This window comes from Hypanus sabinus, chromosome 11 (assembly GCF_030144855.1).
Source record: "Hypanus sabinus isolate sHypSab1 chromosome 11, sHypSab1.hap1, whole genome shotgun sequence".
In the NCBI taxonomy this organism is placed as follows: domain Eukaryota; kingdom Metazoa; phylum Chordata; class Chondrichthyes; order Myliobatiformes; family Dasyatidae; genus Hypanus; species Hypanus sabinus.
Genome location: NC_082716.1, coordinates 94,602,080 through 94,746,258, shown reverse-complemented (window position 1 = coordinate 94,746,258; position 144,179 = coordinate 94,602,080). Strand labels below are relative to the sequence as shown.

Here is a 144,179-nt window from a genome sequence, read left to right as displayed (position 1 = left end):
GAGGGAAATGGTCCTACAGTCTGTGATGAGGTATAATCTGTACGAGAGGGTGTTAGCAACAGAGGACTCCTACACAACCTGTCTGAGCCTATTGCTCCATCTGCTGGTCATCCATTGCTTTTCTGCCTGTGTAGCCAATCACTGTGGGGTGAATGGCTCATTAAATCTGATCACTCAAGGGAGGCGGCAGATGCTAGAAATCTGGAGCAACTCAGCAGATCAGGCTGAGAGGAAAATGAACTGTTGACATTTCAAGCTGAGACCCTTCACATTAGGACTGGAAATAAAGAAGGCAAATGCCAAAATAAAAGGATAGGGGAGGGGATGATCATGAGCTGGTGGGTGAAAGGTGAATCCAAGTGAGAGGGCGAAGGTAGAAGAGTGGCAGACAGGAAAAGGGAATGATGTGAGAAGCTGAGAGGTGATAGGTGGAAGAGGTGAAGGGCTGACGAAGAAGGAATCGGATTGTGTACCATGAAACAAAGGGATGGAGGAGAGTGTAAGGGATTGGCAGTTTGTAAGGAGAAGGGAGAAGGAGTAAAGGTGGATAAAAGAGATAAGGAAATCAAAGTGGGGGGAGGTGGGCAAGGAAGACAGAGTGGTTTCTGCTTGCACTCCAGTTTTTTATGTACGTCACTCAATGTACAATCAATCCACAATGATCACAAATGCTTTTGAGTGAGTGCATCCACAATTATTGTGATCAGTCAGGAGCTGCAGATGGGGCATGCTTCCAGCACTGGAATTGTCCTTGATTATAGGTAGAATAAACCATGGGTTGAATTACAGGTGGTTCTGCTGACTAACAGTGGTTATGTTCCGAAGAAATGTTGCATTATAGAAAGTCGTGCTATAACAGAATGGTGCTATTAGATTAGATTAGATTAGATTGTGAGGACACTCAGTCCTCGTTTATTGTCATTTAGTAATGCATGCATTAAGAAATGATACAATGTTCCTCCAGTATGATGTCACAAAAACACAAGACAGACCAAGACTAACTTACAAAAACCACAAAATTATAACATATAGCTACAACAGTGCAAATCAATGCCGTAATTTGATACGAGCAGACCATGGACATGGTAAATGAAAGTCTCAAAGTCCTCAATAGCCCATCATCTCACGTAGACGGTAGAAGGACGAAAAGCTCTTCTTGCCATGAACCTCCAGCGCCGCAAAGATTCCCGATGCAGCCTCTGGAAACATCTGACCACAACCAACTCTGAGTCTGTCCGAAAACTTCAAGCCTCTGACCAGCCCTCCGACACTGAGCACTGAGCACCATCTCTGCTGAGTGCTTCGACCTTGGCCCCGGCCACCAAGCAACAGGCAAAGCCGAAGATTCGGGGCCTTCCTCTCCGGAGATTTCTCGACTGCACAGTAGCAGCAGCAGCGAAACAGGCATGTCAGAAGTTTCACCAGATGTTCCTCTGTACTTCTCACATCCGTCCCCATCAAATCAGGATTGTGCACGGCCCCTACTCACAGATAACAGATATTCATTCCTAGAGTGGCTGCGCGTGCTGCTATCACGCCACCATTTTCTCTAGCCTTCGAAACATAAATTTAAACAAACACAAGAGATTCTATAGATGCTGAAAATCCAGAGCAACACACACTAAATGCTGAAGGAAGTTAGCAGGTCAGGCAGCATCTGTGGAAATGAATGAACAGTTGACCTTTTGGGCCAAGACTCTTCTTCATGACAGGAAAGGAAGGGGGAAGCTGTCAGAATGAAAAGGTGGTGGGAGAGGAAGGGGATAGCTCGAATGTGATAGGTGAAGCCAGATGGATGGAAAAGGTAAAGGGATGGAGAAGAAAGAATCTGATAGGAGAGGAGATTGGACCATGGGAGAAACTCAAGAAGGAGGAGCATCAGAGATAGGCAGGTGAGGAGAAGAGGTAAGAGGCCAGATTAGGGAACAGAAGAAGAGGGAAGGGTGAGAGAAATTCTGACCGGAAGGAGAAATTGATGTTCATGCCATTAGGTTGGAGGCTACCTAGAAGGAATATTAGATGTTGCTCCTCCACTGGGAGAATGGCCTCATCGTGGCAAAAGAGGAGACCATGGACCAACCTGTCAAAACGAGAATGGGGAAAGGAATTAAAACAGTTGACCACTGGGAAGTTCCATTTTGGTGGATGGAGCCGAGGTGCTCGACAAGGCATATCCCTAATTTATGTTGAGTTTCACCAATGTAGAGGAGGCCACATTAGGAATGACGGATATAATAGACAACCCCAGCAGATTTCCAGGTGAAGTGTTGCTTCACTTGTTTGGGACCCTGAGTGAGGGAGGAAAAGAATGGCCAGGCGTAGCATTTCTGTTGCTTGCAGTGATATCTGCCAGGTGGAAGATTAGTGGGAAGGGATGAACAGTCAAGGGAATCACAGAGGAAATGATTTCTGTGGAAAGTGAAGAGCGGGGGGAAGTAAAGATGTATTTAATGGTAGGATCCAGATGGAGATGGTGGAAGTTGTGGAGAATGATATACTGGATTCAGAGGTTCATGAGACGGTAGGTGAGGACAAGAGGAACTCCATCTTTGTTAAGGTAGTGGAAAGATGGAGTAAGCGGTGATGTGGGTGAAGGCAGCATCAATAGTGTAGGAAAGGAAAGAGGGAGGACATCACTTATGTTCTGAAAGGGAATAGATACAGCAGAGAGGACCTGAGAAAATGGAGACAGTGTGGGAAGAGGTATAGTCAAGTTAACTGGGAATTGGTCGGATTATTTATATTTTTGAATAAGTTAATTATTGAGATACAGAACAGAATATGCAATTTCAGTCCTTTGAGCCGCACCACCCAGCCATCCCCAATTTAACCCTACCTAATCATGGGACAGTTAACCTGCCAATCGCTATGTCTTTGGTCTGTGGGAGGAAACTGGAGCACCTGAAGAAACCCACACTGTGATGGGGAGAACATATAAACACCTTACAGGCAGCAGTAGGAATTGAACCTGTGTTGCCTGTACTGTAAAGCATTGTCCCCTTACACTCTGGGATTAATTGCATTCTATGTACTAAATTCTATAATCTGAAGTGCCTAGCTTTAATTTTATGTACTTAGAGAATTGAAGTGATAAAGAAAGGTGGAATTCATCTGTCGCAATTCAGTATTCAACCTCTTCGAAACCCTCTCTCACCAAAGCCTGAACTCTGGGATTTCTGCACTCCAAGGTCCAATGTGCATATCCACAGCAGGGGAGGTTGCAGAATTCTGTGTGTAATCCAATGATACATCCCATGTGGGGCAGAATTTCCTTGATTTATGCTGGAGAGCGGGCCTCTGCAGCTTGGCTCGGCTCAGACTGTAATCCTCAAACATGTGAAAGCAGTTTTAGATTTGAACATTAGGAGGAAAAAGTAGATCAGGCTTTCCTTTTACTTAATAACCTTAATACAGAAGAACTCAGGAGGTCAAAACATAAATTTCAGAAATATGTCATATTCATTTCTTAAATTATAAGTAATTTTTTCAAGTGGAATGCAGCTAAGAATTTCATTATTCCAATGGTCCATAATTAAGTATGAATCTGATTCCCAAGTAACTGCAATAGCTTTTTTGGCTGCTGCCAATGCAATTTTTATAAATTTTTTCTGATATTTGTTCAATTTAGGTTTTGGTTTTATCCCTTCAATATCACCTAGTAAAAATAATATTGGGTTATGTGGAAGTTGTATTCCAATAATTTGTTCCAATAAAACTCTTAAATTTATCCAAAAAGGTTGAATTTTAAAACAAGACCAAGTAGAGTGTAAAAAAGTACCAATTTCTTGATTACATCGAAAACATTGATCAGATAAATTTGGGTTTAACCTATTTGTTTTTTGTGGTGTAATATATAATTGATGTAAAAAATTGTATTGTACTAATATAAGTTGGACATTTATTGTATTTGTCATACTGTCAAGGCATAGTCTTGACCAATTTGTTTCTTCAATTTTAATATTAAAATCAGTTTCCCATTTTTGTCTTGTCATGAATTCCTTGTTTAATTGTCTGTTTTTGAATCAAATTATACATACAAGAAGTAAATACTTAAATTTTTCCTTTTTGAATTAAAATTTCTATTTCATTAGGCTTCAGCATTAATAGTTTGACCTAGTTTATCTCTTAAATAAGCCCTTAATTGGAAATAATAGAAAAGAGTGTTATTTGATATTTTATATTTATTCTTTAGTTGATCAAACGACATCAATTTACCTCCTTCAAAACAGTCACCTATATATCTAATCCATTTTTGAAACCAGTTATATAAAAGTTGGTTATCCATTGTAGAAGGAATGAGTCTATTTTGAATTAGGGGTCTCTTTGCTAATAGATTTCTTATCTCATCATCAACATTTATCTTATTCCATAAATCAATCAAATGTTTTAATAGAAGAGATTCTTTCTTTTCCCGTATCCATTTGGATTCCCATTTATATATAAAATCTTCTGGTATATTTTCTCCTATCTCATCTAACTCTATTCTAATCCATGCCGGTTTATCTTCATCAAAAAAATGCAATAAATCTAAGTTGATTTGCTTTATAATAATTATTAAAATTTGGGAGTTGTAACCCTCTTAGGCCAATTTTTTCCAACAATATTCTTGACATCTTATCTTTCCAAACAAACTTCCTCACACATTTATTCAACTCTTGAAAAAACTTCTGCGGTAGTTGTATTGGTAATGTTTGAAATAAGTACTGTAATCGAGGAAATATATTCACTTTTACAGCATTAACTCTAAAGTTATTGGTAACATCATCCATTTATCAAGATCTTCTTGAATTTTTTTCAATAATGGCAAATAATTTAATTTATTTAAATTCTTTATGTCGTTATCAACTCTTATACCTAAATATTTTATACCATTTATCGGCCACCTAAATTGAGTTACTAATCAACATTGACTATAATCTCCTTTAGTAAGGGGTAAAATTTCACTTTTATCCCAGTTTACTTTATACCCTGATATTTTCCCATATTCTTCCAATCTAAAAGATAATTTATGCAATGAATGCAATGGGCTTGTTAGATAAATCAGAACATCATCAGCAAATAGATTAATCTTATATTCCTCCTGGTTAACTCTGAAGCCCATAATATCTGAATCAGTTCTAATTAATTCAGCTAATGGTTCTATCGCCAATACAAATAGGGCAGCCTTGTCCAGTTGACCTTGATTAAATATATAGGCCCTTTGAAGATAAAGTTATTAGCCATTTGGGGAAAGAAATAAATACATATATTAAAGCCATTTTGAATTCCATGGAACATGTGGGGATCTTCCGATATTCAGGCAATCTTTCGTTCTTTTTACTTTCTTTTTCTCTTTTTTTCTTTTTTTTAGATAGGGATGTTAAGGGGGGGAGGGTTAAGGGGAGGGGGAAGGCTGATATTATACTCAATTATTCTATTCATTCTATGTAATTATCTTAAAAATTGAATAAAAAATATATAAAAAAGGTCAAAACATTACATCAGGAATGGCAATGGAGAGAGGAGATGGCTAGAAAAATGAGAAGGGAGAAGTGGTGAGATAGGAGCTCAAGGTGATTGGTGGACTGAGGAGGACTGAAGGATAATGGGAAGGTTGAGCTGGTAGGAAAGGGGTGAGTGGATTTGGTAGGAAAAGGCAGGTGAGTGATAAATGGTAGACAAATAAAATTAGAAGAGGCAGATGCGGCATGGTGGGGGAGGGGAGGGTGAAGTAGGAGACAGCTGCTGGAGACCACCTGGGCTGAACTCAGATCCTTATCAGATTTCTTAAAATTCAGATTCACCACTTTAAACTAATATTGACCTAAAATACCTTGGGATATTAGAGATATCAACAAACTATGAAAAGCATCTCCTAGGTTTGACAGGTTCTCTGCAATGTTGTCAAGTTATTCTGATGTCATGGCATTAGCTTTGTGCCATGTGCATTGTTATACCTTGATACCAATGCCTAGGGTAGAAATTTACCTCATTTGTCCCATTGTTCATGTAAGCTAGATGAGTGGTGAGTCCAGGTGGGTTGAATCTTGCTTGATTCCAAGTATTAATTGGCATCACTACATCGGACAATAAATTGGAAGGATTGGTGAGCTTGAGGTATGACTGGAGACTGGATCAGTTGTGGGTATTTTCCATGAAATAAAGGAGGCTGAGGTGTGATCTTGTAGACATATATAAAATGATGAGGGGCATGGATAAGGTGAATGGTCACAGTCTTTTTCCTAGGGTAGCAGAGTCTCAACTAGAGAGTTTACAGTAGGTTTAAGGTGAGAGGATGAAGATTTAAAGGAGATCAGAAGGTCAAGTTTTTCACACTGCAGATGTGGTATATCAGAAGGAGTTGTAGAGGCAGGTGCATTTACAATATTTAAAGGCATTTGGGCAGGTACATGGATAGGAAGGATTTAGAAAGATATGGGCCAAGTTCCAGCAAATGGGACCAGGACAGGGAAGTATTTTGGTTGTCTGAAGAGCCTGTTTCCATGCTGTAGAACTCTAAGATTCTATGACACAATCAGTTTCTTGCACAGCAAACAAAAGCTAATTTGGGTGAAGAAATAGAAAAGTTTATGTTCTCCCTCTAAAACTGCAGAGAGTAGAGAATGGTTACAAATATCATGTGCTTATGATGTTTTGTGGATGCTACAATAGAGAAGAAGGAGAAGACTTAGGCTGAGGGTAAATACCGAGAAAGACATTTTGTTTTGTTGAGATACAGTGTGGAATAAGTGCTTCAAGCCATATCCCTCAGCAATCCCCCGATTTAATCCTAGCTTAACCATGGGACAATTTACAGTGACCAATTATCCTAGCAACTGGTATGTCTTTGGACTTTGGGAGGAAAGCCACATAGTCACAGGAAAAACGTACAAACTCCTTACAGGCAGCAGCAAGAATTGAACCAGGGCTGCCTGTGCTTTAAAGCATTGTGTAACCACTATGCTACCATGCCCCACCCATTGGACAGAATTATCTTATTGTTCTCTGAAATAGTGAGAAATTCTAGAGACTTATAGCCAACATCTTGGGACAATGCTAACACTGAGTCGTGGCTATGCTTTATCATTATGAAAACCTGAGTTTCAGATAATTTGTGATTGTCTAAGGAAGAGTGAGAAACTTGGCAGGTTGCAAACATGACAAATAATTTATTGTTGCTTTCTGGTATGACCTTTGATCTGCAACTATTTGGAATATTGGATTTCTGCTTTTGTAGCAGTTCAGGTTGTGAAATAATCCTCCATTTCCTCATATTCTGTAGGAGAATTGGCATGAGAGGTATCCTTTCACCAAGGAAAGACTCTTTGTTCCAAGAAGAAAGTTCATTAAACACCCAAAACTGCTGCAATCTCAGTGACTCCTCCAGTGGCAAATTGTGTTGTGGATTATGCAAGAAGCAAAGCCAGTCTCCGAGCCACATAATGTTTGATGATGAGTTTACCCAACAGGCTGAAATCTGCTCCCAATTACACCAGAATTGTGGCCTTGAGTCTTCGGTTCAGTGCTTCCCAATTGGATTGATACAAAAGCATGGGTTTCCACCCTGTGGCATTCCAGAGAAGGAGACTGTGTCAAGAGCTGAGACAGGAAATTGTGGAAAACCTTTCCATAGAAACACTGATGTCATTGGGAGCAGGAGTTGGAAAAGTGGAGAAAATCCAATTACCACTAGAGAGACTGGAGGAAATCCATTCGGCAAGGACAGCAGCCATCATTTCAACATAGCCCTCTGTATCGATGGTAAATGTAGCTGTTGTGGCTCTTACATTATCTCAGATACCAAAGCCATTTGCCCTGACCCTCCTTCTTATGAATTTCCAGCTACTAGTATACTTCACCAGGACCGGAAATCCCAAAGACCCAATCATCTCGAGCTCCCTATGTCGACTGCAATGGAGTTTCAAACTGACCTTGATGTCGAGGCTCCAGATGTTGGAGTACTGCCTTCCAGAATTGTACCTTGCTGGGTTCTCCCTTCACAGCACCGAATCAGAATTGAACCAATAAAGGAAACATATATAGGGGAGATTACTACCATTGATGATATATTAGTAACTGAAGGTAATACTCCTGACACTACTTTCCAAAAGATGAAAGATTGTAGAGAGCCTAAGAACCCAATTCATTGCTCTGACACAATGCCAGAGAAAAATAGAAGTTCTACAAATTGTACTGAACTTAATACAAAAGGTATTAAGATGTCAACTAGATGCACTTTTAACAAGGAACCTGTATGTATTGTGACAGACAGAAAATCAAGGTGTAGAAGAAAAACCATTGAGAGACCTCAAGATAGTCTCCAACGTGTTCACTGCCAAATAAGCAGCATTCAAGAGTCACGAGATTCTGCTGATTCTGAACTTTTAGCCAGTGTTTCAGTATCAAAACACAATCATGTACAAAGGCTACACACAGAACAACTTGTGGATGCTTCCTCCTTTTCAATGCAGCCACTTACTTCATCCTGTCCAGCTGTGAAGCTAGTTCAAAGTACTAAACAGAATATAAAGGACTCCACCTTATACTGCTCATTACTTTCCCAGCAAAAGGGAACAATCTCTCTCAGAAATAGTCAAGTTAAGGACACTCGTTCTTCTTGCTATTCCCAGAGCAGATCCAAGAAGTCCAATTCTCACTCACTGATTACATTGTTTCCCAAAAAGTGTGAAAAAAATACTTCTGATCAAAATCATCTTCCTGAGAGACCAGTGATCAACAAAGCCAACTTGACAATTTTGTCCAAATCTCAACAAAACAAACTGCCACAAACCCAGGACAACAAATCTTTAACAAATTTGTATACCTGTCCTTCTCACTACAGGGTAATTCATCTAAATCCAGAGGAGAATGCTGGAAGACCATTTAATTCTCAGTATTTCCCAGAAATGTCTTCACTTCAACATCATCAGAGTCCCAGTGGTCCTGATCAACAGTTTCAAAATGGCCAGACCAGTGGTGTATCTGTCCCTTTAGCGAAACTCCCTTTGAGTTCTGCTGTTCAGTTGCTAAGGAGTGACAATAAAAGTTCAAAGGGCCACAGATCAGAGGTTTGGAAAAACTCAGAAATGCCCAAAGAGATAACTGATATAAATGACGGGCACTTGCCCTCCGAGCATAAGACGTCCAGCAAATTCACCAAAGTCCAGAATTGTCTTATTGATCCAAGTCATGCAACCATCTCCTCATCCAAGCAAAGTACTGAAAAACAAGACAGTATAGGTAAGTGGGTAATTAATATCAACTTCTGATTTCCTTTGTCTTCTATACTACTTGAAGCTAATCATTATAAAAAATTAGCTGAATACCACTCATTTTTCTTTCGGTGCCGCATAGTCTCCTGTGCCTCCAATAGGATGGGCTGTAAAACCACACACATGAAAGGCCAAAAGTGTGCCACCTTTAGGCAGAATGACAGGGCCAAAGCCAGTATCTTACATATTCCATTCCAAATACAAATAAAAAGCTTACTGCATGGCTGAAATCTTGACATGAAGTCATAGAGTTATGCAACACAGAATTATGCCCTTTTCCCCAATTTATCCATGCCAACTAAGTCCCATTTGCCTGTATTTGGCCTATATTTTATCCATGAACCTAACCAAAAGTGTTGTCATTATTGCATCTCACTTGCTCCTGAGAACGGGAAAAATTGCATGTTCTTTTTCATTCTCTTTTGGGTTATGGAGTCTTATGACAAAACCAGAATTTATGCCCAAATCTAATTATCCCTGAGAAGGCGAAGGTACAACATGTAGAATTGCTATGGTCTGTTGAAAGTTGAAAGTACTTCAACAACACACACAAGATACCAGAGGAACTCAGTAGGCCAGGGAGCATCTATGGACAAAAGAACAGTTGACGTTTCAGGCTGAAACCCTTTAGTAGTCTGGAGAAAAGAAAATGGGGTGTACAGTTAAAAGGTGGGGAGAGGAGAGGGAGATACATAAAGTGATAAGTGAAACCGAGAAGGGGAGGAGTGAAGTAAAGAGCTGGAAAGAGATCCAGGGTTGGACAAGGAGGTGTCTGATAGGAGTAGACAGAAGGCCATGGAAGAAAGAAAAGGGGGAGGAGCACCAGAGGGAGGCGATAGGCAGGCAAGGAGATAAGGTGAGAGAGGGAAAAGAGGTGACGGAGCATTACCGGAAGTTCAAGAAATCCATGTTCATGCCATCAGGTTGGAGGCTACCCAGATGGAATATAAGGTGTTATTCCTCCAACCTGAGTGAGGTCTCATCATGACAGTGGAGGAATAGGAATGGCAAGTGGAATTAAAATGGGTAGCCACTGGGAGATCCCACTTTTTTTTTGGCAGACGGAGTGTTGGGGCTCGGTAAAGTAGTCTCCCAATCAATGTCAGGTCTCACCGATGTAGAGGAGGTCATACTGGGAGCACCAAACACAGTGTATGACCCCTCAGGTAAAGTGTCATCTCATCTGGAAGGACTGTTTGGGGCCCTGAATGGTAGTGAGGTGAGGGAGGAGGTGTAGGGGCAGGTTGTTCTGCTTCCAGGAGGGAGATCAGTGTGAAGGGATGAATGGACAAGGTAATTGAGTAGGGAGTGATCTCTGCGGAAAGCAGAAGAAGGGGGTGGAAGGTGGTGGGTTCACATGAGAGATGGAGAATTATATGCTGGACACAGGCTGGTAGGGTGGTAGGTGAGGACAAGGGGGACCTATCCCTGGTAAGGTGGCGGGAGGATTTGGTGAGAGCCCTCTGCACTGATCTCCCACCTGGCATTTAACCCTGCAAGCAGAACAAGTGCTAAACCTCCTTCCTTAACTACCATTCAGGGCACCAAAAACTCCCATGGCCACCCGTTTTAATTCCACTTCCCACTCCAATATGTCTATCCATGGCCTCCTCCACTGTTGTGATGAGGCCACAGTCAGGTTGGAGGAACAGCATCTTATGTTCTGTTTGTGTAGCCTCCAACCCGATGGCATGAACATTGATTCCTTGAATGTCTGGTAATCCCCCCCCCCCTTACCCATTCTCCATCTCCTTTTCCCTCTCCCACTTTATCTCCTTGCCTGCCCATCACCTCCCTCTGGTGCTCCCACCTCCTTTTCTTTCTTCAATGGCCTTCTGTCCTCTGCTATCAGACTCCCCCTTCTCCAGCCCTTTATCTCTTTCACCAATTAACTTCTCTCTTTACTTCATCCCTCCTCCTCTCAGTTTCACCTATCACCTTGTATTTCTCCCGCTTCTTCCCCCACCTTTTAACTCTACCCCACATCTTTTTTTCTCCTGTCTCAGCTTGAAACCCTGACTGTACTCTTTTCTATAGATGCTGCCTGGCCAGCTGAGTTATATAACCATATAACAATTACAGCACAGAAACAGGCCATCTCGGCCCTTCTAGTCTGTGCCGCATGCTTACTCTCACCTAATCCCACCGACCTGCACAGCCCATAACCCTCCATTCCTTTCCTGTCCATATACCAATTCAATTTTTAAAAAAATGACAATATTGAACCTACCTCTACCACTTCTACTGTAAGCTCATTCCACACAGCTACCACTCTCTGAGTAAAGAAGTTCCCCCTTGTGTTACCCCTAAACTTTTGTCCCTTAACTCGCAAATCATGTCCTCTTGTTTGAATCTCCCCTACTCTCAATGGAAAAAGCCTATCCACGTCAACTCTATCTATCCCCCTCATAATTTTAAATACCTCTATCAAGTCCCCCCTCAACCTTCTATGCTCCAAAGAATAAAGACCTAACTTGTTCAACCTTTCTCTGTAACTTAGGTGTTGAAACCCAGATAACATCCTAGTAAATCTCCTCTGTACTCTTTCTATTTTGTTGACATCTTTCCTATAATTCGGTGACCAGAACTGTACACAATACTCCAAATTTAGCCTTACCAATGCCTTGTACAATTTTAGCATTACATCCCAACTCCTGTATTCACTACTCTGATTTATAAAGGCCAGCATGCCAAAAGCTTTCTTCACCACCCTATCCACATGAGATTCCACCTTCAGGGAACTATGCACCATTATTCCTAGGTCACTCTGTTCTACTGCATTCAGCAGTAGAATTCCTCCATGAGTTCCTCCAGCATTTTGTGTGCGTTGCTTGGATTTCCAGCATCTGAAGATTTTCTCTTGTCTGATTGAAGTATTCCAACAGTCTGAGTGAACGAGATATTCTAATATATGTTGATGAGGTATAGATACTTAATATAATGTGTAACCATTGAGATGATGTGTAGCTCGAAAAGTAACCTGCCAGCTTGGTGGTGATCCTAAGTACTTGCTACATTTTTCCATCTGGTGCTAGAAACTATGGATTTGTTGGAGTCATTCAAAGAAGCCTTGTTAAATCATTGTGTGCATTTCCTGGATACCACCCTTATGGTAGGAGAGAATTATCAAGGTGATTGGTTGGTTGAGACAGCTGCTTTATGCTTGATAGTTTAAGAAATTTTTGAAGCAAGTAGATAGTAGATGCACCTTCCCTTGGGTCCCCTCCTCCTTCCCTTTCTCCTATTGTCCATTCATCTCTTCTATCAAATTCCTTCTTCTCTAGCCCTTTACCTTTCCCACCTGCCTCACCTATCACCTTCTAGCTATCCTCTTTTTCCTCTCCCACCTTTTTATTTTGATATTCTCTTGCTTCTTTTCCAATCCTGAAGAAGGGTCAATGATTCAAATGTTTAAGCAGTTAGGTCACAGGCATTGAAACTCTTATAGAATTTATGTGGCTGGTTCAGTGATGTTTGTGGTCACTAATGACCCTCAGTGTGGGACATCACAATAGTATTGAGTGTCAGTGCCTTACTTTGCAAAATGGAAAAGGTATATTTGAAATATAAATAATCATGAAATTCACCTGCATCCTGTGGGGACCCCAGCATCAAATACAGTGAAGAGAGTATGACTGTCATCTCAGAAGTAACATATAAAAATCTGTCTGAGGAAGGATGACTGATATTCATCCATACAACAAACTACGTGGCAATTAGCAATGAAGTAGTCACAACACAGATTACTGGCAAGAATCACTGGTTTGTTAGAAAGCTACAGATCATTTAAGTGATATGTCTTTTGGAGAAACCAGAGTAAGTGTTTCCAGTAATTCTGCTTGAAAAGTGAGAAAGAACTGGCAGCTCACTCATTGTTCAACACCTTTGCACTCTTCCCCCACTCCCCCATCACCCTGCAACTAAATGTGGCCTTCCCTGTGATATAGAGTAATTTATTTTGTTGTTAGTTGCCTTCTGGTACATAATTTTTCTGCTTTATTTAAAAAGAATCCTTGTGTGACCAGGAATCCAGCAGTAATTTAAACAATTGTTAGTGATACTAGTAGGCATCCTTCAGAATTGTCCTCAATCTCAAATACTTAGATATTTAAAGACCAACAACCAGATAAAACTGAAACACAGAGCCCTCAGGCCATCCCTCTCTATCATTCTCTTGGCTAATATACAATGTCTGTGTAACGTTCTCCTTCGCGTGTAACGAAACGCCGAATTAAACGTCGAGATAAACCACAGTTAATAAGTACCAGATCGCAGTAAGATTAACCATTTACTGTTCACTCTTCACATTAACATATGGTGAAAACTGTTGATAAAACAATACAAGATTGATACAGTATTTGTTCCTTCCTTAATATCACATTTCAAGTGTAAATGCAAAGGTGACTATAACTACATTACACTAAGGTGCAGTATACAGGGAGAGTTTACCTGCTCCATTGACTACTTTTAAATACACTTCCATGCAAACTATCCGCGACTCTTTAACTAACGAAAGCATAAACATTATCTACCGTCGTTACTTCTAACAGGATCGGCATTAACATCTTAGTTCAACATATCGATTATCTATTAACTTACAGCGTTGCTCTCACTGTGATTTCTCATGCCTGCAAAACAACTTCTGCTCAGGTGAGCCTCGTGGTAAGCCCCCACCCTCGCGCTAATTTCGAACCGGTACTTTCCCACAAGACGCGGCGAAACCGGATGTGACGTCATCACATGCCGATATATTTTACATGCAATGAATATACTTTAAACACTTCTAATTCTAACTAGAAAATACTATCGAATGAATTACTAAGCGAAAATATTATAAACTAAATAACTGTCGTAAAGACAGCACAGTCTGGAAAATAAAATTGAAGACCTCAGGGCAGTATTGAGGGATATCAAGGATTGCCTCATACTCTGCTTTACAGAGATATGACTCATCCTCAGCACTCCAGACATAGCTCTCTAGCCCGACTTCATCTTCCACTGCATGGACATGACAGTGGTATCAGGTAAAGGCAGAGGTTTAGGCATTTGCTTCATGGTGAACTCATCATGGTGGTTCTGTCTCAGTCATTCTCCCCTGACCTGGAACATTTGGTGGCCCCATGTCATCCACTCTGTCATCTTGGGTTGCAATGTACATTCCACATATGACAAACATGAGGAGCGAGCACCATAATCAGCAGTCATGAGACTCCGATGCCTTCCAGGTCATTGCACATTACTTTGACCAGACCAGCATGAAGAACAGTCTTACCAACTACCAGCAACATGGTACCTGTGGAACCAGAGTACCCAGCACTGTTACACCATCATCATGAGCACCTCCTGTGTCAACCCTGACAAGTGTTGGCTGTACTTCTACTCCCAACATATAGGCAGAGACTGGGGACTGCAGCACCAGTGATGAGGACCACAAAGGTATGGTCAAGGGAGGCAGAGGAGCACTTAGAGGACTGCTTTGAATTGGTGGACTGGACCATATTCAGGAATTCATCTTCGGATCTGAATGAATATGCCACAGTTATCAAACTTCATGAAGACCTGTGTGGATGAGCCTTTGAGAACTACCAAACATATCTAAACTAGAGCCCATGAATGAATCAGGAGATTCACAGTCTGATGATGGTAAGATCTATGCATTCAAGATTATCCAGAACCCCACATTGAAGTACAAGTTTGGCCCATGGAAAGCCATTGTGAGAGCAAAAAGGCAATTCTGTGTGAGGATAGAAACACAATCAGACACATAACAGCTGTGGCAGAGCTTGCATGCCATTACACCCAAAAGGCAAACATCAACAGCATAAGTGATTATAATGTTTTACTCCCTGTTGAGCTCAAAGCTTATTATGCATGATTTGAAAGGGAGAATAAAACTACACCTGTGCAAATCCCCAAAGATCCATAGACCACAGATCTGTAATCTCTGTCTTGGAGGCCGACTTCAGAACATCGTTCAAAAGAGTAACCTGCACAAAGTGTCCGACCCCAATGGTGTACCTCCCGGTAACTGAAAATCTGTGCTGACGAAATGGTGGGAGTGTTCAAGGACATCTTCAGTCTATCACTGCTGTAGTCGGATATTTGCACCTGTTTCAAAAGGGCATCAATCATATGGGTGTGCAAGTAGAGCAGGGTGAGCTGCACCAATGACCATCACCTGGCACCACTCACATCTACAGTGATAAAGTGCTTTAAGAGGCTGGAATGAACCCTTGCTTGAGCAAGGGCCTGGACCTGATGCAATTTGCCTACTGCCACATCAGGTTTACATGGATGCAATCTTACTGGTTTTCCGATTGTCTTTGGAGCACCTTGACAAAAGCAATACATAGGTCAGGCTGCTGTTTATTGATTACAGCTTGGTGTTCAACACCATCATCCACTCAGTACTGATCAACAGGTTTCTAAAGCTGGTCCTCTACACCTCCCTCTGCAACAGGGTTCTTGTCTTCCTCATCAGGAGACCACAGTAACAACATCTTCCCATCACTGACACAGGTGCACCTCAAGGCTGTGTGTTTAGCCCACTGCTCTACTCTCTTTACACCCATGACTGTACGGCTAGGCACAGCTTAAACACCATCTATAAATTTGCCGATGACACAACTATTGTTGGCAGAATCTCAGTTGGATATGAAGTGGCCTGAGTAACAGAAGTGAGGTAGATAGGTTGATTGAATGGTGTTGCAACAACAGCCTTGCACTCAACATCAGCAAGGCTAAGGAATTGATTGTGGACTTCAGAAAGCAGACGAGAGGACACATCAGTCCTCATGAGGGTCAAGGGTGGAAAGGATGATTGGCTTTAATTCCTGGGTGTAAACAGCACAGAAGTTTTATCCTGGGCCCAACACATTGATGCAATCATGAAGAAGTCAGACTAGTGGCTCTACTCCATTAGGAGTTTGAGGAGGTTCAGTATGTGACCAAAGACTCTGACAAATTTCTACAGATCTACTGTGGAGAGCATTCAGAACGCTACTGTAAGATTATGTTCGTGAAGTATGGAAAAGGTTTATTTTGAGAATTTGAGAATTGCATGATACTCACGTGCAGTTTTAAATATGTTCTGTTTCATTTGCTCACATTGCAGTTTAAAACTGGAGAGTATAGAAATTTCTTCTCCCAGAGGATAATGAATCTCTGGAATTCTCTATCCCAGAGAGCAGAGGACATAAGTCATATCAAAAATAGAGGTAGTTAAATATTTGGAAGGTAAAGGGGTTGAAGGCTATGGAGAACTGGTACAGAAGAAGAAATGAGGCTGGGAAAGTTCAGGTAAGATCTTATTGAACATTAGCACTTATATAAGAGGCCGAATGGCCTATTCTTGTTCCTATTTCCTTAGACTCTTTTGTGCTTTTCTTTATGATTGAAATCCACAAGACTCTGGGGACATGTTGTGATATTCTCTCCTTTTGAACCTGCAATAGTGAAGATACTGCCACAAGATGTCACTTCCAGCAGGGAGCCAATGCCACCTGCTCCTTTGCCCAAGCCTCTTCAAAGAGCAGACAAGGATGATGAACTACTTTTACCAGGGACTGGATCAGCACACTCCACAGATATGCCCATGCCAAATCCAGCCAGCAAATCTTCAGACAATCAGCAACTGTTGTGAGTTAAAGCTCCAATTACATTCAAAAGATTTCCTGATTAAATTTGTGTACCAGGGCTGGTAGGCCTCAAGGTAGATGCACTGTGAATGAACAAAGAAAAGCATGGGGCTAGGGGATCGTGGTAGGGTCCATGATTAATATCCAATGTAGCTACCTAAGATGTTTTCTGGATTCATCTGGGAAGCTCTTATTAGTCACATATAGTTAGTGATGAGAAGTGAAGGGTGGACATTGGATGTTCAGGCATCAGGTGCCAGTTCTGTTACCACTTACTTTTGTGTTAGAAGATTGCGGGATCCACTCCAAATTCCAAAGAACTACTATGCAAGTGCAGTGCGGAAGCTTGAGTGCAGACTCATGCTGAGCAGGTATTTCTCTACCAGAAGTGCGATCTTTTAGATGAACTGCTCTATGAAAATGATGATGATCTCATAACTAACATAAAGGTAACATTGTTTGTGCTACTTTACTATGTTTTTAACTTCAGGTGGTCCCACAGCCTACTTAAATAGTTGTGGGACCATCAGAAATTGTAAAGTACGCTGCGCAAAAAGCAAGTCCTTTTTTCAAAGAAAGGGGAAAAGTGTACAAATATTTTGACCTTGTGAAGTAGACTTATGATAAAAAGCAACAGAAAAAAGCTAGCATTAGGGTCCTTGAAGCAGAGGATTAGGTGTAAAAAGATAATTTGGTTAAGAGGATAGAAAAGGGGCAATTAGAAAGAGATGCTGTACAAAGGAATTTAAAGGCTGCAAAACATGGAGCTGTAGTAAATATATCTCTCCAGAAAATCAGGCTAATGAGGGGACTTTGAGCTGAAATGTTAACCTTGTTTCTTTCTTCACTAATGCTACCTGACTTGCTGAGTTTTTCCATCATTTTCTGTTTTTATTTCAGATTTCTATCCACCTCCTTATTTTCATAGATTATGCTATTCTCTGAGAAAAGAACCATCAGCTATCAACTGGGCAGCAGATCAGAGAATTCATTCAGGTTAGAGCTGGATAAAATTCTGACTCGAATAACTCCATCTTCATGTGGTTGAATGTGACTTAATACTTTGGTCACGTACCTGTGCCATCACTTGCAACATCTAATTCTATCTCTTTGATACTGCTTAACTCCACCAAACACCTAACTTCCTGTCATCATTCTTGTTAGCCCTAGACATGTTAAATGTGAAGCACTCATGGTTACCCTCCTTGATAACCTGCTCCAATTTGCCTGCCTTTGGCAGTCCCCTCAGAATCTAGGATGAATTGTTTCCCATCTGGTTCTGTGATTCTCACCTTCATGATGATGTTAGTATGTGATCTGCAGACTCTGCTATGGATGGAGAGGAAGGAGTGGTTAGTTCATTCCTAATTCCTGGTCCTCTGTGCAAAGAAGTCTTTTGCGAAATAGTGTCATTTAATCAGGCCTTAATTGGATGGTGGAGGCCTGCCTCAACACAACTTTAAGGGTCTGATATTATCTTGGCCGCAGCCAGAGACTTTGAAGGGTCCATCTCCATACAGGTAAGGTCTTTGTTTTTTTTCTGGTGATTGGTCTGCCTCATAAATGTCTAGCTGTTAATGTTCTACCTGCTACCAATATTGTTCCCAGCACTCTCCGTGCAATAACCTTTACAACTGACTAACATCCAGTCCTCTCCCAATCAACCCACACCCTGGATTACACTTCTGAACAACAAACTCCATACCATTTTCACTAATCATCTCTCTTCAACTGAATCTACTCTGGCCAGTTCCTTCCCCATCCAAAACCTACTTAACCCATTTAAGTGAGTATTGATTCATCAGACAAGGGAGGTCCTTAACTGAGATCAGAAGGGGTTTTGTTGTCACGTTTGATATTCCTAAATGTATATATAAAACCAGTCCCTATAGTCTTATAATATAAAGTAGAGATGAACTACATGTGAGCATTGCTTAAATAACATTCTGGCTTCTTATCCAGCACCTCTCAGGGTACCTCTAGAATTCAGCACATTACTAACAGCCAACACGCCTCTCAATCTCTCATGAAGGCCCTCTTTGCATCAATTGGTTGCAACACAGTTAGTAAACTAAACAGTCTCCAATCATCCAGCATGGAGCAGATGAACTGGCAATCTACAGAGGACAAGTCTGGGGAGCTGTGATGTGAACGGGCCAGAGGAAACCCATGGAAGACTCCCCCTCTACAATCACTATGGCCGGTACATAGTCTCAATTGATTTACTTAATTATGTGGGGGATTACATTTAAAAATTGAGAAGTTATGTTTAGAGTATAAAAAATGTCCAATGGTCAGTGAGCCTCCAATGTGGGAGATCTATATTGCTCCAAATGGGAACTGCTCTTCACATGAAGCCATCTGAATGCTGCCATACTTTTAACATACTTTTCCCCAATTTTGTGATTTTTTTCTAGGGACAGGGGAGATCTGGGTGACCATTAGCAATATACAGAGAGTACGTTCATCACATTAAAAGAGAACGCATTCTTTTGGGCAAATGTTTCTTCTTGAGAGGGAGAGCAGAACCAAAGGGCACAAATGTGAATTAAGAATGGAGTGACCAGCCAACTCTTGGTCCTGCTTTATCAATCACTTGGATTTTGGATGATAAGAATTTTAACTTGGTTTGCACCCTGAGATAATTCATGTTTAGTTCAGTATCCTCTTCAAGAAAATCTTTCACACAGGGAGTTTTGGGAACCTGGAAACTCTTAAATAGTTGAGGTAAATGCCATTGAGGTCCTTGAGGATAAATTAGATAAGTAAATGAAGGGAATAAAGAATATACAGGTTGGGTTAGATGAACATGGCATAATGGAGGATTTGTGGAATTTTCTATGAACCACGAAGCACTCTTGTCAGCCTGCAACAGGGGAAGGATTAAATGAATAGTATAAATTGTCTATGAGCGCCACCAGGTGGCAAAGAAGAATATGATGCTATATCTGGCAGCTAGAAATTGTGAATTCAAAGTCACATCATTTCAATAATCTAATGATTGGAAGCTGCTGCATAAATTTAAGAACCCAAGTCAACTTGTCACCCAGTACAATTAACCTGGCAAATGGCTCCCATTCAACATTGTTTGATTGCCATTCCAGCGAATTTTCCAGATGCGATTCAGACCTATCAACAGGTTATGAAAATTCCTTGAAGTCCTGGAAGTTTGGGGAAATCTCAGGTCGCTCTGGGTTGAAGTTTCCCACCCACATCTTCCTTTAGATTCACATATGTGGAGGTGGTCCCTGAGTTTTCAAAGTACCATTTTGCTCCACGATTCCATCATCTGCAGTCTATTATGTCTACAATTCATCATTGATGATTTCAGGACAACAAGGACAACAATAAATTTTTACCTTTTTGACTGTAATAACATCGGTTGTAGGAACACCTATGCATCAGTAGCACTGTTGCTCCTATTCCTGTAACGTCTGCTGTTTTTGTTCAGCCCTTGTTACCTCCAGAGTTCTCCTGATGGTCTCAAATACTCAACTTCAATTTGCAGGCCAAACAGCAACTGTGGCAAGAGAAGAAGTTAACATTTCAGCTTCTGTATCCTTTATTTTAAACTTACTGAATCTGAATCTCAGCTGCATGTCCCTTGCTGAGATTCCAGCAGCATCTTGTTCTACTGTGGAGACTGACAAACCTTAGGAAAGTCCTTTCCCTCCAGAGTAAGTTTACTTAATGATCTTTCATCATCCCAACTCCTTCTCAGTTATCTCTTTGTCCATTTTTCTGTATTTGCTGTCTATCTTTTCTCATGTTCTTTCTTTGGCTCTCTCATTTCCTTCTTGCTTTCTTTCCGAATTTCTCTAATCTGACTGTTTTCCATGTAGTAATAAACTATCATTTGTCATTTGCTCTCTTTCCTGATCAGTTTTACTCTTAAGTTTATGATCGTACAGGAACCATGGGCATTGATGCTCCATGTGAATACAACGAGGCCATAGATGAAATATCTCCACTTTAAAGGCCTTACACAGTTTTGGTGCCAAGCTTTGATTACAACTTACCTTGGCCAGAACTATCCTCAACCCAGAAAATAACTCTTCTCCAATACACTATTTTAACATTGAACTATATATTTTAGAGGTTTTCTGAACGTTAGGATCACTCTTCCCCACAAAACTTTCTTCACTAGGCCAGATTAATTTAACTGCTTCATTGCACCAAAATCATATTGTTCACAAGTCCTCCCTTATGTTATTGCTATGTCAGTCTATAACCCGATAGTTGAAGTTTCCCATTTTTGCTAGTCTAAGACTTAACACATTCCTGCACTTCCCATACAAATCAGCTCCTCAACATCCATTAGACCATAAGGCATTGGAGCAGAATTAGGCCATTTGGCCCATTGAGTCTGCTCTGCCAATTGATCATGGCTGATCCATTTCCCACTCAAACTAATTCTCCTGCCATCTCCCTGTCACCTTTCACAACCTGACTAATCAAGAACCTATCAACCTCCCCCTTAAATACACTGAATGACCTGGTCTCCAAAAGCTGCCTGTGACAACAAATTCCACAGATTCACCATCCTTTGGCTAAAGAAATTCCTCCTCTTCCTCTATGTTCTAAATGGACATTCCTCTCTTCCGAGGCTATGCCCTCTGGTCATTGACTCCCAAACTACAGGACACATCCTCTCCACATCCATCCCATCCAGTCCTTTCAACATTCAATAGGTTTCAATGAGATCTCCCTTATTCTTTTAAATTCCATTGAGTACAGGCTCAGAGTCATCTATTGCACCTCATACAATAAGCCTTACATTCCTGGAATCATTCTCATGAACCTCCTCTGATCTCTCTCTAATGTTAGCAGATCCTTTCTTAAATAAGGGACCCAAAACTGCTCACAATACTCCAAGTGAAGCCTTATAAAGACTCCGCATTGTATCCTTGCCTTGATATTCTAGCCCTTTCAAAATGAATGCTAATATTGCATTTGCCTTCCTCACCACAGACTCAACCTGCATATTAATCTTTTTAGAATCCTGCAGGGGAACTCCCAATTTCCTTTGCAACATGGAATTTCGAATTTTCTCTATTTAGTAAATAGTCTGTGTTTTTATTTCTTCTATTAAAGTGCATGACCATACACTTCTGACATTATATCCCATGAGCCACTTCTTTGCCCATTCTTCTCTTCAGCCCAAGTCCTCTGTGGCCTCCCTGCTTCCTTAACATTACTTGCCCCTCCACGTATCTTCGTATTGTTTGCAAACAGGAATTCAGTTATTGAAATCATTCACATGCAACATAAAAAGAAGTGGTCCCAATAATGGTCCCTTCAGAACACCACTTGTGTTCTGCAGGGCTAGATGCAGAACACCAATGTTTTAATGCTAATTTTATCAACTGCCTCCAAGTAGCCCGAAACAACATCCTTAACAATCAGCTCCAATGTATTCCCAACCTCTGAGATCAGGATAACTGGCTGATAATTTCCTTTCTTTTACCTCTCTCCCTTCTTGAAGAGTAGAGTGACATTTGCATTTTTCCAATCCTCAGGAACCATTTCAGAATCTAGTGATTTTTAAAAGATGTCTCCGCAATCTCTTCAGCTACCTCTTTTAGAAACCTGGGGTGTACACCATTTGGTCCAGAACTTTCAGTTCCCCCAGCACCTTCTGAAGAAACATTTGGTATCCTATTTGATATCATGGGCTAGCTTATCTTCATATTTAACCTTTTCCCCCATGGTTTTTTTAGTTGGCTTTTGTTGGTTTTTAAAACATTGTGTACAATTCTTGATACATTTTGATACCGTGTCTCAATCCTTGCTTTGGATACTCCAGCATTTGGGTCCAAAACATAGAAACATAGAAAATAGGTGCAGGAGTAGGCCATTCGGCCCTTCGAGCCTGCACCACCATTCAGTATGATCATGGCTGATCATCCAACTCAGAACCCTGTACCTGCTTTCCCTCCATACCCCTGATCCCTTTAGCCACAAGGGCCATATCTAACTTCCTCTTAAATATAGCCAATGAACCGGCCTCAACTGTTTCCTGTGGCAGAGAATTCCACAGATTCACCACTCTCTGAGTGAAAAAGTTTTTTCTCATCTCGATCCTAAAAGGCTTCCCCTTTATCCTTAAACTGTGACCCCTCGTTCTGGGCTTCCCCAACATCAGAAACAATCTTCCTGCATCTAGCTTGTCCAATTCCTTTAGAATTTTATACATTTCAATCTTCTAAATTCCAGTGAGTATAAGCCTAGTTGATCCAGTCTTTCTTCATATGAAAGTCTTGCCATCCCAGGAATCAATCTGGTGAACCTTCTCTGTACTCCCTCTATAGTAAGAGTGTCTTTCCTCAGATTAGGGGACCAAAACTGCACACAATATTCTAGGTGTGGTCTTACCAAGGCCCACTTTCAATGACTCAGGTCTCATTGCATCTCCCCTTTTCCTAATCAGCCACCGTTCAGGTAATAATCTGTTTTCCTGTTCTTGCAACCAAAGTGGATAGCCTCACAGTTATCCACATTAAATTGCATCTGCCATGAATTTGCCCACTCACCTAACCTATCCAAGTCACCCTGCATCCTCTTAGCATCCTCCTCACAGCTAACACCGCCGCCCAGCTTCGTGTCATCTGCAAACTTGGAGATGCTGCATTTAATTCCCTCATCTAAATCATTAATATATATTGTAAACAACTGGAGTCCCAGCACTGAGCCTTGCGGTACCCCACTAGTCACTACCTGCAATTCTGAAAAGGTCCCGTTTACTCCCACTCTTTGCTTCCTGTCTGCCAACTAATTCTCTATCCACATCAATACCATACACCCAATACCGTGTGCTTTAAGCTTGCACACTAATCTCCTGTGTGGGACCTTGTCAAAAGCCTTTTGAAAATCTAAATATACCACATCCACTGGCTCTCCCCTATCCACTCTACTAGTTACATCTTCAAAAAATTCTGTAAGATTCGTCAGACGTGGTTTTCCTTTCACAAATCCATGCTGACTTTGTCCGATGATTTCACCTCTTTCCAAATGTGCTGTTATCACATCTTTGATAACCGACTCTAGCATTTTCCCCACCACCGATGTCAGACTAACCAGTCTATAATTCCCCGGTTTCTCTCTCCCCCCTTTTTTAAAAAGTGGGTTTATATTAGCCACCCTCCTATCCTCAGGAACTAATCCAGAATCTAAGGAGTTTTGAAAAATTATCACTAATGCATCCACTATTTCTTGGGCTACTTCCTTAAGCACTCTAGGATGCAGACCATCCAGCCCTGGGGATTTATCTGCCTTTAATCCCTTCAATTTACCTAACACCACTTTCTAACATTTACCTAACATGTATTTCCCTCAGTTCCTCCATCTTACTAGACCCTTGGTCCTTTACTATTTCTGGAAGATTATTTATGTCCTCCTCAGTGAAGACAGAACCAAAGTAGTTATGCAATTGGTCTGCCATGTCTTTGTTCCCTATGATCAATTCACCTGTTTCTGACTGTAAAGGACCTACATTTGTCTTGACCAATCTTTTTCTTTTCACGTATCTATAAAAGCTTTTATAGTCAGTTTTTATGTTCTCTGCCAGCTTTCTCTCATAATCTTTTTTCCCTTTCCTAATTAAGCCTTTTGTCCTCCTCTGCTGGTCCCTGAATTTCTCCCAGTCCTTTTTTTTTGCTAATTTATATGTTTCTTCTTTGGACTTGATACTATCCCTCATTTCTCTTGTCAGCCCCGGGTTCACTACCTTCCCTGGTTTATTCTTTTGCCAAGCTGGGATGAACAATTGTTGTAGTTCATCCATGCGATCTTTAAATGCTTGGCATTGCATATCCACTGTCAACCCTTTAAGTATAATTTGCCAGTCTATCTTAGCTAATTCGTGTCGCATACCTTCAAAGTTACCCTTCTTTAAGTTCAGAACCTTTGTTTCTGAATTAACTATGTCACTCTCCATCTTAATGAAGAATTCCACCATATTATGGTCACTCTTACCCAAGGGGCCTCGCACGACAAGATTGCTAACTAACCCTTCCTCATTGCTCAATACCCAATCTAGAATAGCCTGCTCTCTAGTTGGTTCCTCGACATGTTGGTTCAGAAAACCATTCCAAAATACATTCCAAGAAATCCTCTTCCTCAGCACCCTTACCAATTTGGTTCACCCAATCTATATGTAGATTGAAGTCACCCATTATAACTACTGTTCCTTTATTGCACGCATTTCTAATTTCCTGTTTAATGCCATCCCCAACCTCACTACTACTGTTAGGTGGCCTGTACACAACTCCCACCAGTGTTTTCTGCCCCTTAGTGTTATGCAGATCTACCCATATTGATTCCACATCCTCCAGCCTAATGTCCTTCCTTTCTATTGTGTTAATCTCCTCTCTAACCAGCAATGCTACCTCACCTCCTTTTCTTTCCTGTCTATCCCTCCTAAATATTGAATATCCCTGGATGTTGAGCTCCCATCCTCGGTCACCCTGGAGCCATGTCTCTGTGATCCCAACTATATCATATTCATTAATAACTATCTGCACATTCAATTCATCCACCTTGTTACGAATGCTCCTCACATTGACACACAAGGCCTTCAGGCTTGTTTTTACAACACTCTTAGCCCTTATACAATTATGTTGAAAAGTGGCTCTTTTTGCTTTTTGCCCTGGATTTGCCTGCCTGCCACTTTCACTTTTCACCTTACTACTTTTTGCTTCTACCCTCAATTTACACCCCTCTGTCTCTCTGCACTTGATCCCATCCCCCTGCAACATTAGTTTAAAGGCTCCTGAACAGCAGTAGCAAACGCTCCCCCTTGGACATTGGTTCCAATCCAGCCCAGGTGCAGACTGGTGTGTTTATACTGGTCCCACCTCCCCCAGAACTGGTTCCAATGCCCCAGAAATTTGAATCCCTCCCCCTTGCACCATTTTGCAAGCCATGTATTCATCTGAAATATCCTCCTATTTCTACTCTGACTAGCACATGGCACTGGTAGTAATCCAGAGATTATTACCTTTGTGGTCCTACTTTTTAGTTTATCTCCTAACTCCCTAAATTCACCTTGTAGGACCTTATCCCGTTTTTTACCTATATCGTTGGTACTTATGTGCACCACGACTACTGGCTGTTCACCCTCCCATTCCAGAATGTCCTGCAGCCACTCAGAGACATCCTTGACCCTTGCACCAGGGAGGCAACATACCATCCTGGAGTCTTGTTTGCGGCCGCAGAAATGCCTATCTATTCCCCTTATAATTGAATCCCCTATCTCTATAGATCTCCCACTCCTTTTCCTTCCCTCTTGTGCCACAGAGCCACCCATGATGCAATGAACTCGGCTGCTGCTGCCTTCCCCTGATGAGACATCTCCCCCGACAGTATCCAAAACAGTATATCTGTTTAGGAGGGAGATGACCTCAGGGGACTCCTGCACTACCTGCCTACTGCTACGCTGTCCAGTGGCCACCCCTTCCCTTTCTGCCTGTGTAGCCTTTACCTGCGGTGTGGCCAACTCACTGAACGTGCTATTCACAACTTTCTCAGCATCGCAGATGCTCCAGTATGAATCCAATTGCAGCTCCAGACGCTCAATGCAGTCTGCCAGAAGCTGCAGTTGGACACACTTTCTGCACACATAGTCGTCAGGGACACTGGAAGTATCCCTGATTTCCCACATGCTGCAGGATGAACAAACCACAGGGCCGATCTCAGCTGCCATGACCTACCCAGTACTTGCCTCAACTTTTGAAACTTTCTCCTTTGAAAGGAACTTACCTGGCCTTACCTCACTTGGAGTGAAGCTCGTCCTCAGCCTCTTCTCGTTGAAGCCTCTCGAGTCAAAGCCTCAAATCTCCACTCCTTCACTGGCCCACTCACTCAATGGCCACTTTCCCTTGTCAAGAACATCCTTGTCAAGAACTCTCATCACACTATGATTGAGCCAGTGTGGATCCAGTGGTGTATCAGAGTCTTTCGTCTGCTGTGGCCAACCACAGAGAAACGATTTCCAGACAGAGTCTGGAGATACATGACGTCCAGGTGGCCGTTGGTCAGCTTTCACAAAAGGAATGTTAGAGTAACTTGAGAGAGCCGGTCAGTCACTCTGCAGAGCCAGTACATCTTCCAACACTGAAGAGATTCAACGATGACCTGTGATTTTGCCACGGGTTCCTCATCCAATGCTCATTAGTGTTTGAACTCCAGCCATCCTGTTTCTCTCTTCTGACTGGAAGAAGACTGTCATGGACCACCGCTCATTCGGAATGAAGGTCAGAAATTTGGATTTGGAGGAATTCGGGCCACCTTGAGGAAAGTGTTCCTGAAGCCAGCTGAGCTTTGGACTCCCCGACGAAGATTCAAGAGGGTGGATGGTCAGTGGCCAACTATGAGATTAAATTCTGGACCTTGGCCCAAGAGAGTGGCTGGAAAGCCTTGGCCACTCTGTATCATTGTGGACTCAGAGGTGAACTGAAGGATCCTTCACCTTGGGAGCGCCAGCAGAGAACTTAGAAGTTGACCAGTCCATGCAGGTTGACTGCACTAGACTTTTTGCCAATGAGCTGTGCTGGCGTCGGAGTCAAGGTAGCTGCTTTTACTGTGGGGATGCAGGTCACCTGCCGGCCAAGTATCCCAGGCTCTAACTGTTGGGAGAACTGCTAAAATCGTCCTGTGTCAGGAGGACTGTGATGGTAGCAGCCACTACTCCCAATCCCATGGATTCTGATTTTGTGCTGAAGGAAGAGTTCACCTGGGGAAGAACCAAAGGCAGGTGAAGGCTTTTGTGGACTCTGGAGCAGTGGGTAATTTTCTGAACTTAGGTACTGCCTGTTGGCTTGACATACCACTGTGAGATTTGAGCCAGTTGTTGCCTACAACTGTCTTAGATGGACTTGGAGGAGGTCTTCAGCAAGGGAAAAGTCTCGACTCTTCCACCACACTGACCCTATGACTGTGCTGTTGACCTGCTGTCTGGTACTTGTCCTCCATGAAGGTTGATTGTAGGCACTCTCAGGCCCAGAAAGAAGCTCAATGGAACAGTAAATAAAGGAGGCTTCTTGCCAAGGGCTTCATTTGGCCCTCCACCTCACCAGCTGATGCAGGCTTTTTCTTCATACAAAAGAAAGATGGGAGCCTGCAGCCATGCATTGATTACAGTGGCTTAAACTGCATTACAGACGAGAATCATTACCCCCTTCCACTCATGAATGCGGCCTCTGAGATGCTCCAAGGAGTGAGAGTATTTACAAAACTAGACCTGCAGAGGGCATACAATCTGGTTCGTATAAAGGAGGATGATGAGTGGAAGACCACATTGAGTATATCAATGGGACAATATCAGCAGATGGTTATGCCTTTCAGTTTTGCTCCATCAGTCTTTCAGACCTTTATTAATGACGTGCTCTGGAGTATTTTCCATAAGTATGCCTTTGATGTTGGATTTGGATGTTATCCTAATCTTCTCAAAGTCCATGGAGGAGCACATTATTCATGTCAGAGATATTTTAAAGAGGCTTCTAGACCATGGACTTCATGTTAAACTGGAGAAGTCTGAATTTCATGCAACAACCATTTCATTTTTGGGTTTCATTATCTCCAATGGTAATCTCAAGATGGACCCAGGCAGTCAGAGACTGACCACGACCATACAATGTCTAACAGATCCAATGATTCCTGGGTTCACAAACTTCTACTGAAACTTCAGCTCAGTGACAGTTCCACTGACGGTGCTAACTTAGAAATCCATGGGCCCTTTTGTCTAGACTACTGAAGCAGAGGCTACTTTTGCAGAGCTTAAACAACAGTTTACATCAGCTCCCATCTTGGTTTTTCCTAACCCGGACCTTCCCTTCATAGTGGAGTTGGACTCTTCAAACATCGGAGTGGGTGCAGTTTTGTCTCAACAGTCACTTTCGGATGATAAACTGCACCCTTATGCATTCTTCTCCACGCAGCTATCCCCAGCAGAGGAGAACTATGACATCAGGGGTCGGGAGCTTCTTGTGTTTAGGTTAGCTTTGGAGGAATGGCATCATTGTCCCAAGCCAAGGTGGCAGTAACAATTCATTGGGGAATCAACACTCTTGTTTGCAAGGCCCAAGTGCAAGGGGAGATTCCTCAGTACGTTCTTGATTTGGCTGTTCATTCCAAGTTCTGCCCAGTCCCAGGTACTCGAATGGGGACATTCATTAAGAATGACCACTCATCCAGGACTGCCAGGACCCTCATGTTTATCAAGAGGAGGTATTGGTACCCTGGAATGATGAAACAGATTTGGCAGTACATGCAGGCATGATAGATTTGTGCCGGGAACAAGAAGCCCTGGATCCAACTTCAAGGGCTCATCCACCTCCTACCTGTTCCAGAAAAACAAGGCACATATCTCTATGGACTTTGTCATGGCCCTTCCGCCATCCAAGTGGTTATTGTCAATCAGTTTCTGAAAGTCTGCAAGTTCATTGCCTTGGAGAAGCTATCATCTGTGGCAGAGATGGCCAAAATTGTCCTGGACCAGGATTCCTGATGTCCATAGATTCCTAGTGGACATAGTCTTGAATCATGTTCCACAGTTTCCATCAAATTTCTGGAAAGCATTCCATAAGCCGATTGAGGCAACACCAAGTATTTCAACTGGGTTTCACCCACAGTCCAACAGCCAGATAGAGCGGACCAACCAAGATTTAGAACATACTCTAATATGATTGCACTCGGAAAGTCTGGATGAGTGGTGTGACTATTTGATGTGGGCAGAGGTCACCCACAACATCTTACAGCATTCGGTGCATGGGATGTCACCATTTGAGTGCCACTTTGATTATTCTCCACCTATCTTCCAGAACAGGAGGCTGAAGTTGGGGTCCCTGCAGCGGAAGATCTCATCCAATGCTGCAAGCAAAAATAGATTGGGAGATTTTTCTGGCCTCTACCCAGAATGTGGAGACCAAGGCAAACCATAGAAGAAGACAGGGACCCGCTTTGCAGCCTGGGCTATAGGTCTGGCTGCCACACAGGATTTGCCTCTCCAGGTGGAGTCTAGAAATTTGTGCCCAAGTTCATTGGACCCTTTGAAGTCCTGAGGAAAGCAAACCTGGAGGCATACACCTTGCAGCTCCCCAAGACCCTAAAGATCAATCCCAACTTCCACATCTCTATATGAAAACCCATATTTCTGAACAGACATTGAACCCATGAACACTACCTCACCTTTTAACTTTTTTATTCCTTTTTTTGTACCACTTATTTAATATAACTTTTAAAAATATATATTTCTTACTGTAAATTACAGTTTTCATTATAATGTATTGCAAAGTACTGCTGCCACATAAAAACAAATTTCATGTCACACACCGGTGACATTAAACCTAATTCTGTTTCTGATTATGATATTGCCAAGAAAGTCCCTCAGAAGTCAAGGATGAGGTACAACTCTTACAGTTACAAACATTTTATTACAAACGTTGTAGATGTTCATCATTGTACAGGAGAGAGAGAGAGAGAGAGAGTTAGATAGGTCAGAAAGAGTTAGACAGGTCAGAGAGAGTTAGACAGGCCACAGGGAGTTAGACAGGTCAGAGAGAGTTAAGTAAGTCAGATAGAGTTAGACAGGTCAGAAAGAATTACATAGGACTGTGTGAGTTAGAAAGGTCAGGGAGAGTTAGATAAGTCAGAGAGAATTAGCCAGGTCAGAGTGTGTTAGAGAATTAGATGGATCAGAGAGAGTTAGTCAGGTCAGATGGAATTAGATAGGTCACAGAGTGGTAGACAGGACAAAGAGAAATAGATATAGAAACATAGAAAACCTACAGCACAATACAGGTCCTTTGGCCCAGAAAGCAGTGTTGAACATGTCCTTACCTTAGAAATTACCTAGAGTTACCCATAGCCCTCTATTTTTCTAAGCTCCATATACCTGTCTAGGTGTCTCTTAAAAGACCCTATCGTATCCGCCTCCACCACCATCCCACTCCACACCCTTACCTCTCTCTGCATAAAAAAACTTACCCCTGACATGTCCTCTCTACTTACTTCCAAGCACCTTAAAGCTGTGCCCTCTCATGCTAGCCATTTCAGCCCTGGGAAAAAAGCCTCTGACTATCCACGTGATCAATGCCTCTCATCATCTTACACACCTCTATAAGGTCACCTCTCATCTTCTGGGAAAAGACCACGTTCACTCAACCTATTCTCATAAGGCATGCTCCCCAATCCAGGCAACATCCTTGTAAATCTCCTCTGCACCCTTTCTATGGTTTGCACATCCTTCCTATAGTGAGGCAACCAGAATTGAGAACAGTACTCCAAGTGGGTCTGAACAGGATCCTGTATAGCTGCAACATTACTTCAAAGCTCCTAAACTCAATCCCATGATTAATGAAGGCCAATGCACCGTATGCTTTCTTAACCACAGTCAACCTGCGCAGTAGCTTGAGTGTCCTATGGACTCAGACCCCAAGATCCCTCTAAGTCTCCACACTGCCAAGAGTCTTACCATTAATACTATATTCTGCCATCATACTTGACCTACCAAAATGAACCACCTCACACTTAGCTGGGTTGAACTCCACCTGCCACTTCTCAGCCCAGTTTTGCATCCTATCAATGTCCTGCTGTAACCTCTGACAGCCCTCCACACTATCCACAACACCTCCAATCTCTGTGTCATCAGCAAATTTACTAACCCATCCCTCCACTTCTTCATCCAGGTCAGTTATAAAAATCACGAAGAGTAGGGGTACCAGAACAGATCCCTGAGGCACACCACTGTCACTGACCTCCATGTAGAATATGACCTGTCTACAACCACCCTTTCCCTTCTGTGGGCAAGCCAGTTCTGGATCCACAAAGCAATGTACCCTTGGATCCCATGCCTCCTTACTTTCTCAATAAGCCTTGCAAGGTGTACCTTATCAAATGCCTTGCTGATATCCATATACACTACATTTACAGCTCTACCTTAGTCAATATGTTTAGTCACATCCTCAAAAAATTCAATCAGGCTCATAAGGAACGGCTTTCCTTTGAAAAAGCCATGCTGACTATTCCTAATCATATTATGTCTCTCCAAATGTTCATAAATCCTGCCTCTCAATATCTTCTCCATCAACTTACCAACCAGTGAAGTAAGAATCAGTACTCTATAATTTCCTGAGCTATCTCTACTTCCTTTCTTGAATAATGGAGCAACATCCACAACCCTTCAATCCTCCGGAATCTCTCCTGTTCCCATTGATGATGCAAAGATCATTGCCGGAGGCTCATCCTTGGACTCACTTTACACTGCACGCTGTTGGAACAGTGTCAAGGACACAACCCACCCAGCCAACACACTTTTTGTCCCTCTTCCCTCCTGGAGAAGTTCAGGAGCTTGAAGATTCGTATGGCCAGATTTGGGAACAGCTTCTTTCCAACTGTGATAAGACTGCTGAACAGATCCTGACCCAGATCTGGGCCATACCTTCCAAATATCAGGACCTGACTTGCACTACCTTACTTTCCCTTTTCTATTTTCTAATTATGATTTTTTTGTAATTTTTTAAATTGAAGTTCATCATCAAACAAACATTTCCATAAGATGTATTTCAAACATTGTATATCATATAATCACACATATCACAAATCTCCACAAAGTATTTCTCTGAGGTATACACTTATAGAAAAGAGTGGAAAGAATAAACAAGCAAAAGGAAAGAACTATGTACAAGTAGGGAGTGATCTTTTTTTTTACAACATATTCATTGATTTGTGAGAATAAAATCAGGCCTATGAGGGATTATGTAGTTAAACCAATTTTCCCAATATGGATCAAATTGTTCCAGTTTATGATTAACAGATGCTGTTATCTTCTCCATTTTGTAAATATCCATTGTAATTTCCATCCATGTATTTAAAGTTGGGCTCTCCTGTGATAACCATTTCCTAGTAAGAGTCTTTTTACCAGCCACCAACAGTATATTTATTTCTTTTCAACCATTCTTGAGGTATCTATCCAAAATATATGATCTTACTCTCTAAGGGTATTTCACATTTAAAGATGTCTTGCAGGGCATTTTGTATCCCCCTCCAATAGTTTTTGATAACAGGGCAGTCCCAAAAATATAATGATTTGTATTTTGATTTCCACAATTTCTCCAGCAAACAGGGAGGTTACTATCATAATGGGATTTCTGAGGGTGTGTAATAAAATACCTTATCAAATTTTTCCATCCAAACTCCCTCCTTTTCTGTGAACTGGTACATTGATACTTCCATATTGTTGTCCATTCTTCCTCAGATATAATTATCCCTCCTTCCTTCTCCCATTTTGTTTTAATGTATGAAGTCGAATGTTTTTTAAGATTTGACAACCCCTTATACATGCTTGAAATGATTCTACTACCACTATCTGAATTATATGCTTTTCTAAAGAGCTCTATCAAGCATATTCTTGCCTTGGTTACATTTTTAAGCATCTTATTAATATATTGTCGCATCTGTAAATACCGATAAAAATCTTGTTTTTCTAATGTGTTTCTCTTTAAGCATTTCAAAACCGAACAATGTTCCTTCTTTCATTATGTTGCAAAGAATTGTTATTCCTTTAGCTGTCCAGTCCTTAAATCTAGCATCCAATTTATTTGGTGTAAAATCCGGGTCATATGCCACCATTTAAGAATTGCAATATCTCCCTCTAGATTATAATCTTTTATAGTAATTTTCCATATTTTAAGAGTCAATTTCACCCATGGGTTATCAATAGTATTTATGTACCATTTCAGGTTGTTATCAGTCAAAATTGCTTGTATGGGGATGGGAAATGCCCACTCCTTAATGTTCTTCCAATGAGCATCATATGATGGGTTGCACCAACATATCACAGCTCTCAACTGTGCTGCAAAATAATAATCTCTAAGAGAAGGCCGGCCCCATCCCCCCTTTTCCTTTGCGAATTGCAAAGTTTTGAGACAAACTCTAGGCCTTTTACCCTGGCAAATATACCTTGATAGCATCTTGTTCCATTCATTGAATTGATTTTGATGAATCTCTATTGGTAGGGTCTGAAAGAGATATAACAGTCTGGGCAGTATATTCATTTTAATAGACTCAATCCTTGAACTGAGACTGAAAAAAGGAATCAGGTTCCATTTTGCCACATCTTCCTTAATTTTTTTATATAAAGGCTGAGAATTACATTCTGATAATTCTGACAAATAATTTTGCATAATGATGCCCAAATATTTGAAAGACTCTGTGTGCCATGCCCAGGGGTATCGAATTTCAATTTCTCTTGGTGGGCTATAGTAAAATGGAAGTAATTGGGTTTTATCTATGTTGATCTTGTATCCTGATAATTGACCATTTTGTTCAAAGGATTGCATCAATTTAGGTAAAGAGTATATTGGTTGCCTTAGATAGATCAAAATGTCATCCGCAAAACAAGCCAATTTATGCTCTGTCCTTTTAATAGTAATTCCCCTGATATCTTCATTTTGTCTGATATATTGAGCTAATAGTTCCAGATATAACGTGAAGAGTAGTGGTGACCGTGCACAACCCTGTCTTGTGCTCCTTTCTAGGGTAAAACTATTTGATAAATATCCATTGATTTTAATCCTAGTAGTAGGATTGTCATATAGTGTCTGTATAGTTTAAATAATTGTGTCTTGGAAACCAAATATATGTAAAACACTGTAAAGAAAATTCTAATTAACCAAATCAAATGCTTTTTCAGTGTCCACGCTTATCACTATTGCTTCGATTTTATTTTTTTGTATATAATCCATATTGTGAAATGTCCTTCTTGTGTCTGGCATTGTCATATAAAATCTGTCTGATCGTTACGTATCAGTATGGGTAGAAACTCCTCTAATCATTTGGCCATGATGGAAGTAAATAATCTATAATCTACATTAAGAACGGATATTGGTCTAAATGACCCGCATTCCATTTTATCCTTGCCTTCTTTCGGTATAGCTGGGATTATCGCTTGCTTCCAAGTGGGTGGCATTTGTGCCTTTTTTAGAGCCCATTTCAGTGTGGGGAGTAAGACAGGAATTAACTCATTTTTAAATTCTTTGTACCACTCTGCTGTATACCCATCTGATCCTGGTGACTTGCCTAATTTAAGCCTACTAATTGCAGCTTTTAATTCAACTTCAGTTATGTCAGCAGTCATCATTCTATTTTGTTCTTTGCTTAAAGTGGGTAACTCTGGAGAATTCAGGAACGTGTCAATTTGGGTTATGCTTCCCCCTGGAACTTTGGAATATAAAGTTTTGTTATACACTTCAAAAGCTTCTTGAATTTCACTTAGCTTATTTTTTATTATTTTTGTTCTTGGGTCCCTAATTCTATGAATTGTATTTTCTGCTATCTTTTTTTTAGTTTCCATGCCAGTATTTTCATAGATTTCGATCCACTTTCATAATTTCTCTGTTTCAGAAACATTAAATTTTTCCTGATTTCTTGCATAGCCAAACTATTAAATTCATTCCTAATTCTTTTAATTTCTCCTAATGTATCCTGTGCCAAATTCAATTTATGTTTTTTCTCTAGTTCCTTCAGCCTATTTTGTAATTCCTCTAATGTTTTATTCCTTATTTTTTCTTATATGAAGATATAGTTATAATTTTCCCTCTTAAGACCGCCTTCAGAGTATCCCATAAAATGAGAGGTGAAACCTCTCCATTATCATTAAATTCTAAGTAGAGACCAATTTCCTTTTTTAATTTGTTCCTTAAAGTACGGATCATTGAGTAGACTTGAATTTAGTTTCCAAATAGTATTCTTTGGTTGTAGATCAAAATCAACAGATAGATATATAGGTATATGGTTGCTTACATCTATTGTCCCAATTCCACAGGTGTTTATTTTGTCTTTGTCTTTTCCAAATGTTATGAAATAGTCTGTTCTTGTATATAAAAAAAGCTTAAAGTGTGGATTGTTACCTGGAATTATGATGTTGTAGCTATTAGTGAAACATTGTTGCAGGAAGGGTGTGATTGGCAACTAAATATTCCTGGATTTAGTTGCTTCAGGTGTGATAGAGTAGGAGGGGCCAGAGGAGGAGTTGTTGCATTGCTTGTCCGAGAAAATCTTATGGCGGTGCTTTGGAAGGATAGATTAGAGAGCTCCTCTAGGGAGGCTATTTGGGTGGAATTGAGGAATGGGAAAGGTGTAGTAACACTGATAGTGTATTATAGGCCACCTAATGGGGAGTGTGAGTTGGAAGAGCAAATGTGTAAGGAGATAGCAGATATTTGTAGTAAACACAAGGTGGTGATTGTGGGAGATTTTAATTTCCCACACGTAGACTGGGAAGCTCATTCTGTAAAAGGGCTGGATGGTTTAGAGTTTATGAAATGTGTGCAGGATAGTTTTTTGCAACAATACATAGAAGTACCGACCAGAGATGGGGCAGTGTTGGATCTCCTGTTAGGGAATGTGATAGGTCAGCTGACAGATGTATGTGTTGGGGAGCACTTCGGGTCCAGTGATCACAATAGCATTAGCTTCAATATAATTATGGAGAAGGACAGGACAGGACCTAGAGTTGAGATTTTTGATTGGAGAAAGGCAATGCAAAGGGATTTGCATTGAGGAAATGCAAAGGGATTTAGAGAGAGTGGATTGGGTCAAGTTGTTTTATGGGAAGGATGTAATAGAGAAATGGAGGTCATTTAAGGGTGAAATTATGAGGGTACAGAATCTTTATGTTCCTGTTAGGTTGAAAGGAAAGCTTAAAGGTTTGAAAGCACCATGGTTTTCAAGGGATATTAGAAATTTGGTTCGGAAAAAGAGGGATGTCTACAATAGATATAGGCAGCATGGAGTAAAGGAATTGCTTGAGGAATATAAATAATGTAAAAGGAATCTTAAGAAAGAGATTAGAAAAGCTAAAAGAAGATATGAGGTTGGTTTGGCAAATAAGGTGAAAGTAAATCCGAAAGGTTTCTACAGTTATATTAAAAGCAAGAGGATAGTGAGGGATAAAATTGGCCCCTTAGAGAATCAGAGTGGTCAGCTATGTGTGGAGCTGAGGGAAATGGGAGAGATTTTGAACGATTTCTTCTCTTCGGTATTCACTAAGGAGAAGGATATTGAATTGTGTAAGGTGTGGGAAACAAGTAAGGAAGTTATGGAACCTATGACAATTAAAGAGGTGGAAGTACTGGCGCTTTTAAGGTGTTCGCACAAAAACTTCCATTTATTCACTAATTAAACGTAGAGACTTCTAAATGTAATGGTTAAAGATGACGACAGAGATAGCAAATGGAACTGATGGACATTTAAGGATGATATAAGGGAGAAAAGTAAAATTTTAGAAATATTAATTGAGAATAGTATTTTTCTTCTTTTTTATATATATACTTTTTATGTTGCGGGGGGGTTGGGGAGCTTTGAATCGGTTACTACAGGATTCACGTGTGTAATCATGGCGATTGCCATGACCCGTACAATAGAGGGGGGTAATGTTGTGTTTTTTTTCTTTCACATTAGTAGGGGGGTATTTTGTTTTTTTCTTTATTTTCTATTTTTCTTCTATTCTTTTGCCTGGATGATTGGTGGGGACACACATAGCAACATAGAGACTTTTAAAAAGATTTCCCAGGATACCATGAAAGTTGAAAGATTAGGTATTATTATAGATTGGAGTAACATAATTAAAAATAATGACTAATTTATTGAATTTTTTTAAGTTTTAATGTTAATGGGCTTAATGGACCAATAAAAAGAAAAAGAATTTTAACATATATTAAAAAAATGAAAATAGATATAGCTTTCTTACAAGAAACTCATTTAACAGATATAGAACATCAGAAATTAAAAAGAGACTGGGTTGGAAATGTTATTGCAGCTTCATTTAACTCAAAGGCGAGAGGAGTTGCAATTTTGGTTAATAAAAATTTACCAATTAAAATACAAAATGTATTAATTGATTTGGCAGGAAGATATTTAATTATACATTGTCAAATTTTTTCAGAACTATGACTCTTATGAATATGTATGCACCAAATGAAAATGATGTAAAATTTATACAGGAGGTCTTTTTGAATTTGGCCAACGCACATGATAAAATATTAATAGGTGGAGATTTTAATTTTTGTTTAGATCCAGTTTTAGATAGATCAACAAAGGCTATTACAAAATCAAAAGTAGCAAAATTAACTCTATCATTGATGAAAGACTTAAATCTGATTGATATATGGAGAAGAATCAATCCAAAAGAAAGGGATTATTCATTTTATTCAAATAGACATAAAACATACTCAAGGATAGATTTTTTCCTATTATCAACAAATACTCAAGATAGAGTGAAAAATGTGGAATATAAAGCAAGAATATTGTCTGATCACTCTCCTTTAATAATGACAATGATAGTGATGGATAAAGAGGAATCAATTTATAGATGGAGATTTAATTCAATTCTACTAAAACATCAAGATTTTTGTGATTTTATGAAAAAGCAGATTCAGTTCTTTTTAGATACAAATTTACATTCAGTTGATGATAAAATTATATTGTGGGAAGCAATGAAAGCATATTTGAGGGGCCAGATAATAAGTTATACTTCTAAAATTAAGAAGGAATTTATGATAGAAATAGATCAATTGGAAAAAGAGATTATAAAATTAGAAAAAGGATCTCAAAGAAATATGACAGAAGAAAAACGAAGACAACTTATTAATAAGAAGTTAAAATATAATACACTCCAGACATATCAAACAGAAAAAGCAATTATGAGAACTAAACAGAGATATTATGAACTAGGTGAAAGATCACATAAAGTTCTTGCATGGCAGTTAAAACAGATCAGATTTCTAAAACAATAAATGCAATTTGAACAAAAGTGAATGAAATTACTTATAAGCCTCTAGAAATTAATGAGGCTTTTAAGAATTTTTATTCTGAGTTGTATAAATCAGAATCAAAGAATGATGACGTTAAGATAGAAGAATTTTTATCACAAATAACTCTTCCAAAATTAAATACAGAAGAACAGAAGGGATTAGGTATGCCTTTTACATTGAAGGAAGTTGAAGAAGCTCTGGGATCACTCCAAAGTAATAAATCTCCAGGAGAAGATGGTTTTCCACCTGAATTTTATAAAAAGTTTAAAAATTTATTAATTCCTCCTTTTATGGAGTTAATACATCAGGCAGAAAGAACGCATAAACTTCCAGAATCTTTTTCAACAGTTATTTTAATAGTATTGCCAAAAAAAGATAGAGACCTTTTAAAACCAGCATCATATAGACCTATTTCTTTATTAAACACCGATTATAAAATAATAGCAAAAATCTTATCTAATAGATTATCTAAGTGCTTACCAAAATTAGTGCATATGGATCAAACAGGATTTATTAAAAATAGACAATCGGCAGATAATGTAACCCGGTTATTTAGTATAATCCATTTAGCGCAAAAGAGGGAGGAAACGAGTGTGGCAGTTGCTTTGGATGCAGAAAAAGCATTTGATAGATTGGAATGGGATTTTTTATTTAAGGTATTGGAAAAATATGGATTAGGAACATCATTTATAAAATGGATTAAAACCTTAAATACTAATCCCAAAGCTAAAGTAGTGACAAATGGTCAAATTTCAACATCATTTCAGTTAACAAGATCAACTAGGCAAGGTTGCCCATTATCACCTGCTTTGTTTGTGTTGGCAATAGAACCACTAGCTGAATTAATTAGAATGGACCCAGATATTAAGGGTTTCAGAGTTAATCAGGAAGAATACAAGATTAACTTATTTGCTGATGGTGTTCTACTTTACTTAACAGATCCATTACATTCACTACGCAAATTATCTTATAGATTAGAGGAATATGGGAAAATATCGGGTTATAAAATAAATTGGGATAAAAGTGAAATTTTACCTCTTACTAAAGGAGATTATAATCAATGTCAATTAATAACTCAATTTAGATGGCCAGCAAATGGTATAAAATATTTAGATATAAGAGTTGATAATGACATGAAAAACTTATACAAATTAAATTATTCACCACTTTTGAAAAAAATTCAGGAAGATCTTGATAAATGTATGGCATTACCAATAACATTAGTAGGCAGAGTAAATATTATAAAAATGAATATATTCCCTAGACTACAATATTTATTTCAATCATTACCAATACAATTACCCCAGAAGTTTTTTCAAGAGTTAAACAAATATGTGAGGAAATTTCTCTGGAAAGGTAAGATGTCAAGAATATCGTTGGAAAAATTGACATGGAAATTTGATCTAGGAGGATTACAACTTCCAAATTTTAAGAATTATTATAAAGCAAATCAACTTAGATTTATTGCATCTTTTTTCGAGAAAGATAAACCGGCATGGATTAGAATAGAAGTAGATAAAATAGGAGAAAACGTACCAGAAGATTTTATATACAAATGGGAATCTAAATGGATACGGGAAAAGAAAGAATCTCCTATATTAAAACATTTGATTGACTTATGGAATAAGATAAATGTTGATGATGAGACAAAAAAATCTTTATTAGCAAAGAGATCTTTAATTCAAAATAGACTTATTCCTTTCACAATGGACAATCAGCTTTTATATAATTGGATTCAAAAAGGGATTAGATATATAGGAGATTGTTTTGAAGGAGGTATATTAATGTCATTTGATCAATTAAAGAATAAATATAAAGTATCAAATAACACTTTATTTTGTTACTTTCAATTAAGGGCTTATTTAAGAGAAAAATTAGGTCAAACAATGTTATTGCCGAAATCTAATGAAATAGAAATTTTAGTTCAAAAAGGAAATATTAAAAAATTTATATCTTGTATGTATAATTTGATTCAAAAACAGGCAATTAAGCAAGGAGTCCATAAGTCAAGACAAAAATGGGAAAGAGATTTGAATATTAAAATTGAAGAAATAAATTGGTCAAGACTATGTCTTGATAGTATGACAAATACAATAAATGTTCGGTTAAGATTAGTGCAGTATAATTTTCTACATCAATTATATATTACACCACAAAAAATAAATAAATTAAATCTAAATTTATCGGATCAGTGTTTCCGATGTAACCAGGAAACTGGTACTTTTTTACATTCTACATGGTCTTGCTCTAAAATTCAACCTTTTTGCACAAATTTAAGACTTTTACTGGAGCAAATTACAGGAACACAATTTCCTCATAATCCAATACTACTCTTACTAGGTGATATTGAAGGGATAAAACCGAAATTCAAACTAAATAAATACCAGAAAGAATTCATAAAAATTGCACTGGCAGTAGCCAAAAAAGCTATTGCAGTTACTTGGAAATCGGATACATATTTAAGTATAGACTCTTGGAAGAAAGAAATCTGTGGCTGTATTCCATTAGAAAAAATTACTTATAATTTAAGAGATAAATATGAAACATTTCTGAAAATTTGGAGCCCTTATTTACAAAAGACAGGACTAAATATATAGATGCTCTGCAGATGAAACAATTGGTTATTTGGGGAAATAAATAAATATATATATTAAAGTTATTACGAACTCCATGGAGCATGTGGAGATCTACTAACAACCAGGCACTCTTTCTTTCTTTCTTTCTTTTTTTTCTCTTTCTTTCTCTTTTTTTTCTATAGGGTAGTCAGGGGGGAGGGGTTAAGGGGAGGGGGAAGGGTTATATACATATCTTTTTTCATATTTCATTCTGTAATTACTTAAAAATGCAATAAAAAAGTTTTCATAAAAAAAAGAAATTTAAAAGTGGATAAATCTCCGGGTCCTGACAGGATATTCCCCAGGACCTTGAGGGAAGTTTGTGTAGAAATAGCAGGAGCTCTGACGGAGATCTTTAAGATGTTATTAGAAACAGGGATTGTGCCGGAGGATTGGCGTATTGCTCATGTGGTTCCATTGTTTAAAAAGGGTTCTAGAAGTAAGCCTAGCAATTATAGACCTGTCAGTTTGACATCAGTGGTGGGTAAATTAATGGAAAGTATTCTTAGAGATAGTATTAATAATTACCTGGATAGACAGGATCTGATTTGGAGTAGCCAGCATGGATTTGTGCGTGGAAGGTCATGTTTGACAAACCTTATTGAATTTTTTGAAGAAGTTACGAGGAATGTTGACGAGGGTAAGGCAGTGGATGTAGTCTATATGGACTTCAGCAAAGCCTTTGACAAAGTTCCACATGGAAGGTTAGTTAAGAGGGTTCAGTCGTTAGGTATTAATGCTGGAGTAATAAAATGGATTCAACAGTGGCTGGGTGGGAGATGCCAGAGAGTAGTGGTGGATAATTGTTTATCGGGATGGAGGCCGGTGACTAGCGGGGTGCCTCAGGGATCTGTTTTGGGCCCAATGTTGTTTGTAATATACGTAAACGATCTGGATGATGGGGTGGTAAATTGGATTAGTAAGTATGCCGATGATACTAAGGTAGGAGGTGTTGTGGATAATGAGGTGGGTTTTCAAAGCTTGCAGGGAGATTTATGCCGGTTAGAAGAATGGGCTGAATGTTGGCAGATGGAGATTAATGCTGAGAAGTGTGAGGTTCTACATTTTGGCAGGAATAATCCAAATAGAACATACAGGGTAAATGATAGGGAATTGAGGAATGCAGAGGAACAGAGAGATCTAGGAATAACTGTGCATAGTTCCCTGAAGGTGGAGTCTCATGTAGATAGGGTGGTGAAGAAGGCTTTTGGAACGCTGGCCTTTATAAATCAAAGCATTGAGTACAGAAGTTGGGATTTAATGTTAAAATTGTACAAGGCATTGGTAAGGCCAAATTTGGAATATTGTGTACAGTTCTGGTCACCAAATTATAGGAAAGATGTCAACAAAATAGAGAGAGTACAGAAAAGATTTACTAGAATGTTACCTGGGTTTCAGCACCTAAGCTACAGGGAAAGATTGAACAAGTTAGGTCTTTATTCTTTGGAGCATAGAAGGTTGAGGGGGGACTTGATAGAGATATTTAAAATTATGAGGGGGATAGATAGAGTTGACGTGGATAGGCTTTTTCCATTGAGAGTAGGGGAGATTCAAACAAGAGGACATGATTTGAGAGTTAGGGGGCAGAAGTTTAAGGGAAACATGAGGGGGTATTTCTTTACTCAGAGAGTGATAGCTGTGTGGAATGAGCTTCCTGTAGAAGTAGTAGAGGCCAGTTCAGTTGTGTCATTTAAGGTAAAATTGGATAGGTATATGGACAGGAAAGGAGTGGAGGATTATGGGCTGAGTGCGGGTAGGTGGGACTAGGTGAGATTAAGAGTTCGGCATGGACTAGGAGGGCCGAGATGGCCTGTCTCCATGCTGTGATTGTTATATGGTTTATATGGTTATATATGGAATGGGGGGCAGAATAATGAATGTAATCCCTTCTGTCGGGGAAAAAGTCCCTCCATATATCAATTAAACCAACGTCCTCAAAAAGTGTATTAACTTTCTTATGTAAGGACTTTGTTTCAAAAGTTTTTCTCTTGGAAGAGTCTAACTTTGGTTGTAATTGTAAATTTAAGTCTCTCCCACATATCAGGATATCTTCTGTTTCCGTTACCATAATATCAGTAATTTTCTGGAAGAAAACAATATCACTTCCCGGAGGTGCATATATATTCAATAGAGTGACTGGATTTCCGTCTATATTCCCCCTCACCAGAATACATCTGCCCTCTTTATCTCCCATTTCGAATACTTTTTCAAAATTTAGCTTACTTGAGATAAGAATAACAACTCCACTCCGATGTCCTGATTTATATGAGGAGAAAAACAAATTAGTGAAGCCCATTCTCTTTAGTTTTTTATACTTATTATCACTTAAGTGAGTTTCCTTAAAATGTACTACATGGGCTTGTTCTTTTTTCATTTTGGATAAAATTCTCTTAAGTTTGATTGGATTTAATAGCCCATTGACATTAAAAGAAATGAATTTTACCTTGTCCTTAGCCATCTGTATTTATCTGTCAATGTATCATTGAAATTAGAATAAAACTTAATCGATCTACTCTCGGAACAAATAAGAAGCAAGAAACACAAGTGATAACAGAAATGGCAACGAATGTGTGATTCCAAGGCTGAGATCTCTAGTAGATGACCCTGCGTTGAGCTAGAGGAAATATCTAGCTGTGGGGGATAACCCCTCCTACTTGTGAGTTGAGGGCCCTCAATGCAGTATTCATAAAAATCAGTGAACAAATGCATTACACAGGAAAGATTTCCCTGTGTACTCTTCCTATATATATATATATATATATATATACACACACACACACACACACACACACACAGACACACACACACACATACACACACACACACACACACATATATTCTCATTTTGGTGGGGAAAAAGGAGTAAGTGAGCGAATGAAGAATAACAATTAAGTAATATAAAATCCACATTATAATAAGTATTTCTCGAGATAGGTATATCACCATCTACTTTTGCTTCTGTTTAGCTTCTCAACATTTTTAAAGTTAGCCAAACCTTATGGCTCTTCTGAAGGGGGTGAGGACTGTCTTTGGGAAACTCCCGGTCTCTTCCTGATATACTTCTCTTGGCCTCCTCCCATCTCCTGCCTTCTCGATTCTCGCACTATTTCCAAAGCAGAGTGGGATAATTCCTCTGCCAGGCTTTCCCTCAGTTTGGTCACGCTGATGGGCAACCCTCTGGCCTTCATGTCTGTAGTTGCCTCTTCCACTGTCTGGTACAACCGAGTCCCGTCGTCATAAAACACTCAAAGTTTAGCAGGGTACGGAATTTCATTATTATTGAATGTGGCTTATCTTGGGTAGACTTCGGAACTAACGCGCGATGTGTTCTCTCGATTTCCAGCTCCATAGTTGAGGGAAGCTCCAGCGTATCCCGCAACGACTTTCCGACAAACCCCGTCATAGACGAGCCCTCCGCTCCTTCAGGAATGTTGTAGATTCTGACATTTTTCCACTGTGATCTTTCCTCCAGGTCAAGCAGTTTACCTTCTTGGAGATTTAATATTTTTATCATCTTACTCAGTATTCATTCAACGTTTTGAATGTGACCTTCCACCTTCTCAATTCAAGTCTCTGCCACCGCTATTTTTTGATTGATGTTGGCAAGCTCAGACTTAATATCATGTGGCTGCTGCTTTATTTCTTTCTGGAACTCCCTTATCTCTTTCAGGATTTCGCCTGAATGAGTCCCAGCGTCCACCTTGCTTGCACTCGATCGGGTAGGAGAGCCGCTTGCTGCACTCCTCTCGGTCACAGGCTCCATAGTGTCGCTTTTTTAATTTCCATTCTTTTTCCCCATTCTTGCCCCTCTTTTCAGTTCAAATATTTTTCGAAAAATACTATATTTGATGGGTTAACAGGGCTTAATACGCGTTTTTCTGGAGAAGCTAGTGGCTTAAGCTGCCATTCTCGATGATGCCGTCACCAGAAACCCCTCTAATTATGATTTATAATTTAAATTTTTATTATACTTACTTTGATTTGTACTTTAGGGAGCACAAAGTGCAGAATCAAGTATCGCTGTGATGATTGTACGCTCTAGTATCAATTGTTCGGTGACAATAAAGTAAAGTAAGTAAGTAAGTAAGCAATCTTTTCCCTGACCTCCCACAGTAGCCTGGGGTATATCTCATCCGGTCCTGGTGACTTATCCAACTTTATGCTTTCCAAAAGCTCCTGCACATCCTCTTTCTCAATATCTACATGCTCAAGCTGTTCAGTCCACTGTAAGTCATCCCTACAATCGCCAAGATCCTTTTCAGTAGTGAATACTGAAGCAAAGTACCTCTGCTGTCTCCTCCAGTTCCATACACACTTTTCCACTATCACACTTGATTGGTCCTGTTCTCTCACGTCTTATCTTCTTGCTCTTCACATACTTGTAGAATGCCTTGAGGTTTTCCTTAATCCTGTCCAACAAGGCCTTCTCATGGCCTCTTCTGGCTCTCCTAATTTCTTTCTTAAGCTCCTTCCTGCTAGGCTCATAATCTAGATCCCTATCATTACCTAGTTTTTTGAACCTTTCATAATCTCTTCTTTTCTTCTTGACTAGATTTACAACAGCTTTTGTACGGCATGGTTCCTGTACCCTATCATCCTTTCCCTGTCTCATTGGAATGTACCTATGCAAAGCTCCATGCAACTATCCCCTGAACATTTGCCACATTTCTTCCGCACATTTCCCTGAGAACATTTGTTACCAATTTATGCTTCCAAGTTCCTGACCGATAGCCTCATATTTCCCCTTACTCCAATTAATTGCTTTCCTAACTTGTCTGTTCCTATCCCTCTCCAATGATATGGTAAAGGAGATAGAATTGTGATCAGTATCTCCAAAATGCTCTCCCACTGAGAGATCTGACACCTGATCGGGTTCATTTCCCAATACCAGATCAAGTACAGCCTCTCCCCTTGTGGACTTATCTACATATTGTGTCAAGAAACCTTCTTGAACACACCTAACAAACGCACCCCATCTAAACCCCTCACTCTAGGGACATGCCAATCAATATTTGGGAAATTATCTTCCATCACAACAACACTGTTATTATTACACTTTTCCAAAATCTGTCTCCCTATCTGCTTCTCGATGAGTAGGTGTAGGACCGCTAGAAAATGAGGCAGGAGAAATAATAACAGGGGACAAGGATTATGAACTAAATGAATATTTTGTACCAGTCTTCTCTGTGGAAAACACTAGCAGTATGTCTGATGTTGTAGTCTGTGTGTAAAGGAAGAGAAGTGAGTGCAGTTACTGTTACAAGAGAGAAGGTGCTCAAAAAGCTGAAAGACCTGAAGATACCTAAGTCACCTGGACCAGGGGAACTGCACCCCAGGGTTCTGAAAGAGGTAGTATTAGAGATTATGGTGGTATTAAAAATGATCTTTCAAAAATCATTGGACCCTGGGATGATGCCAGGGGACTGGAAAATTGTAAATGTCACTCCAGGAGTGAATAGGAAGGCAGCAGAAAGACCAGTTAGCCTGACCTCAGTGGTTGGAAAGATGCTGGAGTCAATTGTTAAGGATGAGGTGATGGAGTACTTGGTGACACAGGACAAGATAATACAAAGTCAGCATGGTTTCATTCAGGGAAAAACCTGCCTGACGAACATGTTGAAATTCTTTGAGGAGATTACAAGTAGGATAGATAAAGGGAATGCAGTGGATGTTGTATGTTTGGACTTTCAGAAGGCCTTTGACAAGGTGCCACACATGAGGCTGCTTACCAAGTTAAGAGCCCATGGTATTACAGGAAAGCTACTAACATGGTTAGAGCATTGGCTGATTGATAGGAGGCAGAAAGTGGGAATAAAAGGATCCTTTTCAGGTTGGCTGCCAGAAACAAGTGGTGTTCTCCAGGAGTCAGTGTTGGGTCTGCTTCTTTTATGTAGATGATGAAATAGATGGCTTTGTTGCGAAGTTTGTAGATGATACGAAGATTGGTGGAGGGGCAGGTAGTGTTGAGGAAACAGGTAGAATAGGCAAGAAAGTGGCAAATGAAATACAATGTTGGAAAATGCATGGTCATGAACTTTGGTAGTAGAAACAAATGTGCGGACAAGTTTCTAAAAGGGGAGAAAATCCACAAATCTGAGGCGCAGAGGGACTTGGGAGTCTTGTGCAGAACACTCCTGAAGGTTAACTTGCAGGTTGAGTCGGTGGTGAGGAAGGCAAATGCCATGTTAGTATTCATTTCAAGAGGTCTAGAATACAAGAGCAAGGATGTGATGCTGAGGATTTATAAGACACTGGTGAGGCCTCATCTGAGTAATGCAAACAGTTTTGGGCCCCTCATCTTAGAAAAGATGTGCTGGCATTGGAGAGGGTTCAGAGGAGGTTCACAAGGATGATTCCAGCAAAGAAAGGGTTATCATACAAGGATATGTAAATATCCTTGTACCATAAGGTCTGTACTCACTGGAATTCAGAAGGATGAGGGGATGTCATTGAAACCTTTCAAATGTTGAAAGGCCTAGACAGAGTAGATGTGAAAAGGATCTTTCCCCATGGTCTAGAACAAGAGGGCATAGCCTCAGGATAGAGAGGCGCCCTTTCAAAACAGTGATGTGGAGAAATTTCTTTAGCCAAAGGGTGGTGAATTTGTGGAATTTGTTGCCACATGCAGCTGTGGAGCCCTGGTTGAGGGGTTAAGGCAGAGATTGTTAGGTTCTTGATTGGACATGGCATCAAAGGTTACGGGGAGAAGGCCAGGAACTCGGTTTGAGGAGGAGCCATGAGCAGACTCAATGGGCCAGATGGTCTAAATCTGCTCCAATGTCTTAAAGTCTTATGGTAAATGAGCAGAGCAGGCTTGTTGTGCCAGAAAGGCCTATTATGGTGTTGTCTTTCTAAGTAAATAGATAAACAGATAGGTACTGTAGATAGATAGATAAAAGGTACTGAGGGGCAACATTTTCACGCAGAGAATGCGGAACGAGCTGGTGCAGTAGTATAATTTGAGAAGCATTTGGATAGGTACAAGGTGGGATGCAATTTAGGAGATTGGAAAAATGCAGGAAATTTTGACTAGATGGGTGGGCACCATGGTTGGCATGGACTTATTGGGCCGAACATAATCCATGGAACACATCCATGATGTGTTGCTCTGACTCCATAACTGCATGTTCAACCATTTTGAAGGAAGCACAACTTGAAAGTTCATCTCTAAGTTGTGCACTATCCTGATTTTGAAATGCGTTCCTACTGCTTCTTTATTGTTGGGTCAAATCCCTACAGATTTTAACCAATGTAATTACTGGCACACAAGAGCATGGCTCATTCGCATAGTCTAACAGCAGTGAGGGATTGTTGGTAATGCTCACATACTTAGCAAGAAAAGGATAACGTTTTTTTCTGATTTAACTCTTACATGAGAAGAATGGGAATAGGCCATTCAGCTCCTTGAGGATGTTTCACAATTCAACGATTGTGGCTGACCTTTTACCTCATACACCATTTTCCTGCACTAGCCCCATGCCCCTTGATTCCTTCACTATCTAAAGGTCTGTTGATCTTTACTTTGTGGAACCAATGACCCTTCATGGCCCTCCAGGGTAGAGAATTCCAAAGATCCATGATCCCTCTGACTAAAAGATTTCTTCTGATTTTGGTCCTAAGTGGTCAACTCCTTCAACTGTGATCTACACATTCCTGAAGTCATCTTATTGAGGTCCCTCAACATTTTGTATATTCTTCTTGACTCTAGAAGAGATTTAGTGTTCTTAATCCCTCCTTGTTTGACACTTGTCAAGCCTTTCACCTTCCTAAATAGTTGATAACACCTGTATACAAGGACACCAATGATCCTTTGAACATCAATGTTTCACAATCTTACACCATTTCAACATTTAAGAAGTTTGGATAGGTACATGGATGGGAGAGGAATGTGGGGCTATGGGACTAGGTGGTTTAAATGGTTCGGCATGGACTAGTTGGGCCAAAGGGACTATTTCTGTACTTTAAGTGTTCAATGACTCTATTTTTAAGTAAGTCCTCAGTATTTCTGTTTACCTACGCAAGTTCAGATTTTTCACATGTTGTCTGTCACTTACCGATTCTGCTTGTCTGCATCACCTCAAGACCTCGGTATCCTCCTCACCACTCATGGTTTGCAGCAATTGGAATTCTCCAGGACACAAGCAAATTTAGAAAGAATTAAAGAATGGATGGTGTAGAGTAGATTTTTTTAGAGGGAAATTCAGAACTGGAGACAACAACGTGAAAAATCGCTGTTAATTCTGTCAGGAAGTGAAAAGGAACACCTTTACCCTAAGAGTGGTATGAAGGGGGGGGGTTTGTTATAATTCAAAAAGGTTAAGATGGATTTAAGACCAGGCTGTATCAAGATATGAGAGGAACAGGTTAGGGTGAGATGTATGGGTGGAAGGAAATTCCTGTGCAGAGTAAAAACTACATTTTAGAGGTATTAGCTGGAGCTGGGCTATTAGACTGGGGGATTTGAGTCAGGCCACAGGAGAAGCTTGTGTTGAAGCGTGGCATCCAGGCTCGGAAGGAGGTATCCTCCCCTGTCGGTGCTGCCTTCCAGTGTTGCATCGGTGAAATTACAGGCTGGACTACCGGGAACCATCAATTTGTAGGATGTCGCTTAGGGTCTTGGTCTAAAGATGTCTTTTCTTATATGACTATATTCTTTTCTCCCCCTTTCTCTCTATTTTGAAAGCACATGTATGCATGTATTTGTTTGCAGTTTGGCCCCAGAGGAATACTTGTCCCTTTCGGCAGTATCCATGTATGGTTTGAATAACAATTAAATGATTTGATTTTTGATTTGAGCTGTTTCTGTACTCCTGTCTCTATATGGTTCTATGATTAATGGTTATATGTTCTGTTTAGCATGCCTCCCTTTGTTAGTTGGAGATGTGCAGGGTATTAAATGTTGGGAAGGGAAAGACTAGGGTCATCAGAGAAAAGCCGCTTAACTAAAACTTCCAACCTATGCATCCTCAGGTCAGCAGGCATTGCAATGCTAATGAATCCAGCTGGTGTGCTGCACCCAGAGACAGTGAGATGTGGTGGGAGGAGGGGATTTCTCTTGCCTGGACCCCAGCTGCTGATTGGCAATCGTGCCCAGAGGGATCAAGAAAGCGGTGCAAATCCGTAACAACATGTTACAGGAAGGACTTCTGTTTCAGGCACTAATGTCTGTGCCACAGACTTGTAGTTAATTGGTCCATTGTTTAATTTTTGAATGTGGTTGCTCCAGACTCCCTGCAGTCATTGAAATTGTGTGTGTGTGTGTGCGCTCCTGGTGGAGTCATCGGGGCGCCGTCATGACAAGCATTTTGCACCAATCTTTTTGGTGATTTTTCATTGTATGGCATGTCTTAAGCAACTGAAACCTGGCGGAGCCATCCCTCTCCAGGTTATCAAATATAGTATGCAGATAGATATCAAATGACACTAGACACTACAATACTACAGTACAGTACAGGCCCTTCAGCCCTGGATGTTGTGTCGACCCATATATTCCTTAAAAATGTGCTAAACCCACACTACCCTGTAACCCTCTATTTTTATTTCATCCATGTGCCTGTCCAAGAGGCTCTTAGCTACCCCTAATGTTTTAGCCTCCACCACCATCCCTGGCAAGTCATTCCAGGCACCCACAACCCTCTGTGTAAAAAACTTACCCCTGATGTCTCCCTGAAACTTCTCACCCTTAACTTTGTACATATGCCTTCTGGTGTTTGCTATTCATGCCCTGGGAAACAGGTACTGGCTATCCACCGTACTTATGCCTCTCATAATCTTGTAGACCTCTATCAAGTCCCCTTCTATGCTCCAAAGAGAAAAGTCCCAGTTCTGCTAACCTTGCCTCATAAGACTTGTTTTCCAATCCAGGCAATATCCTGGTAAATCTCCTCTGCACCCTCTCCATAGCTTCCACATCCTTCCTATAATGAGGTGACCAGAACTGAACACTATGCTTGAGTAGACTGTACTTCTCCAAATGCTCGTAGATCCTATTCTTAAGAATCCTTTCCAATAGTTTGCAGACCACTGATGTAAGACTACGGTTCCAAGGATTCTCCCTATTACCCCTTTTAAACAAGGGAACTACATTTGCCATTCTCCAATCCTCCGGCACCTCCCCTGCAGCCAAATAGGATTCAAAGATCAAAGCTACTGCTCCAGTGATCTCTTCTCTCACTTCCCACAGCAACCTGGGGTATATCACATCTGGCCCTGGGGACTTATCAACCTTGATGTTTTTAAGAAGATCCAACACTTCTTCTTCCTTAATCTCCACATCGTCCAGCACACAGGCCTGTTCTATTTCAACCTCACCGATGTAAGGTTCCTCATGTACGCACAGAACGCCTTGGAGTTCTCCTTAATACTACATGCCAAGGCCTTCTCATGCCCCCTTCAAGCTCTCCTAAGTCCTTTCTTAAGCTCCTTCCTTGCTTACCCTATATTTCTCATGAGCCCCTCCTGCTTCCTGCTTTTTATGTCTAACATATACTTCCTTCTTCCTCTTGACGAGTTGCCTCACATGTTTTGTCAGCCACGGTTCCCTTTGCCTACCATTTTTTCCTTGCCTCAGTGGGACAAACCTATCCTGAACCCAGCTCAAGAGGTCCCTAAACTTCTCCCACATTACTTCTGTGCTTTCCCCTTTGAACATCTGTTTCCAATTTACTCTCGCTATTTCCTACCTTATCCCTTCAAAGTTAACCTTTCCCCATTTAAGCACTCTACCATTTTGTCTGTTTTTATCCTTTTCCATAGCTATGTTGAAGCTAACGGAGTTGTGGTGACTCTCACCAAAATGCTCCCCCACCAAGATGTCTGTCACCTCACCAGGTTCATTACCCAGAACTAGATCCAGTATGGCCTCTCCTCTCATCAGCCAGTCCACATACTGTGTCAAGAATCCTTCTTGAATACACCTGACAAATACAGCCCCATCTATCCCTCTTGCAGTCAGGAGGTGCCAGTCAATATGAGGGAAGTTGAAATCACCCATAACTACAACCCTGTATTTCCTGCACCATTCTAAAATCTGCCTGCTTATCCATTCCTAGGTGTCCTGAGGACTATTTGGGGGCCTATAGACTACTCCCAGCTCAGTGATTAATCCCTTCCTATTTCTGACTTCCACCCACACTTACACAGTGGACACTCCCTCTGCAGCGTCCTCCCTTTCTATAGCTGTGATACCATCCCTGACCTGTAATGCTACTTCCCCCCCCCCCACTTTTCTACCTCCCATCCTATTCCTTTAAAAACACCTAAGCCCTGGTATCTGCATCAGCCAATCCTGCCCTTGCTCCAGCCAAGTTTCAGTAACGGCCACAGAATTGTAGTTTCATGTACTGATCCATGCTCAACACTCCTAGCATTGAAATAGACACATTTCAACCCCTCTAACTGGCTACATTGATGTTTTGTCCCCTGCCTGTCCTTCCTCACCAACTCAGAACATATAACATCATGCCCTTGTCCTTCTACCCTAATCTCTACACTCACATTCTGATTCCCACCCCCCTGCAAAACTAGTTTAAACCATCCCCAACAGCTCTAGCAAACCTGCCCACCAGGATATTGGTCCCTTTCCAGTTCAAGTGCAGCCCATCCTTTTTGTACAGGTCAGACCTTTCCCAGAAGACATCCCAATGATCCAGAAAGCTGAACCCCTGCCCCCTGCAGCAACTCTTCAGCCACCTATTCATCTGCCATAACTTCCTGTTCCTACCTTCTCTGTCTCGTGGCACAAGCAGCAATCCCAAGGTTACCAGCCTTGAGGTCTTGCTTTTTAATTTCTTCCCTAGCCAAAGCCTCAAAGCTCCACTCCTTCACTGGCCCACTCATTCACTGGCCGCTCTGCTTGAGCTACCGCTCTTTTTATTTGCTTGAGCTTTTCAATTTTCGATTGCCCAATCAGCTGCTTTCTGCTGAGTCTGAGCTATTCAAATCTTGATTGCCCAATCAACTGCTTTCTGTTATCATAACTTCCATCAAAATGGTACACAAAAGCTCAGATTAAATTAACTATTTGACAGTGTGCACACTGATAAGTATGTGCAAAAGTATTAAGTGGTGCACACAAACTCTATTATGTTTTAAAAAATGAAAGACTTGCATCCATGTGGCCTGTTTCAAATCTCTCACTGGTGCTCTGTAACTAATGAAGTACTTCTGAGGGGTTCTCACTGTTGTAATTGAAGGATATGGTTCCAGTAACAATTAGATAATCAGCAGATCACAGCATTTTGTGACACTACTTGGTGCCTTCACAAGGATAAGTCCTTGAAATAATGTTATTTCAACTTTCACATCCATGTAAGGGAGCAGCTGGGACCTCAGTGTAAAGTGTCGTCAGAAAGAAGGCAAACTCATCGCTGCACTGTATTGCACCTTAATATGGCACTGAAGCATGTGGTTAGCTTTCTGGGCTTAAGTACCCAGTATAGAATTTTCAACCAAGAGCAACTATCAACCACACCACAGCTAACACTTTGTACTCTTGTGAACCTCAAGATATTATATTTATAGTGATTATTTTGGGTTTAATGTTCCTCCCTGTTGCCAGAACTGCAATCAAAATAGACATGGGGGAGAAATGAACCAAATATCAATTTTATTTATGTAGAGATACAGCTCAGCAATCTCCTGATTTAACCCTAGACAGGATAATTTACGATGACCAATTAACCTACCATCTGCTAGGTCTTTGGACTATGGGAAGAAACTGGAGTACCCAGAGGATACCCATGCGGTCACAGGGAGTATGTACAAATACCTTACAGAGTTATAGCGGCCGGAATTGAACCTGGGTCACCGGTACGGTAAAGCATTGATCTAACCACTATGCTACCGTTCCACCTCAAATTCTTGACATTGTAATACTAATTGGACAGGAAGTGGCCAGATGTTACACCTTCTACACCAGACAGACATGTTTTCAACAGGACTGTAGCTTCCTGTGACCGCTTTAGGTGAATGATTCTCCAGAAGCTGATGTGAACACAAGGCTTCAACCTGTGAAGATGAGAGTGCTGCTCAACTTTCTTGATATCGCTGATGGAAAAGGGTTCCGCTTCTGCTCTTCAACACTGGGACATCTTCAACACTGGGACAGCTTTGGCTCAACAGGCTTCGACGAGAACAGGCAGAGGCGAGGTTTGAATGGGGCACAACTGTGCAAGTGCATGAAAGTCAGCTTCTAAGATCAGCGGGACAGTTTAAAAAAGCAAGCAGATTAATGGAGTGGGCAATGTAGTAGAGGGAGACAGAGTAGGAAGGCTTTGGCTCGAGAGGATTCAACGAGCAGAGGCTGAGGACGAGCTTCACTCCAAGTGAGGTAAGGCCGGGTAAGCTCCTTTAATTAATTTAATTACCTTAGGAGTAGGAATGGAGGCAGCAGTTAGGGCAGTTGAGTGCTCCATTTGCAGTATGTGGGAAGTCAGGGCGGACACAATTGTCCCTGATGATTACACCTGTAAAAGGTGCATCCAGCTGCAGCTCCTGACAAATCATATATTGAACTGGAGCTGGAGCTGGATGAACTTTGAATCATTTGGGAGGCAGAGGCAGAAATAAACAGGAGTTACAGGGACAGAGTCATCCCTAAGAGTCCAGAGACAGGTAGCTGGGTGGTTGGAGAGGGAAGGGGAATAGACAGAATGGCAAAGCACCCATGTGGCCGTTCCCATCAATAATAAGTATACCGTTTTGGATATTGTTGGTGGGGACGACCTACCAGGGACAAGTTGCAGTGGTTGCGTCTCTGGCACTGAGACTGGACCCTCAGCTCAGAAGGGAAGGAAGGAAAAGAGGAGAGCAGTAGTGATAGGGGATTTGATAGTTAGGGGTTCAGATAAGAGGTTCTGTGGAAGAGGTCGAGAATCCCAGATGGTCTGTTGCCTCCCTAATGCTAGGGTCCGCGATATCTCAGATCGAGTTCTCAGTATTCTCAAGAGGGAGGGTGAGCAGCCGGATGTCGTGGTCCATGTAGGGACCAATGACATGGGTAGAAAGAGTGAGGAGGTCCTGAAAGGTGAGTTTAGGGAGTTAGGTGCCTAGTTAAAGGACAGAACCTCCAGAATATCAATCTCAGGATTGCTACCAGTGCCACGTGCAGGTGGGTTTAGAAATAGTAAGATAGCACAGATCAACACGTGGCTGAAGACATGGTGCAGGAGGGAGGGCTTCAGATTTATAGATAATTGGGCAGTTTTCCAGGGAAGGTGGGACCTGTTCCAGCGGGACGGTTTACATCTGAACTGGAGGGGGACAAATATCCTTGCAGGTAGGTTTACTAGAGAGGCTCCAGTGGATTTAAACTAGATACAAGGGGGGAGGGGAACCAGAGTGTAGGAACAGATGTGTGGGAGAAGGAAGAAAAAGAAGATAGTAAAGTTATTTGCACCGTGAGAGATAAACAGAGAGGAAGAGGTGGAGAATTTCTTAAGTGCATTTATTTTAATGCTAGGAGCATTGTAAGAAAGGTGGATGAGCTTAGAGTATAGATTGACACCTGGAAATATGATGTTGTGGCGATTAGTGAAACATGGTTACAGGAGGGGTGTGATTGGCAACTAAATATTCCTGGATTTCATTCCTTCAGGAATGATAGAATCGGAGGGACAAGAGGGGGAGGTGTTGCATTGCTTGTCAGAGAAAATATTACAGCGGTGCTCTGGCGGGATAGATTAGAGGGCTCATCTAGGAAGGCTATTTGGGTGGAATTGAGGAATGGGAAAGGTATAGTAACACTTATAGGGGTGTATTATAGACCACCTAATGGGGAGCGAGAATTGGAGGAGGAAATTTGTAAGGAGATAGCAGATATTTGTAGTCAGCACAGGGTTGTGATTGTGGAAGATTTCAATTTTCCACACATAGACTGGGAAGCGCATACTGTAAAAGGGCTGGATGGTTTGGAGTTTGTAAAATGTGTGCAGGATAGTTTTTTGCAGCAATACATAGAGGTACCAACTAGAGAAGGAGCAGTGTTGGATCTCCTGTTAGGTAATGAGATAGGGCAAGTGTTGGAGGTATGTGTTGGGGAGCACTTCGGGTCCAGTGATCACAATGCCATTAGTTTCAATATAATTATGGAGAAAGATTGGACTGGACCCAGGGTTGAGATTTTTGATTGGAGAAAGGCTAACTTTGAGGAGATGTGAAAGGATTTAGAAGGAGTGGATTGGGACAATTTGTTTTATGGCAAAGATGTAATAGAGAAATGGCGGTTATCTAAAGGTGAAATTTTGAGGGTACAGAATCTTTATATTCCTGTTAGGTTGAAAGGAGAGGTTAAAAGTTTGAGAGAGCCATGGTTTTCAAGGGATTTTGGAAACTTTGTTCAGAAAAAGAAAGATATCTACAATAAATATAAGCAGTATGGAGTAACTGAGGTGCTCGAGGAATGTAAAGAATGTATAAAGAATCTTAAGAAAGAAATTAGAAAAGCTAAAAGAAGATACGAGGTTAATTTGGCAAGTAAGGTAAAAATAAATCCAAAGGGTTTCTACAGTTATATTACTAGCAAAGGGATAGTGAGGGATAAAATTGGACCCTTAGAGAATCAGAGTGGACAGCTATGTGTGGAGCCAAAAGAGATGGGGGAGATTTTGAACAATTTCTTTTCATTGGTATTCACTAAGGAGAAGGATATTGAATTGTGTAGGACAAGGGAAACAAGTAGGGAAGTTATGGAAACTATGATGATTAAAGGGGAGGAAGTACTGGAGCTTTTAAGGAATATAAAAGTGGATAAATCTCTGGATCCTGACAGGATATTCCCTTGGACCTTGAGAGAAATTAGTGTAGAAATAGCAGGGGCTCTGACAGAAATATTTCAAATGTCATTGGAAACGGGGAATGTGCTGGAGGATTGGCATATTGCTCATGTGGTTCCATTGTTTAAAAAGGGTTCTCAGAGTAAACCTAGCAATTATAGGCTTGTAACTTTGATGTCAGTGGTGGGTAAATTAAAGGAAAGTATTCTTAGAGATGGTATATTTAATTATCTGGACAGACTAGGAACAGTCAACATGGATTGGTGCATGGATGGTCATGTTTGACAAATCTTATTGAATATTAGCAAGTACAGTGGAAGTAATTCATGGATGCAGGTTATGTAGGGTAATAATGATTCCTGTGCACTATTATTTAATTAAATAATGATGAATAAAAACCACCTTGTAGAATATTAAGGACTAAAACAACATTGCATTTATATTTAGTGATTTATTGGTATCAGCACATACATAAATTGTTAACGAGACTGCATTTGGAATGTTGTGTGCACTTCTGCTTGTCACACAAGTCAAGTCAAGTCACTTTTTATTGTCATTTCAACCATAACTGCTGGCACAGTACACAGTAAAAATGAGACAATGTTTTTCAGGACCATGGTGCTACATGAAACAGTACAAAAACTACACTGAACTACATAAAAACAACACAGACAAAAAGAAGAAACTCTACTAGACTACAGACCTACCCAGGACTGCATAAAGTGCACAAAACAGTGCAGGCATTACAATAAATAATAAGCAAGACAATAGGCACAGTGGAGGGCAGTAAGTTGGTGCCAGTCCAAGCTCTGGATATTGAGGAGTCTGATGACTTGGGGGAAGAAACTGTTACATAGTCTGGTCGTAAGAGCCCAAATGCTTCAGTGCCTTTTCCCAGATGACAGGAGGGAGAAGAGTTTGTATGAGGGATGCGTGGGGTCCTTCATAATGCTGCTTGCCTTGTGGATGCAGCGTGTAGTGTAAATGTCCATAATGGCAGGAAGAGAGACCCCGATGATCTTCTCAGCTGACCTCACTATACGCTGCAGGGTCTTGCGATCCGAGATGGTGCAATTTCTGAACCGGGCAGTGATGCAGCTGCTCAGGATGCTCTCAATACAACCTCTGTAGACTGTGATGAGGATGGGGTGTGGGAGATGGACAATAGGAAGGATGTGACTTGGCTAGAAGGGATGCAGAAAAGATTCTCAAGGTTGGGATTGGAGGAGGGAGCAGGTAGGCTGAAACTACCTGAAATGATGGAGGCAGAGGGATGACCTTATAAAGGTTTCTAAAATCATGAGGGGCATAGATAAAGTGGATGGTAAGCATTATTCCCTCTAAGTTCTCCAGTGCATTGCCACACAGTCACACAGTGACTGAAATGCTTCCACATACATTTGTTGCCAGCCAGCTGGGATTTTCTTTTACATGATGTTTTATTAAAGTGTTATGCAGTTTTCAGGCCGTGCAGAAACGTCCTGCTCAGAAAAATTGTTGGTCTGCACTGCTGTAAAAAAAAAATTAGAGGCAATGTTGATGGTCAGAGTTTTTTCCAGGTTAGGCAAATTCAAGGCTGGAAGGCATAGGTTTCAAGAGAGAGGGAGGAGATTTAAATGAGACCTGAGGAGCAAATATTTCACATGGAGGGTGGTGAATGTATGGAATAAGCTGACAGAGGACGTGGTAGAGAATTAGAATTGGGTTTGTTATCACCAGCATGTGTCATGAAATTTGTTAACTTAGCAGCAGCAGTTCAATGCAATACATAATATGGAAGAAGAAAAAAAATCATAATAATGATAAATAAATAAGTAAATCAATTCCAGTATACCTATATAGAATAGATTAAAAATCATGCAAAAACCAGAAATAATGTATGTTAAAAAAGTGAGATATTGTTCAGGAATCAATGTCAATTTAGGAATTGAATGGCAGAGGGGAAGAAGCTGTTTCTGAATCGCTGAGTGTGTGTCTTCAGGCTTCTGTATCTCCTACCTGATGGTAACAGTGAGAAAAGGGTGCTGGAGATATTTAATAATGGACGCTGCCTTTCTGAGACACCGCTCCTTGAAGATGTCCTGGGTACAATTACAGCATTTACTGAATTGAATTGAATTGACTTTATTTCTAACTTACTTCACATACATAAGGAGTAAAAATCTTTACATCTGTCGAAATGTACAATGTGAAATTATAGTAATTTATAATCATTTATAACAAATAGAACATTCAATGTAACAATGTAACACCCAGATCAGCGTCAGTTAATCAGTCTGATGGCCCGATGGAAGAAGCTGTACCAGAGCCTGTTGGTCCTGGCTTTTATGCTGTGGTACCGTTCCCCAGATGATAGCAGCTAGAATAGATTGTGGTTGAGGTGACTCATAGAAACATAGAAAACCTACAGCACAATACAGTCACTTCAGCCCACAATGATGTGCCGAGCATGTACTTACTTCAGAAATACCTCAGGTTACCCATAACCCTCTATTTTTCCAAGCGTCATGTACCTATCGAGGAATCTCTTAAAAGACCCTATTGTATCCACCTCCACCACCATGGCCAGCAGCCCATTTCACACACTCAAAACTCTATGCATAAAAAAACTTATACCTGACAACTCATAGAAACATAGAAATGTAGAAAACCTACAGCACAATACAGGACCTTTAGCCCACAAAGCTATGCCGAACATGTCCTTACCTTAGAAATTACCTAGTGTTACCCATACCCTCCATTTTTCTAAGCTCCATGTACCAATCCAGGAGTCTCTTAAAAGACCCTATCGTATCTGCTTCTACCACCGTTGCTGGCAGCTTATTCCACGCACTTGCCACTCTGTGTAAAAAAAATTACCCCTGACATCTCTCTGTACCTACTTCTAAACACCTTAAAACTGTGCCCTCTTGTGCTAGCCATTTCAGCCTTGGGGTAAAAGCCTCTGACTATCCATACGTTCAATGCCTCTCATCAGCTAGTACACCTGTATCAGGTCCCCTCTCATCCTCCATTGGTCCAAGGAAAAAAGGCCGAGCTCACTCAACCTATTCTTATAAGGCATGCTCCCCAATCCAGGCAATGTCCTTGTAAATCTCCTCTGCACTCTTTCTATGGTTTCCACATCCTTCCTGTAGTGAGGTGACCAGAAACATAGACACATAGAAAGCCTATAGCACAATACAGGCTCTTCGGCCTAGAAAGTTGTGCCGAGTATGTCCCTACCTTAGAAATTACTAGGCTTACCTATACCGCTCTATTTTAATAAGCTTCATGTACCTATCTAAAAGCCTCTTAAAAGACCCTGTCATATCCGCCTCCACCACTGTTGCTGGCACCCATTCCATGCACTCACCACTCTCTGTGTGAAAAACTTACCGCTGACATCTCCACTGTACCTACTTCCCAGCACCTTGAACTTCTGTCCTCTTGTGACAACTACTTCAACCTTGGGAAAAAGCCTCTGACTATCTACACGATCAATGCCCCTCAACATCTTATACACCTCTATCAGGTCACCTCTCATCCTCCTTCACTCCAAGGAGAAAAAGCCCAGTTCACTCAACCAATAAGGCATGCTCTCTAATACAGGCAACATCCTTGTAAATCTCCTCTGCACACTTTCTATGGCTTCCACATCCTTCCTGTAGTGAGGCGACCTAAATTGAGCGCAGTACTCCAAGTGGGGTCTGACCAGGGTCCTATACAGCTGCAACATTACCTCTCAGCTCCTACATTCAATTCCACGATTAATGAATGCCAATACACCATATGCCTTCTTAACCACAGAGTCAACCTACGCAGCTGCTTTGAGCGCCCTATGGTTTTGGACCCCAAGATCCCTCTGATCTTCCACACTGCCAAGTATTCATTAAGTACCTCTGTTATTTCTTCCGGTTCCATACACACTTTCCCATTGTCACACTTGATAGGTCCTAATCTTTCAAGTCTTATCCTCTTGCTCTTCACATACTTGCAGAATGCCCTGGGGTTTTCCTTAATTCTGTCCGCCAAGGCCTTCTCATGGCCCCTTCTGGCTCTCCTAATTTCCTTCTTAAGCACCTTCCTAGTAGCCTTATAATCTTCCAGATCTCTAACATTACCTAGCTCTCTGAACCTTTTGTAAGCTTTTCTTTCCTTCTTGACTTGATTTATTACAGCCTTTGTACACCACGGTTCCTGTACCCTACCATAACTTCCCTGTCTCATTGGAACGTACCTATACAGAGCTCTACACAAATATCCCCTGAATATTTGCCACATTTCTTCCATACTTTTCCCTGAGAGCATCTGTTTCCAATTTAAGCCTCCAATTTCCTGCCTGATTTCCTCATAATTCCCCTTACTCCAATTAAATGCTTTTCTAACTTGTCCGTTCTTAAGAAGATAGAATTATGATCACTATTTCCAAAATGCTCTCCCACAGAGAGATCAGACACCTGACCAGGTTAATTTCCCAATACCAAAAATCAAGTAAGTCTCTCCTCTTGTAGGCTTATCTACATACTGTGTCAAGAAACCTTCCTGAACACACCTAACAAACTCCACCCCATCCAAACCTTTCGCTCTAGGAAGATGCCAATTGATATTTGGGAAATTAAAATCTCACATCACAACAACTCTGTTATTATTACAACTTTCCAGGATCTGTTACCCTATCTGCTCCTCAATATCCCTGTTACTGTTAGGCAGCCTATAAAAAACACCTAGTAAAGTTATTGAACCCTTCCTGTAACTAACCTCCATCCACATGACAATCCCTCCATGGTGCCCACCTTTTCTGCAGCCGTGACACAATCTCTGATCAACAGTGCTACTCTTTTGCCTTCCTCCCTGTCCTTTCTGAAACATCTAAAACCCAGCACTTGAAGTAACCAATCCTGTCCCTGAGTCATCCAAGTCTCTGTAATGGCCACCACGTCATATCTCCAAGTACTGATCCACGCTCTATGCTTATCCGCTTTGTTCACAACATTCCTGGCATTAAAATAGACACATCTCAAGCCTTCGGTCTGAGCAAGTCCCTTCTCTATCATCTGCCTGTCCTCCCTCTTGCACTGTCTACAAGCTTTCTCTATTTGTGAGCTAACCTCCTCTTCCCCAGTCTCTTTGGTTCAGTTCCCATCCCCCAACAGTTCTAGTTTCTGAACCTGTCTCTGAATGTGAACACAACAAAAGAGATCATTGTTGACTTCAGGAGGTCACGGAGCGACCACTCCCTGCTGAACATTGACAGCTACTCAGTAGAGATTGTTAAAAGCACTAAATTTATTGGTGTTCACCTAGTGGAGAATCTCACCTGGTCCCTCAACACCAGCTCCAAAGCAAAGAAAGTCAAGCAGCATCTCTACTTTCAGCGAAGGCTGAGGAAAGTCCATCTCCCACCCACCCCACCATCCTCATCACATTCTACAGGGGTTGTATTGAGAGCATCCTGAGCAGCTGCATCACTGCCTGGTTCGGAAATTGCGCCATCTTGGATCGCAAGACCCTGCAGCGGATAGTGAGGTCAGCTGAGAAGATCATTGGGGCCTCTTTTCCCACTATTACGGACATTTACACTTCACGCTGCATCCGCAAAGCAAACAGCATTATGAAGGACCCCAGGCACCCCTCATACAAACTCTTCTCCCTCCTGCCATCTGGGAAAAGGCACCGAAGCATTCGGGCTCTCACGACCAGACTATGTAACAGTTTCTTCCCTCAAGCCTTCAGACCTCAATACCCAGAGCCTGGACTGACACCAACTTACTGCCCTATTGTCTCGTTTATTATTTATTGTAATGCCTGCACTGTTTTGTGCACTTTATGTAGTCCTGGGTAGGTCTGTAGTCTAGGGTAGTTGTTTTCTGTGTTGTTTTTTACGTAGTTCAGTCTAGTTTTTGTACTGTGTCACATAACATCATGGTCCTGAAAAACGTTGTCTCATTTTTACTATATACTGTACCAGCAGTTATGGTTGAAATGACAATAAAAGTGACTTGACTTGACTTAAACTCTCTTCAGTAGCCTTAGCAAACTTTCCCGCCAGGATATTGGTCCCTCTGGGATTGAAGTGCAATCCATCCTTTTTGTACAGGTCACACCTTCGCCAAAAGAGATCCCAATGATCCAGAAATCTGAATCCCTGCCCCCTGTTCCAATCCCTCAGCCATGCGTTTATCCTCCACCTCATCCTATTCCTATTCTCACTGTCGTGTGGCACAGGCAGTAATCCTGAGATTACTACCTTTGCGGTCCTGCTTCTCAACTTTCTTCCAACTCCCTGTAGTCTTTTTTCAGGACCTCTTCCCTTTTCCTACTGTCATTGGTGCCAATATGTACCACGACCTCTGGTTTTTCTCCCTCCCCCCACAGGATATCTTGGACATGATCTGAAACATCCCAGACCCTGGCACCTGGGAGGCAAACTACCATCCGAGTTTCTTTCCTGAATCCACAGAATCACCTGTCTGATCCCCTAACTATAGAGTCCCCTATCACTACTGCCTTCCTCTTCCCTTCCCTACCATTCTGAGCCTCGGGGCCAGACTCTGCCAGAGGCATGACCACTGTCACTTCCCCCAGGTAGGCTGCTCTCCCCAATAGTACTCAAACAGGAGTACTTACTGTAAAGGGGTACAGCCACAGCAGTACTCTCTAGTACCTGACTCCTCCCCTTTCCCCTCATGACTGTGACCCATGGCCCCAGTGTGACAACCTGCCTGTAACTCCTCTCTATCACCTCCTCACTCTCTCTGGCTAGGCGAAGGTCATTGAACTGCATCTCCAGTTCTCTAACTCGGTCCCTCAGGAGCTGCAGCTCGACCCACCTGGTGCAGATATGACCATCTGGGAGGCTGGGAGACTCCAGGAACCCCCATATCTAACACCAAACACAGAAAACTGACCTCACACACATACCTCCTACCTCACCTTGTCCCATTATCGCCTAAGCCCATTGAGCCAAAGCCCTGTCAGTCTGCTGTCCCTTACTCCGCTGCCCGCTCTGAACGCTGCCCGCTGGATATAGCTGCCTTCTTTTAAAATCTTTCACATTCTGCTGACTGACGTCACGTGCCTGTGCAGTCTCGCCTCTCTTTAAGCCAAGTAGTAAAAAAACTCACTCGCTCCGAAAAATCAGCAGTTTACTCACAGCCTTCTTGCTCCGAGTCTGAGCAAAGTTCTCCAAGTTGGGTCTGAGCAGGGTCCTATATAGATGCAATATTACCTCTTGGCTCTTAAACGCAATCCCACAGTTGATGAGAGTCAACCTGCGCAGCTGCTTTGAGTGTTCTATGGACTCGGACCCTAAGATCCCTGATATCCTCCACACTGCCAAGTGTCTTACCATTAATATCATATTCTGCCATCATATTTGACCTACCAATAATGAACTACCTCACAATTATTTGGGTTGAACTCCATCTGCCACTTCTCAGCCCAGTTTTACATTCTATTAATGTTCTGCTGTAGCCTCTGAAAGTCCTCCACACTATCCACAGCACCCCGAAACTTTGTGTCATCAGTAAATTTACTAACCCATTCCTCCACTTCCTCATCCAGGTCATTTATAAAAACCATGAAGAGAAGGGGTCCCAGAACAGATCCCTGAGGCACTCCACTGGTCACTGACCTCCATGTAGAATATGACCTGTCTACAACCACTCTTTGCCAGTTCTGGATCCACAAAGCAATGTTCCTTTGGATCCCTTGCCTCCTTACTTCAATAAGCCTGGCATGGGGTACCTTATCAAATGCCTTGCTGAAATCCATATACACTACATCTATGGCTCTATCTTCATCAATGTGTTTTGTCTGTTAAGTACACACAACCCTGTAAAAGTATCAGCAGCAATAGAACACATCTGGAGTCTGGTTTTGCTGTTTTATCAATCTCTATTTTATTAGTAACTATCAAAATATAGAAACTTAAACCAGGTAAGCCAAGAGTTAGCAGTGTTATGCATATTTAGGTGTAAAAATAAAGTTCCTAAACTCATTCAAGCTCAGGTGGCAAAGAGTTACAGTCTTATGATGGGATGTAAGAAAATTCAGTTCAATCCTCAGGTTAATTAATATGAGATATTTGTAATCCAAAGGCGAATGTTGTGAGAAGGCAATTTGATATTCCACAGATTCCATGACAGCAATACAAAATAACAATAGCAGTAGGTTGTATCTCTGAAGTTGTTCCACTCAACACACAAAGTATCTTCGACAGTAATCTTCAACAAATATCCTTTCAACACAAGTGGTACCACACTCGAATTCAGCTACAGGACATCCCAAAGTGGAGGCCACAGGATACTCAAACCAAATCCATGTGTGGATTATCACCAACAGTAGTTTATCACAAAGGGGACCATCTTCCAGGGAAAACTACCACCCAAGCAAGGGTAGACACACTGGTAGATTCCACAAGGTTACCCCAACCACACAACGTGATAGCCGCTTATCCAGTTCCACGACATATGAAAGACCTCCAACAGTGATTTGCCACAGGGGTGCCTTCTTCAGTGAAATACCACACCCAGACAAAGGTAAACACACTTGTGGTTTGTGTGGTAAACACACAAAGGTTTCCGCTCACCAGAAACCCACTCCTGTGGATTAACCATGTGACAATCACAGTTTCGTATTCGAATGGAATCAAACTCACCCTTACAGGCTACTTGGAGACAGAGTCTAAACAGTGATTTCTTTGTCACTAGGTATCTTCTGTTTCAAACCTTCCTCTCCTCTCCTCACTGCAAACTTCTTCGAGTTGCAGCACTTGTGAGAGTCATTTATCAATACTCTGGATCAATCTCAACTCACCTCTTTGGGCTACTGAAAGTTTGAACCAGCGACCGCACTCACTGGTGTCTTCCATTGACCGAATCCATCTTAACTCTCATTGTGTGTGTCTCTGTGTCCTTGTATATTCAAAACAAGCCGCAGAAAAAAATGTAAACATTCATTGTCCATCAAATAACTCCACCTCTCTCACCATAGTAACCAAGCAATTTTGTAGTCAGCAGAAATCCAACAGTGTCCAAAAGTCAGTCTCATTTTCTCGGCATTTTAAAGTGACAGTCCACAGAAAAATTGAACCCTAGGCGTATATAACATGTCACATCCTCAAAAAATTCAATCAGGCTTGTAAGGTACGACCTGCCTTTGACAAAGCCATGCTGACTATTCCTAATCTTATTATGTCACTCCAAATGTTCAGAAATCCTGCTTCTCAGGATCTTCTCCATCAACTTACCAACCACTCATTGGTCTATAATTTCCTGGACTATCTCTACTGCCTTTCTTGAATGAGGGAACAACATCTGCAACCCTCCAATCCTCCAGAACGTTTTCCGCCCCTATTGATGATGCAAAGATCACTGCCAGAGGGTCAGCATTCTCCTCCCTCACCTCCCACAGTAGCCTAGGGTATATCTCGTCTGGTCTCGGTGACTTATCCAACATGATGCTTTCCAAAAGCTCCAGCACATCCTCTTTCTTAATGTCTATATGCTCAAGCTTTTCAATCCGCTGTAAGTCATCCCTACAATCGCCAAGGTCCTTTTCTGTAGTGAATACTGAAGCAAAGTACATCTATCTCCTCTGGTTCCAAACATACCTTTCCACCATCACACTTGATTGGTCCTATTCTCTCATGTCTTATCCTCTTGCTTGTTACATACTTATAGAATGCCCTGGGGCTTTCCTTAATCCTGTCCGCCAAGGCCTTCTCATGGCCCCTTCTAGCTCCTTCCTGCTAGCCTTATAATCTTCTAGATCTCTCTCATTACCCAGTTTTTTTTTAACTTTTTGTAAGCTTTTCAGTTCTTCTTGATTAGATTTACAACAACCTTTGTACACCATGGTTTACACCCTATCATTCTTTCCTTGTCTCATTGGAACATACCTATGCAGAACTCCATGCAAATATCCCCTGAACATTTGCCACATTTCTGCTGTACATTTCCCTGAGAACATCTGTTCCCAATCCTCAAAAAATTCAATCAGTCTCTTAAGGCATGACCTGCCTTTGGCAAAGCCATGCTGGCTAATCCTAATCATATTATGCCTCTTCAGATGTTCATAAATCCTGCCTCTCTGGATCTCCTCCATCAACTTACCAACCACTGAAGTAAGACTCACTGGTCTATAATTTCCTCGGTTATCTCTACCCCCTTTCTTGAACAAGGGAACAACATCTGCAACCCTCCAATGCTCTGGAACTCTGCCATCCACATTGATTATGCAAAGATCATTGCCCGTGGCACAACAGTCTCCTCCCTCGCCTCCCATCGTAGCCTGGGAATATCTCGTCTGGTTCCAGTGACTTATCCAACTTGATGCTTTCCAAAAGCTCCAACACATCCTCTTTCTTAATGTCTATATGCTCAAACTTTTCATTCTGCTGTAGGTCATCCCTAAAATGGGCAAGGTCCTTCCAGGTCCTGAATGATCCTTCGGGATCCTTCAGGGTCCTTTTCATACTTGTCTTTGTAAATTCGTAAATGTGTAAATGTGTCTTTGTAAATGTCTTTGTAAATTCGGGATCCTTCGGGGTCCTTTTCACACTTGTCTTTGTAAATGTCCTGAGTCATTGAAAGCTCACAACTGTCTGCACCACTCTCTGCAGAGTCCTGCAATGAAGGGAAGTACAATTTCTATACCAGACAGTCATGCAGCCAGTCAGGATGCTCTCAATTGTACTCCTGTAGAAAGTTCTTAGGATCTGGGGGCCCATACCAAATTTTCTCACTGTCTGAGGTGAAATAGACACTGTTGTGCATTTACAGGTCACGTGAAGTCCTTGGTGATGTGGATGTTAAGGAATTTAAAGCTGTTTACCCTCTCAACCCTATAGATCCATTGATGCCAATAAGGTTAGCCTGTCTCCATTCCTCCTGTAATCCACAACTAGCTCCTTTGGTTTGCAACATTGAGGGAGAGGTTGATTTGTTGACACCACAATGGCAGAGAGATGACTTCTTCCCTGTAAGCCACCTCATTATTGTTTTAGATAAGGCATTTGGGCATGTACATGGATAGGAAAGGTTTAGAGAAGATTATGGGCCAAAAGGAGGCAAGTGGGACTAGCTCAGATGGGCAGTCAGATAACAATGATATTCCGATACTCACATGATTAATGGTCAGGTTAGTAGATATTGTATACAGGAGGTGGGATGTAGATTACAAATTACAGCAGGAGATAGAAAAGACATGTCAGAAAGGCAATGTCATGATAATCGTTGGGGATTTTAACATGAAAGTGGATTGGGAAAACCAGGTTAGTACTGGCGCTCAAGAGAGAGAATTTGTAGGATGGCTCTTTAGAACAACTTGTTGTTGAGCCCACTAGGGGACTGGCTGTGCTGGTTTGAGTGTTGTGAAATGATCCAAAGGTGATAAGAGAGCTTAAGGTTAAGGAACCCTTAGGGAGCAGTGATCACAGTATGATCGAGTTCACACTGAAATTTGAGAGGGAAAAAGTAAAATCAAATATGTCAGTATTTCAGTAGAATAAAGGAAATTACAATGGCACAAGAGAGGAACTGGCTGAAGTTGACTGGAAAGGGACATTTGCAGAAAGGACAGCAGAGAAACAAGGCTGGAGTTTCTGTGAAAAATGAGGGAAGTGCAAAACAGGTATATTCCAAATAAGAAGAAAATTTCAAAGGGAAGAAGGACACTACCGTGACTGATTAATGAAGTCAGAGCCAAAGTAAAAGCAAAAGAGAGGGCATACAAGGAAGACAGCGTTAGTGGGAAGATAGAGGATTGGGAAGCTTTTAAAAACTTGTAAAAAGAAACTATGAATGTCGTTAGGAAGGAAAAGATGAATTATGAAAGGAAGCTGATGACTAATATCAAAGTATTTAAGTATATAAAGGGTAAAAGAGAGTTGAGGGTAGATATAGGACCAATACAAAATGACGCTGGAGATATTGTAATGAAAGATGGCAGAGATGGCAGAGATGGCAGAGGAACTGAATGCATATTTTGCATCAGTCTTCACAGTGGAATACATCTGCAGTATACTGGCCATTCAAGAGTGTCAGGGAAGTGAAGTTTGTGCAGTGAAAATTACAACTGAGAAGGTGCTCAGGAAAGTTAATGGTATGAGGGTGGATAAATCTCCTGGATCTGATGGAATACGCCCTAGGGTTCTAAAAGAATTAGCTGCAGAGATTGCGGAGGCATTAACGATGATCTTTCAAGAATTGATAGATTCTGGCATTGTACTGGATGACTGGAAAATTGGAAATGTTACTCCACTATTTAAGAAGGGGTGGGAGGCAGCGGAAAGGAAACTATAGACCTGTTGGCCTGACATCAGTGGTTTGGAAGTTGTTGGAATTGATTATTAGGGATGAGATTACGGAGTACCTGGAGGCACATGACAAGATAGGCCAAAACCAGCATGCTTTCTTGAAAGGAAGGTCCTGCCTGACAAACCTACTGCAATTCTTTGAGGAAATTACAAGTATGGTAGACAAAGGAAATGCAGTAGACATGGTGTACTTGGCTTTTCAGAAGGCCTTTGACAAGGTGCCGCGCATGAAGCTGCTTAGCAAGATAAGAGCCCATGGAATTACAGGGAAGTTACTAGCATGGGTGGAGTATTGGTGGATCAACAGAAAACAAAGAGTGGGAATAAAGGGATCCTATTCTGGCTGGCTGCCGGTTACCAGGGGTTGGTGTTGAGACTGCTGTTTTTTATAATGTACATCAATGATTTGGAACGTGGTATTAATGGATTTGTGGCTAAATTTGCCGATGATACAAAGATAGGTGGGGGAGCAAGTAGTGTTGAGGAAATAGAGAGTCTTCAGAGAGACATAGATAGTTTAGGGGAATGGGCAAAGAAGTGACAAATGAAATACAATGTTGGAAAGTGCACTTTGGTGGAAGAAATAAACAGGCTGACTAATATTTAGATGGGGAGATAATTCAAAATGCAGAGATCCAAAGGGACTTGGGAGTCCTTGTGCAAGATACCCTAAAGATTAACCTCCAGGTTGAGTTGGCTGTGAAGAAGGCAAATGCAATGTTGGCATTCATTTCTAGAGGTATAGAATATAAGAGCAGAGATGTGATATTGAGGCTTTATAAGGCACTCGTGAGACCACACTTAGAGTATTGTGTGCAGTTTTGGGCACCTTATTTTAGAAAGGATATACTGACATTGGAGAGGGTTCAGAGAAGATTCACAAGAATGTATCCAGGAATGAAAGGGTTACTGTATGAGGAACGTCTGGCAGCTCTTGGGCTGTATTCCCTGGAGTTCAGGAGAATGAGAGGGGATCTCATAGAAACATTCTGAATGTTAGAAGGCCTGAACAAATTAGATATAGCAAAGTTATTTCCCTTGGTAGGAGATTCTAGGACAAGAGGACACAACTTCAAAATTGAAGGACATCCATTTTGAACTGAGATGTGAAGACACTACTTTAGTCAGAGGTCGGTAAAGCTGTGGAATTTGTTGCCATGAGCAGCTGTGGATGTCAAGTCATAGGGTGTATTTAAGGCAGAGATAGCTAGGTTCTTGATCAGCCGGGGTATCAAAGAGAATGAGGTGAAGGCAGGGGAGTGGGGATGACTGGAAGAATTGGATCAGCCTATGACTGAATGGCAGAGCAGACTCGATGGGCCAAATAGCCTACTTCTGCTCCTATATCTTATGGTCTTATATTAGTGTGCTGAATAAAATTGATTGAAACATAGAATTAATATTTATTTAATCACCTTACTTATTACCCAATTCCTGGGAGATATTATGAGTCAACTAAGAGCAGGGAGGCTAAAGTCAACACCGGATAAAGATGGAATTTGGCGAGCACGTGGTCAAAGAGTCGGAGAGCAGTCACACCTATCTCTCGCTGGCTTGTACTCATTCCCCTCCTACACCTCTTACTCTGGCTTCTACCCCTTCCTTTCCAGTGTGGATGGAGGGTCTCAGCCTGAAACAGTATCACAGTATTTGCTGTGATCAGAGACACCATGTTGTACGAGTAAATAGCAGGCACTGTGGTGATAACAGGGTAATCTGTTGAGTAATAGTGATAGAAACACTGCACTACCATAGCGATTAGTGAATAGTAGGAGTGATTAATGAGTGATAGCTTTGTGGCACATCAGGCAGCAATCCCTGCCAGTTCATTGGCATTTTTTCAGTTTGTTTCACAGGGTTGAGTTGCTAGCTTGACACTCAAAGCACATTGTGCAAGAGGCTGGCAGGATTCAAACCTCAAAGCCCGATGTGGATGCCACTTATACCATCAGTCGGCATTATGCAGTAGTAGTAGTAGTAATAATAGTGTAATAGCGAAACAGGGAAGGCTCTAGCAAGTAATGGTGATTAAAGGCACTGTGCTGTACTACTAGTTAATGGTCAAAAGTTGCTGCCCTGGCTAAGACTGATAGACACTATTATGTTCAGTAATTGTGATTAATACGCCCTGTAATGTATAGTCCTGGTGATTAACAGGTAAGTGTAGTGATAATCATCATAGTTGTGTAGTGGTAATAGTGGGGTATTGGGTAATATTCATGGACAGGGAAAGAGGTGATTGCATAGAAATCATGATGACAGGCATTAATTGTCTGCTGCTTGTTAATGTGGTTATGGACTTGATGTGTAGTTTAGTGGTGATTAATGGATATCTCATCTCGCAAGTGATTAATTGATATGTTTGATAATTGTGAATATTGCACGCTGTTGTATAGTCATATTGTTTAATGGGCATCACTCAGGGTAATGAGCATCTGTTATGCATTAATGATCAATTTGCACACTACAATAATCAATGAACCATTATCTACTATTAAGTAATTGTGTTTTATTAATCAGTAGTGAATGATAGATGACTCTTAGTAACACAGTGATTAACTTGGAGATATCTTGTGGCTATTGAATACTGACAAGTAGTGTATTGATGATTGATGTACACTGTCATATACAACAGTGGCTACTAATGGCTACTGTCTGGTATAATAATAGTGATTGATGGGCAGATCATTTGTTGCTGCTCTGCATTGGATATGCCCACTGTTGTGTGCATTTAGTACATGATTACACTGCTGTGATAGTGATTAGTGAGTAGTGCCATTTTTACAGAGGGTATAGTTGTGTATCTGGTGCAGTGGGGAAAGGAAATGATAATCCTTGCCTCCAATTGTGTTTGCCTCATACATATTTGGATCTATAATGAATCAACAGCAGAAGACCACAAACATACCTGATAAGGTATAGGAGCAGAATTAGCAGAGTCCATCATGGCTTTCAACCCCATTCTCCTGTCTTCTCCGTGTAACCTTTGTCACAATTACAAGTGTAAAGGGGCTTTCTTCTTTTTTCTTTGTTACTGTTGGGAAAGGGTTTCTTTGTTTTGTTAAAAGCAGGAATGTTTCTTTGTTGCGAGAGAGTGCTGGGAGAATTGTATTCCTTTGTAAACCAAATGGGGATTAATGTTCTTTCTTCTGAGTCTGTAAGCTTTTGTTGATGGGCTTTTGGGCAGATCGGCGCGAGGGGGTCGAGAGAGAGGACGCAATACTGTAAGCTGGGCAAGGATCGGACCCCAAGCGGGGGTCCGAGGCCCGGAGGTACTCCAAGGAGGGGAGATGAAGCTAGATGTGCTTGGTTGACCACTTCGGAGGGTCCTGAGCTGCGAGTCGAGGAGTTCGGAGGGGATCAAATGGTGGCCAGAAGACTTCAGTAATTGAGCTCCAACGGTTGTGCATGAAGTGGTTTGGACTTTGATAAGTTTGGCGCCTTTACTTTATTTTTTCTCTTCATATATACTGTATCATTATTAATCACTTAGTTATAGTAACCTTTATAAATTGTACTCATTTAATCGCTTATGGTGTACTGTCTGTTTTTGGGCGAGGCGGGGACATCACACAGCATCCACACCAGCTGATTACCCAGTTTGGCGGGGCCGAAGGCTGCTCCCCCTAGACGAGAACAAGCTGAGCGAGCCTGAGGCGACCCAGGGGGTTACACAAATAAAGAACCTATCAGCCTCCGCTTTATATATACCCAATGACTTAGTCTTCACAACCACCTGTGGCAACAAATTCTACAGATCCAACTCACTCCAGTTAAAGAAATTCCTCCTCATTTGTTTTAAAGGACTGTGCCTCTATTCTGATACATATCCTCACCCTAGAATCCCCCACTATATGAAACATTCTCTCCATATCAACTCTATCTAGGCTTTTCTATATTTGATAAGTTTCTTTAAAATTGCAGTGAGTACAGCCTCAGAGACATCAAGCGCTCTCATATATTAACCCTTTTCAATTTTGGGATTATTCTCATGAACATCTTCTGGACCCTATCCCAAATCAGCACATCCCTTCTTAATAAAGAGCCCAAAACTGCTCACAATGCTCCAAGTGTGATCTGACCAATGCCTTTCTAAACTTCAGCATCACATCCTTGCTTTTATATTCTAGTACTCTTGAAATGAATGGTAACATTGCATTTGCATTCCTTACCACTGACTCAACCTGCAACTTAACCTTTAGGGGATCCTGCATGAGAACCCCCAAGTCTCTTTGCACAGCTGTTTACTTAATTTTCTTCCCATTTATAAAGTAATCTACACCTTTATTCCTTTTATCTAAGGGCATCATCATACACCTTTCCCTACAATATATTCCATCTGCCACTTCTTCGCCCATTCTCCCAATCAGTCTAGGTCCTTCTGCAAACTCCCTACCTCCTCAGCACTACCTGCCCCCTCCACATATGTGTGTAGTATCTGCAAACTTGGCCACAACGCCATCAATTCCATCATACAACGTGAAAAGAAGTGGCCCCAATAACAACCAAAGTGGAACACCACTAGTCACTGACAGCCAATCAGAAAAGGCTCCCTTTATTCCCACTCTTTGCTTCCTGGCAGTTAGCCAGCCTTCTTCCATATTGGTATTATCTTTCCTGTAATACCATGGGCTCTGGGTTTAGTAGTGTCACATGGGGCACCTTGTCTAGGCTTTCACGTAAACATCATCAACTAATTCTCCTCGGTCTATCCTGCTTGTTATTTCGAAGTTCAAAGTAAATGTACTGTTAATGTCACCATATACTACACTGATATTCATTTTCTTGTGGGCATTCACAGCAAATACAAAGAAAGTCAATACAATCAATGAAAAACCACACACAACGAAGATGGACAAACAATCAATGTGCAAAAGACAACAAAATGTGTAAATACAAAAATAGAAAAAAGCCAAAATAATAATAATAAATAAATATGCAATAAATATCAAGAGTTGTCGAATGCTTAAGAGTTATAGAAAAGTACAGGTACAGCACAAAACAGGCTCATCTAGATCATGCTGATCCATTCAAACTTCCTAGTCCCATTGAACTCCACTGAGACCATAGTACTGCCTATCCCTACATCCATGTACCTATCCTAACTTCTCTTAAACAGTGAATTTGAGCTTTCATGCACCACTTACACTGGCAGCTCATTCACAACCCTCTGAGTGAAGCAGTCTCCCCTCATGTTCCCCTTAAACTTTTCACCTTTCATCCTTAATCCATGATCTCTAGTTGTAGTCACACCCAAACTCAGTAGAAAAAGCCTGCTTGTGTTTACTCTATCTATGTCCCCCATAATTTTCTATACCTTTATCAAATCTCCTCTCAATCCTCTACATTCCAAGGAGTGAAGTCCTAACCTGTTCAATCTTTCCATATAAATCAAGTCCTCCAGACCCAGCAACATCCTTGTAAATTTTCTCTGTACTCTTTCAACCTTGTTTACATCTTTCCTGTAGGCAGGTGCTCAAAACTGCGCAGAGTACTCCAAATTAGGCCTCACCAATGTCTCATACAATTTCAACATAACATCTCCTGTTACTTTGACTCATGAAGGCCAATGTGCCAAAACCTTTCTTTATGACCCTATTGACCTGTGAAAAAACTTTCAATGAATTCCAGATCTCTTTGTTCTACCGCACTCTTCAGTCCCCTAGTGTTCGCTGTGTAAAACCTACCCTAGATGGTCCGACTGAAGTGCAACACCTCACATTTGTCTGCATTAAATTCCATCTGCCATTGTTCAGCCCATTTTCCCAGAAGATGCAGATCTTGCTGCAAGTCATGATAGCTTTCCTCACTATTCACTACACCCCCAGTCTTGGTGTCATCCACAAATTTGCTGATCCAGTTAACAACATTATCATCCAGATCACTGATATAGATGGCAAACAACAACAGACACAGCACTGATCCCTGTGTCACACCACTAGTCACAGGCCTCCACTCAGAGAAGCAATCCTCTACTAACACTCTCTGGCTTCTCCCACAAAGCCAAAGTCTAATCCAATTTACTGCCACACCTTGAACACTGAGTGACTGAGCCTTCTTGTAGGACCCTGTCATATCCATATAGACAACATCATCTGCCTTGTCTTCATCAACATTCCAGGTAACTTCCTTGAAAAACTCTCTAAGACTCTATAAGATTGGTTAGACAAGACCTACCACGCACTAAGTTATGCTGACTATCCTTAAGACAACTTCCAATAACTTTCCCACTACTGATGTCAGGCTCACCAGCCTATAATTTCCTGATTTATTTTTAGAGCCTTTCTTAAACAGCAGAGCAACATTAGCTATCCTAATGGTATCCTTCTGGTATCTCACCTGTCACTATGGATGATTTAATTATCTCTGTTTGGGCCACAACAATTATAGCACTTCCCTCCAGCAGGGTCCAAGGGAACACCTTGTCAGGCCCTGGGTATCTAAGCATCCTAATTTGCCTTCTCTGTAAACAGTAAACAAATTTGATGCCATTTTGCCTTACTTCTATAGACACTGTGTCCATCTCCTGAGTAAATGCAGATGTAAAAATTCACTTAAGATCTCTCCCATCTCTTTTGGCTCCACACATGGATTACCATTCTGATCTCATCAATTTTGTCCCTTGCAATTCTTAACATATCTGTAGAATCCCTTGGGATTCTCCTTCGCCTTGTCTGCCTTCTTTTAGCACCCCCCCCCGATTTCTTTCTTATGTATTCTCTTGAATTTTTAATACTCCATAAGTACCTTTTTTGTCCCTACCTGCCTATACCTGCTATGCACCTCCTTTTTCTTACCCAGAGTCTCAATGTCTCTTGAAACCCAAGGTTCCCTACACCTGTTATCTTTACCTTTTATTCTGATAGGCATATACAAGCTTTGTACTCTCAAAATTTCATTTAAGCCCTCTCACTTGTACACCTTTTCCAGGTAACAGCCTGTACCAATCCACACTTGCCAGATCCTTTCTGATACCATCAAAATTGGCCTTTCTCCAAATTAGATTCTCAAGCATGGATGAGACCTAACTTTTTGCATATTTACTTTGAAACTAATGGTATTGTGATCACTAGATGCAAAGTGTTCTCCTATGCAAACTTCTGTCACCTGCCCTGTCTCATTCCCTAATAGTAGATCCAGTATTGCACACTCTCTCGTAGGGACTTCTATGTACGGATTAAGAATACTTTCTTGAACATATTTGACAAACTCTATCTATAGCTAGTCTATAGTATGGGAGTTTCAGTCAATACGTGGAAAGTTAAAATTACCCACTGTAAGAACTTTTTTTTTGCAACAGTCTGCGATCCCTCTACAAATTTGTTCCTCTAAATCCCTTGGACTGTGGGTGGTCTGTAATATAGCCCTATTAAAGTGGTCACAGCTTTCTTATTTCTTAGTTCCACCCATAATGTCTCCCTAGAGGAGTTCTCCAGTCTGGTCTGATGGAGTACTGCCATGCCATTTTCCCTGACTAGTAACACCACCATTCCTCCTTTAATCCTTCCCACTCTGTCGCCTCTAGAACAATGTAACATTGGAATAATGAACTGCCAGTTCTGCCCCTACTGAAAGCAAGTCACACTAATGGCTACAATATTCCAGGTATTGTAATGTAAGAATTATTGTATTGTAAGGTATTGTAATGTAATGTAAGAACTTCAATGTAAGAAGTATCAAAGGAAAGGTGGATGAGCTCAGGGCATGGATCAATACCTGGAATATTGTAGCCATTAGTGAGACTTGCTTTCAGTAGGGTCAGAACTGGCAGCTCATTATTCCAGTGTTACATTGTTCTAGAGGCGACAGAGTGGGAAGGATTAAAGGAGGAATGGTGGTGTTACTAGTCAGGGAAAATGGCATGGCAGTACTCCACCAGACCAGACTGGAGAACTCTTCTAGGGAGACATTATGGGTAGAACTAAGAAATAAGAAAGCTGTGACCACTTTAATAGGGCTATATTACAGACCACCCACTTTGATACTTCTTACATTGAATTATCCGCAGCTCAGGATATTAGTTGCACCATGATCAATCTTTTCATTCCTGACTTTGTTTGAGGTCTTAACAACATGTCTCCACAATCTCTCCACTATCTGTTCTGACACTCTGGTTCCCATACCCCTGCAACTCTAGTTTAATTCCCCCTCCGCCCCATGCAGCACTAGCAACCTAGTCACTAGGATATTAGTCCACTTCTAGTTCAGATGCAAACTGTTTCTCCTGTACAGATCCAACCTTACCTGGAAGAGAGCCCAATGATCTCAAATTTTTTTTTTTTGCCTTCTCTGACTGAAGCCTCGAAGAGCTAAAGCCTCAGAAACTCCACTCTATCACTTGAAAGTGTGTCCTTAGCTTGTGGGAACTGTTCAGTGTTGTGGTGAGTGAAGTGATGTTATCCCCTCTGGTTCAAGAGCCTGATTGTTGAGGGGAAATAAGTGTTATTGAAACTAGTGGTGTGGGACCTAAGGCTCTTGTATCTCCTTCCTGATGAATCTGGCTGAACGGGGCAGCAGAACAACTTCTCACTCAACATCAGAAAACTAAAAAGCCTAGGAATTTAAAGTTGCCGACCCTCCACCTCTGATCCCCTGATGAGGACTGGCTCATGGACATCTGGTTTCTTCCTTCTGTAGTCAATAATCAGTTCTTTAGTTTTGCTGATGTTGAGTGAGGAGTTGTTCTGCTGCTCCATTCAGCCAGATTCTCAATCTCCCTCCTAAATGCAAATTTGTCACCGCTTTTCATTCAGCCAACAACAGTGGTGTCATCAGCAAACTAAAATAAGGCTTTGGAGATTAACTTAGCCTCACAGTCATAAGTATAAATTGAGAAGAGCAAGAGCTAAGTACATACCATTGTGGTGCATTGGTACTGATGGAGATTGTGGAAGAGATGTTGTTGGTAATCTAAACTGACTGGGGTCTGCAAGGGAAGAAATTTAGGATCCAGTTGCATAAGGAACTATTAAGGCCTAGGTCTTGGAGCTTATTGATTAGTTTTGAGAGGATGATAGTATTGAATGCCAAGCTGTAGTAGACGAAGAGCATTCTGATATACACATCTTTGCTGTCCAGATGTTCAAGCATTGAGTGAAAAGCCAATGAAATGGCATTTGCTGGTGACCTGTTGTGATGGTAGGCAAATTGGAGTGGACCCAAGTTACTATTCAGGCAGGAGTTGATGTGTTTAATCACTGTGAAGTTCCACTAGGCAATAGTCACTGAGACAGGTTGCCATGTTCTTCTTGGGCACTGGTATAAATGAAGCCTACTTGAAGCAGGTGGGTACCTCAGACTGCTGAAATAAGAGGCTGAATGCTCCAGCCAGTTGATCAACACAGGTCTTTAGCACTTGGCTAGGTATCCATCTGGGCAGGATGCTTTCCATGGGATCACCATCCTGAAGGATGCTCTCACATTGGCCTCAGAGACTAAGATCAGATGGTTGTTGACGGCTATAAGAGTTCCTGAAGGTGCCTTCATGTTCTGTCAGACAAAGCAAGCATAGAAGGCAAACTTTGTTGTCACATCTATTGCTTGGTTTGAATTTGTAGAAGGTAATAGCATTCAAACTCTGTCAAAGCTGTTGAGCATCCTGTGTGATTCAAGTTACCTCAAAGAATTCCAACAAATTTGTCAGGCAAGGTTTCCCCTTAAGGAAACCATTCTGACTTTGGCTTATTTTATTATGTGCCTCCAAGTACCCTGAAACCTCATCCTTAGTAATGGAGTCCAACAGCTTACCAACCAGCGAAGTCAAGCTAACACCCTATGATTTCCTGTCTTTAACTTCCTACTGTTCTTAAACAGTAGAACAATATTAATATTTATATTTTTCCAGCTGTGCAGACCAACCATTGCTCTGAGCAGAAAGTTTTACACAGCCTGAAAACTGTGTGGCATTTTAAGGAAACATTATAAGAGAAAATTCCTGCTGTCCAGCAACAAAGGCTATGTGAATGGGAGCATTTCAGTTACTGTGCGGTCGCACACCCACGGTGTTCGGAGGGAACAGTGGAGTGGAATGACATTTACAATTTTCCAGTCCTCCGGAAGAATTCCAGAATCTAGTGATCCTTGAAAGATCATTAGTAATGCCTCCATGATCTCTTCAACTACCTGCTTCAGGACACTGGTGTAGTCAATCTAGTCCAGGTGACTTACCTACCTTTCAGCTTCCCAAGCACCTTCTCCTTAGCAATAGTGACTACACTCACTTCTTCCCCTGACACTCTTGAATCTCAGGCATAATGCTGGTGTGCTCTACAGTGAAGGCTGGCACAAAATACTTATTGAGTTTATCCACCATTTTTTTTGTTCCCCATTACCACTTCACCAATGTTATTTTCCAATGGTCTGCTATCCACTCTTTTACTCTTTATATATCTGAAAAAAACGTGTGCTATACTTTTTTATATTATTGTTGGCCAGGATAAATACTGTCTATGAATTTGAATGAATCAAGGACGGTGGAAGTAGACAGACCAATTGTCTTTGTTCTTGCTAGGTGCTTGAAGAAATGGAGGCTGCCATTTTGTGAACAGCTGTACACCTTCCATTTTGTGAAATAAATTTGCATGGCTTGACCAGTGTTTTAAAGTAGACACAATGTTGTTGCAGGTAACCTGCTGGTCTAGAGATCATATCCAAATCAGAAGTTATTTGTGAAGTGTTCTCTGATACAGTATAACATCCAGGTTTTTGAATGTTGGGGTCTGTGTCTGTCCTGAGAGATTCGAGCTGGTTGCAGGTTTGGTAACCGATTTTAAACAAAGAGTCATAGATTACCAGCTGTCATTTCTGGACCAGAGTCAATAAGGTGTCAGTCAGATGACCCATAGCCAATTACACTGAAAGGCAACATTTGAACTGGTAAAGAATGAGTATTAAAACCAGAGGTTTTCAGTTGCAGGGAAGTGATGACTCTCTCTAGTCATCACATCATGGATGTGGAGATCTGAAACGGGACTATGAGGAACATGTGGCCAGCACAGATTCCTTTTTAATGGTATTGTAGCGGTGTGCTACACGCAGCGCTAAAATTATGACACGGAGTCGGTAACTGCAGTCGAAGGAAAAAACTTTATTCGAAATCTTCAGCCTCACTTTTAAGCCTCCCTCAACCTGCCCCCCGTGGCGCAGAGGCTCCAACCTCTGTGCTCGCAAACCCCCGTAGGCTATCTAATTGTGAGTTGGTTCGGATGTGCCAGGAAATGGGTCGCCACATAACCCCCCCCCCCCAGAACCGGCGATACACCCCCCAATGTCCACAGTCTGGGCCAGAACCTGCTTGGGAGGTCGGCCTCTGTGCCGAGGTGCCGGAAACTCGGCCGGTTGCGCCAGGTCCACATGGGCCGGTTTGAGGCGGTCCACCGTGAAAACCTCCTCTTTCCCCCCAACGTCCAGCACGAACGTGGACCCGTTGTTCCGGAGCACCATAAACAGCCCCTCGTAGGCCGCTGCAGCGGTGGCCGATGCCCGCCCCTTCGTACAAACACAAACTTACAGTTCTGTAGGTCTTTGGGTACGCAGGTCGGGTGCCGCCCGTGCTGTGAAGTGGGTATGGGGGCCAGGTTACCGAGCTTCTCGTGTAGTCTGCCCAGGACTGCTGCGGGATCTTCCTCTTGCCCCCTTGGGGCTGGTAGGAACTCCCCGGGGACGACTAGGGGCGCGCTGTATACCAACTCGGCCGACGAGGCGTGCAGGTCGTCCTTGGGCGCTGTGCGGATGCCAAGTAGGACCCAGGGAAGCTCGTCCGCCCAGTTGGCTCCTCGCAGGCGGGCCATGAGGGCCGACTTCAGGTGACGGTGGAAGCGCTCCACTGTGGGTGGTAGGCAGTGGTGTGGTGCAGCTGAGTCCCCAAAAGGCTGGCCATAGCTGACCACAGGCTGGAGGTGAACTGGGCGCCTCTGTCGGAGGTAATGTGGGCTGGTACACCAAAGCGAGATATCCAGGTGGCGATCAGGGCTCGGGCGCAAGATTCGGAGGTGGTGTCGGTGAGTGGGACCGCCTCTGGCCATCTTGTGAACCAGTCCACAATAGTCAGGAGGTGCCGCGCTCCGCGCGACACTGGCAGGGGGCCCACGATATCCACATGAATGTGGTCGAAACGCCGGTGGGCGGGATGGAACTGCTGCGGTGGGGCTTTGGTGTGCCGCTGCACCTTGTCTGTCTGGCAGTGCATGCACGTTTTGGCCCATTCACTGACCTGCTTGCGGAGTCCGTGCCAAACGAACCTGCTGGAAACCATCCGGACAGTTGTCCGGATGGAAGGATGCGCCAAGTTATGAATGGAGTTGAAAACGCGGCGCCGCCAGGCTGTCGGGACGACTGGACGGAGCTGGCCAGTGGCGACGTCACAGAGTAGGGTCCTCTCACCTGGGCCCACGGGGAGGTCCTGGAGCAGCAAACCGGAGACTGCGGTTCTGTAACTCGGAATCTCCTCATCCGCCTGCTGTGCCTCTGCCAGTGCCTCAAAGTCTACCCCTTGGGAAAGGGCATGAACGGTAGGGCGAGAGAGCGCATCCACCACGACATTGTCCTTACCCGAGGACATCCGTCGTGTATTCAGAGATGTAGGACAGGTGGCGTTGCTGGCGGGACGACCAGGGGTCGGACGCTTTCGTAAACGGTAAGCGGTTTGTGGTCCGTGAACGCGGTGAAGGGCCGACCTTCTAGGAAGTACCTGAAATGCCGGATTGCCAGGTAGAGCGCCAACAGTTCCCGGTCGAAAGCACTGTATTTGAGCTCGGGTGGTCGCAGGTGTTTGCTGAAAAACGCCAGGGGTTGCCAGCGACCTGCGATGAGTTGCTCCAGCACCCCACCGACTGCCGTGTTTGATGCGTCCACTGTGAGGGCGGTAGGGGCATCCATTCTGGGATGTACTAGCATTGCGGCATTCGCCAAAGCTTCCTTCGTTTGAACGAAAGCGGCGGCAGACTCCTCGTCCCAGGTAATGTCCTTGCTCGGACCCGACATCAGGGCGAACAGGGGGCCGCATAATCCGGGCAGCTGAAGGGAGGAGGCGGCGGTAGAAATTGACCATACCTACGAATTCCTGAAGGCCTTTGATTGTGGTGGGTTGGGGGAAATGGCGGACTGCGTCTACCTTAGCGGGCAGAGGGGTTGCCCCGTCTTTAATAATCCTGTGGCCCAGGAAGTCAATGGTATCGAGTCCGAACTGGCATTTGGCGGGGTTGATTGTAAGACCGTACTCACTCAGTCGGGCGCAGAGTTGACGGAGGTGGGACAGATGCTCCTGACGACTGCTGCTGGCTATGAGGATGTCATCCAAATAGATGAACGCGAAGTCCAGGTCCCGTCCCACCGCGTCCATTAACCGCTGGAACGTCTGTGCGGCATTCTTCAGACCGAACGGCATGCGGAGGAACTCGAAAAGGCCAAACGGAGTGATGAGAGCTGTTTTGGGGACGTCGTCAGGATGCACGGGATTTGATGGTACCCTCGGACGAGGTCTACCTTGGAGAAGATCCGTGCACCGTGCAGGTTTGCTGCAAAGTCCTGAATGTGCGGCACAGGGTAGCGGTCCGGTGTGGTAGCCTCGTTCAGCCTGCGGTAGTCGCCGCACGGTCTCCAGCCCCCCGTCGCTTTGGGCACCATGTGCAGGGGGGAGGCCCGTGGGCTGTCGGACCGCCGGATGATCCCCAATTCCTCCATCCTCTGGAACTCCTCCTTTGCCAGTCGGAGCTTGTCCAGGGGAAGCCGCCGAGCACGGGCGTGGAGGGGTGGTCCCTGGGTCGGGATGTGGTGCTGTACGCCGTGTCGGGGCATGGCCGCTGTGAACTGCGGTGCCAGAACCGATGGGAAATCCGCCAGGACCCTGGTGAAGTCGTTGTCGGACAGCGTGATGGAGCCGAGGTGAGGGGCTGGCAACTGGGCTGCACCCAGGGAGAACGTCTGAAAGGTCTCGGCGTGTACCAGTCTGTTCCTGGGCAGGTCGACCAGTAGGCTGTGAGCCCGCAAAAAATCCGCACCCAGAAGCGGTTGGGCTACGGCAGCCAATGTGAAGTCCCACGTGAACTGGCTGGAGCCGAACTGTAGCTGCACCTGACGAGTGCCATAGGTCCTTACTGTGCTGCCATTCACGGCCCTCAGGAGGGGACCCGGTGCCCTGCTGCGGGTGTCGTAACCCGTCGGAGGTAAAACGCTGATCTCAGCCCCAGTATCGACCAAAAACCGGCATCCCGACCTTCTATCCCACACATACAGGAGGCTATCCCGATGGCCAGCCGCCGTAGCCATCAGCGGCGGCTGGCCCTGGTGTTTCCCGGGAACTTGCAGGGCGGGCGACAACGGCGGGCTTCTGCGCCCCACCGCTGGTGGTAGAAGCACCAGTGTTCATTGGGCCGGGGGTTGGCGGGCTCTGCGGCCGGGCCTGGACAGGTTTGCTGCTGGGAGCGTGGCTGGGAGATCTGTGCGACAGACGCCCCACTCACCTTCTTGGCGTTCCACAGCAAGTCCGCCTGGGCTGCCACCTTCCGGGGGTCACTGAAATCCGCGTCGGACAGCAGCAGGCGTATGTCCTCGGGCAGCTGCTCCAGGAATGCCTGCTCAAACATGAGGCAGGGTGTGTGTCCGTCGGCCAGAGACAAAATCTCATTCATTAAAGCTGATGGAGGCCTGTCGCCCAAGCCATCCAGGTGCAGTAAACGGGCAGCCCGCTCGCGCCGTGAGAGTCTGAAAGTCCTGAGGAGCAGGGCTTTGAATTCCGTGTACTTGCCGTCTGCCGGGGGCGACTGTACGAACTCCGCGACCTGGGCCGCTGTGTCCTGGTCGAGGGAGCTCACCACGTAGTAGTAGCGGGTGTCTTCTGAGGTGATCTGGCGAACGTGGAATTGGGCTTCGGCTTGCTGGAACCATAGGTTCGGTCACTGTGTCCAGAAACCCGGCAGTTTCAACGAAACCGCATGAACAGAGGCGGCGTCGGTCATTTCTGGTCCAAAAATCGTTTGGACTGTCGGGGTCACCAATTGTAGCGGTGTGCTACACGCAGCGCTAAAATTACGACACGGAGTCGGTAACTGCAGTCGAAGGAAAAAACTTTATTCTAAATCTTCAGCCTCACTTTTAAGCCTCCCTCAACCTGCTCCCCGTGGCGCAGAGGCTCCAACCTATCTAATAGAGGCTATCTAATTGTGAGTCGGTTCGGATGTGCCAGGAAATGGGTCGCCACAGTATTATCTTTTCTATTCTGTAACTGTTCATGAAAGGTCAGGAAAACTTAGTAGGTGTGCACACAGGTACACAAGTGTGTAAATTCACCTGTTCTCCCATTGAGACAATAAACATACTTTTTGAGAATTACAGATTCTCTCTGTGCCCCCATGATCATTATTACTAAAGGGAAGATCCTTGTAACATTATTGACCAGCTTACCTTCATATTTCATCTTTTCTCTCATTATTTTTTTTTTGGTTTTCTTCTGTTAGTTCTTTAAGAGTTTCCTAATCTTCTAAATTTGTTCTATTTTTTTGCTATATTATAAACCACTCTTTTGTTTTTATGCTGTATTTGACTTCCCTTGTCAGCCACAGTTGTTCCATCCTACCTTTAGAATGCTCCTTCTTTGGGATGAATCTATCCTGCATCTTTCAAATTGTTCCCAGATCTTCAGTCATTGCTGCTCTGCTACAATGATTGAATGAATTCCCTGCCAGTGTCCCTTTCCAAACAACTTTGGCCAGCTCCTCTCTTATGCCTCTGTAGTTTGCTTTACTCCACTGTAATACTGATACATCTGATTTTAGCTTCTTAATTTCAAACTGCAGGGTGATCTATCATAGTATGAAAGATATTGCACTTCGGGTGATCAAATGTAATGGGCCAGCCCACTGTTAATGCAATACCCTTCATAGTAATGATGTACAGAGGGATTATGGAGTCCAAGTCCATAGCTCCCTGAAAATGGCTGCACTGATTGATTAGGCGATATGATATGTTTGCCTTTATTAGTTAAAGCATTGGGTTCAAGTCATGTTATGTTGCAGCTTTATAAAACTCCGGTTAGGCTGCATTCAATTCTTGTCGCTCCATTACAGGAAGGAAGTGGAGGCTTGAAGAGGGTGCAAGACATTTACTGGAATGCTGTCTGGATTAGAGAATAAGGAGAGGTTCAACAAATTTGAATTGGTTTCTCTTCAGTGGCTGAAAAGAGACCTGATAAAAGTTTGCAAGATTATGAGAAGCATAGACAGGCAGTATCTTTTTCCCTAGGGTGAAATGTGTAATACTAGAGAGGCATTATTTTTTCTAAAAACTTCCCTTCACTGAGGTTAATCAATGGTCCCATTGTTTCCTGGCACACCTTTATAGCCTTTTCTGATCCGGGACATCACCTTTGCTGTTTTCCAGACCTATGATATCTTTCCTGCACCTAAGAAACAATGTAAGATTCTAGCGAGCTCTTGTACAATCTTCACCTCCAGTTACTTTGGTAACCTAGAATGTGTCACATTTGGTCTTGGTGATGTACTTACTTCAAGCATAGCTATCCCTTCCTCCTTGTCAATTTTCATTTTCTGAATTATTACTGCCACTACCAGTGGGGAGTTTGGCAGTATCTCACCATAAAATTGGTACTAAGTATTCATTAATGTTTCAGCCTTGCTCTATTTTTGTACATCCATCTTTATTAGTCCCCACCCCATCTTAATTCTTACTAACATCCACTTTGTATTTATAAAACTTTTCAATTAGGCTTTGTACTGTCACATTTTTGTTTTACCAATCCACTTTCCCAGTTACCTTTAGATGAATTATTCACTGAATATACAGAGTTTACTCTTTATTATACTCCCCTTGTTCTTTTGCAATTAGTGAGCTGTAGCCTCAGTTTCCCTGCCCTTCTCCTGTGGAAATGTATCTAGTCGGTATCTGATATATCTCCTGTTCTAGAAGCTTTATGAGATAGTCTTTGCTTTTACATTTCACTAGCCAGATCCTCTCACATCCCATTAAAGTTATTCCTCCTCCAATTCTGCAGTTCTGCTCTAGATTCTTCCCTGCCCTCTCCGTTATCAACCAAAGCTTTACAAATTCTTTCAAGTTCAAGGTCAGTGAAGAAAATGTGGCTGATATGGACTTCCAAAATTATTTCGATTAGCCTCATATGGGATTATAAATTTAAACACTGGACCCCTTAAAACAGCTCTTTCATTCAATATGATTGTGATTGATCTATCAATTCAGCCCCACGTTGCTGATTCTCCCACATCCTCTCAAGACTCTGCAGGATTTTATGTTTCTAAACCTATCACACCTCTTAATTTTTACATTTGATATCCCACCCATTCCAGTGAACCTTCTCCGAATGAATTCCATGGATTGAGAGACAATAGCAGGACTGATACAAAAACACAGTAAAATGGCAGGAAATAGAGAAACAATAGATAGCTTCTATTCACACTCAAGATAAATGTACATTGTAGCTCAGAGATTTATTTTTACCAGAGGCACTGCCTTCTGAAAGGCAGATTTTAGTGCAGCAACAGAAGAATTGTAGCAAATTATCAAGACTTCCAAGAGGTTAGAGATAAACAATGGTAAATGTACCAGCTAAAGATATGAATCAACCACTTTGGAACAATAAAGTGCAGCAATATAAAGTGTACAGCCCCAAAGAGGGGAGAAGAAGAAAAAGAGGTGGGGGGGGGGGGAGAAGAGAGAGAAAAAGAAAAAAAAATGGATTGTTTTGGATACTGCTCTTTGGAAAAGGTGTGAAGACTTTAGAAAATGCAGAAGACATTTACTAGAATAATTTCAGAAACAAAGAAGCATTATTATGTGGATAGGCTGAAAAAGCTGAGTTGTTCTTCTTGGAACAGAGGAAGTTGTGAGATGTTAAAATCATTAAGGGCATGGACAGAGAGATCCAAAAAGCAACGTGGAAAAAATGTGTAATTTTTAAATTGTGCAAGATTGGAAAGTGCTGGTGTTGACAGGGATTTGGATATGCTTGAACACATTTCACTAAAAGATAGTATGCAGGCTCAGAATGCAATTAGGAAGGCAGATGGTATGTCATGATGACAGGATTTGAATACAAAAGCTATCTCACTCCAATCACTTCAGGACCTTTCAGGCCACACCTGTAATACTGTGAACAGATCTGATCTCTCTTATTAAGAATGTCCTTGCAATGAAGGTATTTACCTGATTTGATTTCTAGGATGGTTGGCTTATTGTATGAGCAGTAATTAAGCAGATTTGTGCCTAAACTCTGGAGTTTAGAGAATAAGGTTAACTCATTGAAAACAGGAATTCTCATGAAGCTTGGGTAGATGTAGGGACAATGTTTCTCCTAGCTGGGCTATCCAGAATCAGGAATCAGAATCTCAAAATAAGTTAGTAGCCAGAAAAGAAAACACATGAGTATTATCATGCATCATTTATTTGTAAATCACATCATTGTTTATATGAAAAAAGACACACAGTAATCTTGTAAAGATTTGCACTTATATAGCACCTTTCACCAACTTAAAAACAATCCAAACACTTTATGGTCAATTAGATACTTTTCAACTGCAATTGCTGCTGTAATGTAGGAAGTATGACATGCAATGTGTGCACACCAAGATCCCAAACAGCAATCTAACATTAACCAGAGAACTGGGTTTTCCCAATGCACATGAAGGAATAAAACTGGCCAAACTACCATGATTTATTTCTGCTCTGTTCTTTAGGATAGCGCAGTGGGATCTTTTATTTTCTATCCATCCAAAAGAACTGATAAGACCTCAGTTGGACGTTTCATCTGAAAGGTGGTGGCTTGTGGAAAGCATAGCCCTCCCCAGGTACTGCACTGGTTTCAGGGCTCTGGACTGGAATTCGAATGCATGGCTTTGCCAGTAAGCAACACCTGACACTAATGCAGCAGAGAAGGCCAATTTGACAAATTAGTCAAACCCTAATGTATGATGTTGATTTGAGAATTGTTAGTAGACCTCCCAAGGAAAGCAGCTGGTTGAGGGTAAGTATTGATCAGACCTAAAGCCCACACATTAGAATGACTGATGGCAATCTATTCTGTCAAATTCCTTTCATGCAAAGTGCAGATGTTGCCTCCTCATTGTCAAACTGAGCAACCACAACTCCAACAGGTGTTTGGATTTTATGGAAGTTGGGTGTTAGTGGTCAGTGCTTCATTTCTGTGAAGCTTTCATCAATGCCTGAACTGTGAGATTCTGCAAGATAACATCAAGCCACAAGTACAATAGTCTGATATGAACATTTCACCCAAAGATATCTGGAACATCTTAACGTCACACTGGCCAGTTTAGAACAACAAAATATTTATGATTTAAATATTTCTGTTATCATATAACCACCTTAAAGTCTTTCTTTTAAAATCATCTGTGTATATCTCATGCTGGTACTGTATTGAAAAAATTAAAATATTTAATTTGGTTCTTGGGTTTTACAAAAATAATTAACAGCAGGAGCCTGTTAGGCCTTTGAGTCAATTCCAGTGTTCAATTAGACAATGGTTATTGAGCATTTCTTTACCATCCACCCACATTACGTCACAGCTCTTTACCAATACCAGTTATGGCATTTTCAACCACTTCAAACTGTTGAGGCCAGGGTGTGTCTCTAGTCTTCCTCAACAGTGACTTTAACCGAACAACTCAGCAATGAAAATGTCTGGTCAGTGGTGTGAAGTACTGAAATCCAAAATGGTTGTGTACCCTTTGTAGCTATGACCATGTGTACAAGCATTTCCAGCCTGTGTCCTCCTATCAAGTCCTTCAATGATTTAACTAAATATAACTCCCCTTCAGATTATTTATCTTCTGTTCACCCTCTAATTTCAAATATCGCCCTGTTTACTGTGGCTACTCAGCTTGTGATTATGTGCAGGGTGAGCCCAGTCCCACTGGGTTTACAGATAAAACCAGGTACATTCACACCTGCTGTACTGCAGTTGGCAGCCTGTCTGGCTCTCTTTCCCACAAAGTATCAGGGCACAAGCAAATGTCAGCTGTTCTAACACCAACACTGCCTAACCTGCAGCAGTTCAGCTATGCAAAGGGTTTACGGGGGGGGGGGGGGGTGCTGTTCAGCCTTTTTGTACAAATTGTTTTGGGAGAGAGAAAGGGAGGCCTATGGACCTAACTGGTTCTGATAAGTTCTTTTATGTGTCATTTACTGGCAGTGTAACTGTTACCTTTGGCTCTCTCCTATGGTAAGAAAGGAGACTCTGGAACTGTGTGATGGCCAAAAGACACCAGCTTTGTTTGGAGAAAAGACTGCAGAGTAGTCAGTGCTAATCAAAGGTATGATGTGTATGTGCCACGGAGATAAAAACAGTATGAACAACTTGATGGTGACAACCTCAGAGCATCTAGTTTACCTTGAACTTTCATCCGTCATTTAAAGAAGTGGACTGAGAAATAACAGAGGCATATATGGTCTGTTTGAACTTGCAGGAAAGATGGTTTTATGGCAGGATGAGGAAGGACAAGAAAACAGTTACCAACTAACTGAAAATTAATACTGTATTTACCTGAATTTCTCTGAGTATAGAATATTCTACCTGGGGATGACTTCACCCCTTCCACCTCAAACCCCATACTCTAGCCCCTCACTTCATTCCATCTATCATGTTTAAAAAAAAGCAAGTACTGTGGGATTTCTGTTGCTATTCAAATGTATAGGGGTGGTAGAGTACATTTGAACACAGTCACATGCCAGTGCAGAGAAATGCTACAATGCACAGAAACTTGAGGTCAAGAAATAAATTTAATACCACCTGTGAATAGCATTTTCCAAGCCCATGGCAGTTTCACATTTGTGAACTCATTACCCAGCCTGTTAGACAAGCAGACGTGGGTCAGCCACAACAGAAACATGAGATTGTTGCAGACAGTTCCAGATTCTTCATTTCTGATACATGAGGCTAATGGTCTGCACTATACTAGTCCAACACTTTAATGTCTACCTGTGACCCCATCACATATTTTGTTCCTGCATAACACTTGAGTAACCATTTCCCAAGAGGAATAATTAATGCTAGGAGTTTCTGCATTGTGAATTCTCACAAAATATCTGGATATGGTCATTCATGATCTAAACCTAATCACAGATTCCTCTCTCCTCTGTTGAAAGGGTTGTGGAAATCAGAGATAGCAGTGATTATAGCTTTCAATAACTGCTGTTGTCTACACAAGTTGTTTAATTATTGAAAGCACCGCAGCCTAGCACAATTCTAGCCATACCTCTGATCTGCACATAGTACGGCAAATAGCAGGAGTCTGATTTTAATTCTACTACTTCTGTGACCAATTATAATTAGCTGACTCTGCATAAACCAATACTTAAAACTGGGGTCTTGTGGTCTGCTTGGCCAGCAGTGTACCCACCAGCCTTCTGTACACACTCAAACCATCAAGGGCACTACTTCTAGGAGTAATATAAACTTACTAGGAAGCCAAAGCCTCTAAAACCCTCTTTCCCAAATCCATGGAAAACAATATTCTTCTATCCTGTGGGGAACAACGCTGGGTGCAACCCTATACTTCCAATGTTCACATGACCTTGGGTAAATCTCTCAGCATTTTTGTGAATGGACAATTTAAATCGAGACATTCAGCAGTGACCCTGCAGGTAAAAAAATAACAGTGATTGCAGTGAAGATGGGTGGGGTGCACAAACTTTTCATACTCAGCAACCAAAGGCCCAGGGTCTGGTCAGCCTAGACAGTAGCACCAGAGAGTGGCAGGTTCTGCTGTCCTCCCTCTTACCACTGCTTCTTCCTCTATTTATCCCTTGCACAAACAGTTCAGGTCAGAGAGTAAATAACAGTATCAGCACCACAACCAAGATGATTAGTAGAACGATGATTCCACACCATTGCCGTCGATCTGTAGGATGAAACAAAAAGAAAAGCTGAATAAAAATCTATTTTCCTTTTCCTTGTTGAGGATAAGGGAAGTTGGTCTGGTTTATGTCAGGTACAAAGAATGCATCATACAGAAGACAAGTGTCTTTTCCAGTTGGTTTTGATTGTACGGTGAGTGACCTTACAAACTCTTTCCTAACACTATCCTCCACCACCCTCATTAGACTAGGTTTGTCATTTGGCTCATTCCAGACAAAGCCAAGCAAAGAAGGAAGTGTTTAGTCACAATGCTCCAGCTCTTGCACTGAGAAGTCTGGAAAATAGCCAATGTTGTTCCTTTGTTTAAGAAAGGTCAGAATTTGGATTAAATAATTATTTTAAATTATGATCCATTATTGAGTAGGATAAGAAATAATCTGAATAAGTGGGGGGCACCGTGACTGCCACTCTGGGGTACAGTCAATGTAGTTAAAATGGTCATAGCACCTCAGTTTAACTATCTTTCTATGATGCTTCCTTTAAATATTTCAGATTCGATCTACAAGCAACACAACAAAATTATTAGTGACTTTCTAAGGGATAAGAAGAAGCCCAGAATTAAAATAAGTAAGATGTGTATGTCCAGGGACATGGGTGGGCTCAGTCTACCAGATATCAGGGTATATAAATTATCGTTTGAAATGACCAAGTTAGCTAAACATTGGGACAGGGCTGATGTTGATTTAGATTGGGTAGTTATGGAACACAGCTTGGCTGCACCACATTCTCCCCTTAACATTCTCTCACAACATATGGAAAACATGAATAATCTAAAACCTAACACGAGGAAATCTGCAGATGCTGGATATTCAAACAACAACACACACAAAATGCTGGTGGAACACAGCAGGCCAGGCAGCATCTAATGGTGGAGTCAGCAGGAGACGCTCATGGAGTGAGCACTGTTTCAGATTCACTCCTTAACCTTTACTTTTTTTAACCTATGATCACCCTTATTTAACTTACTTTTACCTACACCAAAAGATTCTTGCTACTTTTTTGGACTTACCTTTAAGAGTCTATTGCGTATTCTGAAGAAATGAGTACAGAAATGGCTTTGAGATCTAAAGGGCGAGACCCTGGGAAAGATTCTAACGGGAACGGAAGGCAGAAAAAGACCAATCTAAGTGCACTGAATTGGCTTATGAAATGTTATTGGAGCTTTTAATTGAAAAATTTGAAGAACGACAAATTTTCAAACAAGATATAAAGGCTTTTCAGGATTATATGGATAAGACTGATTCAGTAGTTAACCAGCAGCAAGTTCTAATTGCAACTTTGCAAGAGGATGCTCAGAAGCGAGACTTGATCATCGAAAAACTGGAGCAGAAATTATCTTCGACGATTAAACAGGTGGAAACACTTAAAGCCAAGAGCGTCGACTTTGAAAATCGGCCCAGAAGACAGAACTTACGCATACTTGGTCTCCCGGAAGGTATTGAACAAGGGGACCACTCGAAGTATTTTGCTCAACTTTTAAAGGATGCGTTCCCTTCTGTATTCCCCAGACAGTCCTCAGTTACTCAATCGCGCTCACAGAATTATGCGCCTATCACCAAGTTCTTCAGCTAAACCACCGGTTGTAATTGTCCAATTTCACTATATGCATGTCAAAGAGCAACTTATTCATGTGGCTCGGCGTTTAGGGGTGGTCAAATTCCAAGAATTCGATTTTCGATTAGTGGAGGATTTCAGTCCAGAAGTAATGAAGATTCGGCTTCTTTTTAAACCTCTGATGTCCGAATGTTATGAGAAAAATCTAAAACCTGCGCTCTTATACCCTGCGAAGCTTAGAATCTTGCCTCCGAATGCACCACAGAGTGTTTTTCTCTCCACATCTGAAGCGAGAAGCTTTCTGGATGAGAACTACCCTACTGCTTCGGATTCTCGTCTCTAATAAATGAGTGATTTTGGTCGTTACAAGATAGTTTTTGTTTCCAAAACCAGATTTTGGTTCTGGCTATTGGTGTAGGTTTACTGTATATTTTATATTCTAATTAAAGTTTTTTTTCAACGTACTAATCTTTTTATTTTACTTACTTTAACCACTGTACTTTATCTTTGGTCATTATTATTAATCCTTCGAAGGTGATTTTTTTTTACTAAGATGGCGGTTTCTTCTCTAAAATATTTTTTGCTTTTTTTTGATTTCACCATTTTTTTTTCTCTTCGTCATCTTCCTATGATGCATTTCTTATCACAGTTTAAATTCTTTTTTTGGTTTGTTTGGGTTTTGACCTGATTTATAAGTTACTAGTGATTATATTCTTTTTGTTTTTTTACTAGCAATTATATTAAGAAGTTTGTTTTAGTATAGTGATCATTAATTTTTTTGGAGTTTGAGTGGATCTTTTTTTTCCTTTATATATGGAGTTGCCTTCTGCTGATATGGGGGTAGATTTAGTTTCATTCCTCTTTCTTCCCAGCCTTTTCCTGGCTTGGGAGGGGCTTCCTCTTCTTGGGTGGGGGGTGGGTTTTTTTTTTCTAAATCTAATGTTCTTTTTATCAGTTTTTTCATTTAGGCTGATTTTAAACTACTAAAATGTCCACGATGTCGTCACTTCTGGGTCCGCCCCTTATTTTTGTTTCCCTTCCGGGTGCATGAGTTCACAATTTGGTTAACCCTTTACATACCAAAGGATTGATTTCAGAAATATGGCTCAGACCATTAATTTTGTCTCTTGGAATACTAATGGCTTAAACCATCCGATCAAACGGAAAAAGATTTTCAAAGTATTCCAAAGACTCAATGCTCATATTATTTTTGTACAAGAAACTCATGTGAAGAAAGAGGTCAATTATCATTTTTTTTAGGTTTTGGAGGGATCAACAGTACCATTCGAATTTGAATGCTAAAGTAAAGGGAGTTTCAATTTTTATTGACTCCTCTATTGCATTTGTCCAATACAATATTTTTTTGGATCCGAATGGTAGATTTTTGTTAATTACTGGGTTACTTTTTAACAAAAAGGTTGCTATGGTTAATGTTTATGCTCCAAATGTGGATTATCCCAATTTTTTTAAGTCCTTATTTACTTCTCTACCTAATCTAAATGAATATAGGTTAATAATGGGTGGTGACTTTAATTGTTATTTAAATCCTTTGTTCGACAGATCTATATCTACTCAGACTTCACCTAATAAGTCGGCCACTTATATTAACTCTTTTTTGACTGATAATGGAATTTTTGATATTTGGAGATTTCGGCATTCTAAGGACAAAGAGTTTTCATTTTTCTCACATTTATCATTCTTACTTGAGAATTGATTATTTTTTTATTGACTCTTGTTTTATTCCATCGGTAACTGGTTGTAATTATGATATAGCCATCTTTGACCATGCTCCATTAAAACTTTCTATTAAATTTATGGATACAGCTTCTAGTGCTAGACAATGGCGATTTGATTCTACCTTACTGCAAGATCCGGATTTCATTAAATTTATGAAGGAACAGATCGATTTCTTCTTTTCAACTAATTCCACGGATGATATTTCTTGCGGAACACTTTGGGACATTTTTAAAGCATATATACGTGGACAGATTATCTCCTATTCCGTTGGTTTGAGAAAACGCACTAAGAAGGAAACTCTTTTATTGGTTGATAAAATTAAAGATTGAAAAGAAATATTCGACTGCTCCTAGTAAGGAGCTTACAAACAAAGGGTTGAACTTCAAATGGAACATAGTTTATTACTTACATCTTCGATTGAAAATCAATTAATGAAAACCAGATCTGATTTTTATATACATAATGATAAATTGGGTAAACTGTTAGCTAATCAATTGAAGAATGCTTTGGTTAAGCGCCAAATTATTAAGATTCATCAGCAGAATGGTGATCTGACAGTTAACCATGATGAGATAAACAAATCTTTTCAAGATTTTTATACCTCCCTGTATCATTCTGAATTCCCTCATGATTATAATATCATGTATGATTTTCTTGGGAAATTGAATTTTCCAAAATTATCATCAGATGATCTTTCAATATTAGAGACTCCTATTATGGATGCAGAAATTAAAGGGGTTATTTCCTCTATGAATTCTGGGAAAGCACCAGGTCCAGATGGGTATATAGTAGAATTTTAAAAATGTTTTTCCTCTACTCTTTCTCCTTGGTTATGCAGGGTTTTTGAAGAAGCAATTAGATTGGGTAATCTGCCACAATCTTTTTATAGAGCTTCCATTTCTTAAATATTGAAGAAAGATAAAGACCCTACTGACTGTGCATCCTATAGACCAATATCCTTATTGAATGTAGATTCCAAGATCTTTTCCAAGTTACTGGCATCCAGGCTGGAAAAGGTATTACCTCAAATTATCCTGCAAGATCAAACTGGTTTTATTAAAAATCGCTATTCTTTTTTCAATGTTAGGAGATTATTGAATATTGTTTATACTCCTTCACATAGCACTTCAGAATGTGTCATTTCATTAGATGCGGAGAAAGCATTTGATAGAGTTGAATGGCCATACTTATTCACTGTGCTTGAGAAGTTTAATTTTAGTCCGACATTCATTTCCTGGATTAAACTGATATATCATACTCCAGTAGCCTCAGTTTTTACTAACAATCAGAGATCTCCCTTTTTTCGTTTATTTCGGGGTACTAGACAAGGCTGTCCTCTTAGTCCATTATTATTTGATATTGCTTTAGAACCCTTGGCAATTGCTATCACAGAATCACCAAACATTTTTGGCATTACTCGTGGGACGGATATACATAAGTTATCATTATATGCAGATGATTTATTATTATTTATTTCTGATCCTGAGAAATCCATTCCTGCAGTTATATCATTGTTGGCTCAATTTAGTAATTTTTCTGGGTATAAATTAAATCTTAATAAGAGTGAATTGTTTCCTTTAAATAGACAGGTTCCAATGTATGGAAATCTACCTTTTAAATTAATTAATGACTTTTATATACTTAGGGATTAAAATCACAAAAAAATTATAAGGACTTATTTAAGATTAATTTTTTACCCAATCGATCAGATTAAATGTCTGTTCACTAAATGGTCACCATTATCTTTATCTCTGATAAGTTGGATTAATGCTATTAAGATGATTATTTTACCCAAGTTTTTATATATACTTCAAGCGGTACCAATTTTTATTCCGAAATCTTTTTTTGCTAATGTTGATTCAAAAATTTCCTCATATATATGGCAGAATAAAAATCCTAGATTAGGTAAAAAAATATTTACAGAAGGCAAGGAAGGAAGGTGGATTGGCATTGCCTAATTTTAGATTTTATTATTGGGCAGTCAATATCCGATATTTGATATGTTGGTTAAAGGATTGGGATTTATCTTTTAGCCCTTATTGGGTGAACCTGGAAATTAAATCTGTACAAGGATTTTCATTGGGTTCTATTTTAGGGTCTTCTCTTCCCTTTGCTCTTTCTAAATTGCAGAAACGAATTGACAATCCGATAGTTAAACATACTTTACGTATATTGTTTCAATTTCAGAAATTTTTTGGGTTGACTAATTTTTTAAAAAATATTCCTATTGTATCCAATTTCTTTTTTTTATCCTATTATAGACCAAGCTTATTCAGCTTGGAAGACTAAAGGATTACTACGATTTTCTGATTTATTTTTGGATAATTGTTTTATGTCTTTTGAACAATTATCTAATAAATATAATTTGCCTAGGTTTCATTTTTTTAAGGTATTTACAGATTAGGAATTTCTTAAATACTGTACTTCCTACCTTTCCAAATCTTGAGTCTTCGGGTATTTTGGAGAATTTGCTAGAACTAAATCCTTCTCAGAAAGGGGTAATATCAAAACTCTACAATATAATTATGAAGATACGTTCAGAGCCCTTCTATAAGATTAAAAATGATTGGGAAAGAGAACTTAACCTTACTATCCCTATTGAGAATTGGGATAAAATTCTTCAATTAGTTAATTTATCATCTATATGTGCTAAACATTCATTAATACAGTTTAAAGTTGTGCATAGGGCTCATATGTCCAAGGATAAATTGGCTCATTTTTATTCCTATATAAATCCTATTTGTGATAGATGTCATTCTGAGATAGCGCCTTTAACGTGTTTTGGTCTTGTCCGCTTTTGAAAAAATATTGGAAAGACATTTTTGATATTATTTCCACGGTATTGAACATTGATTTACAACCTCATCCTATTACTGCAATTTTTGGTTTACCAATGACGGACTCAGTCCATTTATCCTCTTCTGCTTGTCAAATGATTGCATTTCTTACATTAATGGCTAGAAGATCTATTTTGTTGAATTGGAAAGAAATTAATCCTCCTACTGTATTTCATTGGTTTTCTCAAACTATGTTATGTCTAAATTTAGAAAAAATTAGAAGTGTTGTATTTGACCCTTATATTAGATTTGAAAAGATATGGAGACCATTTATTCAATATTTTCATATGATGTAATGTGACCCTGTTCCAAGCCTATTTGTTTTTCCAGTTTTGATTTTACATATGTTGAGAGGATCAGAGTTGACGACACTGATGATTTTGTATTTTTGTTAGATATTATAAACAGCCCATTTTTTTTTTCATCATTATTTTTTTCCCTTTTTTTTCCTTATTAGTTATTAGGTTGTTAGATTAGTTTTTCTAGCATAATTTTTTCTTTCCTTTTTCTCTTTTCTGTTTTTTTAAAATATATATTATGATATACTGAGTTTTGCTTTGTTTATATGTTACTTATATCGTCCATGATTTGGGAAGACTCATTTATATTGTAACTATTGCTTATGTATCCTTTCATGTTCAGTTTAAATTTGTATGTTTGTAATCCCATTATCTATGTATTAATCTTATTATGTTGATATTAATAATAATAATAAAAAGATTGGAAAAGAATGGAAGCATCTAATGGCAGCATGCTGCCTGGCCTGCTGTGCTCCACCAGCATTTTGTGTGTGTTGTAATCTAAAACCTATACTATTTCACTCAAGGAGTGTGTGGAGTACAATTCATAAAGCTTGCAAAATGTCACATTTAAATCAGTTATACTCCTCGCTCTGGAATAACCCTGCGATATGCATTGGGAAAAGAATGGTGTACAGGAAAGAACAGGAAAGAAGGAAGTTTAAAGTAGGTGATCTCTATGAGAATGGGATTTTTATGTCGTATGTGGACTTGCAAAGGAAATTTAACTTTGTAGATAAAGGGAATTTCTGGAAGTATTTACAAATAAGACATTGCATTAGTAGCATATTCAAGAATGGTGGCCCACAAAGTAACCCTTTAACTGAATACTTTACACTACCACAGGAAGTTTATAAAGCATTGGCGTTTTATAAAATGTTCAAGCACTCTGTGGGTGAACCGTGTAACAATTTCAAAGCAGTATGGCAGAAGGATCTTGGAAGCAATATTGAAGATAATGAGTGGTCAAATATTTTATCAAATGTGGGTAGACATACTAGGGAAGCAAGAGGGAAATTTATTCAGTATAAGATAGTACACAGATATTATTGGACACCAACTAGACTCTACAAAATGGGGATTGTTGATAATCATTTATGCTGGAAATATAAAATGAGGTGGGCACATATTTTCCACATGATTTGGGAGTGTTCTATGGTTCATCCATTTTGGTGTAAAGTTCTTGATGTGTTGGGGAATTGGTCGGGTCCTACACTGCCCTTGTGCCCACGGCTTTGTCTCCTGGGTGATAGGACAATGATACCTAAAGTAAACAATGACAAATTTACTATTTTAAAGGTGGGTCTCATCATAGCTGCAAAACTGGAAAAAACCCATATGTCCCACTGTGAAGGAATGGACTGAGAAAATGGTTAAGATTTCATCATATGAACAAATGTTGGGAAGAATTAACAGTGAGGGAAAAGTGCAAGATGCGTGGGATCAATTTTGGTTGTATGTTAATTTAAACTTAAATTATAAGTTTTTTTCTGTTTCTTAGCTTTACATGTTTTCCTGTCATGGGATGGCTGAATAACTATGCTGTACTGTATCTGCTCTATGATATGCTGTGCTGCTTTGTAAATTAAGAATAAATAATAATAAAAATTTGAATTACAAAAAAAAGAGCAACAAGAACAAGCCAGGAAATTATAGGTCAGAAAGCCTTGCTTCAGTGTTAAGGCAATTACTGGAGAGGATCCTTAGGGACAGGACTTAGACTCATTTGGAAAAGGATAGACTTATGAGGAATAACCAGCATGGCTTTGAGTGAGAGAGAGGTTATGTCTCAGTAATCTGAGATATTTTGAGGAGGTGACTGAGATGATGGATGAGAATAAGGCAATGAAATTGTCTTCAGTGAGCACTTTATAATATCTCTCATGGTAGACTGGACCAGAAGAGCAAGCACACTGGGTCGACAATGAGTTGGTACATTGGATCCAAAATTAGCTTGGTCATAGAAGGCTGTGTGGAAATGGTGCAGGAGTGTTTTTCTAACTGGAGATCTATAATAATTAGTGTTCTCAGGATCAGTTGTTTGTATTAATTGTATTATTTATTATTTTATTGTATTAATAAGTGATTTGGATGAAAGTGCAGATGGCCTAATCAGTAAGCTTGCAGATGACTCGAAAACTGGTGGACTTGTAGGAACTGAGGTTGTCACAAGATACAGCAGAACATAGATCAGTTGGAAACTAGGGCACAGCAATGATAGGGAGTGTTGGAAGTTAAATTCAAATGCAAGTATAGAGTAAATGGCAGGGCCCTTAGGAGCACTGATGTACTTGGGGTGCAGGTCCATTATGCCCTGAAAGAAGCAACACAATGGGCTAGGAGTTGTACAGCATGCTTTCCTTTATCAGTTGTGTCACTGAGTATGCAAGTTGGGAATACATATTACATTTTTTGGTTAGCTAAAGGTTCTGGGTGTCACACAAGATGGACCTGAAGGCTTTGGAGAGGATGCAAACAAGGTTTACCAGAATATTGCCCAGATTGGATATACTAGTAATAAGGAGACTGGACAAATTTGGACTGTTACGTCTGAGTTTGGAAGGTGAGGGATAACCTGACAAAGAATATAGAATTATAGCAAGCATAGATAAGGTAGATAAGATTCTTTTTTCAGGATAGAAATGTCAAATGCTTCGAGAGACGGATTTAAAGTGAGAGAGGGAAAGTTTAAAGATTTATGAAGTAACTTTTTACACTGAGAGTGGTAGTTGCGTGGAATTCACTGTCAGGGGAGGTGATGGATGCAGACACAATAGTAACGTACACATGAACACGCAGGGAGTAGAGGGTATGGGCCTTATGCTGACAGATGGGATTAGTTTGATTGGCATCATGGACACGGTTGGTTTAAGGGCCCGTTCCTTTGCTGTGATGTTCTACGTATCTCCTTGTGAGCTTGCATCATTGTAACTTTATCTTCCAATCTTGTTTAAACAGAACTTCAAATGTGTCTTTTGGTTGTTATAACCAGGCAGGTAGTCAGATTAATTGAAGATCCATCTTATCCACAGTGGCTACTGTTAACTAAGATAGTAGATACATTTTGCCCAAGTGAAAAACAAGTCCAAAGTTTGTGCATTGCCATCTCACATGGAAGGAGGTCTGCAATGAAGGAGATACTACCACTGGGATTAGACTGTAGGCTGAGGTGTGGACAAAAAAAGAACTCCATTTCAGATGGAAAAGGGATTTCTTCCATGTGCTCCAATGCTAATACTTATCTCTCAACCAGCACCTTAAAATAACTTGCTCTATATTCACACATTGTTGTTGGTAAGATCTAATTGCCTGAGTTGGCCACTGTTATTTCCTAGTGTATTACACTTCAAGAACAGTTTTTGCACAAGGCCAATTCAAGATAATGAAAGGCACAAAGCAAACACATTTGTAACCTGTCAAGGCAGAATCAACATTAATGTAAAACTGACTACTTCTCCTTGTGCAGTTACATGAGGATGAGAGGAGATGCAAGGAGTGAACAGAAAAAAGCAGAACACAACAAAGTGAGACAAACACTTTACACTAAATAAACCAACAAGAATACTGTACCCCTCCTGAGTACTGATACACTGACACCTATTCTATGAGAGAACAAGGCTGAGAAAGTAAACAATGCCATGACAATAATCTTCCACTCAGCACACTACATGTTTAGTTTATCCTGTATCTCCAAAAAAAAATTACACATTTTTTCCATATATACAAGAAAACTTACAGATGTTGGAAATCCATAGCAACACATACAAAATGCTAGACAAACTCAACAGGCCAGTCAGCATCTATGGAAAAGAATATATAGTCGACGATTTGGGTCGAGACGCTTCTCAGCCTGAAACATCAGCTGCTTACATTTTCTCAACATTCAAATATAACCAGGCTTATAGTTACTTCAAATGTGCCTGCACCATCTGGCTTGAAACAGGCACCATAAAAAAGTCTGGTTCATTTGCTCTTGGGAACTAGAGAGAGGTATCAGGAAAGTCACTCTTTGAGGGGTTATGTACAGCCTGTGTGAACAAGATCACAGAATTAAAAATGGCTGTACCTTAGTTATTTCCTAAGCAACTTCTGGTAAGAATTACCTTCCTTTCAGGGGTAACTGGAGCTTGCCTGGGTGTACAACTATCCATGCTAGAATACCTGGGACACTCACTGTAAGATTCATCACTTTGTCAGGATCCAAGTACATTGCCTTGGCACAACTCTAGCTGATGCTTGACCCACCACATGAATGCACCTATCATACAATGAAGCTCATACACAGGAAGGCAGGGATGAAAACAGGAAGCAGCCCATCTTAATTAAAGGGATTCTTAATTACTTATGGGTCTACTGTAGCCAGATTTGGAAGACTTTTTTTTTTAGGCACAGCAGACTAATCCCTGAATCTGTGAGAAATGAAAAAAATTGACTGACATTAGTGAAGGTCTCTATGCACCAGCATTACAAGATTATTATGCCTCTGACCTAGACAACACCTAAGGAAGGGTAGGAAGGGTCCTGTCCTGAAATGTTGGCTATTAACTCTTTTCCATAGATGCTGCCTTCTCTGCTGAGTTTCACCAGCATTTTGTGTGTGTTGACCACACCACAGGAGTTTGAAGACAACTGTGTGCAGAAGTGAAAATCTGAGAGCACCATTCCTGGACTGCTCCATCTGCAGACATCAAAAAATCCTGCATCTTGTGATCTCAGGGCTTTTCCAGACAGTGAAGATATTGATGCTAAAACTTGCAGCATGAGCACTTACAAGTAAACTTGCTACCCAAGGGAAAGGAAGTTCATATCCTGCAGTGGGCAGCAGTAACCACCAATCTGCAGAAATTAATGATTCATTCTGTGCATGGGTGGAACACAGTGCTACACGTGTGAACTGTAAATCATTCATCAGCACGGAAGGCTCTAAACTAACTGTTTAGGCAATAGCCTATCATCAAAGATCCTGTGATCAATACTATGCACCCAGGAAGCACAGGACAGTGTGGCCAAATTCTGCTAAAACCTCATTTTCAAGTTGAGGATGACACCACTGTACCAGGCCTGACCTCAAAACAATAATGGGAGAGAACATAGGATGGAAACTGAGAGCCAGCTGGCTTGGTGTCAAGACAAGTTTTCTCTCAATATCAGGACAACGAAGGAGCTGCTAATCTACTTCAGGAAACAGAAGAGAGTACATGCCCCATCTGTATCAATGGTATTGAGGTGGAATTAGGTGAGAGCTTCAAGTTCTTTGGTGTAAACATCAGCAACAACTTGTCCTGGACCAACCATGTAGGCCCAATAAAGTACACCAATGCTTCAACCTACTCTTAGCCTTAAGGAAATTTGGCATGTCCCCAGTGACCTTCACCAATTTTTACAGAAAGCATCCTAACCTGATACATCCTGTTTGGTATTGCAACAGCTCTACCCAGGATTGCAAGAAATTCCAGAGAGTTGGATATCCCATTCATATCACAAAAACCAGAATCAGAATTATTTTCACCGACATGTGTCGTGAAATTTGTTAGCTTAGCAGCAGCAAATCAATGCATTACATGATAATATAGAAAGAAAATAAAACAAGTAAATCAAATATAGTAAGTATATATATGTATATTAAATAGATTTAAATAGTGCAAAAACAGAAATAATACACATTTTTTAAAAAGTGAGGTAGTGTTCATGGTTCAATATCCATTTAGAAATAAGGTGGCAGAGGGGAAGAAGTTGTTCCTGTGTGCCTTTAGGCTTCTGTATTCCCTTCCTGACAGATAACAATGAAAAGAAGGCTGGGTGGAGGGTCCTTAAGAATGGACATTATGGAGGTTAGTATCCAACATGGAGCTGACTAATTGTACAACTTGTTTCAGATATACAAATTGCCTCTTCGTTCTTGAAACAGCCCTCCACAAGTTATACCTGTGTAAAACACCCTACCTTCGTCATTCTCTATTCTCCCCCTTTCCATCATCAAAAGGTTTGAAATCGTGTACCACCAGGCCCATGGTTCCATTGTTATAGACTCACACAAATCCCTTGTAAAGATAAACTCTTGATCTCTCAAACTACCTTGTCATGGTGTTTGTAGTTTATTTGTAACACTATATTTTTTAATCCATTTTGTTTTCCATGTATACTACCCTGAGGTATGTATGGAATAATCTTTCTGGAAGGCATCCTGTTATCTCAGTACACGAGATAAAAATAACCGATTACCAGAAAACCCACAGGTGCTGGTGCAACCTCAGTTACATTTTCTCTACAAGCGATCAAGTCTGTAACATTGCTACACAGTATGTTACCTTTGAGAACATTGAACTAGACACTCAGTGACCACTTAATTACATACCTCCTGTACCGAGTAAAATGGACATTGAGAGTATGTTCATAGTCTTCCACTGCTGTCGCCTATCCAGTTCAAGGTTCAATGTGTTGTGCATACAAAGGTGCTCTTCTGCACACCCCGTTCTAACACGGTTATTTGAGTTACTGTCTCTTTCCTGTCAAGTTGAATCAGTCTGGCCATTCTCCTTAGATCTCTCTCATTAAGAAGATGTTTCCACCCAAGTAACTGCAATTCACTGTATGCACTTTGCTTCTCACACTATTCTCTGTAAACTCTAGATACACTGTCTGTGAAAATCCCAGGTCTCAAACCTCCCTGCCTGGCACCAACAATCATTTCTCAGTCAAAGTCACTAAGATCACATTTCTACCCCATTCTGATGTTTGGTCTGAAGATGTTTGCATGGTTTTCTGCATTGAGTGGCTGCCATGTGATTCGTTGATTATGTAACAAACAGGTGTACAGGTGAACCCAATAAAGCGGTCACTAAGTATAAGTAATGCAACTATATCGCTCAATGTTTGTTAGAAGTGAAGCTACAAGCCTGTGTTTTCACAGACTACTGGTGCAATGTGCTGTTAATATATCACTTTCTGCATGTTTCTCAAGGATTTAACAATGAATGAGTCAGTGACCAGGCAGGAAACCAACTTACATCCTGGTGTCATTTCCTGTCAAGATCCCCTTCACACTTCCTGTTCCATTCTGCAACTTCCTGCTGCAAATCAAAACCCCTTGCCATATTTGGGTATTTTCAACCAGCTTCCTACACATTCTAAAAGATAAACAGATACAGAATAGTACTCCACTATCAGAAGCCTGAGCAGTCCCAATAAACTTAAAAATCATTTTTATAGTTTGCTTCTAGGACACTGACTTGAATATAACAATTCACGAATACACCCAGATCATGAGCCCTTCATAAATTATAGGAGCTGTTTTAGTTGGAGAAGATTGCTTGTCTTGTTCAGTAATAAACAACACTCATGCTAGGATTTTAGTTCTGTTTTCTCTTGTGTTTTCCTGAAGGTACAAACTCCCAAATGAGGAACAGGGTAAAACAACTCCTGTGAAGAGAAATTCAACATTTTAGATTCTGCTTCATCAGATATTTAAAATTGAGAAAATGTGTGTGTTTTAAGTTGGGAAGAGGGGCAAGGGTGAAAAGAACATCTGTGATAGCATGGGGACCAATCAGAGTCATCTGATTGATCTGTCTGGAGGGACTGTGAAGAGGATGATGAATGGTGGGATCAGAGAGACAAAAAAAAAACTGGGCTAGAAGTCACTGGGCTAGCTGTGGATTTTAGTTGCTAACCTACCCTTTCAATTGGAGACAGATGTTTGAACCTGTGAGATGCAGGTTACAACAGATGTTGGAAATCCAAGTAAATGTAAATTTTGTAAATACTCAGTAGGTCATATAACATCCATGCAGAGAGAAAACAAAATGATGGATAACCCTATACCAGAACTGGCCAATTCTGCTACAAAAAAAGTAAAGCTGGTCATCTGAAATTGTTCAATTTCTTTCTTGGATTTCCAGACCAGTCCTTATTTGAGTCTGTATTAATGCTGCATTCTGGTTGCCAGTTTCTCTCCTGCCCTCACTTTCACATGGTCCAAATCTGACTCTTCCTTTCCTTAATGTCTGTCTCCAATTGAGAGGAGAGGTTAGCAACTACGAGACCAATGACTTCCAGTTATCTTGAATACACCGCCTCCCAGCACACTATTCTCTTCATCCAATTCTTTTGTTATGGTTGGCTGTTCTGATAATCATACTTTCCGTGCTTGTACTTATCAGATGCCATCCTCTCATAACTGACAGAGATCTCAATCATACCTTCTCTGTGATAACACATTTCTGTCCTCACACCTTCTGCCTAGAGCCAGAGAAAAGACGGGGCTCTCTTTAGCCACTAGCCTCTGCATTTAGTGGCTCATCCTTTAATTACTGCTCCCTCAATGACTGTCCACAACCAAACACATCATTCCTTCCTCTCCCCTGCCAGCATTTGTAAAACATTGTTTCTTCCACAATCTTCCAGTTCACTATTACATCTCCACCAACTACTCACCCTTTCTCAGGCACAGGGAACCTTTCCTTCTCACCATCTAGGGACTCAAATACAGTTCCTCCAAGTGAAGTAATGATTCACCTGCATTTCAAACTTAGTGCATTGTATTTGATTTTTATAATGAATCTCCCCTGCATTGGAGAATCCAAATAGATTTGGTGACTGCTTTGCTGAACATCTCCATGCAGTCCACAGGGATGACCCTGAGTTTCCAGTCACCATTTTAAATCTCCCTCACACTGTGGCCTCAACAAAGTTGAAAGCAGGTGCAAAGAACAGCATGTCACCTTCCTTCTTGGCATGTAGCACCTGCCAGACCCAATATAGAAGTCAACACTTTCTGATAAGCAGCCCTTTCAGTTTGTGTCAGAACCAACCAGCTCTTATGCAAATGCATCCATTTGTAATGCAGATTGTAATGCTGCTGAGTATTCCCTGCATTCTCCTTTATTTCAGATTTGCAGCATTTTGTTCTGAATAAATTTGGACAATTAGACATTTTCAATCTCTCATTGCTGCAGTTGGAAGTTCCCACCCACTTGAAAAGGGTAACAATCATACCAGTGCCCAAGAAGACCAGGGTAGGTTGCCGTAATGACTATCATCCAGTAGCACTCACATCTACGGTGATGAAATGCTTTAAGAGGTTGGTCATGGCTAGAATCAACTCCTGTCTCAGGAAGGATCTGACCCACTTCAATTTGCCTATTACCACAATAGGTCTATGGCACACCTGATCTCAATGGTGTTCCACGTGGCCTTGGATCACCTGGATAATACAAATATCTATAACAGATGCAGTTTATTGTCTACAGTTTAGTGTTTAACACAATCATTCCTACAGTCCTGGTTGAAAAGCTCTAGAACCTGGGCCTCTGAACTCTGAATCGACTTCCTAACCAGAAGACCAAAATCTGTGTGGATTGGAAATAACATCTCCACCTCAACAACAACTAACACTGGCGCACCTCAGGGGTATGTGCTTAGCTCGCTACTCTACTCCCTCTATACCCATGACTATGTGACTAGGCATAGCTCAAATGCCATTTATAAATTTGCTGATGATACAACCCTTGTTGGTAGAATCTCAGATGGTGACGAGAGAGCATATAGGAGTGAGATATACCAGCTCCTGTATGCCCTCAACATAGTTGTGTTGTAGTTCAGTTATGTTGTAGCAATAACCTTGCACTCAACATAGCAAGACCAAAGAGCTGATAGTGGTCTTCAGAAAGGGCAAGACAAAGGAACATAAACCAATCCTCATAGAAGGATCAAAAGTGGAGAGAGTGAGCAATTTCAAGTTCCTGGGTGTCAATATCTCTAAGGACCTAAACTGGACCCAACATGTTGATGCAGCTATAAAGAAGGCAAGGTGGCAGCTATACTTCATTAGGAGTTCAAAGAGATTTGGTTGACACTTAAAACACTCATAAACTTCTACAGGTGTACTATGGAGAAAATTTTGACTGGCTGCATCACTGACTGGTATGAGGGGCTACTGCACAGGACTGAAGTAAGTTGCAGAGAGCTGTAAACTTAGTCAGCACCATCATGAGTACTAACTTCCAGAGTATCCAAAACATCTTCAAGGAGTGGTGCTTCAAGAAGGTGGGATGCATCACTAAGGACCCCCACCACCCAGGACATGCCCTCTTCTCATTGTTATCTGTCAAGAAGGGGGTACAGAAGGCTGAAGGCACACACTCAGTGATTCAGGAACAACTTCTTCCCCTCTGCCATCCGACTTCTGAATGGACAATGAAACCATGAACACTACCTCACTACTTTTTTAAAAATTTCTGCTTTTACACCACATATTTTAACCATATAACAATTACAGTATGGAAACAGGCCATCTCGGCCCTTCTAGTACGTGCCGAATGCTTACTCTCACCTAGTCCCACCGACCTCCCCTCAGCACATAACCCTCCATTCCTTTCCTGTCTATACACCCTATCCAATTCTTTTTTAAACTTAACTATTTAATTTAATATACTTACTGTAATTCTGGTTTCTTTTCTATATTTATCATTATTGCATTGTACTGCTGCCACAAAATTAACAAATTTCCCAAAATATGCCAGTGATGTTAAACTTGATTCTGAATATCAGTTCCAGCATGTTGTCAATGTATTTTTATTCATCACTCTCTACTGCTTGTTCTATACTTTCAGACAGATCAACTATGATTTACAAGTACTTCCCTCAACTAATAGCACCAAAACCAATTATCACAGACTATTGTGACCTTCATACTATCAGCCATTCCTTCTGCTCTTTCCACCCTCTTCTTCTTTAGCATGCTTATTTCCTCACTTTCCCAGTCTGATGAAGGGTCATCAATCACTGAATCTCTGTTCAAGCTATTCATGCCACCCTATTTATATACCGACATTGTGCTATAACCATTATTTCTTCTAAACTTGACTCTTTAACCACCTTTTGTGTTGGGTCATCTCATTTTGTACTTGTTCTTGTACTATTCTTGTTCCCTTCCCCCCCATTCCCAACCTAATGTCACAAGTAACAGCAATGGAGGAAAAATTAGCAAGAGCATTTCATTGGAGCAATAACACAAAATTAGAGATTGGAACATAAAGATGCTATTAGGGCTAATGTCCAGAAGTTCAATCAGTTTTGGCTTTCTGTCACAGGAACTCAGCCCGAGGTGTTGTCTGTACTTTTTTTCTATAGATGCTGTCTGGCCTGCTGAGTTCTTCCAGCATTTTGTGTGTGTTGTTTAGTTAAGCAGTTATTTACTTAGGCAAAGTCAACCATAAATTGGAAATGTACTCAAAAAAGAAAATATGCTCAAGTGTGGAATAACTAAATACACTTTTAAGGTGCTATACAAAGTGTCAAATGGCCTTCCATGTACTGTGACACTTTCTATCTGAAATAATAACTCTAATTTTTACCCTCCACTGATGCTGAGCAGCAATCCGCTCCCAGCATTTTTTTCAGATTTATAGTATTGACAATATTTCTGTCATATGATTATTACTGTTTGTTGTTGTATTTAATGAAAAATTTATTAGTTTTAATTCTTTTCACAGTAAACAAGTTTACTTAGATGTGATTAGTCAAGAACTTGCATAACTTGCAGCATATTAAATAATTCCACTCTCAGTTTCTCTTCGAGAAAAAAAAACCTAGGGAAGACAAACATTCTCTTAGGCTTTGGTTCAAAGAAAATAATTAGATTCAAAGAGCTTAATTAGATTCATGCATTTTGGTCTAAGAAAGTTCAGCTCCTCAAACTTACCACTGGTCATGTGGGACACTTTGGCCAGCTTCTTCATTACATTATCCATCCGTGACTGTGTGCTATCCAACTCATAGGAGAACTCGTCAAGCATACTGTGGGAGATTACAGTATACAGTGAAACCTTAAACTAAGGAGTGGGGTCCAATTTCACCCTTCACACACACTGAATAATTTGTAGAACTTGTTACTCACTCCACTTTGTAAGAGATTTTCCACTTCTCCCTCAGTTACAATGCCTTGCCATGATTGTTCTAAAAATAAAGTTACTTAAGACTTCATTCTTAGTAAGAGCCCCAACAGTATACATCTTCCTTACCTTTACCTCCAAATAAATGCAAAAAATAGCCATTCTGCTTCAATAACAAATATCTCACCTCCTTATATATGCATAGCATTCCAACACCTACAAATAAACCCTATCACATCCACATCCCCTCAAAACATACACAGAGACAGAAACACCTTTACTCTAAATATGAGATAAAATAAGTTGCCCCATGGCTCCCCCGCACACTCTTGTTCTTCACAAATATATAAAACTCTCGCTGTCAATTCCATCAGTACATACAATGGATTCCGCTTAATTGGGCCATCAGTTAATCAGGGTAGCTGCATGTTTGAGACAAGGACAAAAACTAATCAAAAAGACAGAGGATATCCCCTTCATTTATTTGGGCTACCATGATGCTTAATTGGGACGAGAGACTGTTGCTGAACAGTTTCTAACTAGCATCAGTCACATGCACTTGTGCAGCCATTAAACATTACACCCGTGCTTCAAGTGTACAGTTTTTAAACAGCATCAGCTGCGTGTGTTTGTGTTATGTTGTCCTTTTGGACCAACATACGCTTATTCAAAAAGCAGTGATTTTTGATCACTTTGGTTTTTAATTTTGATTTTAAAGAAGTTCAGATCCTTACCAAGATGCCACAAAAAGATTTGACACCAGCCGAAAAAAATTATCCTACTGGACCAAATTAAAAGCTATCTGCCTAACACCACTGATTGTCAGCAAGCAGAGATAATTGGAGTGTTGAAATCTACAACTGCACACTTAATACATCAGCAAGATCATTTGCAAGAAGAATGGGCATTATGCAAGGAACAACAGGGAACTTCACAAAAATGAAAGTGTAAAGGTAAGGACCCAGATGTTGAAGAGGTCCTCAGTCAATGGTTTCCTATTGTAACTGGACAAGGTGTCCACATCAGTAAATCAATGTTAAAAAAACAAGTCAGGGAAGATAGCTAAGAAGCTGGGTCACAAAGATTTTAAAGCAACAAATGTTGCTTTAAATGTTTCCGAGAAACTTTGGCTAATTGGGACAGCTACTTAATTGGAACAAAATGTACTGGTCCTGATGTGTCCCACTTTACTGGAATACACTGTATTATTGATTCTATGTATTTTAAAAATTATAATCCAGTTCTCAGACTAAAGCACACACATTATTCTAGCTACGATGCTATTCTTGCTTGACTGTCATTCAAATGAATGACATCATCCCCAAAGCTAGAAAACAGGGCAGTGAAAAAGCAGGAAATCTCCAATGAACATTAGTAATTGTTGTATTGAGTTTAGGGAAATAGCTCAGGAAGAGAACAACCCCCATTCTGTTCAACAGTTCAGTGCTAAAGCCAGTGTCACTAACTCCCTCTCACCTTCTCTCCTAGACCTTTGTTTGCAAATCATTAGCTAGCTATTAACTTCTCTTATTCGTAGTACTTCTGTCAACCTCCATAAGAACAGAACAATGACATTCAGCCCCTTGTTTCCACCACCATTTAATCAAATCATGAGTCTTTTATATCACAACTCCATCCACTCATCTTGGTCTGATTTGCTGTCAAATAAAAATGAAACAAAGTTTTGAAATTCCCAATTTATCTCTTGCATCAATTGCTTTTGGAAAAGAGCAGCAAGCATCAAACTCATTACCTTTGTGCAAAGATCATCTCCTTTAGTTGTCAGAACCTTTGCCATCTGCCTCCAAAACCTCAGGGTTGATGACAGTCAACCTGCTGTTCTTACCAAGTGCACGCTTGTACCCAGTAACAATAGGGTGAGGTTAGGTGATGGAATCTGTCAAATCTAGCTATAGTGGACACTTTGCTAAAGGCTGTTGCAACTTCTAGAACTGCAACACATCAGTGAAAATTAAGGACATGGAAAACAGAGGGTTGAAGAGAGATCAAAGCAAAGCTTATTTCCATAAACCCACAAGACATTGGAACAAAATTAGGCCATGTTCCTCTCCCATAATGGCTGATTTATTATTCCTCTCAATCCTGTTCTCCTACCTTTTCCACAAAACTTTAAACAATGCTTTACTAATCAACAACCTATCAACCACCACTTCAAATATACCAATGACTTGGCCTCCCCAGCCACCTATAGTAATAAACTCCACAGATTCACCAACCCCTGGCTAAAGAATTCCCTCCTTATCTCTGTCCTCGTATTCTGAGGCTGTGTCTTTTAGTCCTAGACACCTCCACTATAGGAAACATCTTCTCCACATCTACTCTATCTAGGCCTTTCAATATTTGAAAGGTTTCAATGAGATTTGCCTTCATTTTTTTAAAACTCCAGCAAGCATAGGCCCAGAGCCATCAAATGCAACTCATACATTAATCTTTTCATTCCAGGGATCATTCTCACGAACCACCTCCAGACTCTCTCCAAAGCCAGCACTTTCTTTCACAAATAAGGGGCCCACAACTGCTCACAATACCCCGTGAAGTGTAACCAATGACTTATAAAGCCTCTGTACTACATCCTTTTATATGCTAGTCTTCTTGAAATGAATGCTAATGACATGTGGAATTATGATATGGTAGCCATTAGTGAAACTTGGCTACAGGAGGGGCAGGTCTGGCAGCTTAATGTTCCAGGGTTCCTATGTTTCAGACGTGATAGAGGCAGAGGGATGACGGGTGGGGGGGGGGGGGGGGGGGGAGGGCCAGCATTGCTAGTTAGGGAAAATGTTACAGCAGTGCTCAGGCAGGACAGATTAGAGGGCTTGTCTACTGAGGCCATATGGGTGGAGCTGAGAAACAGGAAAGGTATGACCATATTAATCGGGTTAAGTTACAGACCACTCAATAGTCAGCGAGAACTGGAGGAGCAAATCTGCAGAGAGATAGCAGACAACTGCAGGAAACATAAAGTTGTGATAGTAGGAGATTTTAATTTTCCACATATTGATTGGGACTCCCATACTGTTAAAGGTCTAGATGGGTTAGAGTTTATAAGATGTGTTCAGGAAAGTTTTCTAAATCAATATGTAGAGGTACTGACGAGAGAGGATGCAATATTAGATCTCCGATTAGGAAACTAGTTAGGACAGGTGACGGAAGTGTGTGTAGGGGAACACTTTGGTTCCAGTGATCATAACACCAGTAGTTTTAACATGATCATGGATAAAGATAGGTCTGGTCCTCAGGTTGAGGTTCTTAACTGGAAAAAGGCCAAATTTGACGAAATGAGAAAGTATCTAAAAAGCATGGATTGGAACAGGTTGTTCTCTGGCAAGAATGTCGTTGGTAAGTGGGAGGCCTTCAAAGGAGAAATTTTGAGAGTGCAGAGTTTGTATGTTCCTGTCAGGATTAAAGGCAAAGTGAATAAGAATAAAGAACCATGGTTCTCTAGGGATATTGGAACTCTGATAAAGAAGAAGAGAGAGATGTATGTAATGTATAGGAAACAAGGAGCAAATGAGGTACTTGAGGAGTATAAGAAGTGTAAAAAAATACTTAAGGAAGAAATCAGGAGGGCTAAAAGAAGACGTGAGATTGCTTTGGTAGTCAGGAAGGAGGTAAATCCAAAGAGCTTCTACAAGTATATCAAGAGCAAGAGGATAGTAAGGGATAAAATTGGTCCTCTTGAAGATCAAAGTGGTTGGCTATGTATGGAACCAAAAGAAATGGGGGATATCTTAAATGGGTTTTTTTGCGTCAGTATTTACTAAGGAAACTGGCATGGAGTCAATGGAAATAAGGTAAACAAGTAGTAAGATCATGGAACCTATACAGATTGAAAAGAAGGAGGTGCTGGCTATCTTGAGGCAAATCAGAGTAGATAAATCCCCAGGACCTGACAGGGAATTCCCTCGGACCTTGAAGGAGACTAGTGTTGAAATTGCAGGGGCCTTGGCAGATATATTTAAAATGTCAGTATATATGGGTGAGCTGCTGGAGGATAGCTCATGTTGTTCTGTTCTTTAAAAAAGGCTGTAAAAGTAATCTGGGAAATTATAGGCCGGTAAGTTTGATGTCAGGAGTAGGTAAATTATTGGAAGGAGTACTAAGAGATAGGATCAACAAGTATTTAAATAGACAGGGACTTATTAGGGAGAGACAACATGGCTTTGTGTGTAGTAGGTCATGTTTAACAAATCTATTAGAGTTTTTCGAGGAGGTTACAAGGAAAGTGAATGAAGGGAAGGCAGTGGATATTGTCTACATGGACTTCAGTAAGGCCTTTGACAAAGTCCCGCATGGGAGGTTAGTTGAAAGAACATAGAAGGTAAATGGTAGGACACTGAGGAGTGCAGTAGAATAGAGGAATCTGGGAATACAGATACAAAATTCCCTAAAAGTGGCGTCACAGGTAGATAGGGTAGTAAAGAGAGCTTTTGGAGCTGAGAAACAGGAAAAGTATGACCACATTGTAAATCAAAGTATCACTTTATAAATCAAAGTTTTGATTATAAGAGTTGGAATGTTATGGTGAGGTTGTATAAGGCACACATCATATCCTTTAAACTTTTCTCCCTTCACCCTTAACCCATGTCCTCTGGTTTTTTTCTACCCTAGCCTCAGTGGAAAAAGCCTCCTATCATTTCAGATCTCCTCCTCCCTCTCCCACTTTCAAATTTCTTACTATCTCTTCTTTCAGGTAGTCCTGATGAAGGGTCTCGGCCCGAAACGTCGACAGTGCTTCTTCCTATAGATGCTGCCTGGCCTGCTGCATTCCATCAGCATTTTGTGTGCGTTGCTTGAATTTCCAGCATCTGCGGATTTCCTGGTGTACGGGCTAAGTTTAATGAGTTGTGGGCATGAAGTTGTGAGGCCGAATTTAGAGTATTGTGTGCAGTTTTGGTCATTGAATTACAGGAAGGATATTAATAAGGTTGAAAGAGTGCAGAGAAGGTTTACAAGGATGTTGCTGGGACTTGAGAAACTGAGTTACAGAGAAAGGTTGAATAGGTCAGGACTTTATTCCCTGGAGCGTAGAAGAATGAGGGGAGATTTGATAGAGGTATATAAAATTATGATGGGTATAAATAGAGTGAATGCAAGCCGGCTTTTTCCACTGAGGCCAGGGTACAAAAAAAATAGGACATGGGTTAAGGGTGAAGGGGGAAAAGTTTAAAGGGAACATTGGGGGGGCTTCTTCTCACAGAGAGTGGTGGGAGTATGGAATGAGCTACCAGATGAAGTGGTAAATGCGGGCTCGCTTTTCACATTTAAGAAAAACTTAGACAGGTACATGGATGAGAAGTGTATGGAGGGATATGGTCCAGTTGCAGGTCAGTGGGACTAGGCAGAAAAATGGTTTGGCACAGACAAGAAGGGCCACAAGGCCTGTTTCTGTGCTGTAATGTTCTATGGTTCTATTGTATTTGCCTTCCTTACCACTGACTCAATCTGCAAGTTAACCCTAGGGAATCCTGCACGAGGTCTCCCTCGCCCCTTTGCACTTCTGATTTCTGAATTTGTACCTGTTTAGAAAATAGTCTGTGCCTTTATTCCTTCTACCAAACTGCATGACCATATACTTCCCTTCCTTTCACTTCACTCACGTCCTCCTCAACACTACTTGCCCCTCCACCTACCTCTGTACTGTCAGCAACCCTGGCCAGAAAGCAATCACTTCCATCATCTAAATCACTGCCATAAATATCAAAGGTAGGGGTCCTAACACTGACTCCTGAGGTACATCTCTAGTCACCAGCATTCAACCAGAAAAGGCTCCCTTTATTCCCAAGCTTTGCCTCCTGTCAGTCAGCCTATCTTCTATCCATGCTAGTATCTTTCCTGCAATATCGTGGGCTCTTATCTTGTTAAGCAGCCTAATGTGTGACACCTTGTTAAAGGCCTGCTGAAAATCCGTACGAACAACATTCACTGTCTCTCCTTTGTTTACCCTGCCTGCTATTTCCTCAAAGAATTCCATCAGATTTGTCAGGCAAGATCACTTTTCAAGGACTTTGGCCTATTTCATCATGTTCCTTCAAGTATCCCAAAACCTCATCCTTAATAATGGACTCCAACATCTTCCCAACCACTGAAGTCTGGCTAACTGGCCTACAATTTCCTGCCTTTTGCCCCCTTCCCTTTTTAAAGAGAGCAGGGACATTTGCAATTGTCCAGTCCTCTGGAACCATTCTAGAATCTTGTGATTCTTGAAAGATCATTACTAATGCCTGCACAATCTCAACTACTTCTTTCAGAGGTGTAGTCCATTTAGTCCAAGTGACTTATCTACCTTCAGACCTTTCAGCTTCCCAAGTACCTTCTCCCTAATAACAGCAACAAAATTCACTTCTTCCCTCAACTCTCTTGCATTTCTAGCATACTACTGGGTGAGTTCCACTGTGAAGACTGATACAAATACTTATTAATTTTGAGTGCTATATCTTTGTTCCCCATTACTACCTCTCCAGTATCATTTTCCAGCAGTTTGATATTCACTTTCATCTCCCTTTTATTTTTATATATCCAAAAAATATTGGTATCTTTTACAGTATTGGCAAGCTTACCTTCATATTTCATCTCTTCTCTCCTTATTGCTTTTTTACTTTGGGGCTTAGCAGAACAATGACTGCACAACAGGACAAAAGCGAAACTTAAGGAAAGCATATTTCTGAATTAACACTTACACTGCTTGCTCATCCAACTCATGGCCGATCTTCTGCGACATGTTCTTCAAAACTCCGATGCTGCCTGAAACCAGCTCCAGCTGATCATCCTGCTGCTCCACGATCAACTATGTGGACGAATGGCATTAAAAAAGGCTAACAAAAACAAAGTCCCTAGGTTCTCCGTTCCTTAAATAAAGCCACTTATCACCAACACAGGACTGGTAGATTTCTATAACTGAGGATGGTGAGTTCTTTGTGCTGTCCATAAACTCTTCTTCCTTTATCTACACAAAGATTCCCACTTGACTATTTTCTAGTAGATGATAGTATTTCTGCTCTCTAGTGTTCCTCCCTTCTTTGATCAACTTGTTTTCCTTTTTTTTGCTGGATGCAATTCCTTGAGTCTTTGAGTTCACTGTGACACTGGATACAAAAGGTTGCTGTCACTGATAGGCTTCGCAGCCTAGCTTTGTGCCTTGCTTGTACCTACGAGCAGAACACAGCAAAAGCAGGAACCTAAGTTGATGAAAATCCCCTGTTTCTTCCTGTCCAGTTTAACAGTGCATTTCCTAACTTCAATTGCATTCAGCCCAGCCTGAGAACCAGATCTGTAATCTGGTGAAGGACAGGGCAATCCTATCAACTGGTTGTGCCTCCTTCTCTCCCTATACAAGCCTTTCTGAGAGGGTGTCATGTCTTAAGTCTGGGCCTCATCCTCCCATCATAGACAAATGCTGTAAGGTATTCTACACTTCCATTTCTCCACCCACTGCAATCAACTTGCAGCAATTGTGCTGTCAGTTTGCTTGGTTACCTGCTGTTGCATGTTTTGGTCCTCAATGAACTGAGAATTCACTGCTTGCAGTTCTTGATCGAGTCGGCTGTATTTGTCTGAAGTGGAGCTTGGTCTCTGGCTTCCCCTAGCGCTTAGCAGTGCCTGCACAAACATCAAAGAGCCAGTGCTATTCTCCACACAGTAACATCCCACATTAAAGATAACAGGATAAAAGAACAAGTTAATATAGAAAATTCGAAAGCAGTACATAAGAAACCAAACAAATAAGTTTCTAAAACAACATGATAATAACCGGATCAGTTGTTTTAAAGGCAAAATTGTAAGAATTGGGCCATTTTGTCCATGGGGTCTGCTTCACCATTCAAAGAAAATTGATTTTTTTTGTTTTAATTTTTCAGTTGTATTCTCCTGTTTTCTCCTTTAACCCTTAATCAATCAAGAAGCTATTTATCTCTGCTTTAGATGCATCCAATAATAGCCTCCACAGCATTTTATGGCAATAAGTTTCACAGATTCACCATCCTCTGGCTGAAAAATTCCTCCTCATCTCAGTTCTAAATAGACATTCCTTTATCCTGAGTCCGTACCCTCAGATCCTGGGCTCCCTCAATATTGAAGACGTTCTCTGCAGATCCACCTCATCACTTATTTTAATAATTTTCAAGATGGTGGCACGATGCAGCTTACAGCGGCCACTCCGGAGCTGATTATCTGTTATTTGTGAAATGGGGTGCCGTGCGCAATCATAATCGATTGAAAATGGACGTGGGAGCACGGAGGAACATCGGGAAATCTCCAGGAAGACCTTCTTCGTTGCTGCTGCTGCTGTGAGGTTCGGGACTCTGCTGGGAAGAACAGGCCCCTAGTCTTCAGGGTCATGTTGCCGATGGCCGTTGGCAGGGCTGTCATAATACACTTGGCAGAGGATGGTGCTCGGAGAAGCTGTGCTGCAGGGGATGGCTGTTGGCTCGGAGGTTCGACGGACTTGGAGTTCGCTGCGGCCGGGTCGCTTTCAGTGTGTGCTGCGTCTGCGAGGCTGGTTTCGACAGAGCTTTCGTTGTGTGCTGCGTCTGCGAGGCTAAGTTGGGCGGCGCCGTGCAAGTCCATAGCAGGGGTATTCCCTTCTGTCGTTGGCGTGGGATGGCGAGTCTGTTGGGACACCTGGGGACTTGTGGAAACTGTGTGGTGATTTCTTTTGAACTTATAGTCCTTTAACATCTTTGGACTATTTTTACTGTGCTCATAGTCTGTTTTTTATCAATTATGCTATTATTTACACTGTTGTAACTATATGTTGTAACTATGTGGTTTTGTGCAGGTCTTGTAGCTTTAGTTTTTGGTCTTGTTTATCTAGTGGATTTGGCGCTGCTTTCTGGGGAACGTGCTAAGATAGTAGCGTGATATTAATACGCAGCAGCCTCTCCAGACTCTGGATCGGGGATTGCTAAACGTTATGTGGATTTTCTGGTGTAGTGTGCTTTGTTATATGCTTTTGTGATATCATTCTGGAGGAATGTTGTCTCATTTTTTAAACTGCATTGCATTTGTGGTTTCTAAATGACAATAAACTGAATCTGAATCTAGGCTTTTCAATTTTAAGTTTTAAGACCATCGTCCTCTGAACTCCATCGAGGAAAGGCCCAAAGAAAACAAAAACTCCTTCAAACTGTGAATGCTATTTTAACAGATAAATACTGGTGAAGATACCAGATAGAACTCACCCATACGGTACTGTGGGTTATTTTACATATGTACACCATGGATAGTAATGGGTTTAATATCTCTTGCTTAATATTTCATCTGAAAGATGGAAAGTACTTAAAACAGCCTGTTTAAATGCTAATGATCCAGAAGATGAATTTGAACCTACAAGGTGAACGGACCCCAGTGTGCAACTGCTGAGTAATATAGGAATATGTGGAACTGGCCTAGTTGGCCTAGGCCCAAAGTCAACTAGAATTCAGGTCTGGAAGAACCTGAGATGTCAGTATTCCATGGCTTTCAATTTCCAGCTGTGGTCATACGAGTGGACATTTTCTTCCTCTTAGTTTCTGGAGCCATCTGTCCAACAACATCCCAAACAAAACTAACCAACAACCCAACAAATAGAATCACTAACTTTCTGACCAGGGCATCTCGATACTACATCTGCCTTTGCGCTGTTTTCTGGGCACTTCTCCAAATGAGGAAGCCTTCTGAAGAGGCAAATAGTGTCAGTGTAAGTGATTTTAATGAACATGTATTTCTAATCTGCCATGGTAATCATGTTAAAGGGGGTGTAAGAGCTTGTTATGTTGAGAAATGACTTTAATTTTCCAGACAAGTGATTCCAAGCTAGGGAACAGAGCTCTTGGCAAATTGGTACAACACTGAAATAATGCTGACATCATTGACAGTAATTAACAGGCAGTGTGGTTGCACAAAACTTTACAGTACCAGCCACCTGGGTTCAATTTCCACCACTGTCTGTAAGGATTTTATGGTAGGGATTATTCCAAATTGTCCTGTTGTTACGCTTGAGCTAAACTGGGGTTGCTGGGTGGCACAGCTCATGGGTCCGATTCCGCATTGAATTTCAAAAAATAAAATAATCACATCAGGGAAATCCACTGAGAGGTTATGTCTTGTTTACCTTGATGTTATCCAAAGGGCCATGAGAAACCTCAGCTGTGGTGCCCATTACGCACAAGGTTTCCGAATCAATAATAAACAAACGTCAATAAAAGCCACACACCTGTCGGCTTCTCTGTTCCACTAATGCTTGCATCGAAGAACTGGACATGTGATCTTTCATTTCCTGTAAGTACAACAGATTCGGGTTTTACCACAGCAGGTAACTACAAATCTCACCAAATAGGAGTGTTAACCATGATACTGACTGTGTTTCTTTTACCCATCTATTTTGTTCCACTACTGCATATATTAGTGTAACTGAGTAGAAATAAATCTGCATTTCAAACTATGGACAAACCCAAACACAACTAATGTTCTAAAAATGGTGAAGGAAGGAAAGGTAGGGGTGGGTTAAATACATAGCAAAGCTCCTTCTCCAATCCTTTAGCAGCTCTGTTAGACTCTGGTGCTTAATCCAAGTTCTCTCAAGAGCAGGGGTTCCCAACCTGGGGTGCGAGATGGAATTTCAGGGGGTGTGACAAAGAGTGGCTTGTGTGTTTGAGTGACAAGCCATGAGTCATCACTCAGACAGCTGCCAGTGTGCCTTGAGAAGTGGCAGTAACGTTTGTCCCAAGCACACTCCAGTCTCCCGCTGCCCGAGTTGAGAGAGACGTAAACTCACTCCAGTCTCCTGCTACCTGAGTCAGCATTGAGGATTCTCATCAGTGTTACCTGGGAAGTTACACCTCTGAGTTGAGGAGTCTCATCAATTTACTGTTTACAATTTTTTCTGAATAAATTAGAATCTAATTGCTCAATTTATATTTGCATTTTATGCACTGAGTTAAAAGCTTATTTTTTCAAGTTCAATTTGTTCACCCGCAGTATTGTATGTGATTCAATTTGTGGTTCAAAAATTAGAAATTAGACTTCTTCATCTTCAAATGTGATATTACTTTTGTAGGGGGCGCGAACATTAATCAAATACTTCCTAGGGGTGTGGGGCATAGAAAAGGTTGGGAACCACTGCTCACGAGGCACAAAACCTGATGGCAGCAACGAGAAAAGAGCATGGCCTGGGTGGGGAGGATCTTTGACGATGGATGCTGCTTTTCTATGACAACATTTTATGTAGATATGCTTAATTTTGGGAGGGCTTTAACCGGGCAGAATCCATTACCTTTTGTAGGATTTTCCACTCAAGGCATTAGTGTTCCCATATCAGGCCATAATGCAGCCAAGTCAGCACTCTTTCCACTACACATCTACAGAACATCTACAGAAATTTGCCAGGGTTTCTGACGACATGCTAAATCTCCACAGGCTCCTGAGGAAATAGAGGAACTGTCATGCTTTCTTCGCAATATTAATATGGCGGGTCCAGTTAACTAATGGGAAAGCACTTACTCACTTAATACAAAACAAAGAAACTTCCGGAGCTTTCCATAATTATACTTTGTATAGCCACTAGATGCATAGTAAACTGTTAGAACTACTTAAATATAAGCAGATAATTGTTAAACTGCGAGGAAAATAACAAACAGACGGATCTAACGGATTCCAACATGCTTTTTACACTTCCCACACTAGACACTGGTACTGCGTTCCATATGACCAACAGGATTCTAATGCTCCCTCAAACACCCCAAGCCAAGATGGTCAGTCAAATTGTTCGGTTGATGTGCAGGTTACCTAAGTGGCCTCAGTTATAGAGCTAAATCATGGCTACAAACACAGTGTAGAAAATGTATACTTGAAAACCACATCTGTAGGAGTTATCTTTCCATGATTTGTCCTGCATCTTCTTCCCATATCAGTAATAAGAATACGAATATCAAAACACATCGGTATTCTAAGATCTTTCTTAGTTGATACGCTTGACTTTGATTACCATTTATCATTTCCTCATGGAAATGCTGGAATAAGCCAGAGGGCACTTTACAGTCCAATGTACTTATGGGAAAGATTGCAGAGGGAGCATTGCTCTGTACTAAACCTGGCCTTCACTTCCCTAAAGATTTTTTGGTATGACTATAACAAGGAAATGACATTTTGTTCCCTCCTGAAACAGTATTAGGACGTCAGCTGAGTTTTCAATTACAATCTGACAGCAGCCATTGACTTTAAACTGTGTGAGATTTGAAATTATTTTCTGGATTATCCATTCATCTTCCACACAGGCAAACAACGTAACTAATACCTTGCACCAAAGTAACTCCAGACACAAATACATTTTTAGCAATAGCATTAACCACAAAAGAGGACAATTTTGTACTCCCTCTCCTCACAATCTTCCCTGTTATTCTCTCAAGTCCCATTGTGTCCTTGCCCAACAATAGGAGATACTGATCCTCAACCTCCCATAGCCCCGGCCTCCAGTTTACACTGCCACAACTCACATGAAGCACTCATTTTCACAAGCATCAGCAAGGCTTACCTTTACAATTTGTTTTGTACTGGTAATGAACGCTTTCCTTTTACTCAATTCTGCTGGATTGAGGTTAAACTTGCGAGGGTTTGTCTCCACGATGCGTAATGTGCAGTTCAGGCAAACTAACTGATGCATGTATGGTAGATTTAAACTCAACAATAAATTATATTGTCTTTAACATAATGAATTAAGTGCTTTGTAGAAACATAATCAAATCCAGTAAAAAAAATTAATTACTCAGATTATAGCATTTTTTAGCTTTAATTGCCTTTACATACTCTGGAAAAAAAAATGCCCTTGCCACCGAACATTTCAAAATCCCATCTCTCACTCTTTCCCAGATCACCCCAACTTAGGGCACAAATAGCAATCTCCTCCCAAATTACTCAATTTAAAATATACTTTAAACCTATAGGCAAAAAGGTAAACTCCACAACCTCCTTTTGGTGCCATCCCAACATTACTGTTGTTATAAAGATGCCAGATTCTGATCTGTTTCTATATATACTTTCACCTAACAAATAATTCTTATGTTTGGTAGCTTGGCTGAATCTAATTCTCTTTTCAAACAATGATGGATTATTGTAGTCTAAAAGCAAGAACCACAGAAAATGGAATCCTGAAATAAAAACAGAAAATGCTGCTAAGTTACTACACAATTTTTATTTTCTGTTTCAATTTCTGATTTCCTGCTTCTGCAATTTAGTTTTAGCTTTTGGTCACCATCTTGTCACAACTATTCTGGCACTCAACAACCCTCTTTCTTCTCTGCAACTTAAATCACACTTAATTTCCATTTTTTCAGTTCTGAAAATGCTCAGTTCAATTCTCTGGTTTCTCTCTCCATCAACACCACCTGACCAGCATTTTCTACAAACCCCATTTCCAGAAAAGTTGGGATATTTTCCAAACTGCAATAAAAAAACTGTTTTACGTGAACCTTTATTTAACTGACAAAAGTACAAAGAAAAGATTTTCAATAGTTTTACTGACCAACTTAATTGTATTTTGTAAATATACACAAATTTAGAATTTGATGGCTGCAACACACTCAACAAAAGTTGGGACAGAGGCATGTTTACCATTGTGTTACATCACTTTTCCTTTTAATAACACTTTCTAATCATTTTGGAACTGAGGATACTAATTGTAGTAGATTTGCAATCAGAAATTTTGTCCATTCTTGCTTGATACAAGACTTCAGCTGCTCAACAGTTCGTGGTCTCCGTTGTCTGATTCTTCTCTTCATGATGCACCATACATTTTCAATAGGAGATAGATCTGGACTGGCAGCAGGCCAATCAAACACACACACTCTGTGTCTACAAAGCCACGCTGTTGTGCCCGTGCAGAATGTAGTCTGGCATTGTCCTGCTGAAATAAGCATGGACGTCCCAGGAAGAGATGTCGCCTTGATGGCAACATATGTCTCTCTAAAATCCTAATATACGCCTCAGAGTCAATGGTACCTTCACATACATGCAACTCACCCATGCCGTGGTTACTGATGCACCCCCATACCATCACAGATGCTGGCTTTTGCAGATAACAATCAGGACGGTCGTTTTCATCTTTGGCACGGAGAACTCGACACCCGTTTTTTTCCAAAAACCAGCTGAAATGTGGACTCATCTGACCACAGCACACGGTTCCACAGTCTTTCGGTCCACCTGAGATGAGCTCGGGCCCAGAGAACTCACCAGCGTTTCTGCATAGAGTTGATGTATGGCTTCCTCCTTGCGTAATACAGTTTCAAGTTGCATTTGTGAATGCAGCGACGGACTGTGTTAAGTGACAATGGTTTTCCGAAGAACTCCCGAGCCCAAGTGTCTATAATTGTCACAGTAGCATGACGGTTTCTTAGGCCGTGCCGCCTGAGGGCTCGGAGATCACGCACATTCAACAGTGGTTTCCGACCTTGCCCTTTACGCACTGAGATGTCTCTGAATTCTCTGAATCTTTTCACAATATTATGTACTGTAGATGTTCAAAGACCTAAATTCTCTGCAATCTTGCGTTGGGAAATGTTCCTTTTGAACTAACAATTCTCTCACGAATTTTGGCACAAAGGGGTGAGCTATGACCCATCCTTGCTTGCAAAGACTGAGCCTTTGATGGACGCTACTTTTATACCCAGTCATGATACCTCACTTGCTACCAATTAGCCTGCTTAATGTGGAGTCTTCCAAACCGGTGTTACTTGAATATTCTGAGTACTTTTCAATCTTATTTTAACTCTGTCCCAACTTTAGTTGAGTGTGTTGCAGCCATCAAATTCTAAATTTGTGTATATTTACAAAATACAATTAAGTTGGTCAGTAAAACTATTGAAAATATTTTCTTTGTACTTTTGTCAGTTAAATAAAGGTTCACGAGAATTAACATATCACAGATTTTTGTTTTTATTGCATTTTGGAAAATATCCCAACTTTTCTGGAAATGGAGTTTGTACTTTTATTAAGATATTACAACTTGACTTAACAATACTGTCACCAAATTCAATTTGCTACTAAGCACAATTACTTTAACATTTACTTTGGGAAATTATTCCAGTTACTCAAATATTAGCCATTGGAAATTCCATCACTGGGCAACTTACTTTCAGTATTAATGCTGGTTGTAAGTTGGACAGTGAACTTCACTTCCAGTTTTAATCATTGCGTGATAACACATAGCTGGCTTACTGTAGGTCTGTTCACCAAATTTCAGAACAGATGTGGTGACATCTAAGTGTCTTAGGCACATACAGTCGTGCTAGCAAGTTTGTGAACCCTGTAGAATTTTCTTTATTTTTGCATAAATATGACCTAAAATGTGATCAGATCTTCACGCAAGTCCTAAAACAAGATAAAGAGAATCAAATTAAATTAAAAATTATACTTGTTCATTTGTTTATTGAGAAAAATGATCCAATATTACATGTATTTGTTGGTAAAAGTAAGTGAACCTTTGGAGTAATGCCTTCTACAAAATCTATTTGGAGTCAGCTGTTTCAATCAGTAAGATGAAATTGGAGGTGTGGGTTCTCGAGCTACCCTGCCCTATTAGAGAGACACATAAAGTCAGGCTTTTGGCAGAGCCTGCTCTTCTCAAGAAATATCTGTTTATGTGCACCATGCCTCAATCAAAATAACTTTCAGAGGATGTTAATAGAATTGTACATTGATAGCTGGAAAAGGCTACAAAAGCATTTTGAAAGACCTGAATGATCATCAGTCCACAGCAAGAGAAATTGTCTACAAATGGAGGGAACTCAGTATTGTTGCTACTCTCCCTAAGAGTGGGCATCCTACAAAGATCACACCAAGAGCGCAATGTACAATGCTAAAGTAGGTGAGAAGGAACCCAAGGGTAACAGCAAAAGAGCTGCAAATATCTTGAGAGCTTACTAAAGTCTCTGTTTGTGCATTCACTATAAGAAAAACACTTAATATGACTAATGTTCATGGAAGGACACAACAGAGGAAACCACTGCTCTCGGAAAAAAAATATTGCTGTATATCTGAAGTTTGCAAAAGACCACCTGGATATTCTACAATGCTTCTGGGACAATGTTCTGTGCACATATGAAACAGAAGTTGAACTTTTTTGGTAGAAATGCTCATTGCTATGTTTGGAGGGAAAAAAGCACTGCACACCAACACCAAAACCTCATCCCAAATGTGGAATGTGGTGGAAGGAGCAACATGGTTTGGAGCTACTTTGCTGCCTCAGGGCCTGGACAGCTTGCAATCATTGAGGGGACAATGAATTCAAAATTGTATCAAGACACTTTACAGGAGAATGTCAGGGTAGCAGTCCGTCACCTGAAGCGTAATAGAAGTTGGATAATGCAACAAGACAATAGTCCAAAAGACAAGAGTGAATAAGCAACAGAATGGTTTAAGAAGAAGAAAATTTATAACTTGGAAGGCTAAACCAAAGTCCTGACCTTAATCTTATAGAAATATTGTGGAAGAACCTGAAGCAAGAAGTTTATGCAAAGAAGCCTACCATCATCCCAGAGTTGAAGCAGTTTTGTAAGGAAGAATGGTCTAAAATTTCTCCAAGCCAATGTGCATGACTGATCAACAGTTACTGGAAACGTTTGAAGTTATTGCTGTACAACGGGAACACACCAGTTACTGAAAGCAAAAGTTCACATATTTTTTTCAACACATACATGTAATATTGGGTCATTTTTCTCAATAACTAAATGAACAAGTATAATGTTTTGTATACAAAGTATAAGTGGCTTCTCTTTATCTAGTTTTTGGACTTTTGTGAAGATCTGATCACATTTTAGGTCATACTTATGCAGAAGTACAGAAAATTATACAGGGTTCACAAACTTTCTAGCACTACTGTATATAACTAGGGTGCTTAGGGTGCATAGTACTGTAGTAATTTTTCGTATTGCACTGTACAGTTGCAGTGACAAAAATAAACAAATTTCATGGCATATGTGAATGATGGAAAACTTGATTCTGATATGTATCTCTATTGTGAACTGAGAGTGGGAAGTGGGCAGGCAGATGGAAATCATGGTTGGGAGAAGGGGAAGGGTGTGGGGAACGGCAAAAAGAAATTCTGCAATGATCAATAAAACAATTGTATGAAATCAAATGACCTTGCCTGGTGTTTCAAGCTTGGGTGTATTTGCACTCACGCCACCACCCGCCCCTGACACTCCTTCTCTGCCACCTGTCCCACATCCCATCCATGACACTCCACCCTCACCATTCCCAACATCCTTTGCTCCCAACAGATTTTAAACTCACTCTACATTTATAAAGTCTTAAGTTCCCTAGCTATAAAATATACACCTCAGACTTTTGCGCAGTACAACTACGGTGAAGATCTATGAAAATGTTTACAGTATTGCAGAAATTGATTTATAGTTGTTAGTTTGCTTTGGGAAAGAGACAAATGAGATGCTTTCTTATTTGTTCATGAGATGCAATGGTGCTGCCACCATAGCATTTACTGTCATCCCAATCTGCCTCTGAAATGAGAAAATAGTTAAGAGACAACCATATTTATGGGCCTGGTGTTATGATCTTAGGTAAGAATAAACCAGTTTTTTTTTCTTTCAATAGCAATCTAGTTATCAGTTTTTTTCACTTCCGTCCGCTGCGAAGGGACTTATGCCAATTCAGTAACTTGAATGATAATAGCCATATCTAAACTTAAGTTATTTAACAATATAGAACACCCAGGTACCATCAATAGTAAGGGCTGTACAGAATGCTTAACTACTAGAGGACATACAGTACCGTGCAAAAATCTTAGGCATATATAGCTGGGGCGCCTGGACTTTTGCATAGTAGTGCATTTGTCAATGCGGAGCGGAGTGTGAGTTTATAAATCTGCCAGGAGCAAAAAATGTTGGGAATGGTGAGGGTGGAGTGGCGTGGGGCAGAGGGCTAGGAAGGAGTGCCAAGGCACAGGGCGGCTTGGATGCAGACACATCCACCCCTGAAACACCAGGCAAGGTGTTCGCGTTATTGATCATTACAGAATGTCCCTCTGGTGTTTCCCACTCCTTTTTCCTTCTCCCAACTATGATGCCCTCAATCACCCGCCCCCGTGACCAATAGAGATGCATATCAGAATCAGAATCATTATTGAATTCAATTGACTTTTATTTCTTACATCCTTCACATACATGAGGAGTAAAAATCTTTACGTTACGTCTCCATCTAAATGTGTAATGTGCAATCATAGTAATTTATAATAAATTTCTATTTTCAATTGTTCTCAGTCAATGTAACATAGAATATACTCAAATCAGCATGAGTTAATCAGTCTGATGGCCCAATGGAAGAAGCTGTCCTGGAGCCCGTTGGTCCTGGCTTTTATGCTGTAATACCGTTTCCCAGATGGTAGCAACTGGAATAGATTGTGGGTGGGGTAACTCGGGTCTCCAATGACCCTACACACCTTTTTACACACCTGTCTTTGTAAATGTCCTGAATCATGGGAAGTTCACAACTACAGAGCCATTGGGCTGCCCACACCACACTCTGCAGAATCCTGTGACTAAGGGAGTTACAGTTCCTATACCATGCAGTGATGCAGCCACTTAGGATGCTCTCAATTGTGCTCCTGTAGAAAGTTCTTAGGATTTGGGGGTCCCATGCCAAACTTCCTCAACCATCTGAGGTGAAAGAGGCGTTGTTGTGCCTTTCACCACATAGCTGGTGTGTACAGACCACATGAGGTCCTCGGTGATGTGGATGCTGAGGAATTTAGAGCTGTTTACCCTCTAACCCCCATCTTCATTTTTCCTGTAATCCACAACCAGCTCCTTTGTTTTGCGACATTGAGGGAGAGATTGTTTTCTTGACATCACTGTGTCAGAGATGACTCCTTCCCTATAGGCCACCTTGTTATTATTTCAGACTAGGCCAATCAAAGTAGTGTCATCAGCAAATTTAAATTAGCAGATTAGAGCTGTGGGTGGTGACACAATCATGGGAGTAAAGGAAGAGACTTATTAGCACTTACTCATATATGTCATGAATTTTTTTTGCAGCAGTACAGTGCAATGCCTAAAATCAGCACTGTATTGTGCAAAAGTCTTCAGTAGCCTAGTTATATAATTTTTGCACAGTATTGTAGTTTTAAGGTAAATGGTGGAACTAGTGCACAATCTAGGAAAAAAAACTCAGGTTGGTGTGGTATGAACCTTCCTTATTCAAAGAGAAACTCTTAGCACATATGAAATTTACTTGGATTTGCATTTGATGCAATGTCATCTACAGGCTAAAAACTGGGAAGAGGAATTCACTGAAATGGCAATTTTTTTTCCAGCTGAAGGGAAACCACAAAGCTATAAATTTCTGAAATGTTTAAATGAATTATAAATTATTGTGAAAATCTTGCTACCTGAAATAATTTGCAATTCTGTGGCAAGTTATATCAGCAGCCTTTGAAGAGGCTTTGACAGGCAACAACTCCATGGACAACAAGAACCCTTAGGGCAGGGGTTCCCAACCTGGGGTCTTCGGACCCCTCAGTCTGTGGCAGAAACACTTGGATTTGACACAAACACTCTTACTGGTCATTAGCGGATTTGGTTAATTAATCAAAACTGACAGAATGATGTTATAAGTGACTAAAGGGAATATCAAAAACATTGCACCTGCAGTTAAAGGATATTAATAGTCTCATCAAGATCTTCCAAGTCCCACTCAATACTACGAAGACTGTTCCTCAGCTCATTGGTTGTCCAGTCACACTCTTCCTTGCTGGCTGAAGAGGGATCAGTAAGGAGTTCAGTCCATCGTTGGTACAATCCTTGGGATGTATTCACTGCCTTTTGCACTTCACTGCAAGGATACATTAGTAAACATATGTTTTGGTACCTATCAATCAGTAAAGTCTACATAAGGGGAGAGGGAGAAACTTGGTGGAGGAAGAGGGGGCTGGGGCAACTGAGGGGAGGGAGGATTTTGGGGAAACTTAGGTGGAGAGTAGAGTACACTGGTAGGGAAAAGACTGTCAGGGGAAGGAGACTGGCTCGGAAGAAACTATTTGGGGAGGGTGGGGAAGTTGGGAGATGTGAACTGTCAGGGGAGAGCTGACTGTTGGGAATGAGACTTCCGGAGAGGACTAGGGGAGAAGGGGGTGCTAGGGCGTCACGGGGGTGGAATCACAGGGGGAGGGAATCACAGGCGGGGTGCGGTGGGGGAGGGTATCAGCGACAACCACAGTGTGAGGGGTGTGGATCGCGGTGTTGGACGGGTAGGAAATTACGGGTGAAGGGTATCACGAAGGGAGCGATGGTGTGAGGAAATCGATTGTTGCGGGAGAAGCAAGGATGGGGTTGTTGTGGGGAGGGAAGTAGCAGCAACTATTCTGGGTGGGTGGGAGGTCGTTAGGGATGGACGGGTGGTGGGGTCTTTGAGGCCGGTTCGAGCTCCAACCGCTTTAGCAGACGGCGTTGCTAACCCTTTCACAACGAAGAAGGGATCTTCCAACGACATGTCGACGATTGATGGCCGGGCTCCGCCTCTCCTGCGGCCGACCTCCGCTCAGTACTTGCCCGTCAGCACCATCTTGCCACCTCCGGCCGTCAACAAGCACTACCGGGTCAGAGGGTGCGCGTTGCCCCTGGTTACGACAGGAAGCACCCTCCCATTGGCCTGCTGCAGTCCTGTTCCAACTTCACTCCTTCCAAACGCTGTGCTCGCCATTCTGTCCGCACTAATTTAAACTCACCATCAAACCCGCAGATAAGGGAGGTGCTGTTCTGATCTCTACCTAACAGAGGTCCAGCGTCAACTCTCAGACACCTCCTCTTACCTCTCGAACAGGACCCCACTAAGGAACAGCGAGCCATTGTAGCCCACGCCATCACCAACCTTATTGACTCTGGGGGTCTCCCATCCACCGCCACCAACCTCATAGTTCCCGCAGCCCGCATCTCCTTTTTCTACCTCCTACCCAAGATCCATAAACACGCTTGTCTAGATAGACCCATTATTTAAGCTTGTTCCTGCCCCACTGAACTCCTATTGGCTTACCTCGACTGTTTTATCCCCCCTGGTTCTGACCCTCCCTAGCTTCATCTGTGACACCTCAAACGCTCTTGATCTTTTCAAGGATTTCAAGTTCCAGGACCCCCATCATCTCATTTTTATTATGGTTGTCCAGTCCCTAATCACCTCCATCCCCCACGAGGAAGGCCTCAAAGCTCTCCGTTTTTTTTTCCTAGATACCAGACTGAACCATTTCTGTTCCACCACCACTCTCCTTTGCCTAGCGGAAGTCGCTCTCACTCTCAATAATTTCTCCTTTGGGTTCTCCCACTTCCTTCAAACAAAAGGTGTAGCCATGGGCACTCGCATGGGTCCTTGCAATGCCTGTCTATTTGTTGGCTATGTGAAACAGTCTATGTCCCAAGCCTACATTGGTGACCATCCCACACTTTTCCCATGCCACATTGGTGCTGCTTCCTGCATCCACGCTGAACTCGTCGACTTCATCCACTTTGCCTTCAACTTCAGCTCTGCTCTCAAATTTACCTGGTCCATTTCTGACACCTCCCTCCCCTTTCTCGATCTTACTGTCCCTATCTCCGGAGACAGCGTATCCATTGATGTCTACTGCAAACCCACAGACTCTCACAGCTACCTTGACTACACCTTGTCCCACCCTACTACACCATCCACTTTTCTCAATTTCTCCGTCTCTGTCGCATCTGAGGCTTTTCATTCTAGAATGAAGGATATGTCTTCCTTTTTCAAAGAAAGGGGCTTCCCTTCCTCCACCATCCATGCTACCCTCAACCGCATCTCATCCATTTCACAGATATCTGCTCTTACCCTATCATCCCGCCACCCTACCAGGGATGGGATTCCTCTTGTCCTCACCTACCAGCCTTCGCGTCCAGCTCATAATTCTCCGAAACTTCCACCACCTCCAACAGCTCCTACCACCAAGTACATTTTTCCCCCCCTTCCCGCAAAGATCGTTCCCTAAGTGACTCCCTTGTCCATTCGTCCCTCCCCACTGATTTTCCTCTTGTTACCATTGCAAGCAGAACAAGTATTACACCTGGCCCTACATCTCCTCCCTCTCTGTGTAAACACAAACTTGCCCCATACACATCTCATTTGAACTTAACCCCTCTCATCTTAAATACATGACCTCTGGTATTAGGCATTTCAACCCAGAGGCTTTCAACTGCACCTCTGCCTCCCATAATTTTTAAAATCTTTTTCAAATCTATCCTCAGCCTCTGGTGCTCCAGATAAAACAACACATGTTTGTCTAACCTCTCGTTATAGCACCTGCCCTCTAATCCTGGCAGCATCCTCATGAACCTCTTCTGCACCCTCTCCAATGCCTTAATATCCTTCTGGTAATGAGGCAAAGAGCTGAATGCAAAACTCCAGATGAGGTTTATAAAGCTGCATCACAAGTTCTGACTAACTCAGTTCTTTGAGCATGCCATACCACTTCTTTACCACTTCATCAATCTGTGTAGCCATTTTCAGGGAGCTCTAGACTGAGAACCTAAGATCCCTCTGCACATCAATACTGTTAAGGGTCTTGCTATCAACAATGTCCTGTCCCTTTACATTTGTTCCCCTAAATGCAACACTTTTCATTCAGTCAGATTAAACTCCATCTACCATTTCTCTACCTGCATCTGCAACTGATCTATAACCTGTTGTATTCTTTCCCAGCTTCTCTGCTATCCATGACCCACCAGTCTTGTATGTCTGCAAACTTACTAACCCATCTATTTAAGTTTTCATCCAGGTGATTTATATATATCACAAATAACAGAGGTCCCTGTGGAAAACCACTAGTCACAGACCTCCAGCCAGATAAGTCCCATCATCTATACCCATCAACAAAGAGCAAGCCAATTCTGAACCCAAATGGCCAAGTCAATGCCCTACAGAAAGCCACGCTGACTGTCCTTAATTAGGCAGTGATTTTCCAAATTTCATTAATCCCATCAAGTTCAAATCCAGTTTATTGTAATTCAACTGTGCACACGCATACTGCCAAACAACTTTCCTCCAGACCAAGGTGCCCAACACTCACACACACAAAATGCATAAAGTAATATTACCACAAATAAGTTAACAAATAAGAAGTGCACTTATGACACAAGTTAAGAAGTAAACAGTATAACACTACTGGCACTTCATACATGATGAAACCTGGGCAATGACAGAGAGTTCAGTAGTCTTACTGACAACAAGACAGTGCACAGAGAGGAGGTAGAGTGGCTGGTAGAACGGTGCAAGTACAACAACTTCAGTTTCAACATGGACAAGACCAAAGAAATGATTGTGGATTTCAGAAAGACCACTTTTCACTGTACAGACTTAGAAGAAATTGTTTTCTATCCTAACAGTTGTTATCCTAATGCTACGGTACCTCCTAACTCCTAACTCTCTCCATGGAGGAACCATGCATGTTCAGTGAGAAGTGGTCAGCCTGCATCTTCCTGAAATCCACAATCATCGCTTTGGTCTTGTCCATATTGAAACTCAAGTTGTTGTTCTACCAGCCACTCTACCTCCTTTCTGTACACTGACTCATTGTCATCATTAAGGTCAGCCACTATAGTGTCATTAGTTAACCTGACATTATTCGGTTTGAACTGGATCTGTCACTACAGTTGTGTGTCTGCAGCATGAACAGCAGTGCTGGTGCAGGAGTCATTGGTGCTCAGCATGATGGAAATAGAGACGTTTCGGCTAACATGTACTTATAGCTCCTTTCTGTCAAGAAGTCCAAGATCCAGTTACAGAGAGTGATGTTGAGACCGAACAAGGTCAGTTTATCCAGCAGCTTCTGAGAAATCATCATATTAAATGCTGAGCTAAAGTTGATATAGAGCATCCTGGCTATGAGGCACTATTTTCCAGGTGGGACAAGACAGAGTGGAGTGCAGAGGCTATGGCATCTTCAGTGGACCAATTAAAGTGATAGGAGGTCTGGAAAGGGCCCAACATAGTGGATTTAATATGATCCATAAGCAACCGCTCAAAGTATTTCATTATTGTTGAGGTCAGTGCCACTGGGCAATAGTTGTTGAAATAGGTTACTGTCACCCTCTTGGACACTGGGACAATGGTGGCCACCTTGAAACCTGAGAGGATAGTGGTCTATTCCAGAGAGATGTCAAAGGTATCTTTTAGAACCTTTGTTAACATTGCTGCACAGTTCCTCAGTAACCCACCAGCATATGTTATTAGACCCTGCAGCTCTACCTGGCTAGGGTTTTCCTCACACCAGATGAGGCCAGAGTGTCTGCTCTTTGGAGGAAAGGAGGCCTTCCTTGCTGGCACATCATTCTGTCCATCAGACCAAGTGTAAAACTATCAGGAAGAAAGGCGCTTTGTCCATAAGGCCATAAGATATAGGAGCAGAAGTAGGCATTAAGCCTATCGAGTCTGCTCCCCCATTCAATCAGAGGGTGATCCAATTCTTCCAGTCATCCCCACTCCCCTACCTTCACCCCATACCCTTTGATGCCCTGGCTAATCAAGAACCTATCTCTGCCTTAAATACACCCAACGACTTGGCCTCCACAGCCGCTTGTGTCAACAAATTTCACAGATTTCCCATCCTCTGACTGAAGTAATTTCTCCGCATCTCAGTTCTAAATGGACATCCTTCGTTGTCATTGATGCACAGGGTGGACATAGTCCATTATGGTCTGAATGCCTTACCACATTATGCTTCATATCTCTGATGTCCCAGAAATGGCTGTATATTCTTTGTGAACAATCTTGTTTTGTCTTCCTGATGGTGTAGGAAAATGCAGATCCTGCTGACCTCAGTTGTCTTATCCCCCAATCGAAGATAGCATTCCAATTTCTCAGCCGTGCCTGGACCTCTGCTGTCAGCCATGACTTCTAAATTACCCTCACAGAGATGTGTTTAATAATGACAATGATTTCAATGCAGTTCTCTACTTAGTCAGTCACAAATCTTGCATATTCATTGGTGTCAATGTGATGGTCCTAATAATTCTCTTCAGTTGCCTCCCTACCACTGACACGAGACTCACCAGAATCAGAATCAGATTCAGAATCGGGTTTGTTATCACCGGCATGTGTCATGAAATTTGTTAACTTAGCAGCAGCAGTTCAATGCAATACATAATATAGAAGAAGAGGAACAAAAAAAAGTAAACCAATTACAGTATATGTACATTGAGTAGGTTAGAAATCACGCAAAAACAGAAATAATATATATTAAAAAAGTGAGGTAATGTTCATGAGCTCAATGTCCATTTAGGAGAGGAAGAAGCTGTTTCTGAATCGTTGAATGTGTGCCTTCAAGCTTCTGTACCTGATGGTGACAGTGAGAAAAGGGCATGCCTTGAGTGTTGGAGGTCCTTAATAATGGTCCTTTCTGAGACACTGCTCCTTGAAGATGTCCTGGGTACTTTGTAGGCTAGTATCCAAGTTGAAGCCGACTAAATTTACAACTCTCTGCAGCTTCTTTTGGTCCTGTGCACCAGTCCCCAGTGTTATCCCCATTTCTTTTCTAAACAGTAGAACAGCGTTAGCTACTCACCAGTCCTCTTGGACCTCACCTGAGGCTAGACTAGAGATGAAGATATTGGTCAAGACCCCAGCAACCTCATCCTCTACTTCCCTCAATAATCTGAAGTGTATCCCATATACCCTGAGGATTTATCTACCTTGTGACCCTACATAACTCTTTCTTTATCCCAAAATGCCCTTATAAATTAGTACACCCCACACTGATTTCTCTCTCCTCCATGTCCTTTTCTCCAGTAATTGCTGATTTAGGACCTTGTTCACATCTGTCTCCAAGCATATGTTTGACATTTATCCCTGAGTGGTCCTATCTACTCCCTAGATATCCTCTTGCTCTTGATGTACGGATAGAAGGCCTTGGGGTTCTCTTTAATCCTACTTACCAAAGACTTTTCACGTCCCCTCTTTACTTTCCTAATTTCCTACTTGAGCTTTTTCCTGCTTTCTTTATAATCCTCAAGGGCTATGTTGATCTTAGCTTCCTAAACCTTGCACACACCTGAAATAGTTTTGGATAGTCTGAAAGCTAAGAAAAGATAAACTTCTTGATAAACCTGGGAACCTTGTAAAATCAGAAGTAATAAACTTGTGTTTTCCTTGATTCAGATTTGAATTTTAAATCCCACCAGAGCAGCATTTCTATATTTAAGAAATATTGAAAATGTATGTTTTTCTGTCACATAATGATGCAAAACAACTAATTCATGCCTTTACACGAAACAGACTAGATTACTGCTATGAACTTGTTACTGGTCTTCCATTGATCAACTTCAACTTACGTTTAACCAAAACCAGTGAGGGAACATATCATTTCCATACTTGCTTCTCTGCATTGGCTTCCTATATCTTTTAGAATTGATTTTAAAGTTCTCTTACTTGTTTTTAAAGCATGTAAAGGTCTGCGACCAGAGTACATCACAGAATCATAAGTACAAGAAATTCTGCAGATGCTTAAAACACACTAAGTGCTGGAGAAATTCAGCAGGAACTCAGAAGGGGGAGGGGGTCCTGCAGAATAATCCCAACTGAGTGATTGGACTTTTCTTATTTTTGAATTTTACCCACATGCACAGTGGATAAGCCCTCCATTACATCCCCTCTGCATGCAGCTGTGATATTGTAGCTGATTGATAGTACAACTCGCCCCGCCTTCACTGTTTTTTTACCTCCTTCTCTATCTTTTCCAAAACATGGAAACCCTGGAATATTAAGCACCATTCCTGTCCCTTGATCTCTGTTATGGCCACAACATATGGCCAGTTCCATATAATGATCCATGCTCCAAGTTCATCATCCCTACTCGTAATATTCCTATCATTAACATACACATACTTTGAACCTTTAAACATTTCCAATTTTCTCCATTACCTTGCCCCTGCCTATGATACGAACCTTCTTCTCAATCTCCCCACTTTCTGACATGTTGCTGTGGTTCCCATCCCCCTGTCAAGGTAGTTTAAACCTTCCCCAGTAATACTAGTGAACCTGCCTGCCAGGATATTGGTTCCCCTCCAGTTAAAGTGCAGCCTGTCCCAGAAGAGGTTCCAATGATCTGATAATTTAAACCCTGTGCCATAGGTAAATGTTAGCCGCAGGCTTTCCCAGTTAAAAATGAAGTCCCTAACTTGTACATTACAATTTAGAACGGCAAAAAAAAATATTGGGCTGCCGTTGCACATGTCACTATATTTTTTTTATTAAACAAAATATACTTTATTCAGAAAATAAAATTATGTACAATAAACCATTCAATGACTCTCAGTCCTTTACAAATGTTTCCATTACAGTCTTTACATTCCCACACTTTAGCCACTCAGGTGGCCCTTTGTTACTTCATATTTACATACACTTGTTCAGGTGTATACACCTTGCCCCCCTACCCCTCAAATCCCGCGGGAGAAGAACCCTAGACTGTGGTCTATATGAGTCAGTGAACGAAGATACTCGCTTCCATTTCCCAAATGCGTTCTGGCATTGTAAAAAATGGAAAGTTACGCTTTTCAACATCATGAATCGTGACGTAGTGACTACAGAAACCAGCCTCTGGCCTCACATTGTGCTTGTCATTTCTTTAATATTGTCAGGTGATGTGGCGCCAGAGAGGACCCGCCCAGTTTAGTTTCAATGGATTATATGCCTTGATACAGGCACCACCCCCTCTTCTCAGCACCCTTCCCCACCCACACACACAAGCAAATCAAAACAAATTGAATAGGTATTGCTTTTTGCCAGAGTTAAAACGTTTGTAGACAGGAATATTGAGACGATCTTCAGCTCTCCAAGGCTTTTTTAAAAAAAAAGTGATGCAAGTTCGGCGGCACCAAGTTTGTAAATTTACTTTGCGGTAAACTATTGGAAATTAAAAGTACAAATAATTTCAAATCTGATCTCCCGTGTTATCCCACTCATTCACATACCGTTAAATTTTGAGGCCAAGTGCTGTACTTCGATCAATCTTTTAAAAACTACAATAAATAATCTTATTTTTTAAACCATGTGGAATAGGCCCCGCCTCTTCTTTAGCACATGACTGACCGAAACTGACAGTAAACATTACATCAGCGGAAATTCCTCATCAAAACACTACTCTTAAAGGGGGGTAGAGAAGAAGGGTACACACACACACACACACACGCACAAGCAAGATTTTTGTTTAGCGGACTGACTCGAAGGTAGCTCCTTCATTTTAGGAAGTTAGGAACACGATGCTCCAGGTGCCAGTGTCCATAGTCTCGTGTGTCTGCAGGAACAGGAACCACTCAGGCCTTCAAACTATTTACTAGTATCATATCTGCACGTGCAACTTATTTTCCCTCGAATTCCTTCATCTTGGTTATAAAAATAAGCTAATCCAGATTTAAAACCAACTAATTTCCTTGACAATAGCTCACCAAATTACAGTGAGAACCCTTCTACCCACAACACTGTGGCATACAGTAATTAATTTACAGTGGCTAAGCACTTCTTCCTGTCAGTCCATATTTTGCATATTCATAGAGCCTCTTAAACACCTTTATCATCTGTGTACACCTCCCCCCTCCCGCAACACATTGCAGGTACCTACCACTATGAAAAAATAAACTTGCCCCACACATCTTCTCTGAACTTTCTCTTTTCACCTTCAATGTGCATGTCCTCTGGTATGATGCATTTCAATCCTAGGAAAAAGATACTGGCTGTCTATTGATGCTTCTGATAGTCTTATAAAGTCCCTTCTGCTTCTGCTGCTCCAGTTTGTTCAGCTTTTCCTTATAGCACATGCCAGGCAGCATTCTGGACACGATTACATGATCCCTTTCACAATCTCAATGCATTAAAAAAAGCTTTACAACAAAATGAAGTGAATTTTAAGTAAACTCGCTTTTGTAATGTTGGAAACACAATAGCAGATTTCTACACAACAAGATCCCAGAAGGCAAGATGGCATTTGCTGAAACATAAATATTTACTGGGACACTGGATCAACTTCTAAAAATGTAAAATGCCTCACTCAACTCATGGCAGCCTGGCTTAATACCTGTTTCCAACTCTTTCTCACTACACTTCACGGACCATGTGTTGACAATCAATGGAACATATTGACTAGCATTATCATCTTTCAAATTTGTGCCTGCTTTTCCTTCCAATCCACCTAGGATGCGTCCTTGACTCCTGCCTAGTGTTTATTTACCCTGCTGATCCTTGGTGGCATCATTTGAATTCACACTGTGGGTTCCACTGACGATCCCATTCCATCAGCAGGGCAATCACTTGAACTGTCCAGTTCTTGCCAGCCAAGTCCACTCCCCTTCTAGTCTCCCCTCAGCTCCTAAGACCTTACAGAAAGCTTTGATTGAATCTTTCCTTAACATCTTTACAGGTGAAACCACAATACTTTTTACATCCCGGTGTACCTTTTGCCTGTCATTTTATATTTATGCACCCTGATCTGTGAATGATCAAGTCTTGGGGCAGTTTCTCTGTATTTTTTTGAACCCATCGTGATTTTATGATGTGCCCACCAGAGGACACAACCTCATGGATGTACATTTAGAACAGAGATGAGGAGGAATTTCTTTAGCCAGAGAGTGGTGAGTCTGTGGAATTCATTGCCACAGGCAGCAGTGGAGGCCAAGTCATTGGGTGTATTTAAGGCGGAGGTTGATAGATTTTCGATTCGTCAGAGCAGGGAAGGTTACAGGGAGAAGTCAGGTGATTGGTGCAGAAGGGGAAATGGCTCAGCCATGATGAAATGGTGGAGTAGACTCGATGGGCCAAATGGCATAATTCTGCTCCTATATCTTATGGTTATGGTCTTATGATTTTATACATTTCTATGAAACCTTATCTCTCTATTTTGGGGAGAACCATCCTCAGAAATTCCAGTTGACCCAAGAAATCCTCTAACAATTCTCTTAAAATCTTTCTGCACCTTCTCACTCATGATTTCTCCATTACTTGTGTTTCATCACCTGTATTTCTGAAACTCATTATCAGGTGAAGAGTAGTTTCTTCCAAATAATATCAAATTGGCTATTGTCTTTGCCATATTTCACAGCCACCTCACTCCTTTGGAATTGTCTTTGATTCTGAGTTGAGCTTCCGACTCAGCCGATCCATATTACCAGGTAGAACTGCACCCACCTCCAGTGCAACACCTCTCCTATCCTGTTTTAGCTCATCTTATGTTGAAACCCTGAACAATATTTCTTATTTCAGTCAGTAAACTATTTGCATGAAGGATGCAGTGGGCCATACAACATCTGTGGGAGGAAAGAAATTTTTATGTTCAAAACCCTGCAAAAGATCTGAGAGTGGAAAGGCAAGACAGCCAGTTAGATGAGGAGTGGCAAGAAAGAATCCAAGGTGGTTGGTGGGGTGGAATGAGGAGGGCTGTAAGATAACAGGCAGGTATTACCAAGTAGGGGAGGTGATTGGATGGAGTTGGGAGACAGTAGTGGGTGAATGATGGATTCAGGTAGACAGAGAGAAGAATTAGTTAAAAAAACAAGCAAGTTGGGAGTGTGAAGATGCCAGAGGGAGCTAACAAGGAAAGAAAGAACCATCAGTACTAGATTCTAATAAGTAAAGGAGGTGAGACTGAGAACCATTAGCAACACACACAAAATTCAGCAAGTCAGACAGCATCAATGGAGGGGAATAAACAGTCAATTCTTCAGGATGAGACCCTTCATCAGGACGGTTGTAATCAGATGGGGGGGGGGGGGAAGGATAGAAAACCTGTTTGTCAAGTAGGTGGATATAGCCAGTAAGGGGAAGGAGAAGAAGATGGGTGAAGGAGTGGCTGAGAGAAAGGGGATAAAAAATGGGAGGACAAGAGGATCAGGAATGAGGGAATGACAGAAAGAAGGGGGATGAAGAAAAATGTTGTGGGGTATCTAAAAGTGGAAATCTTGACTATGGTGCATTTGGGATGTAACTTCTTTGGCTGTTGTTTCAGATTCCAGCATCTACAGTCTCACATGACTATTATTTCAATGATGGTTTACTGGATAAAAAATTATAGGTCTGTGCTCTTCTCCACTTCTTATGTTGTATTAATATCTATTTTAGAACTAAAACATAAATTAAAGCTTTATATTCTACTAATTGTTGCAATTGACTATCTCAGATGCTCACCAATTATAGAAGAATTTGAGTTTGCTAAGTGATGCACGTCCTCTCTCTGGAGAGAGCTGACTGCAACACAGCCTTGGGATAGGTGAAGGGAATCAGGCCAGGCAAATTTCAAATGACCATCTTTCACTTCCTGTTAATGGCAGGTCTCCTTTGACTGTTCAGAAACCAGGATTGTGGACTGAAATATAAACAAAATGGGCAGCAACTGTGGTGCTCTACAAATCTATCTTCTCAGCTCCCTACTCTACTCCCTGAAACTGACATGGCTAGATTCTACTCTAATTCCATCTACGAGTTTGCAGATGATAGCACAGTAGTGGGTTATAATGATGAGTTAGAGTACAGAAAGGAAGTACGGAGTCTAGTAATATGGTGCCATGCCAACAACTTCCCCCTCAATATCAGCAGAGTGAAAAAGCTGGTCATTGACTTCAGCAAGGGGTGGGTACACATGCATTTGAGGATTTGGCCACTTTGATAAAGTTACTGGGTCTCAAATTATTTTACAATGATAAAGATATTACCTCAATGCAAACTCGGAGAGTCACTATCTTTACTGATTTTTACAGGTTTTGAGACTATAATTGAAATTGAGAAGACACAAAGAAAGATACCCAGTTTGAAATTGAAATTAAACTCACAATTATTTTTGGACTGTGTAGCAAACTGAATAATGTTTGTTCCCATCAGGGAGACAAACAAACAAAAAAGGGAGGTAATCCCCTTTCTTTTCTTCGGGATCCATGGTATTTTAAGGTGTGCACCTGAAATTCGGTACAAAAATGCTGGGGAAATGCGGATCATGCCGCTTTAAGAGCGGTTGGGTGACGGCTCTTATTCAAATAAAGCTGAGGCGGGCCTGGACACCTATTGGCTGAGATGTGTCGGCGTGCGTTTTTTTTGGAACGCTTGTGGCGATGGTGATTGGACAGTGTTGAGTCGGCTGGGCGGTATAAAGTATTGCTATTTTTAAACGGTTACTATTATCCCGAAGCGGCGCGGTGGTTTTGTGTGTAGCGGGAAGCTAGATTTTACAAGCGCCTTGCTGCTACCAGTCACTCGGGGGAAATCCCTCATCCAACTGCACATAGCTTCCCACTGGGTGGTTTGGCTGCTCCCTGTTTGATTCCCGGGAGTGAAAGTTTGCGAGCCAGATCATGGAGTTTAAGGTGGAGGCGCACCGCATCATGACCATCTCGCTCGGCAAGATCTACTCGTCCCGGGTCCAGCGCGGTGGCATCAAACTACACAAGAACTTGCTGGTGTCGTTGGTGCTTAGGAGCGCCCGGCAGGTCTACCTGAACGAGCAGGAAGAGTCCTACCTACGGGCGCAAGGCCAGTTCCAGCCGGTGGCAGCAATGGGCGGCCAGCAGCCTCCCAACTGGGCCAAGATGGAGGCGAGGATGGCTGGCGAGGGCCCCGGGGAGCACGGGCCTGCCCGGGCGGAGGAGGCAGAGAGGACTGAACCTCAAGAACAGGCGCCAAGTTGGGCGGAGGCGGAAAGGACTTTATGCCCGCCCTCTGATGAGCAAGGGTCGGAGACAAAGGCCCCGCAAGAACAGCACGCCCCCCGCCAGCCTTCTGCGACTTGTACCCAGCAGCTGGAGGCCCGGGGGACTCGAGAGCCGGGCTGCGTCCGTAAAAAGAGGAGCGGAGAGCAAGGGGAGGCCGAGCCTGAAAGTCTGTTCAAAAGGCCCAGAACCGAGAAGCATTTGATCATCTCCACTGCCACCCCACAAGAGGAAGAGGAAATGGAGACCTCCAATGTCTCCAACCTCATCAATATCTTCGGCTCCAGTTTCTCAGGGCTCCTGAGTAAGGAGGAGAGTGACGGCGAGAGCGGGCAGAACTGTTGTGATCAAGTACTGGGGAACATGGGTTCCTGGAACAGGGCGATTGTCGCTTTCTGAAAGCTTAGCCCTTTGGGACAGGAGAGATGGAGACCAGGACTTTGTCGGCTTTGACTGGTTCTCATTTCTGGAGCATGTGCCACGGCTGAGGAGGTTTGGTTCGTATCCTGCACCTCTCAAAAGGCGCCCTCAGCATCACGTGGAGAGCAGCTTCATTCACCACCTCAATGAGGAAATGGCGAGGATAGGTGGCCTCTGACAGGCGTGTTCAGTCTCGGGTGGCGGACATTTCTTCGAGTTGGGAGTTCCTGTGGATTTTTTTCTGGTTTAATAGTGCGACCCGGTAAATGTTGAAAAGGTAGCAAGAGTATTTCAAAGTTTTGCAGTATATCGAAACCAAATACAGCTTGCTGAATAAGTTGCCTTTTTCCCGTATGTTCTGCGCCCTTTCGCAGATATTAATATGCATTGGATTCGTACTGAGCAGTTTAGATTGCTGTGCGGGTTATTTAACGTCTTTGTTTTATAAAGACATCAAATGTGTTCGATTATCCGTTTTTGTAATACTGTTTTCATTGTATTAATGGTATAATTTACATGAATTAAAAGTTATTTTAATTTAATCTTGGTCTTTGGGCTTGTTTTTACGCGCTGGACCTCGATGGGTTAATTCTGTTGCCGTTGTCGGTTGGGGGAGGGGCGTTTCCTTTGCGGCTATTGTTGGGAGGAATGCATTGGGCTCTTTTAAAGAGACAGTGCTGCTTTGTCTGTGCTAAGTAGGGTAAAGTTCACCCAGTTCCAACCGCAACTGTATTTTAAACACAGCAACCCGCCCAGAGTTGGTGTATTTGGCTCCTGAGTGACTTTTATGTCACTCAAGACTTTTTATGGAGATTTAAGTGTAACCACTTCCCTCATTTTGTGCTCTCCAAACTCCCCTTCCACCCCCACCAAAAGTTGGCCGACTTTTCCATTCCGTCAGTGTCGAGTTGAAACTATACCCTGCCCTAAGTGATAAGGAGCAGGGCGGTCCAACATTTCTCGCCACCACCCCTCTCCAAGAAAAAGCTGCTAGTTTACTTTAGTCTTTACTGTTTAGCCTCGAGTTGTACTGGGGGAAAAAACTGAAGTAAGAGGGCAGTGCTTAGTGGCTGAGCAGATGCCGAGAAGCACAGCAAGAAAATCAAGCAAGCAGGGGGTTTTCGCTGATGCATTCCAGGTGAAAGCTGGGCACTCAGTTGATTCGTTTCTCTTGGCTTCTGCCCCTCTCAGATCACTGGCTTCGTGATATGAGTGTTTGCTGGCTCTAGGCTTGTAGTCGCTGGAGCTCAGAAGAATGAGGGGATCTCACAAAATTTTATTTAAAGGCCTAGATTACGTGGATAAGGAGAGGATGTTTCCGGTAGTGGGAGAGCCTCAGACCCGTGTAGAATTTCTCTTCCCTTGCCACTTTTCTGTAAGTGCAAATCCTGGATACCTCTTTAGTTCTGATCCCTGGTTTGTTGGTCCGTGATAATTTTCCTGCTGGATCAATTGGAAATGCTGGCTTGTTTAAAT

General features: G+C 41.3%; 2 protein-coding genes across 6 annotated transcripts; one reads left to right on the top strand and one right to left on the bottom strand.

Annotated features, from left to right (window-relative positions):
- Nucleotides 1-87,780: 87,780 nt before the first annotated feature.
- Nucleotides 87,781-131,538, bottom strand: LOC132402200 (syntaxin-6-like). Of its 5 annotated transcripts, none has more exons than XM_059984913.1 (8): nucleotides 130,064-131,530; nucleotides 129,272-129,441; nucleotides 122,135-122,229; nucleotides 119,819-119,881; nucleotides 117,103-117,225; nucleotides 116,307-116,413; nucleotides 109,416-109,510; nucleotides 87,781-91,270 (listed from the first exon to the last, which is right to left on the bottom strand). In XM_059984913.1, the coding sequence occupies exons 1-8, from the start codon at nucleotides 130,096-130,098 to the stop codon at nucleotides 91,194-91,196; spliced, it is 765 nt and encodes a 254-aa protein (XP_059840896.1). In that variant the 5' UTR covers nucleotides 130,099-131,530; the 3' UTR covers nucleotides 87,781-91,193. The 5 variants fall into 5 exon arrangements, with proteins under 5 accessions (XP_059840896.1, XP_059840895.1, XP_059840898.1 ...); XM_059984912.1 differs by lacking the exon at nucleotides 87,781-91,270 and adding an exon at nucleotides 104,924-105,133 and having other exon boundaries at nucleotides 130,064-131,538; XM_059984914.1 differs by lacking the exon at nucleotides 87,781-91,270 and adding an exon at nucleotides 109,170-109,302 and having other exon boundaries at nucleotides 130,064-131,535.
- Nucleotides 131,539-141,740: 10,202 nt separating this feature from the next.
- On the top strand, nucleotides 141,741-143,245 carry LOC132401630 (immediate early response gene 5-like protein). The gene has a single exon (XM_059983648.1). It carries the CDS (start codon nucleotides 141,930-141,932, stop codon nucleotides 142,680-142,682), a length of 753 nt encoding a protein of 250 aa, XP_059839631.1. The 5' UTR covers nucleotides 141,741-141,929; the 3' UTR covers nucleotides 142,683-143,245.
- Nucleotides 143,246-144,179: the final 934 nt, after the last annotated feature.

Excerpts from the sequence above, each read along its gene's own strand:
- LOC132402200 (XM_059984912.1), bottom strand. The coding sequence starts at position 130,098 with ATGTCGTTGGAAGATCCCTTCTTCGTTGTGAAAGG. Across the intron at positions 129,442-130,063 it reads CCCTTCTTCGTTGTGAAAGG|TGAAGTGCAAAAGGCAGTGA; the intron begins GTTAGCAACGCC and ends GTATCCTTGCAG. Across the intron at positions 122,230-129,271 it reads AGATCTTGATGAGACTATTA|GCATCGTGGAGACAAACCCT; the intron begins ATATCCTTTAAC and ends ACTGCACATTAC.
- LOC132401630 (XM_059983648.1), top strand. The coding sequence starts at position 141,930 with ATGGAGTTTAAGGTGGAGGCGCACCGCATCATGACCATCTCGCTCGGC.